Source organism: Mus musculus, chromosome 13 (genome assembly GCF_000001635.26).
Source record: "Mus musculus strain C57BL/6J chromosome 13, GRCm38.p6 C57BL/6J".
NCBI lineage: Eukaryota > Metazoa > Chordata > Mammalia > Rodentia > Muridae > Mus > Mus musculus.
In genome coordinates this window covers 30,592,895-30,737,073 of record NC_000079.6, presented here as the reverse complement: position 1 = coordinate 30,737,073, position 144,179 = coordinate 30,592,895, and the positions used below count along the sequence as shown (strand labels likewise).

Below are 144,179 nucleotides of genomic sequence, written 5' to 3'. Positions count from 1 at the left end.
TACTTGAAATCTGGCTTGGCTGAAACTTGGCTGAATCCACTGTCCTGCCCCGTGCTAGATGTTAGGGGAAATACAGACACAGTGGACCATGGTTCCTGTCCAAAGCACGCTGTCAGATGAGTGGCTCTGCATCTCTGGTCTTTACCTTGAAGGAACTGCATTTACCAAAAACCACCAGTGACATTCTTCTGGCAAAATTCCAGGGGCCTCATCCCTTTTCTAAACCCTGGGCCTCTCGGCACTTCTGCTGAGGTGACCAGTCCCCTCGTGACATCTCTCCACTGTGGTCACTGGGGGTGTTTTGCAGTGCTCACGTCATGATCCACTGAGCACCAGGCAACACTCCTACCTCCTCAGACCTCCCTATGCCTCACCACACCACCCAGTTAGCCTCAGTGGGGTGAGTCAGGACCTGAAGGGTTTCCATCTCCACCACTCTGTCTCTACCAGTGTCCGTTGGCCTAGGCTGTGTGCCGTTGCCCCGCAGAACCTCACTGCTGCCCCTCACCTACAGCCATTCCACCTCCGGAAGAGTCCATATTCTCTGCAGAGCAGGCCTCTCAACACCCAACTCTGGCTTTACCATGGCTTCCTTTACCTGGGCGTCACTCCCTAAGCCACTCACCTGCAAGGGCCACCTGAAGTTAACGTTTATAGGACGTGTGGTGTCTATGTGGACTTTGAAAACTATTTGCTAGCCAAACTGTACTTTGTTTTTAAAAATTTGTTGTACAAAATAATGGATTCAATTATTGATTTTTGTGTATATCATTTACCTTGCCAGGCCCTTCTTTCCTCCTGATGGCTTCCCTCAAATACTCCTTCTACCTTCACATGATCATGCGTGTTTGCTTGTGTGTCTGTTCTCCATATGAATTAAAAACACATGATGTTTGTCTTTCTTCCTCCTCTACATCATCCTATCCTGTTCTCTCCCTTTAGAATCTTCCATCTTCACACAGTACCCCTCTACCTCCAACCATAGATAGTTATTAATATTACCTAGATGAGGTTCGAGAGAAAATTGTCTCTCTACAGTTCCACTCACTGACTGGATTTTATTCTCCTTTCTGGTGTGTGTGTGTGTGTGTGTGTGTGTGTGTGTGTGTGAGTTAGGGGAAGCCCCAACATGTTACCAACATAGTGGGGGACCACACATTATTTATATAAATGTTTTTTCTCTATCTCCCGTGTCAAGTTTAAATGTGGCATCTGCATATATACAAATGCACGTCTACTCATCTCTTTGTGGGTGTTGAGGCTAGTCCATATGGGGGCTATTGTGAACAGTGCTGTAATCAATATGGAAGTGCTGCCCTGGTGTTCTTCAGTTATGTTTCTAGGGCTGTGTTATAGCAAAGTCACATATGTGGTAGTTCTATTTTAAGAACTTGAAGATTTTTTTCTTTTAATAAACTTCTGTACTGATTTTTTCATAGTGGCATAAAGATTTGTGTCTCCTCTGGCCACGTAAAAGATCTCTCTTCCCTTACACCCTCAACAGCACTTGTTATTATTTTCTTGATAATATTAGACATTCTGGCTAGGACAAGACTCTAGATGTGGTTTTAATTTGTATATTTTTTTTTGTAGTATGGAATTGAAAATGAGCAAAACATGCCATTTATTGTGTTCTGACTTTCTCTCTCTTTCCCTTTCTCCTTTCCTCCCTCTCTCCCTCACTTCCTTCTTTGCTTTCCCCTCCCTGTCCATCCCTTCCTTCTTTCCCTCAATTTGAACCAACAAATAAAAAAACATACAAATGTATTGTTTAGTTCACTTTCCATTTCTGTGACAAAACATGTGATCCAATTAATTGAACGGAAGACAATCTTGTGTTGGATTATGAGTTATCCCATAGCTCCTGGTCCCACTTTGATTCTGTGACAGCAAAGCATGTCAAAGGTACGCAGAGAGAAGGCTGTCCCATCACGGCAGCTGGGAAGCAAGAGAGACAATGCGTTCTGTGCCCATAGCCCCTTCCTGTGGTAACTACAACTGGCCCAGCTTCTCTCCACTAGACTCCACCTTTTAAGGTCCTACAGTAGTTCAATAGATGGTGGCAGAGCCCTTGGGGGGACGTTCCAAACCACCGATGTACCGTGCACAGTAGTATAATCTGGTGTCTGGATAGATTGTGGAGGGACTGGATTAAACAGACTGATCTGCATTTCCTCATTCGTGTATCTACTTAGCCAGTAATTTTCAAGTGCATAATTCATTGTCTTTAACCATAGTCGCCATGAGATCCCACAGAATTGCTCTTCTTTTCTGACTGACATTCCGGGTCCTTTAACTAACATCTCTCCCATTCCTCTCCTGCCCTGTCTCTGTTAACCATTCTAGTCTTTGCTTCTAAGTTGGATGTCTTTAGATTCCACATACAACGAGGTTCCACAGTGGTATCTTGCTGGGCCTGGTCTATTTCAATTGTGGCTTCCACATTCCCTGTTGTTACAAAAGCATGACTTTCCTCTTCTTGATTTGCATACCATTAACCATATTTATCATACTGTGCATAGGACCCCAGAAATCCATATTTTTTTGGTCTGGATGGAATTCTGTATCCATTGGCCTACCTTTCCTTCCCCCATGAACCTTTATATCCACCATCTGCTGCTTGTTTCTAAGAGTATAAAATTTATCTTTCTATCCCTGGGCATTTAACATGATGTCCCCCAGATTTATCCACGTCATCACAAATGGCCAGATTTCTTTCCCTTTGAAGGTTATATATTATTCTATTGTGCAGGATCACTGCTTTCTCCATCTAGTCCTTTCTATTGGTGGACATAGAATTTGACTTGATATCTTGGCTATCAAGAGTGAGTGGTTCTAAAAAATGTCTTTGACGTGTTCATTTAAATTTTGGGCATATATTGAGTAGTAGGATTGTTGATGCTTTATGTATTTTAATTTCTTCATCAGTGGACTAGGGTTTCTTTTTCCCCTATGGGCATTCTTTTTATTTTCTTAACGATTTCTTTATTTATATTTTATTCGTGTGAGTGTTTGCTTACACAGATGTAAGTGAACCATGTGCCATGCCAGGTACCTACAGAAACCAGAAGAGGGGGTTAGATCTTACGAAACTGCAGTTACAGGTGGTTGTAAGCTGTTATGTGGGTGCTGGGACCTAAACCCAGGTTTGCTTTAGAAGCAGCAGGTGCTCTTGACCACTGAGCTCTCTCTCCAGCCCCAGGCACCTTCTCTCTCTCTCTCTCTCCTCTCTCCTCTCTCTCCTTCCTCTTCTTCTTCCTCCTCCTCTTCTTCCTCTCTCTCCTTCCTCTTCCTCTTATTCTTTCTTCCTTCCTTCCTCCTCCCCCCTCCCCCTCCCCCCTTCCCCTCCCCCTTCCCCTCCCCCTCCCCCTCCTCCTCCTCCTCTTTCTCCTCCTCCTCCTCCTCCTCCTCCTCCTCCTCCTCCTCCTCCTCCTCCTCCTCCTTCTTCTTCTTCTTCTTCTTCTTCTTCTTCTTCTTCTTCTTGTCCTCCTTTTTATTTTTCCTTGCTATATTTTATCTTTCATCTCCCCTAGGAACTTCCAAGGGCAAGGACCATACTTTTTATTTCTTATTTTTCAGCACACTGGAAATAGTGTCATGCACAGAGTAAACTACTTGTCAAAAAAATTACAATGTTGTAGAATGTTTTAAAAATAAGACTAATTTTTAAAATTCTGCTTTATTTTGTTTTTTAAATAGCATTCACAGTGATGGGTTTCATTATAACATCTTGATGCATGTAAACCACATAGATCAAAACAGTCACTCACTATCACCACTCGCGGGCACCCTCTGATCTGTTTCCCATGCCTGCATGTGCGCTCACTCGTGTGTGTGTGTGTGTGTGTGTGTGTGTGTGTGTGTGTGTGTGTGTGTGTGTGTGTGAAATCTAGATTCTACATATGTAATACTTGTCTGTTTCATTTCCTTAAGAGGATGATCTCCGGTTTCATTCATTTTCCTGCAAATAATGTATTTAGTTTTTGTTTATGGCTGAACAAAACCCCACTGTGTGTTGCTGACAGGCATCAAGGCTGGTTCCTTATCGTGGCTGTTGTGACTAATGCAGCAATAAACATGGCTGTGAAGGACTTTTGTGGTGTATTGACTTAGACTCCTTCAGATGCATAGCCTGGAGTAGTATAGCTAGATTATATGACGGTTACATTTTCTTTTTCAGAACTGCATACTCATTTCTAGAGTGGCTGTTCCAGTTTACATGTCTACCAGTAATGCACAGAGGTTTCCCGTTCCTCCTAGCCTCAGCGACATCCGGTGCTATTGGTTTCTTGGGAAAGCTATCCGATGGGACATAAGATAGATCCCCAGTGAAGTTTTGATCTGCATTTACATGATGGCTGAAAAAATGGTCAAGTGAAGTTGCACTTTATGGTCTTTCACACTTCTTTGAGAACAATTCAATTCATTTGCTCAGTCATCAACTAGATAATTGCTTTTTTGATTTTTTTTTTCTCCTTAGGTGTTTGACTTCTTTACTGATTACAGATAGTAATCTGTGTCAGATGCTTAGCCGACAAAGACGTTCTGCTGCCCTTTGGCTGCCTATTCATTCTGTTCATTGTTTCCTTTGCTGTTGGGGAGCTCTTAATTCAAGCCCATTTGTCAATTCTTGGGCTTGCTTCCTATGCAACCAGAGTCCTTTTTGGAAAACTCCTTGCCTGTGACTCTTTCTTCAGTGTTTCCCTCTAAAAGTTTTTGAGGTCTACATTAAGATCTTTGATCCGTTTTTAATTATTAACAATAACAATTATTATTATATGATTATATGCACTATATAATATATAAACACATAATATAAATATAATAATAAATATTGTTATTATTGTAATATATGGTACAGAGGGAGAACAGATCCAGTTTCCTAATTTTTTCTTTTTTACCAGTCAGTTACCTTTGATTGGACACTAGTTCTCAGTCAGGGTATGAAGGTTCAGCCAGTTTAATTCTTCCTAGATTGGAGTGGGGCAGACGGTTATGCTCAGCCATGCAGCCAGTGCCCTCCATAGTGACTCCTCTTCATGGGTTCTTGCCTCGCTGTTCCGGTTCCTTGTAAGAAATGCAGTAGTTGAAAGCCACGTAGGCTGCCAGTACCATATTAATCCCCGAGATGCTGCCTTTCCGAATGCTGGTGTACTTGTAAGTATTGATCATGCCCTCTCTGGAAAGGCTCCTGCAGTACCACTGGGGATGAAATCCCGCATCAATATCCAACTCGGCCACTCTCCAACTTTAACCTCCACGAGCTTCTTCTTCTTCAGTGGCACAAGCACCGCCATCTTGCAGTCCTGGTGTCCGCAAACATCCAGCCGAGCGTGAGGGCTCCAGTTTCATTCTTATACATGTAGACCGTTCATTTTCTTTAGCAAACTTTGTTGAAGAGGCTGTTGTTAGGAGACAGTTTCCCCGAGTCCTCCTATCTCAGGGACAAGTTCCATCTTGCTGGTGGGACCAAACTGAGTTCACGTTCCCAGGTTCCAGAACTAACTCTTATTATATCTGCTTCCTCGGGCATTTCTGTTAATATGTAAAGGGTGCAAAGAAGAAAGCTGTCTATCCCGTTATCTGAACTAAGGCACACAGATAGGCAACTGCCTGTCTTAATTTAATTGACTATGTGCAGTTTGTCGACTCCTTTGTTCCATCATTATTCTAAATTCCAGACCAGAGTCCAGGAGAGGACCTGACTATAAAAGCTGAATTGGGACCCTGAAACCACGTGACCTGGATAAGACCCAGCCACCAACATTAAGTTCTTGACTAACTCCTTGTGTCAAAATATGATTGGTCAATGCAACAGTCCACTCGGTCCTCCACCCCACCCCCACCTCCTGCTTTGTGTTCCCATCCTATAAAAATATTGTACAGTTTCCCTTTGGAGGGTGCAGTTTCAGAGGCAGAACTGGCTGCCTCTTTGAAAGACTAGAAAATAAAGCTTTAATTTTTAAACTTCTGTCTCTGAAGTGAGTTTTTCTTGGCTTCCAATTAGAACCCAATAGCTGTCTTTTCATATATATATATATACATATATGGCATTTTTTGAAGATCAAGTGTCTGTAGCTGTGTGGATGAATAAATAAAGTTGAATGGTTTCATTATTATACAGTGGCTTACACTGAGTTCCATCTCTTTTTGTATTTTTTCCCCTACATCAACCCAGAGGTACATGGTGCTTAGCTTCTGCCAGGGCATTGGACATTTTGGTGATTCTATTTTTATCTATCTATCTATCTATCTATCTATCTATCTATCTATCTATCTATCTATCATCTATTTATTTATTGTGTGTGTGTGTGTGTGTGAGAGAGAGAGAGAGAGAGAGAGAGAGAGTCTTGATATGTAGCCCAGGCTAGCCTCACTGAACTCGTGGCGAGCATTCTGCCCCAGTCCCCTGAGTACCACTTTGCATGGCTCTCGTTTTGGTTTTGAGGGGAGCAGAATAATTTTTTTTAACGGCTAGTCCCTCTGGTAGTTTGGGGACCTCTCTGTCATCTGTGCTGTAATGTTTTTTTGGTACCGCTAGTCAGCGATTTTGCGGAATGTCTCTCCATTGCCCGATGCTTGTTCTGGTTACGTTGAGGTCAGTGCAGTTTTGGTAAAAGTCCCACAGAGGTGACACTGTGTCTTCAGTGCATGACATTAACGGTCATGTGACAGTAATGGGCTTATTAATGTCCCCGTTGCCCTTGATAGTCCAAGTAGGGCTCTAAGTAAAGGGTTTCCCCTCTGATCACCGATCAGGTTTTCTTTCTGGTTGGTGTCTCTCTTGGGAGAGATAAGTCCAGACTATGCAAATACAGCCTCTCCCACGTGCTGTGCCTGGTGACTCAGTGACTGGGTAGTCAGCCCAGAGTTAGCACTGTCCTAGGTAATGGCGATTTTGTACTTTTCTTGTCCGGTCCCCATTTACTTGCCTGAATTCTTCTACAAGCAAGAATGCCCCAGCCTTCTGTTTGTTGATTCATTCAATTCTATGTCAGTTTGGACTCCTGTACTTATTTTATTTTATTTTATTTTATATCATATAAACATTTTTCCTTTTTTATTGGCTATTTTCTTTATTTATACTTCAAATGTGTGTATTTGTTTTATTCCATGGGTTAGATGCTAATGTTCTCATAATTTGCTGTTCAAATTCAAATTACACCAGTTTGGTCCATCAGGAGTTTTTTTTTCTTTTTGTTTTTGTTTTTCTTTTTGATTGGCTCAGTAGCCTCTTGATGTGTTCCTTTCTTTTTCAAGTACTTCCTTGTTTTCTGGCTGCACAAATGTCTCAGGCTCCTCACATAAGCTCTCCCTTTCGAGTCTGGGCACCAACCACTTCTCCCTGAGTCCCACCGTGTGTTGGAGCTTTTTCCAAATCATCCCTGATTTCAATCAATACCTTCTTTTGGAGCTGCTGACCACCACAATCCTTACCACCTAGAGTAGCTCCCACACATCCTAAGCAGCTCATGGGTGGACGCACTCAGGAAGAACAAGCCAAGATCAGCCACTCCCATCTCCTTTAGTGGCCCTTGGTCACTCAGCAAACCGTCCTGTTGAGCAGCCAGAGAGACCGGACCCTGAAGCAATTCCAGCTCCTGCCAGCCTGTGGAGCCTGAAACTCGGAATCAAACCTCTGTCCTCATTTTTCTAAAAATAGTTCTTAAGGAGACAGGATCCCCGGACGGCACAGAGCCACCCAACATAGCACAGGCAGCCTGAAGATGGGAACTCTGGGCAGGGACATTAGTGGACATACATGTGTAAGAATTTATCAGTGGATATGCACAGGTAACTGAGAGCCATATCAAGAACCACTCAGCAGGCTGAGGACGGTAAACACTGTAGCCCGCTGACTGCGTGTTAGAGTACTGCTCAGTCTAGAGCTAAGTACTTGAAATCAGCATTCGGGGCTTTTCTTGGTTTGAATACTTTTCTCCATTCACTGCTACTTCATGGCTGGCACTAGGAGACACAGGGCTGCAGTCACAGAAATTCCAGAGTGGCAGAGTAAAGTGTTAATAATTTATGTCTTACAAGAAAAGTCATAGGTTTCCAGGGTCATACAAGATCGTCAAATACTCTGAGTCATTCCAGAGTGCAAGAACTGGGGAGCCTGTGGAGACTTGGGGTTGCCTTTGGAAGCTTGTGGGAACCCAGACTTTGAAGGTGCAGCCTGCTCTAGCCTCTGCTGCACTGCCTCCGCCTTCATTCTTCATCTGTCACACATGATGCTAATCCAACTGTGCAACTCACTTCTCTAGTAAGTGGAGATACCGTAGAGAGCAGCCCTTGAGACAGATGAGTACCCCCCATCCTCACCCCCACCCTACCCAACAGGCTTTGCACTTTTTCTTGTGGAAGGTGCTAGACAAGTGCTCTACCACTGAGCCACACCCCAGCCTATTTGTTGCTCCCTAGCAACATGCTCTTTTGGAACTTCTAGGCCACCAAGTCCAGATCCAAGTGTGACGGCACCATTTTGATTTGGCTTGGTTCTTGCCAGTGGGAGCTCCTACAGGCCTCCTCTCAACCTCCAGTGACCACACCTTCCCTGATGGTTCTACAGAGAGGCAGGGAATCTTCAAGCTTGACCTAAGGGGACTGATATGGGAAAGGCCCGCAGGGGAGGGGAGAGAGGCTTGTAGGGTGGAAGAGGGTTGCAAAGGGGAGAGGGTGCCGCCTTTGAGGAACCGAAAGAGCTGCAGGCTGAGCTGGTGGGCAAGCACTGAGGAGGTGGGGCTCAGTGGTTACTGCTGCAGCAGGCTGGTGCAAGGGAAGGCGCTCAGGTGGCTTTCAAGGGAATTGAAGCCTGGATGGGCTTCGGGACGGGCTGATTTAGGATGTAACAGTGATAACATCTACTGTTGGAGCATCAATCGCCACATAGATGGTATTGATACAGGGATGTTGCTGTTTGTCACTGCCACTGCTACTGTTGTCATTGCTTCTGCTGCCACAGGCATTGCTGGTGCTGCCCTCTGGTACTATATATCTTCCTGCTCTGCTGTGGCTACTGTTAGTACTCCTGCTGCTATGGCTGCTGTCCTCTGACACAATGGCTACTGGCCACCATCTCTTCTGTCTTCTGCATTAATCTCCACCCAAGAGACTGTAAGCAAAGTCCTGTCTTTTACCTTGATCCTTCTTCTCCATGTCTCAAGACTAGACCCCAGACACTCTTCAACACTGCTGATAATTTAAAGAGAAAGTGCTTGGACCCAGGTTCAGGGAGCTTGTCTCCTGGCCTTAGGAAGCTTCCCTTTGGAGACCAAGAGTGACTAGGAGGCAGCGATTCCACATAAACCTTTGTCAGCCACCACTAAGTACATCAGCCTGGGCTTCATGGAAAGGCGGTTTGTGCCCCAAGCTTTCACTTCTTAGACAGGCAGGTGCCAAGTATCTGTGCCATGCCAGGTATTATTCTAGGACCAGCCCCTCAGAACTTGCATCTGAGAGAGGAGTGGCATCTCATGCCTACACAGAGCTGCTTAGTCCTATTGCAACATTAAGTGCTAAGAGGTAAACTGAAGAAATCCTTAGCCTAGACAGAGACAGAGGCCTCACGTGGGCACCTGTAAGGTACTGCATGACCTAAGAGATGGTTCTACAGAGAGGTGGTCTCTAAAAGCCTGCAGGTGATTGTAGATCCTTCCTTGGGGACAACTGTGACTCACCATAAGTATCCTCCTTCAGTGGAGTTGTGGGTTCCAGTTTTAAGCAGAGAACCCTCAAGCAAACCAAGAGAACTCAATCACTATGCTTGAGATTAAACACTAGGCTGTTTAATACTGACTCTGTCTCACAGGAAGGAGGTGGGGGCATACCTTGGTCCCACCCCCATCCTCCCAGAGAGACAGACAGACACACACACAAATACACACAAACACACACACACAAACACACACTTACTGTCTGCTCTCTGTAGAAGTTTAGAGCACGTGGACTTAGGAAAACCCCACACTCACTGAATGAATGATTTATTCAATAGAATTTACAACAGACATCTCTGGGGAGGTTGGCATTGATGAGTAAGACTCCATCCCTTACTCTAAATACCGAATCCTCCCCGCCCCCCTCAGTGTGGCAATGTATCATCACATGTGCACAGATGAAGGTCTGTGGGGCAACAAAGAATGTGTCTGGGGGATGAGGAAAGGTTCTGAAAAGCTCAGTTTCGGAGAAGAGGGAGGTGGTAAGCTTCCTATGAGACGGCTCACCAAACCAAGGGCCTGCCCAAGCCGAATCCAAGTGGGTAAATCACTCTAAAGGGATGGCAGGAATTTCAGCACAGAGACTAGCAGCCTGGGGCCTAGCACGCTGGGCTCCAGGCTTTGCTACATCATGCCACAATACAGCTTGTTGTCCTGGCCTATGTAGCCAGTGTCAAGGAACTGAAAGACTATAGCCAGCACCAGACAACTCATTTAAATAGTTACCTGCAGACTTTGTGGTTTATAATTGAACCTTACACAGACTTGAGGACATGCTGTGTCTCACAGTCTATGTGCACTGTCAAGCCAGGTCTCATGAAGGTGCACTACAAGCAGCCCTCTTCTTGCTTCTAGCCTAGCCTGGGCTATGCTCTTGCTTCCCAAGAGGCAACCACAGTGATTTTGGCCCACTGTTTTCAATCTTTATACATGCACTTATAAACTAGATCTGACTTTCTTTTTCTTGTTTTAAAAAGGCTATGGGCATTTCCTGGACTTGGTGGTACATCCCTGTAATCCCAGCAGCACTTAGGGGGCCATGGTAGGGGGATGCTGTTCCTGAAGCCAGCCATAGCTACATAGCAAGACTTGCCTAAAAAAAACACCGCACAAAACAAGAAACAAACAAAAACAGACAAGGTTGTAGAGAATATATTTGAAATGGACAGTAACTGTACTTTTATTATATATATATTTTATTATGTATTATATACATTTAGTTTTACAAAAAGAGCAAACATAACAAAATGTTATCGGTGGTTACAGTAGGATCAATCAAAGTGGCTGTAATAGTCTACTTTGCAGACTTTATATTTCTTTTCTTCACAAAAAGCAGAAAGGGGGCTGGGTATCTCAGTGGTTTCAGGGCAGTCGCTGCTCTTGTTGAGGACATGGGTTTGGTTCTTAACACACTCATGGTGGCTCAAAACTGTCCATAACTTCACCAGGCATGGTGGCACACGCCTTTAATTCCAGCACTCAGGAGGCAGAGGCAGGCGGAATTCTGAGTTTGAGGCCAGCCTGGTCTACAAAGTGAGTTCCAGGACAGCCAGGGCTACACAGAGAAACCCTGTCTCGAAAAACCAAAAACCAAAAACCAAAAAAAAAAAAAAAAAAAAACAAAAACAAAAAACCAACAACAAAAACCCAAACAAACAAACAAACAAAAACAAAAACAAAACCACCACCCCCCAAAAAACCCCATAAAACAAAACTGTCCATAGCTCCAGTCTCAGGGCATTTGACTCCCTCTCCAGGTCATCAGGAATACATGTGGTATATACACACATATACAGGTATACATATTTTTAAAAATCCAACAAAACTGGAGGAGCCAGATGGCAGACCACTCAGGCCCTCCAGCCGCTCCATTGACCTTCTGGAGACAGCAATATGCAGAACTCCTCAGTTACTCTTCTGGGACTTCCTGGGGCCCCTTCCATGGGTAGGGGAACCGTGGGCTCTGATGCAGGACCTCACTGGCAGCTACTTTGTAAAAGCTCGCGTGGAGTCCCTGTTCCATCATTTTAAACTGAGTAGGTTTCCCATTGGCTAGAGAATAGAAAGAGATGGAGAACCAGACCGGATGATTCAAGGTCTAAAATCCTCAGTCTGCAGTTGGCAGGGAGCTGTGGGGAGCTGCAGGGAGCTGCAGGGAGCTGCAGGGAGTGAGATGAGGCCCCGCCTTCCTTCACGGTCATGCCCTCTTTCTGATTCAGTGAAAATATGACCAATCTCTTTCTCTTTCCGAAGGCATGGAAAGCACCTCCCAGGATAGGAACAAGAGTTCAAAACCCCTCTGAATGCTCTGTGCGGTGGGAACTCCAGCTAATTAGCATACACGACGTCTCACCTACTTACTGTTTTCAGCTCTGCAGTACTGTAGTATGTAACTATAGTCACATGCTGTGTGATCAATCTCTTTAACTGCATGGTGTGTACACATTTCAAAACATTTCAGACGCAATATTTTGGTCAAATTAAAAAAAACAGATTAAATCACAGATTAACATGTGCTGTGCTCTTCAGGAGGAGAGATTGTTTATAAACACAGGACAGTGTATCCTCACTTGGCAGTTTGGGAACCAGCTGTAGCCAAGGGCTAAAGCCAGATAGGAGTTTGCCAAGGGCTGATGCAAATTTGCCAATTCTCTCTCTCTCTCTCTCTCTCTCTCTCTCTCTCTCTCTCTGTACTTTAGGTCAATGCAGGCCTCTTTCAAAGCTGGGGAAAACATTTTATGGGTGCTGCAGTCACATTAAAAAACATAGTAACCCAAACCCCCTTATCTACAAAGTAAAATGTCTCTAGGATGTGAATGAGGAAGGCACACATTGGAAGGAATAGTTAAGAAGTGGAATATATTACCAGCTTCATTTATGAATTCGGTTAGGGGATGGAACACGGTTTTGTGGTAAGAGTTTAAAAGATAATTGTCTTCCTATAGGAAGCTGAGGTGGGCTTCAGCTCAGAGATCCACTCAGTCTCCAGGCAGAAACAGCTTCCAAGGAGATAGGCTGTCCCCAGCTGTCCCCTTCAGCCACAGAGGGACAGAGTTCTTGAGGGAGGGAAGGAGTAACTGCAGAGAACAGGACTCCTTTGCGGGGGGCTCTCCGAGGTTCACCTGCCCATCCACTCTGGCAGGAGAAGATGGGCGCTGAGGATTCTCAGACCAGCCCTGCCCGCTAACACCTGTGGCCAGCTCTCACAAATCAGAACACAGATTCCTAGAAAAAGTATAGAAGGAGGGAGGGAGGAGGGTACAAATTTGCATTTCTTTCTTTCAACAGGAGGACAGAAGGGGAGTGAGATCAAGAATGTCGTGGGGGAGGGGGGAACAGTCCTGTTGGGCTCTGTTGTACACACACTAAGTGCAGTTTCATCCCGTCCTGTGTCTCTGGAGGACAGGTAAACAAACATTCAGTTCCCGTGACTCTGTGGTATTTCTGGAAAGTTGCTTTAAGGAGCAAAAGATGTTTTCCCAAATATTCGAAAGAAGGGTACAGGCAGTGTGCTCCCCTTTGTCTCTTATTCCTTGTGCCTTGATTCATCCCTCTCTTTTTTCACTAGTGTGTAGGTGCTCCCAGGGTGAGGGACCAGCTGGCACATCCACAAGAGGAAGAAGACTACACACTACAGCACAGACATCCGGCCACTACTTGCTGGAAGAATCCATGGGGCTTGAACATGGCTCCAAATTCAGAGGGGGGGTACAGGGAGAAGGAGAGGGAGAGACCATATCAAGCAGATACTAGTTTAAATTCGTATGGCCATTATGATGACATAGAATTAGTCATGTTGACACAGAATGTTAACATGCATCAGTGAACGAGGACAACCTGCCATAGGACACTGTCCATCGAGAGTATGGTCTGTGTCCACCTGTCCATCTGTCTGACAAGCTGCTGGAGGAAGGCTGGCCAGCTGTTGGGATTGCTTCTCTCTCGGGAAGGATGGAGGCAATGCTTGCTTGCTTCTCGTATTTCAGAGGCACACACACTACTCAGATCATATGCATCTGCTATTATTTGAAGATGGTGGATTAAGTCATCACCTAACTGTGCAGTGAGAACAAGGAGGTCTGGAAGTTTCTTGAAGGCCAGAGCTAGAGTGTTTTTGCACTATTGATGGATATATATATGTATATTATATATACTATATATGCATACACATATATGATATATATACATATATAATATATACATACATTCATATTTTTATATGTGTATATATATTTCTCTCTCTCCCTCCCTCCCTTTCTCTTTCTCTCTCTCTGGTGTGTGTGTACGTGTATACACAAGTGTAGGTGTCCTCAAATTCTTCTTGACCTGGAGTTACAGGCAGGTGCGAGCCCCCGGCATGCTCGCTGGGAAGGAAGCTCAGGCCCTCTGCTTTGGTTCACAGAGTTGTCTCTCCAGGCAGGCATTTCCTCCAGGCTGCCTGTGTTTTCTTGTCACCAAGGAGCCTCACAGGGTGGAGGCAGAGCTGCCCACTGGAGCAAAAGAGGGGTCAGAGCGAGGAGAAGCTGCCCCGGGCTAACTGAACTGCTGCTGTTTACTTGACAAATTCCCAAAGGTCCCTCTGCTGCATCAGTCTCCTCTTACGTTAGTGAGCTGCAGACAGAGCCCTTTGTTGCTAATTCATCATTGCTCAAAGCCACGGAGGACTGGGAGACAGAATTCTGCCTCTTGGCATCCGGGCCACCCTAGAGAGAAGACTTAAGTAGCCGGCAAGTCCCTGGTCTCAGATAAAAGAAATATTTTAATCCTGGCTGAAATCTTCTTGCTAACGCAGGGTTTTAAGCTGTGCCAAAGGCTGGGTGATAAGGGTTTTAGGTTTGTTTTCTTAGATCTCTTTTCTTTCCAGCTCTACCCCTGTGCAGACGACCACTTCTTATTAAGAACAACACAGATCCAAACTCCTGATTGGTCCATGTCATCTTGGGGGTTTATCTGTGCCAGCAAGTACTTCCTATTTTTAACATTTCTAAATGTTTTAAACAGATATATATTAGATATCAACCAGGAGATAAGAGTTACCCCTCCCCCTCCCCTACTTCTCCCTCTGGTGAAAAGTATATACAAGTCAATAATACATCAGAGGATTCCAAAACTTATTCAAAAAGTTAAAAGAGATAAATTTCACAAGCATCTGTGTTTTAGATACACACCCAAACTGGACAAAATATCAGTTCAAATGACTTGCAAATCACTCAACGGGAAGGTAGGCACCATGTCCCTCTAATTGACAAGAGAAGCCCTAAGGTCAAGTGGAGTTCTAGGGAAGGATCCCCAGCCAGTGAATCTCAGTTGAGAGGCTGTTCTTTGTGTTTCTGTCATCAGCAGCAACCTGGCCTCTGTGACAGATGCCAGTAGCATCCTCTAACCCAGGTGTGACAAGCAAACAGATCTCCACATGATGCCACATGTTCCCCTAAAGGGGCACAGCCAGTTCTGGCAGGGAGTCTATGGTTGTCTTCCCCTCCCCCCACTCAGTGTAAGCCCTTGAGTCCAGTACAACAAAAACAACAACAACAACAACAACAACAACAACAACAACAACAACAACAACAACAAAACCAGACTAGTCAAGTAAGGGGAAAGACTTGCTGCTACAGGCCACAGCAGAGCAAATCTCAACTGTCTTACACAGGAGACACGATGCCAGACAGGGAATACTGCAGTGTGTGCTGTACGATTTTGGGTCAATGCAATCTCCTTGAACGGCAACTCTACAGGGACAGAAGGGAGTTGGAGTTGGGCAGAGATGGCAGTTGGAACAGGAACTAAGTGCAGAGGGCAGGCCAGTCCCCACTAGGTGATGAACGTACCCAGAAACCAGACTCTGAAGCTGGCCAAGCAACTTGGTGGACTCATTGCAGACACTGAATTTACACTTTGAGTGCGTGAGTTTTATGGTATTTAAAATCCTGCTAAACAGTCCTTCTCTTTTAAGTATGCAAAATCGGTGGTTGGCAATGTAGAAGAGGAGGAGAGGACCAACACAGGGATGCCTACCCTTCATGGTGAGAGGTCAGATTCCCTGTGTTCTGCCTGCCCAAAAGACGGTTACAAGAAGCTCACAATATTTTTGCTGGCCAGACAGCTGCAGTGTCTGTTAGCACCTGATGTAACCTAACGGGCTGTTGAATTAGCCCTGGCCTGTATCTTTCTATGGAAAATAGTCTGTATGCATGGTCACTCATGTTCAACATGGCCAGGAAGGTGGCAAGCCACTAGCATGGGTGGGTCTTACAAGCAGTCTGTATTCTGTGGGGATGTTAATTAATTCAAACCAGTGGTCCAGTAGATCTGATATAACATGGTATCTAAAGGGGAAAAATGTTAGAAATCATGCAGAATTCCCCTTTCCCCATTCAAACCTCTGCCATAGCAAGATAAAAACAAAACAAAAAAACAACCCCAAACACAGTTTTCTCTTTCTCTGTCCTTTGGTTTAAATGGCAGCTGCTGACATTATTCAAAGAAATCCCAGGGACTCCCCTTATATATGGTGTAGCAGCAGTCTCCTTGGAGAACATTAGCTGCTGTCAAGATCACTACAAAGACATTCAAGGTGGGAGAGTGGTGGGGTGTGTGTGTCTGTGTATCTGTGTGCACACGTACTTGTCTCTGTGTGTCTCTGAGTGTGCACGTGTCTGTGTGTGTGTCTGTCTGTCTGTCTGTCTATCTGCCTGTCTGTGTGTCTGTGTCTGTGTTTTTTCCTGGAGCCTTTTCCCTAGCCTGGCTATAGACACTGACCTGACTGAAGACACAGCCCCGTGAGAGGGAACATGAAGCAATTTTAGAATCTTCAGTCCAATCCCTAAACAAAGCGAGAAACAGTTCAGAAACTGGGGCTTGGGGCAAATTTTCCCAAGACCTCATTTTGGTAAAGTCTGGGGTTAAAAAAAGGTTACTGGGGCAAATTCATTTCATCTCTTTAGTTGGAAACTGTGTGGTCAATGAAGAGAAGAGGTATGTTAGGATGTTTAGACTCCTAACAGTCACACAGAAAAGACACTTTCTTCTCTTGTGGATCACCCATCTGATGTTACTGAAACTGAGGAAGGCTGGCCCCATTCCCTGGCTCAGCAAACTGAGGCCTGTAGCTCTGGGTCTGTTTGATGAAGGGGGAAGCAGCTAAGAGCCTACCTAGCACCTAGAACCACTTTAGAAAAAGCCGATTAAGTAAACATTTCTGATTAGGCCTAACTTGGAAATCTGAAGTTAGAGGACATCAGCTAATTCACCGGATCTCTTCAGCTTTCCGGGGAGTGCCACAAAGACATCTTGATTTGCAGTGATCAACAGGTGCTGCGGGCGCCACACAGCACAGCTTCTCCCATGCACTGCCTGTGAAAAACACGTCTCTTCACTTCCTGGCCCTGTCTCCTTGGGCAGAATTCACTGGTTTAGAAGCAAAGGTCTCTCTCATAAAGCCCAGAAGCAAGGCTCATGTTCCTGCCTCCCTGTCAGCTTTATAACTGTAAGCTGTAGAGGTCACGCTGGAAAGAACTTCACATGGAGAGTTGTGAGGTGCCACATTGATCCCCTTCTGGCCTGTGAGTGGGCACTTTCGGGGGGGGAGAGGTTTATGTGGGATCTTTTCCTACCCAAGCATCTCTCTGAAAAGGTCATCCTTTTTTTCAGGTACTAGAGCTTTTGGTTTTCAATGTTTTGGAGCAAAGTGATGTCACCTCTGAGGTTGGAGGACATCCATTGTGGTTTTACAATTATTTTCAGTTAAGTTTGAAGGCTTTGCCTTAGGTTGGATAGCTTTAAATTCTTAAAACACAGCCAGGGTATTGTTCTCCCTGGCAGTGGTGTGGGGGCCAGTCCAGGCATCCTGTCTACTGGGGTATGAACCTGACCTAAGTCACATTCCAATGTCCCTGTCTGAGTAGTTCCAGAAAGTTCAGGTCAGGAAACCCAGAGGCAAGTTCTTCTCCCCTCCCCCTCCCCCCAAAGAGCCCTGGGTGAAAGATACTGTGAGCAGCTCTGTACCTGGGAGCCAAGTGACCCTGCTATATGATCTTCAAGAAGCCAGTCTGGTCCTGGCTGTCAGTGTGTTGGCTTTGGGGTGATGTACATAGAGGTGCTTCCGTGTCTGTTCAGATCCTCAACAGAGCAGAACTCTGGGTATTGCTAAAGGAAAAGCTGCTTCAAGGGACCTTGGGAACTGCCACAGTGAACTTTTGTCAACAGCTAGCTCCACAGCAAATTGTGAGCAGATTGTGGGAAGGGTGGTGAATGAACAGTGGGAAGCAGAGGCTCTCACTCATAAGCACATGGGTCCGAGTAAACAGTGACAAGAATAATGTCAAAGGTCTGGGTCAAAGGCCTGGGGAAGACCCAGCCAGAATGGCTGCTAAAATAGGGCTGATGGTACCAGGCTTTTCTCTGATGCTCCCAGGAGTACAAAAACAAACAAATTAACAAAACAAATGAAACCCAAAATCACAACAACCACCCCTAACCAACCCAACTGACCGACCGACCAACCAACCAACCAACTGACCAACCAACCAACCAACCAACCAACCAACCAACCGACCAACCAACCAAATAAGCCAAAACAGTCCAGGGGATCTGGCACACTTCCACCATTAGGGCACCAATGACCCTAACTGACAATAGGTGAAGGGGGCAGGGCATGGATCCCATGGAACTCCTTGTTGAGCCCTTCTTCTGTTCTAGGCCACTCTAAGTTGTGATTAAGACCCAGGTCCTGCCATCATGGGGCATGAAGTCTTCCTGAAGGCTGGAGCCTTACAGCATAGGCATATGCAGGGCAGTTCCCAGCTCAGGAGTGAATGTTTAATGATTAGGAATCACAAAAAAAGAAATCAGCTATTTCTGTGATGGGAGTGGCAGTCTTAGTAAACTGTATCCACACAGAAGGATTCTAAATATGGCTCTGAAAATGTTCAAGGGACCAACATTATCCAACCACACCAATAGGAATTCTTTGAGAAAAAGAGCAGGCTAAGGGCTAGCCTTCCTTTCTGTGACAGCTAGACTTTCCTCTGTTGGCTCTTTTCATGGAGGGGAAGCCACAGGAGCCCCACGAAGGGCAACAGCAGCGATCTCACCAAGGTCTCCAAAATGACCAGTGATATTCAGTTGTCTCTGAGGATGGGGTCAGAAGCATGAAAAGTCGAGACTCTGCATTTTCTCTCTGTAGAAACAATGAGATGAAGCCAGCTGGCCAAGTTCCACGATCTGGAGAGCTCTAATAAAAGTAAATTAAAAAACAGGGAGGTAGGCATCCCAGGAAATCACTAATTAGCTGGGTTTCCACAAAAGGGGGCTTTACAGGGATGTAACGCACAAGCCAGTGCATGCTTCTCTCCTTTGTCGTGAAGGAGCCTGTGAACAGAGAGGTATGGCAGGTACATCTGACGCTCTGCTCTGTGACAATGGTCACAGTGGAAGATGGTAAGGGACACAGAGAAATCCCCTTCGGTTGTCCCCCTTCTTGCCTGTGGATCACAGTCACTTCCTGCCAGGTCCAAGGGCAGTCCAAGGATGCAGGGCTCTCCCTTGGCTCACATGATCCACACCCACAATCCTCGCCTTTGACCCTTCTTCCAAGTTTTCCACTTTCGTGTTCAGCACCTGTCCCAAGGGCCCTGGGCTTGTGCTCACATCCTGAGCTTAGTATATGCTCATGTGATAAAACACTCTAGTCAGACTGTTTACAAAGTCTGTTACCCTTGTGGCAGACTGTACCTAGTGTGGCTTAGAGAGATGGAGACACAGCAGACCGCCCTCTCCCCTACTCTGTAAAAGGGTGGACTCTTAGGGAAGATGCAGCGCAGTGCATGGCCCCATGATTGAAGAGCATCACTTCTCCAAACAGGCTGTAAAAAAATGCACAGGTTGTGGGGGACAACTAAGGATGCTTCTAGAATGCTTTCTAAAGCGGAAAGCAGTGACCAGAAAAGCTCTGATTGGAGCGTTCTAGGGCAAATGTGTCATCGCAGACCAGAGCCCCTTACCCCACCCCCACCCCAGATCACTTTTAGCTTAATGGATGGGTGACTCTAAAGGTGTTTCTTGGAAGCTGGCAGCAACTACCAAATCTCTGACTATACTTGCTAATCACACTCAGACCAAACAGACAGGCGGGCAAGGCACAGTGGATGTCCCGTCCAGGTCCTCGGGATCACTGCACTTCTTAAGGGGCAGCCTGTGAATATTTCTACATGGGGGCCATATCTCTCTGGGGACACTTAGCTCCTCCCCTTGGACACAGGGGTGGAAGGAATTCTTGGCAGACCCTGGCTGCTGCAGCAAGCAGTCCCTGCTTCGTTTGGCCCTGTCTTTGGTGACCATCCCTTCGTCTGAAGGGATCTGCCTCCTGATAGGAGTCTTCAAGTTTCTGCAGTCCATTCCTTATTTTGTCGAAATAACGGAACTTGGGTCATAGAAAGCCCTCTGTTGATGGTCTGGAGCTAAGTGCCCCCCCCCCACCCCACATAAGGCAGCTGTCTTCCTGCAGGGGGCATCCTGTGCAGCTGGACATTGCTGGCAAGAGTCACCTTCTCCCCCACCCCCAGATGATGTTGGCATTTTAAATGGACTAGGGATTTAGAGCACGTCTAGCCAGCAACTATGACCTCACTGTCTTCTGGCGGTGTCACTACAATTCAATTCATTTGTTAAATGAGGATGCTAGTAAGGCCTGTCTCACAAGAGTGGCATGGCGATTTTTCAAAAGTAAAAAGTCTCAACCATCACTCTGAGGGCACACATTTAATGTTCAGTGACAGTTGGCCATCTGGAGGAAGGTGCTTAGGAACGAGAGAATTCACAAACACAAACAGTACCCCGGAAGCTGGTTCTGGCCACATCATTGTCCAGTAGACAGGACACTGTTTGAGTCCTCCCCTCTCTTGTGTCTTATAAGGAATTTTTGCTGCACCCGTCTGTGGTAGAATTTCCTCACATGAATGGGTGGCTTGCTCTGGGACTCCCCCAGGTGTTCCAGAGAACTGGATCAAACTGGGCCTCATCCAAGCTGGTCTGTGATTGCCAGACCTTTCTGGTCAGACACCGAAAGCCTTGAACCACCTGCTAAGGAAGCACTTTCCCACAGCTGTGTTCCTCAGACCCCTGCCTCTCCTTCCTGAGGAATGTAGGTGACTGGAAGAGGCTCTGAATGCATAGAACAGGGCATTTTGTGGGATGGCATGCCATGCTGTCAGACAGAGCCCAGTCTGCAAGGGGCCAACATCCACAGCTGAGTAAAGTTCCCCTCTTCTCACACTTATCTTCCCTCTTCCACCTCAGGATGGCTTCCCACAAGGCCAAAGAGGATCCTAGCCTAGGGGCCCAGGCACATGACAGGGGAGATGTGTACCCTTCAGGCTTGGAGCCATGATGAACAACGCCCTTTGCAAAGCAGAAGGTAGCATTTCTCTGATGCACATAGAAAGCTTTCTGACTTTCATTTTCCAACATGGCTTTTGAGTGGCGCTCTGGGTTTCCCCAGGGTGCACCAGAACGCTGGGCTCCTGTCTGGAACCTTAGCAGCTCCTGGGGATAAGAATGAAGGCTGAGAGCAGAGAAAACCATAGGAGGATCCTGAGAGGAGAGATAGTGAGCTGTCCTGCTTCTGACATGTGCCCATGCACACGGAGTGTATAACTGGATGTGTGCTGAGCAGCAAGGCACAGTCCTTTCTTTTTTTTCTGGTTCCTTGGGCCAGACAGCCTGGCCAACTAGAATGGTTCCAAAGGGCATTATTCCTTGAAGGAATTGCTCCAGAAAGGCCCTTCCTTTCCCAGGCTTTGACAGCATTTTAAAATACAGACCGTTGCACATGGGTATATACATGAACAATCCATTCCAAACTCCTCTTATAGTCACCCAGCTTCTAAGTCAAGAGCCACCACCTCATGCAATTAGAATATTGAACTGCCCACACTTTCAGACACCTGCTAAGTAGCCCTTTTGGTGGCCAGATTCTAATACCTGAACTAAAACCTTCAGGAAAATTAACTGTGAGCTACTAACTCTTATGATCGATAGTTTGCATAGAGACCTGGAGCCAAAATAAACCTCAGCTCGCAGATGTTCGAACATGTGCTGGCAAGTCTTTCCCATGATGGAAAGACGCGGGCTCAGTGCTTAGAGCATCATCAGATGTTTCCTGCAGCCTCTTGAGCCTGAGCTGCAGAGAGAAGTGACGGTAATTTGTGATACTGGCAGACCTGACAGGGACATATCTCACGCTGTTTCTTGGCATCACAGGTCTCAAGGTCTTGAGCTGCAACAGGGAAACAAGAAAGTGACCAGGCCTCGGGGCATGAGATGGTGCTGTCTATAACACTGTCCACGCCTTTGGGTGTGTTCCTCTGCACCTGAGGACCAGTGGATGCCACTGAATGGGAAAAAAAGGAAAGATGTTTCCAAGTAAGGAGTCAAAGGCAGTGCTTCTTGTTTCTCCCTTTCTCTGGCAATAAGGGAAGCGGAACCGCCCTTTGCAGTCTTGGTGAATTCTTGCTAAGTACATATATATACAAGAGTGTTGAAAGCACATTCTTAATAAAATTATTAATAACTCAGGGTCAGGATGGGAGGAGCCAGCTGATGTGGGATGGCAAGGGTGTGACTCTCTGTGTGTTCCCTATTTCTATGATCAGAGGCTAGCATGCAAAATGATAGTTGGTAACCAGCTCTGACTGTGGAATATGGACTCATAGACGCCCCAAGCCACTGCCAGGTGCCAAGGAACCGAGGGCCTGAACGTCCAGGTATTTGAGCTTGTCATGTCTTAGACATGCCTGGCACGTGTTACTCCCCTGGAGGTTAAGAATTTCTTTGACATGAATAAACAAAAAGTACCAATAAAACCCAAATACCTTGAGTGCACGCAGGCTCTCCCCCAACCCCATCACCCGAGTTCATCTGTGGATAACTAACAGGTCTCCTGCCAAGACAGAAACAAGAAAGAATTGTTCACTGCGAAGATCTTTTCCTCAAGGAAAGGTGCAAATGCCAAAGTTTCAGGTTAGTACTCTGAGAAACACAACTTACTGTCAACTCATCCTGGGTAGAGCATGTGGTATGAACACAGGTGATCTGCCGGAAACCCACCAAAGATGTCTTCCTGGAGCTAGCAGCCTTGCCTAGCAAGGGGAGATGGAGCCTTCAGGAAACATGCAGGTCTTCCCTGTGCTCAGTACTGGCTGTGTCAGCAGCACTCTTGCCAGGGTATACAGCCAGATCAGGTAGGGCAAGGGCTGTAGCTCACAAGCTCACACTCTGATTCTCCATGCTTGCTCTACAGCCCTGTCCTAATGTTTTCTATTACCATGATGAATGCCATGACCAAAAGCAACTTGGAGAGGAAAGGGTTTAATGTCATCTCAAAGCTTGTAGTTAATCATCCTAGGAAGTTAGGGCAGGAGCTGGTAGGTTATCAGGAGGCAGGAACTGAAGCAGAGCCAATGGAGGAACGTTGCTAGCTTGCTCTCCGTGGCTTGCTCAGCTTACGTTCTTAAGACTTCCCAGGACCATGTGCCCAGGGCTTTTATCACCCATAGTGAGTCAGGCCCTCCCACATCAATCATTAATCAAGAAAATGCCCCCACAGAGCTACAGGATAATCTGAGGGAGGAATTTTCTCAAATGAGGTACTTTCTCCCCAGGTGACCTCATCTTGGGTGAAGCTGACAATCAGTAGCTCAAGGACTGAGTTGATCTCCCAGAAGTTCTGACAATGAGACCAATAACTCGGCAAGGAAAAAGCCAGTGTCTCTCTCAATGATGAGGGAATTGGGGAGCGACTTGTACAGGAAGGTTTGTGAGTCTGGCTCCTGGGGCTGAGTTCTAGGTGAGTGGGCAGGCCTGAGTATTTGCTCTGCAAAGCTGTTTGCCTCCTTGGAGATCTGCCAGTTTCTTCTTCAGCATCCCCCTTACATCTAGCCTGGACATGGCAGAAGCTCACACAACCAGGTAGTGTAGAATACCAAGGAACAAGTTTTGGCAGTAAGCTCCCAGAGAGTGACCCGAACCCTCACTTTCCCAACAGTCACTGAATTCCCGTTGCTTGTAGTTTCTGTCAACTCCAGTCTACCTGCCCTCTTGGTGGTCCTCATCACCATTGTCAGGAACGCATCTGTAGTACTCAGCTCCTCTGGACCAAGCCACAGGGGATGAGAACAGACCAGGGAGAAACACTGGGCTGAGAAGTCAAGGAGCACACGTGCACAGCAGTCTCTGTGAGTGACAACTGGCTGTCACTGTAGGTAGATTGCTTTCAACCTGATACGTGCAGTCCACACTGTTTCCAAATCCAACTTTTTTTGAGCTCTGGTATTTTCCACAAATGAAAAATTCCATACTTGATATCTCAAGTGACAAGCAAAAGTCAAAACACAGATGTGCTGACAATGATGTATGAAACAATTACCCCCAGATTCTGTGTATGTCATATGTATGTGTGCTCAAGGTGCGCATGAAGCAACTCAACTTTAGATTTATGGAGGGTTATGAAAATGCTGTAATCAGGGAACCACCCCAAAGCTAAAACACTTCCAGTCCCTAGCATTTCCAGTTAGGAATCTGAGTTTGTACCAGTCTTAGACAGGCCTTTTCCAGTCTGGTCTGCAGCTCAACACTGCCTCTGCACTGTGGCTCTGTAGTCACTGGGGATGGCTTGTGAGTCCGAGTGCTGAGCTCTCTCCCTTCAGGTTTCCCCACACGTGCAGCCTCAGTTTGGGTTCTCATTCCTTCACACCACACTGACTTACATGTCAGGTCTCAAGTGAGGCTTCACTGGTTTCAGGATGCCTCCCCCCTTAACACTCCTGTCTCCCTAAGCTCCCTCCCACACTGCACCGGGGTGGCTGCACTGGTTCTTGCCCATTCCTTTGCTGTCCGGTGCTACTGCAGCTTACTGTCCTAGGGCCAGCTGTCATAAAGACAAATGCTAACGAGGCGGATCCTGCTTCCCTTTGTGGACACTGACTCTATGTTACAGGCTACAGCAGGTCTGTGTCTGAAGAGAGCCACTGCACTGGAGCACGACCCAGCTCATCTTACAAGCCCAAGTACCCCCAAAGGTGTGCAGGTCTTGGGTGTCATCTTCAGCATGGCCTACAAGTACCTGGTTGGGTCGTGAAGAGGATGTCCCAGGCTTCTAGTGTAAGCAGGTCAAGGCTGCACCCAAGGAGCCCCCCTGACAAAAGCAAGGCTGCTGCTCCCCAGGGACTTACCGTGAGGGTAGGTGCAGGCTTCAGGCTTGAACCTTCAGTGAGTGAAGTATTTCCTAATCTAAGTTTACGAAGTTTGTTACGTGGTGACAAACAGGCAGGAAGGGACATTGGGTTACAAGTCCTATTGGCTCAGAAGGACAGGCTTTGTGCCCAAGGAACCTGTTTTCCTGCTCTGCTTTCTTACCCCTACGTAGGCATGATGGCTCTCCTGGGACTGTCATGTGCCTGGCTTCTGCCACCTCAGGGTCCCCATAGCTTTACAGATGGTTTGAGAGACATGTTCAAGGCTCCTTGTTTGACACACAAAAATGTGTCAGGTTTCTACAAGGAGACTACCTGTGAGCATGCCAGGAGCTCCTGGTACATGTGGTCAAGCCCATGTTCATTAAATCCCAATATCATCTGCCCTTCCTTTAAGCTAAACCTTACCAGATGTAGACAGGGAAATTTAGTAGCTGGCCTTAAATTGCTCTTCAATTGAGTTTTGCGTTCCTCCATATTAAGAACTGAAAATGAATTTGAAATGAGTCTGTGGACTACCTGTTCGGTGTATCCCTGTGGTACGCGCACTCACCCCTGAGAGACCAAAGACTCAAAGTGTTCATTCTGCAGGGAAAGTCTCACCGTGTCTGACTTCTTTACGTCCATAGTTTCTTTTTGGTGCAAGGAGGGAAGACACAAGGTGAGGGTGTTACTCTGAGCTCCAGCTCCAGCCCCAACAGCCCCAGGACAGTTTTTCCCTTAGTCATCAGTGTGTTATGTTGTGTGTTATGTTAGCATGTGCTGTTCTGCCTTCTCGAGAGGAGCATGTCTTCTGAGCCAAGGCTAGGTGCACTGGGATCCTCCAGAGAAACACATGTGACCTTTGCACGTCACAAAAGAACACACTGCACATGATGTCAGGCTTGGTTGATTTGCCCTTTATTAAGAAATCTGAATAGCTTTTGGTAATTCTACCATATAGAATAACACCAGTAGATAAAACACACACCAAGAGACATGTCTAGAGCTGGAGAACTTAACAGGAGGGCAGAGCTCACACTGCACACTTCCCAGGTGCAGGCTTCCTCCTTGGGTAGTGTTCATGAGAAGTAGTTACTATTACGAAACAGACAGGGCTCTTGAGATTATTGTATGAGCATCGGTCAGGTCCAAGGAACAACCACAGCAGTGGAGTTAAGGCAAAGATATTTTCTCTTGCTACAGAATATCCATAGATCTTAACATATTCCAACATGATTATACATGCATTTGGTTTAAAATGAAAAAAAAACAAGTATACAAATCACTATTGGATTCTTAAAAATAAACTTTACATCACTTTTCTTTTTGGCAGCACCAGCCTGAACTTTGCAATATTTCAGAAACTTCAGGTACATTACAGTCTTCTGAGAAAGGCCCAGTACTTCAGAATTCCCGGGGCAGCTGTGGAGAAAGAACATTACTGGCAACAAAAATTAAGACAGTTGAGAACCTATGGAAAGGTATGCAGCTGTTCATACACGTGCACACATACTCAGGTACTCAGGCGTCACTCATGCTATTGCTTGGCACGGCCTGCACACAGAGAGCTGGCAACCACACCTTCCCTGGGTCCCTGAGGGCTCCACACACACAGAGAGAGGCCTGCTGCTTCTTCCTCAGGGGCTTCTCCTTTTTTTTTTTTTTTTTTTGGTTTTTCGAGACAGGGTTTCTCTGTGTAGCCCTGGCTGTCCTGGAACTCACTCTGTAGACCAGGCTGGCCTTGAACTCAGAAATCCGCCTGCCTCTGCCTCCCAAAAGCTGGGATTAAAGGTGTGTGCCACCACTGTCCAGCTCCTCGGGGGCTTCTTGGGGGTTTCTTAAGCTTCAGAGATGCCTGGTCACAGTACGTTTAGGGAGAGGTTGAGTGTATTTTTCATTTGCATGGTCCTGCATGCTTAAGCAACGTGAATTGGCATAAAGGACTGGACACTGGACTGTGCAGAGCTTCTAGGGGTGCCTGCTGCCACATACTTTGAACTAAGGAGCTCTCATGGTCAGAATGTAGGGTTTGACTCACTAGAAAACCTTACAGAAGCCAAGCTGCAAATTTTAAATCACTCAATGACATAAGTATGCTCTTCTCTTTGGTTTCAAAAACAATAGTCACATGACAAACATTCTCAACTATGAAGCAGAGTTGACTGGGGTACCAAAGAAACCTCAACCTTAAAGAAGAAAGAAAGGAAGGAAGGAAGGAAGGAAGGAAGGAAGGAAGGAAGGAAGGAAGGAAGGAAGGAAGGAACTTCATGAGGTAGCGGTCAAATCCACAGCATACAACAATGAGCTCAGTGAATGCGTAGGCATTTTAAATCACAAATGGCTATGGAGTTTAATAACTGCCTTTCTTTCCAGTTCCTGCAGGTACATGCAAACCTGAGATGAGACCCCTGCAACAAGAGGCTAAGCCAGAGGCTAAAGTGTTTAAAAGCAGACAGGAGGTGGGCCAGACCTCTGGTATAGGGCTACTGAGTCTCAGGTCCACCCTGTCACCATACCATATCACCATGAAAGTCAAATGACGCTGGTCCCACGCAGAGCAGGCACCAGTGGAACTCAGGGCCATGACGGGCTGGCAAGTATACTTATCAAGTCCAAGACAGTGCTCAGAAAGCCCCTCCCTTGTTCCCACAGACATAAAACTCTCTAGGATTATGCCACTCTTCCTCAGGAGGGTCCTGTCCCTTCCTCTGTGCCATCTCAGAATCTGGAACACCACTGTTTCCAGCTGCCCACACCCTGAGCTCTCACTCAGCACAGGCATAAGCTGTTACTTGGTGAGTAGCTTTCCAGAGGCCAAGTTCAAATGACTTCCATGTGGACTGAACAATGTGACCATTGCAGTTCTGGCAGCGGGTGTTTATAACTTTCAGCACCATAAACACTCAGTGCCCACATGCAGAGACACATTTACATGTGTACTTGTTCACAATGCATACATTTGTAGGTATATATGCACACTCTTAGACACATACATGCACATCCACACGCCTGCACACATACGAGAAGTACACGGTGGCCGGGCAGCATCCCAGGCTGGGCAAGTTCAGGTGAGGAAAAGATGGGGCGAAGATGGGAGAGTGAAAAAGCCTGAGTAGGGCGGTATTCTGAGAAGGAGCCCTGAGTGCTCCACCTTGCTGCGACCTCCTCTCGTAGTCCTCAGAGGCAGGAGCCAGCACACCAGGCACACCAGCACATGGTAGGCAACCCAGAAGACCCGCAGCAGGAAGGCAGACACCAGCTCTCTCTGTTAGGTCTCTGTTGTGTAGTTATTGTAGGTGAGAGGAGGCAGGGTTGAGAAGCTGCTCCACCGCCTGCTGCTAGGCCGGGGCTCCATGCGCCCTTGCTCTTTATATTTACCCAGAATATTTTTGGCTTCTTCTGCATCCCGCAAAGGGTTCTCTCCATACTCTTCTCTCAGCCATTGCCGATACTGGAAAAGTTGGAAGGAAATCCCGAGCGTTACGCACACATGAATTCCCAGGGACTCTCACCTCTTAAGCAATGGTGAAGTTCCACATATGAACATGGAAATAAAAGGTCATTGGGCATCAATTACATCTTTGTGGTTGACAGCCAATAGCAAGCAAGAGAAATAGCTGCTCCTTTAACCAGCTGATATCTGAGCTCATGACTTGGAAATCTGTTGGCTATGCATCTACTTAGCGGCCTTGGAACAGTTACGTTCTTGTGCCATCTGCCCATGATAACCAGGGCTGATCAAAAGAACCCAGGGAGAAAACCAGGAAGAGATAAAGTTTGCAATTCAGAATCAGAGAGAGAAACAAGCTGATATGGAGTACCAGGTACAACCAAACAGCAAAGCCCAAGATCCGTGGCTACAGTGCAGGAGCACAAAGGAGGCAGGACTCTTTGAGGGATGCAGGGGGAATCCTGAACCCAAGGGCTTGTGTGGGCCTTCCAGTTCCAAGTGCCACAATTCTTGAAGTGAAAGCATGGCCCAGTGTGGCTGTCAACACCTGAGAAGTTCTCCCAAAGACTACTCACCTGGTGCACTTCATGTTTCTCAAACTCCTGCAGCTGCCTTTGAAAGCCCAGGTTGGGGTTGGCACAGGACCTCCCCGCACGAACAGTGTGCAAGGCATCTTCCCAGCCAAAGTCGGTGACAGTCATGATGTATGCGATCACCAATGTCACACTCCTGGAGACCCCAGCCAGGCTGCAGGACAGAGTCAGCCACATGTCACAAGGACAGTGTGAGAACTTCAGATCCATCCCCACCCATCTGAGGGACCCCATTTTAAAGAGCCTGTCTGTCTTTAGGGTTTCATGGAATCAGGCAAGGCTTACTAGAGAATTATTCAGGATCATACCAAGTGCTGTCCTCTACAGCAGACGCTGGGCTCAAGCATTCTGCAGGGACTTCGGCCTCATTCTCCATGTTTTTTTTTTTTTATAGGATATAGTCTCAATATTGTCTATTTCCTCAGACAGTAATATATCTGCAGCACAGAGAGGGGCTTGGGGCTTCCAACCAAAACCTGAACTAGCTCAGGCTTCATGGTTTTCTTAACTACCATAGATGAAGTCTAAATCTATGATTTTTAAAGGATACGAATATCAGGTCTAGAGTATTCTAATGACAACAATAGTAAACCTCTCTCTTCAGCACTGGCTTGCCACCAGGGCTTTTTATTAGGAACTTGCAAGGGAGTTTTAAACAAATCTATCCCCTTAGGCTATATTTCTTTATATAAATTAATTCACCAGGAGCCTGGAGAGACCCAGGGATTGGGGTTTAAGAGTGTATGTCAACAGCTCCCAATTGCACTCCCCAGGCACTTTAAACCAAATGTAATGGAAGGCTGAAACAACTATTGTTTGCACTGGCTATACCACCAACTTTTAAAAAGCAAAATAGCAGTATAGCAAAAAATAAAAAACCTGGCACATTATTTAATATATATACATATATATGTGTATATATATAAACATAAATCTGTATAAATCAGCAAAACACCATTCTTAAAGCCACTGAAATATCTCCTCTCCTTTTCTGCTTTTAGGTTACTTGCTCATGGCTTTTGGGTGTGGCCTTTCTGTCTATTGTATTCTGTTGGGGCTGTCACCAGCACAGCACCAAGAGTTACCACCTCATACTGCTTGTGCTGCAAGGGTGGGTGCCTTCACTCAGTCAAAAGACTTATTACACTTTCAGTTAATTAATGTCACACATCATTCAAGACAGAGGGGAGATGATCAGTCTCCATTCAAACTACAGCAGAGTCCTGGCTCCAGAACGTTGCAAGCTAGTTATTATCATTGCCAGTGCTAGCACATACCTAGAGCCCCCCAGGCGAATATCAGACCTTGCACTTATTAAGTATACTGGCTTGCCTTTCTTGTCATTGTGTGTACTAGTGTGCATGTACAGTTGTCCTTTCTGCCCACAGGTCACTGGTCCCAGCTCACTGTGGACACCAGGATCCATGGTATCTGTCCACGGTCTTATAGGAAGGGCATAGTACACAGTGCTAGCTAACACATCCTACCAAGCATTTTCGCACATCTGTGGGTGACATTGTAGTGCACCACAGTGCAATGCCAGCACAACACTGTTATCCTACATTGTCTGAGAAATCAGGACAAGGAAAAAACACGTACATGTTTGGTATAGATATACTTTTCCTGGATATTTTTGATTCATGGTTGAAATAATGAGTTTGGAACCCATAGATATGGAATGTTGACCTTCCCTTTATGATAAACAGTGGGTCACTGTCAATAGAATGCTTACTCTAAGTTTGCTTGGATCACTTTAAAGTAAACTTCTAGAGCCAAACACACCCAACAAAAGCCCCAGCGGGCAAGTGGAAAGAAGTTAGTTTGATACTATAGAAATATATCTCTAAGCACCCATGGGTGCTTCCAGAGTAGGCAGGAGGAAGCAGGACGTTAGGATGACCACCATGGGGCCTGGTATGAGCTTAACAGGACCAGCTGACACATGAAAGGCTCTTCTAATGAAATGCCATGCTAGAAATGCCAGTCTTTCGTGCCACTAACCTTGACAACAACTTCTAGAAGTCCTAGCAGTGACCGAAGCACAAATAATGGCAAAGCCAGTCAGTTTTCTTCTAGAAAGAGGAGTCAGGGACTCCAGAGGAGCAGGGCAGCAGTATAGCATGCATGTGAGACACTGCTGCAGCACCATGCCCTGCAGCATGCACGCCTGCATGCCTGCACTCCTGCTGCCTGCAGCCATGCTGATCCTCATGGCCGTTATAAACTCTATCTCTCTGGAACACTGAACCCCCACGTAAGTGCTTCGTTTCATACACTGTGTTGGTCATGGCATTTTATCACAGCATTAGAAAGGCAACTAAGATAGCAGGACCTCAACTGGAATTGAACTTAGGACAGAAAACAAAGCAAGAGTCATACATACCAATGTACAAGACAGCTCTCACCCTGGAGTCGGCACTCATGAATGAATTTAATGCTTTCTTTGAAATGTCTTGTCCTATGAAATAAAAAAAAAGCATTAAGTACATTTACTGTTTCACACTGGTTGAAAAGAAGCCGCTGCTGTGATTTCCCGAGATGTCTAGAGTCTGCCCATCGAGAGCCAGGCCAGCCTGGGGCGAGTGCCGTCTCAGCCTTCCATGCTCACTGGCGTGCTGAGGCTTAGAAGGCTTCCAATTGCCAGAGTTTTATCATCAAGCCATCCCTGAGTCCGGATAATGATTTCTCGAGAGCTCCCTGCTCAGTCTTACCACTGAAGTGCTATATGCCACTGCAGCTATGGGGAGAGGAACTTTCAGTTTCAACCCTGTTCTGCTACTCTGTGTGGCATTGGAAGCATGGCTTAGACAGCAAGGATGATGGCTCACAGGGCGACCTGACACGGTATCAGTGTGCTTTGCAAACTCTGCAGTTTGCAATGCTGGTGAACATCACAGTTCTTTATTCTGACCCTTACCCCTTTGGGTCACTTTTTTTTTCTGGGCACTTGTTCAGCACACAACTATTCAGGAAAGCCACTGTCAAGTACCCAGGCGATGTGTGTGCCTTTCACCACATGGACAGAGATTTGCACTGTAGCATGTAGCAAGTGAAGGGTGAGGGGTGTAGGCACGGAACCTTTTACCAGGTAGCTTCTACCTTCAGATGGTTTCCAAAGCTCTGAAACCTCCAAAGCTGAATATGTGCTCAATCACTTCCTACAGACACTGAGAACTGGCCATTTGCCAGGGGTTATGACAGGCTGAGAGACAGGTGGAGAGGAATAATTCTCCCTGCAGAACGACAGCACAAATAAAATGAGTCAGAATGGAAGCTCAGTTGGGTTATGCTGGCAAGAGGTAGGATGCGTTTTCATTGATGAGTGCATACACAACACACACATCCATGCCTGCCAACAAGTGTCACGGCAAGTGGAGTGTACCAACACCTAAGGACATCTGACAGCTACAGACATCTCTAGGTAGCACAGCACAGCACAGCACAACATACCACACCACACCAGTTTCTGGTGATTTTTTCCAGGAAAAAGACTCCTAGATGTAAACACAGGACTTGGAGAACTGAAGTCTTGTTCCCAAATGGCCAATTGCAGGTAAGACCATGTCCTTGCCAAAACCCTGCACCTGGCAGCACATGTACTCAGGAGCCAGACACCTGACCAGGTGGTGGGGGGGGCGGTGAGTGCAGGAACAGACTACCAGCTGACAGGGGCATGACATGGAGGCATGGGTTGGAGGGCTGCAGCAGAGAGCAGAGTTTCTCATGCTACAAGCCAAACCAGCCACCTGGATGATGCCTCTGACCAAGCTCCAACACCGTAGCTATCCTAGCGAGGACAAGATTCAGTTGCAGGCAGTTGAGCACACACAGAGAAAGAAAGAGAATGCTCTGGGAGAGGAGCTCTGTGAAGCTCTCCCTTTCTGAAGAAAGCTAAGTGCTGCATCCAACTTCTAGCCTCCAGCAGACAGCTACAGAAGTCTCAGAGCTGTTTTAGAAGAACAGAACTCCAGGATAAAGTGTGGCAGGCTGGGAAGTCAGGTTCCCACAGAATTCCAGAGCTTTGCTGGCAGCCCTGGGAGAACCACTCGCAGGCTGCTCGGCAACATCTCTCCCTGAGACACCATCAAAGAGATAGTCCACTGACAGCCAATGCCCTCTTCCTTATACCAGCACCAACTGAGGGACGAAAGGCCCAGGCCACCTCACCTAGGTACAAAGCATCCTGGGATGGCTGCTTTTATGTAAACCTGGCACAGGCCAAAGTCATGTTTGGAAGAGGGAACCTCAATTGAGAAAATGTCCTCACCAGATTGGCCTGTGGGCAAACCTGTAGTGCTTTTTCTTAATGGTCAATGTAGGAGGATTCAGCTCACTGAGGGCAGGGACATTCCTGAGCAGGTAGTCCTGTGTGTTAGTCAAAAGCAGGCTGAGCAAGTCATGAAGAGCAAGCCAGTAAGCAGCATTTCTCCATGACCTCTGCATCAGCTCCTGCCCCCACTTTGCAGGATGATGGATTTAAAGCTGTAAGATGACATTAACTCTTTCCTCTCCATGTTGCTGTTGGTCGTGGTGTGTTGTTTTTACAATAGACCCAAGACATTAGGCTCCAATCTGCCTCATGGCTTATACAGTGGTGTCTATCCTCCTTGTAGAAGACAGAGGGTGGACTCCTTGACAGACTCTAAGGTGATTTCAGAACAGTTAAACATCAGGGGACGGCCAGATGGTACATTCCTTTGTCCATAAGTCTGTCCACACTGTGGTTGTCAAAAGTGTGCTGGAGTCCCTCTCCCACTGCAGGTCCTACCTGTTGGTAGGTTTCCTTCTGGTTGGGAAATCACTAGGGTATAAGCACGGACAAGGAAAAGAACACTGGAGTCACAAAAGCAAAACCAGAAAGCAATGAATGAGAGCTGTCTAGGTGAAGGAAGAAGCCACAGACTGCCTCAGAGCAGTTTGCAATGAGCACGGTGGTGCAAAAGCCCGCTGAGCAGCTCTGACTGCACACAGGACTCAGAGTCTTCAGGAAGTTAATTGTTCTACAGGCTCATTAAGATCTTGCTGAGAAGTCAGGCCAATTCCTCTACTGCGGCCTTGCTGGGAGCAACTTCTTCTATCTGTTTTTCAGACCTGCGTGTCCCAAACTCACACACTACGAAATCAGGTTTCCTATAGACTATGAGGCAGAACCTGGATTCAAGAGCTGACTTTGCTGCATCTGGATTGCGCAACACCCAAACCTGTACTGAGCCCACAATAGCGTGTAGGAGGAACACTTGTTCCCCCTGATAGTCTTTGCATCCTTTGGTTTGCATGTCTGTATGAGATAGAGGCTAGATCAACAGTGACACACAGGATGCTGTTTCTGGCCACCACCATGCTGGGGGCAAGGACTGTAGAGTCCCAGGGCAGGCAGCTGTCTCAGTCTAAGGCACAGTGATGCCTTGGGAGAGCATGTAGAACTCCACCATGAGACTTGACTCAGACACAGAAGTCAGGCACAAAGCCAAGCCAGGCAGGCATTCCTAGAAATGCCTTTTACAAGAAAGGCCAGGAGGTGGGCTGGCCCAACGCTGCTCTGGTTTAAAACTGGGTGTTGCAGAGAGAGGTGTGTGTGGGTTATTTCCAGGGAAAAAAATGACATAAGTCCAAGCTCTGGTCACTAAACTCCCTCCTCCACAGTGGGAAATACCCACCGTCTGGGTTCTTTTATTTTCAACTCTAGTCTGAAGCAGAAGCACAGATCTGCAGCCGCATCCCACCACATGCTGTTGACATGAACACCAGTTCCCTCTTTGTGTTCTTCGTTTGGTTGGCAGTTACCCTTACTTCCACACAAAGACATGTGTGACAGGCCTGTCTGCAGCAGGAAGCATGCCCATAGGTGTACCATACTCACCCAACAGTACATAGAGGTGATCATATGAGCTACTGTCAGCGGCCCTAAGAGATCACCTCAGTGGTGGTGGGCAGCTCTGGTAGAGAGACATTCTTCACGTGGATTAAGCACGGAGCCCAGTGGTTGTAAATTATCCTCTTGCTTTTCACAGACTAGTTCCTCAACCACCCACTCTCCATATAAGAGGCTGAGAGTGACCACATGGGTCTTGCTGATCTTCTGAGAGTTCAATAAAGAATGGTGGATGTAGAGTGTAAGCCACACCACATGACGCTCTTACATGGAGATTTCTTGCTCCTAACACTTGTGGTCTTAGATGCTCTGATCCCTACTGTGATGTGACAGAGTCCTTAGGTTTGGGGCTTTGCTTACTGTAGTAGAAACCCAATGACTTGGCCACCTGGAATGGTGGTGGGTCTTACTTCAAAGCAAGTGGTATCAGATGAGGTTGCACTGATAGCAAACAACACAGAAATATAAGATGTGTTTCCTCTCCAACGGAATCCAAGTGCATATAGAGAAAACCCCACCAAAGGCGAGCACCTATGGTTCTTTTTATGCAAATGGGTAGAGCACTCTCTGTTGGGAGATTCTTCTTAGGGCTGAATTGGTCCAGATACCCCAGGCTCCCTTGCCCATCTCACAGCTAGAGCTCTGAAAGCAACCCCGGCATCAATCACCAGCAACTCAACAGTGACTCCCTAACTTTAAGCCTCAGGAATTGCTACCATTAGAAAACAACAACAGAAAGGAAGAAAGAAAGAAAGAAAGAAAGAAAGAAAGAAAGAAAGAAAGAAAGAAAGAAAGAAAGAAAGAAAGAAAGAGAGAAAGAGAAAAGAAAAGAACTGGAGGATGTTTTTGTGTTACTTTTCATTGTACTAGATACATTCATTTAAAAAGATAGCTTAAAAACCAAGAAAACAAAACCCCTTTAACACGACATCATTTCACAAAAGAACCTTTTAACTCGAGGGTAACAAGGACAGTCTGAGACCAGAGGGATCTTGCTTGAGTGGAATGACTGCTGTTGTGGCAAACACCTATTCCAGAGTTCTCATTTACCCCGCAACCAGAAGAGCATCGCTGAGGGATGCAAAGACCTCAAGAACCTTCTGCAAGCACAGCTACAGGGGTGAAAAAGCTTACCTACCTCTGACCTTGAAAAACGGCTCACTAATAAAAGAAGTAGAAAAAAGACAAATGAAAGAAAAGTGGAAGACAGAAACTATTCGCTCCACTAAGACAATACGGCCAACAACATGGTGGTGATGAGACCAGGGCGCTCCCGATGCCCATACCGAGCTCAGTGTGCTCCCTACACTCACCTCTCCACAAGACCTCCAAAAACAGAGACCTGCTCGCCTCTGAAACCACAGATCACCACAGAGAGCACCATTACAATGCAATGCTATGGACCCGGAGCCTGAGCGAGCTCCCTCAGAATTCACAGAGAAAAGAAAGAAAAATTATCCACTAAGTGCTGCTTGGCTACAAACACCAACTTACTCTGTAATAAAAACAAAATAAGCAAATCCAAGTGAATACGAATCTAAACATCTACTTTTAAAATGCATTAGCATTCCTTACAGGAACACAGAAAAAATACATCTTATTTTACAAATACTAAAGAATTAACAAAATACCCCATTCCATACATTATCTTTGATGAGATGGGCAGATTATTCACTGAGAAGGTTAAAGTGACTTGCTCTAGAAAACCCATAGAGAAGAGAAACGCAAACCGATTTCCAGCACTGGCCCCCAACACACTTAACACCCACTCCAGCATCTCTTATTAGGACAACATCATGCAAAGCACACCACACTCGGGTTGTGGGGTTATCGGGAGACGGAGAACTTGAACTTTTCTATTTCCTGAGTTGGGCAGGCTAGGTGGCTGGGGGAACTGAGCTAACATTCTGTGCTTGTGTTATCTCAAACCAGCTCTCTGCACTTCAAGTTCATGGAAGGTCAGATGGGGAAGATTCTCTAGGATTAAGGCCAAGGCAGAAAACCAACATTTCTGCAGTTCAGAGCAACTGACTATCAGGTAACTGGAGTGTCAAAGGTCACACACCTCTTACTATGCATAATCGGCCTAAATATCTGCCGGTTCAGGCTTTGCCGAGAAAGAAATAGTTAAAGTTTATAGCAGTAAGCATTCTACCACTGGGGTATGTCCCCAGCCTAATTTACGAAATATAGCACTTCACTCAATCTTAGAAATCATTTTAAAAGTTACTATCTATGTTTTACGCAGTAAGCAGTACAGATTTCCAGGAGTTGTTTTGTCATTGAAGAGAGGGAACCGGGCATCAGGAATTCAATATGGTCAGAGGAGAGATGGCCTGTTGATAAGCATCGGGGTTACTGAGAGCAAGTTATATAAACTACTGACGTTTTCTCTTGCTTTAGTTACCCAAAGCACTGAGAATTATCTTGGGGTTGGAGTGATGGTTTACTCCCAGCAGTCGGAGCACTGGCTGATCTTCTAGAGGACTTAGGTTCAGTTCCTGCTGCGCACATGGCACCTAACAATTGTTTGTAACTCTAGTTCCAGGGGATTCAAAGCCACCTTCTGTCCTCTGGGGGTTTGCATGTTCATGGTACACAGACATACAAACAGGCAAAAGGCAAAATAACCATACACGTAAAATTAAACGAATCTTTTCTTAAAAAGATCTATGTTAAAAATAAATACATTTAAATAAAAAAGAACACTGATCTCCTGAGCACCTGCGTTAGTTGATACAGGCTGCACTAGTTGATACAGGCTGCACTAGTTGGTGCAGGCTGCACTAGTTGATACAGGCTGCACTAGTTGGTGCAGGCTGCACTAGTTGATACAGGCTGCACTAGTTGATACAGGCTGCACTAGTTGGTGCAGGCTGCACTAGTTGATACAGGCTGCACTAGTTGATACAGGCTGCACTAGTTGATACAGGCTGCACTAGTTGATACAGGCTGCACTAGTTGATACAGGCTGCACTAGTTGATACAGGCTGCACTAGTTGGTGCAGGCTGCACTAGTTGATACAGGCTGCACTAGTTGATACAGGCTGCACTAGTTGATACAGGCTGCACTAGTTGATACAGGCTGCACTAGTTGGTGCAGGTTCACTGAGAACTCCTAGTGTGTTGTGAGCAGTGAATGCAGGATACTCTAAGTCGCATCAGACAGAGGCAAGCATTTGATCCGATCATGGAATCACATTCACTGTTAGTGTCTGAGTGCCCCTTCCCCAGGTCGTTTTCGGGACCTTAACTCCTAAATCCGGCAGTACTGGGAAACAGGGCCTGGAATGTAGTGTCTGGATCATGGAGGTAGTGTCTCCATGACCACCTCAAGCACTTGGCTTCCCTTCCACCTCCTCCACACACACCCTTGTTGCTTTTCCACCACAGTATTATGGAGCAGTAACAAGTCTCCCAATAGATGTGGCAGCCTAATCTTGGATCAAACTTATTTCCATTCTGATTAATCATCCAGTCTCAGATATTCAGCAACAGAATATTCTCAGATATTATAGCAACAGAAAGTGATGAAGACACTCGGCCATCTTCACTGGCAACAGATAAATAAAACTTAAGCTGTTATCAAAACTTATCTCAATAATCGTTCTTGTAACTCTGAAGACATCTACTATAGCAGAAATAGATTCATACTTTGAAAGTGCCTAGAGTTCACAGAAATACTCTCATTTAGATCTGACTGTGCCATTCCAAATCCTAACGATGGGCATTTTCAGATGAGAATTGAATGTAACTAGTTAAAATGACCTGACACAGTAAGTGAGACTGGCTTGAGACTGGCTTGAAATCTGGGATTTTCTGACACTTGCTTGTTCTGTCCATAATGCAGGACTGTAATGAGACCACGGTTATGGAAGATGAAGGCAGCAATTAGCTCCTAGAAAAGTCTTACAGCATCTCAGAGACCAGGGGCCATGTGTCCTGACAGCACATACCCAAGATAAGTTCCAGCTGGATTCTTGACAATCAGGTACTGATACATTCAACAGCATGGTCAAATCTTGGTTGTAGATGAGAGCAAAGCAATCATTCCAAAAATAGTCACCAAAACAAGGGTAGAAGATTGCTGTGGTCTTCGGAGAAAGGCAGCGCCTCACTTCCTTCCGCAGGGACCATGCCCTTCCAACCACTTCTGTTTCTTGACACGACTAGTAACCAAGGAAGTTCTCCAATGTTGCTGTTTCTCCTTCCAGATGAGACTACTACTTTGTTTTCCTAGTAAAATCTGCCTTGTCCCTTTCTCAGTCTTAAAGTCTCACCTCTCTGTGAAAGATCAAGAGTCTGGGTAGAGACAGACCTGGCCCGGGCAGAACATGATGTCTGTACCAATTTCCCACCTCCTCAGTCCTTTCCTGGTCTAACTCTATACCTCTGTCCCCTGTCCTGCTACCCACTGACTGATATACCCAGGCCACCCATCCTGCAATAGGTAGGTCTATAAAGTCACAGCCTAATCCATGACCTCTCTGCTCTCTGGCAGCGAAGACGTAGGGTGGCCAACACTCCAGCATCTTTTAGAGAAGCTGGTCAGTTGGGACAGAGAACAAGTATGTAGTCTGCCTCACTGACATATAAGACCTGTATGCGCCAGCACTTGTACACAGTGCAGGGTGAACCCTGTGGTCTTCTAGACTCAAAAAAACCATCTGAATCTGGAGTGCCTCTCATGGAAACACTAGCACATGGATCCAGAGGGCTGTTGTGCTGGTCCCCAGTATCTAAGCCAAGACAGCCAGAAAATCAGAAGTCAGGGTTTCACAAAGTGATAGCACTCCTAGCATCTCCGTCTGCAAGGGTCAAATGCAGGCTTGGGGAAACTATCACCTATCCATGCTGGGCCTAATTGAGACCAAGGGTGCTTGTTGGAGTTATAACTGAGTCCCCAAGGCTCCATCCCATCCTATCAAGTCTGCAATGCTGCTGTTAAGGGAGCTGCAATTGTGAGTCCATCCTAACTTGTTAAAATGACAAAGATGGCACTGGGAGACAGGCTGACAGATAAAGGTGCTTTTTGTACAAGCCTGAACCTGAAAAAGATCCTTGGAACCCAGAGTGAAGAAGAAAACTGACTCCTGTAAGTTGTCCTTTGACCTCCAAGTGTATATAGCATGACACACATGCCCACACATTTATGTATACATGGTCTTCAAGTGCTCCCACGTCTTAGTTAAGACAGAGTCTCTCATTGGTCTGGATTGTACCATGCAGACCAGGAAAACTCTCCTATGAGTTTCCAGAGATCCTCCAACACCTCCCATTTTTGTAGGCTCTGAACTCAGACCCTCAAGCTTGCAAGGCACACTTGAGTCCATGTGTGTGGTAGTGAGAGGTTAATGACCAGTGTGTTCTCCATCACTCCTTGCCTCAGTTTTTAAGACAGTCTCTCCCTGAATCTGGAACTCATTAATTTGGCTAGACTAGCTGAGCAATGCACTCTGAGGGTCCATTTATCTCCAGGTCTCTAGCCCTGGGGTTGCAGATGTGCCTGTGTTAGACTTTACGTGGGTGCTTGGGTCCTGAACTCTGGTCCTAGGGCTTGCAGAAAAGGCACTTTACTGACTTGAGCCTTCTCCCCAGACTTAAAAGGCCCTTCCTGTGGACATCCCAGCCTCCATGAGTCACAGCAGGACTGGAAAGTAACAAGGTGTCTCCAGCCAGTTTGACACTGGCTTCTCCAGTTTGATTTCTGTAAATCCCCCCTACCCTCCACGGGGAGCAGCTATGTAGGGACACAGGCAACTCCCCGGGCTCTCACGGGGCTTGCTTACTTGCCTTCAGAGCCCTGTGTTTGCTTTTCATTTGGCTCAGGAACTGCTGGAACACACACTGCACTTGCTTTTGATTTCTCCAAAAAAATACATGAAAAAAAAAAAAAAACCAACAAAAACCCAAAAGCACAACTTACAGGTTTTGAGATGGTGTGTCTGCCGCTGGAATACACAGGTATTTAACTCCCTGTAGAAAGATGAAAAAAAATACATAAATGAAACTAAATAAGATCATACACAGTGGAGTAAAGTATTAAAAGGAACCATTTACTCAGGTCAAAAAACAAGAAAAAGGAGAAGTTGTTTTTTTTTTTTAACTTGTCTTTTGTTGCCTAGGAACTGAGGAAAAGCTCTTTAACTCGGGTTCCTGATTCTTTTCCATGGGCATGACAATATTCATGCTTTGGTTTGCAAGCAGCATATATAACAAATTTAAATACAATTTGAGGATCCAAAAAAAAAAAAAAATCAAACAACAACAAAGAAGAAACAGAGTTGGGTGTCAAGGCTCACAACTGTCCTCTTAGCACTTGCGCACACATGTTCCGTGTTGCTTTCGGATCCTGAATATCCCAAAAGGAGACAGTGCAGCTCAATACCTTCAAAACAGGCTTGAAGCAGAGAGTGATGTCACGCCATAGCTTTCTATGTTATCTTAGTGTCACAAGAATCACAATTCTATTACCAGGCTGTTGAAACCTGAAATCAATGTTGCCTGCTTTGCAGAACAACAGTAAAAATTTGAGCGATTAACTAATGTATTTCTTTATTTCTCTCTAATTTGAGGGAAAAATCTTTAGCTAAGGTAATGATTCAAAATTATCCCAAACTTAAGTCTTATAAAAAGAAACCAGGCTGGCTTATTTCTGTACAGTAAAGACAGACACTGTAGTTCTAAAGTCCTCAATGTCAATCAACAAAGGGCACACAGATTTCAACGTTCTTGGCAGAGGAGCATGGTAAAGGACAGATGAATCACTCATAAATCTTCTCCTGGATTTGCCAACTGTCACAGACTCTTGTTACCTCATCTTGGACAGTCAAAGACAACTGACTAGTGTGAGAGGCCAGCTTGATGACCAATAATGATGCAGATATAGCCAAGTCCCCTGGGAAAGGAAGCTACAAAGCCACCTGCTTTTTTTTTTTTTTTTTTTTTTGGTTTTTTGAGACAGGGTTTCTCTGTGTAGCCCTGGCTGTCCTGGAACTCACTTTGTAGACCAGGCTGGCCTCGAACTCAGAAATCTGCCTGCCTCTGCCTCTGCCTCTCTGCCTCTCTCTCTTTGTCTCTCTGCCTCTCTCTCTCTCTCTCTCTCTCTCTCTCCCCACCCCCTCTCTCTCCCCCCCCTCTCTCTCTGCCTCTCTGCCTCCACCTCCGTCTCCGCCTCCCAAACGCTGGGATTAAAGGCATGCACCACCACTGGCCCGCAGCCACCCGATTTTTAGATTTACTTGTTGTCTTTCTGTAAATTTTACTGCTGACCCAGTCACTCTGGGGGTCACTGGAGCAACAACAGGACAGCTATGATTCAGGCATCATGTCTACCCACCCTGATGCTTGAGTGAAGGCTCAGGGCCAGCCCTTCTATTTCCAGCAAGCTTACAGAAGGCAAGTTGTGGCCTAGTGGGAGGGACAGAGGATGGCAGCTCATGCTTTGCTGGGACAGGAGGAGGCAGAACACACTGCTGTATAATGAGAACGGTGAGCTGGTCCTGTGACTTCAGCATGGAGACCATTTCTCCAGCTCTCAGAACCTCTCACTACCTCTTAATCCCCTTAGTCCTTTTAATCTGCTGAAACCAATCTGTTGTCAGCAAATAGACACCTGAATGGTACAATCCCATCCCTTCCCATCTGCCATTATGGTGGGGGGGGGTTCATGGGAAAAACCCCTCAAAAATAAAAATCAACTTCCCCTCATTTCTATGTACCTTTTCAAGCTTTGAAAAAAAATTACTTAATCATAATTTGAAAGAAAATCATTATACATATAGCAGTGTTGTATCTTTTAATACAGTCTTCTGAGTCTTAGAGAAGATGAATTTAACCTCTGTTCATCCCCATAGGAGCACTTCACCCAAGAGCAAATGGACTTGCCAGAGTGTACGCTCTGTCAGCGGGGAGGGGAGGGGAGGGAAGGGGAGGGAAGGGGAGGGAAGCAGTAGGCTCTCCCTTGTATGGCTTGGACTTTCCAGTTCCACCTGTCCCCTTCTTCCCTGTCTTCATGTTTCCTGGGCCCCAGGAGCTGTGCTATGCTGGAAATACTGACCAGTTATTTTAAACATTTAAAGCTCTTCCAAACCTGGTGGCAAATTGCAGTATAACTTGAAGGGTAAGACACTAGAAAAGAAAGCACTTCTGCCAAAAAAAAATTCCTTTCCATCCTCTTTTCCCCTGAGATCTACATGCGTGTTGTCTAATACACACGCCCCTTGCTTCCTCCAGCTGCCAATGGGAGTCCCTCATTCTGTCCTTTGGCTCCTGAGTGAGAACTGGTAGTTAGCTGGTCAGGCTCAGGAGCTCGTGAAATCCCTCCTCCCAAATACTTCCTCCATCCAGAGGGACAGGATTCTCAAGTGTGCCACTGCCATCTCAGCTTGGCAACTCCCATCATGCAAAAGGCTAAGTGGACTCCTCTAAGCCAACACAGAAATGCCTACCTCTCCATCATGCTGCTGGCTGCTGGCAGAATCTGAAGTCAGCCCAGTCTGTATACTGGGAAGATAGATCAAGACAGAAAACACAGAGGATGGACACAGGTTAGGCCATATCGCATTTTTGCCTGCTAAGAGCATAAAGCCTTGACCACTTGTTAGCAGGGAAACTGGGAATCACTGTGTTTCCTTTAGGCTATACAAGACAGTGCCACATTTATTTGTGTGCTACCTGATGCACAGAGGCAAAGAAGCTTGGGCCCACGAAGTAGAACCAGCCCGGTGTGCAGGAGGCTCTACCAGCCATAGAAAACGGGTAGAAGGTATTCTCCCTTCTTTGAGACACAGGCTTAGGAAGTAAACTGTGGCCATTCTAGGGCCCTTGCCCCCACAGTGGAGACGGGCATGCGGCACCTTCAGTTTCTTACTCCTGCAACTTGTAAAAAGGAATGTGTGCCTCTCTGTTACATTTGGGTGCTGTGTGCAGTTAAACCAAAACAGAGAAAAAGACAAGACAATGCAGCATCAGAGATTATATAACCGCAAGACCACTTCACTTCCTGGAATGATCCTGGCCCATGGCTGGCACTGTTCAAAGTCCAAGAGCTGCAGACAGGTGTTAATCAACTCCATAGGGTCACAGTGTGAGATTGGTCTAGGGTGTGTGTGTGTGTGTGTGTGTGTGTGTGTGTGTGTGCTGTTAAGTACCACTGGGAAAGGAAGACAGCTGGTTTTTAGGCCATGCAAAGGGCATGATGTCTACATATGCTCTAGTGACACTCAAACCACTTCACTATGACCTACAATAAGAAATATGCAAATCAAGTCATTGAAGGAGTCAAAACTGTCAAAAAGGCTTAGCTGTTCGCCCCCCCAAAGCATCTATTTATCGTGACTTAGTCATTAACAAAGCACAGATATCTTTGAGGCTACAGAAGGCAGAACTAAGCTACCTAAAAAGGGCGTCAGATGTCTCACATGTGCACAGCTTTTAACAGTTAGTTACTAATTCAGAAAGCAGCACTGAGACCCCTGTGCCACCAGAAAGCTGGGCTGACTTAAATCAGCCTGTTCTAATGAGTAGAACGGACATTTCCTATCTATGAACTATACAAGGGGATAGTTCTTTGGCGAGCTTTGCAGAGTGAAGGATGAAGGGTGTGTGTGTGATGTTTTTAGTTACATTGTGTAAAGGATAGCAGGAAAGGAGGTTAAAATAAAGAACTTAGAGAAATCCAACTGAAAATCTACAAGTAGTAAAAATAGAAACAATGTTTCCAGTAGTATATATAGCAATTGCTATATATTTTCTGCTTCGTGTTCTCTACATTTTGAAACACATAAAAAACAAAATTGTTTTTCTTATTCCTTGAGATAAAATTCTTACAAAATATAGAAGAACAAAAATGAGTACTTTCTATGGTGTTTCAGAACACCAGGCTTCTGGGAAGCCAGTTAGCATCTATGGAGTTATTAAATATCAAGTCAAAACTTTTCAAACCACAGAACAGTTTCATGTTGCACTAAAGCAGGAAAACTGGCTCAGTTAGTGGTCCACTAGCGCTTTAAAAGTCACAGTTTCTATGGGACACTTCTTTGTCCTCTGTGGCCTCCTGAGGGGCCACCATAACCAGGAAACAGCAGCCATAGTGATGAGTTTGGCAGCAGAGTCAAGAAGCAAGGGGATGTGTAAACACTGTGCCCACAGTGTGGGGATGACACGCTCCACCGTCACCACTCCAAGACCCACATGGTGCAAACGCTAGAAAACACAAGGCAGAAGCACAGGACTTACAAGGGATCGGCCTGCCCTGAGAAGCTAGCTTCCTGCTGAAATTCGTGTGTTTAGGTTTTGAAATTACGTCAATAGACAACACTGGGTCAAGAAGAAAGTTAGAAAGAAATTACATATCACTGGGAGAGAAGAAAGTTCAGAAAGCTTACCAGAGGCTTGATCTGAACAAACCAGAACTGCCGAGGTCTCAAAAGTTCCACCATTTTTCAGTTTTCTGTTTCTGCAAGTATAACCACTAAAAGGCAGGGGTTTGCCTTTCTTTGGACTGAAACTAAAGATGACAGTTCAAATGCTATGCACATAGGCAGAGCCAAGCTTCTGATTACAAAACCAGGAAAGAGGCCAAACTCTTGCTTGTTTCAAGTGCAATTTCTAAAACTAGCCCCAACCCCAGACATAGCAAGAGTCTCTGAGAATCCAGGTGACCTGCCGTGCACAAGATCCAGCTGTGCACAACCATTCTTTCTCACAAGGAAGCAAGGGTGAAGCATGTATGAACAGAACTCTACAGCAACATGGCTGGACTCTGGGGGCATTATAGCCTGTACATACAATCTTCCTTACACACAGGAGCTAAAGATGTTCTTCTCATACAGGTGGCCTAGTAGATATTAGAACCTGGGCAGGCTCAGGGAGGGAGGCATGTGGATTAGCCATGGCAAAGAGGATGATGTCAGAGACAACTATTCCAGAATGTGGCTGGGACACACGGGTGGCAACAGCAGAGAATGGAGGCTACATATGTGCTCTGATTTAATCACTGCACACTGTACAATACCTGTGATAAAATATGTACAAATGCCACATATCTTAAAAAAAAACCAATTGCATCTTTATAGAAATACTAAAAACTAATGAAAGAGTATAAATTCTGGATGGGAATAGAAATCCACATGATGGAAAAATTATTTTAGCTGCCAAAAAAGATGCCACGATTAGATGTGAGCACCCGAGATAGGATAGGCTAACCAAGGGGCTTCCTCCTACAGTCATGGCATCTCTTTGACAACAAGCCCATTCATATTTCCAGAGGCCTGCTAAGCAGGTCTTCCCAGATCTAAACTTGCAAGGCCTAATGACACAAGGACAGACTAAACCTGAAACCCTACTAAGAACTAACTTCACCAGGCCCCAACCACCGGGTCTCCACTCCAAGAATGAAAAAATTAAAATTAAAAGCAAAATTAGAATTTGGACTGAGCTCATTTGCTCAGAACCTAGACCACGACTTTATGCACTGCTACAAAACTCACAGCGTCAGCCATGTGCCTGGCACATGCTTTTGACCTCAGTACTTGGGAGGCAGAACCAGAAGGATCAGAGTTCAAGTCCATTTTCAGCTACGCAGTCAGTAAGAGGCTAGCCTGAGCTACATGAGACCCTGTCTCAAAACAGAAACAATCAAAACTCCAAAACCACACAGCATATTTTATTGGTGAAGACAACACTGAGGCAGGCAAGGAAATCGGTTAGTAACCTGGGACCCAGCTTGGTTTGGGTTATACACACTCCCACTCTAGTAATGTACCAGGCAGCCTAGATCCTTTTTCCGTGTGTACTATGCACACATAACCCTCTCTGAATAAAGCACCTAGCAACATTAGATCCATGCCTGCACTGGACTACCTGTACAACTCTCTCTAAGAAAATAGGATAAACTTCTTTACCCTCAGCAAATCAAATTTAGACAGTTTCTATTCAAGTGTATCCCAATGCACCTAATATGAAGAATAGACAATCTGTTTCAGTTTGAGCTGGTTTGGGGTATATTCACAGTAAAGCAACTGTGCATGCTCAAGGAATCTTTCAGGGAAAATCCCCTACTTACTATCCTATGCCTATGCATAATTGGATATGCACAGAATTAAAATCTGATGCACTGTGGGAACATACGCAGTAGAAAAATTATTAGGTAATCTATCACTCAAAATAGAGAACAACTCAAACAACTAGTAACCAAAGGTTTTCTTCTCTTGAGTCCATGAAGGGAAGCTCTGAACAATAAATGGGGCCTAGAATATCTTTCTTTACCCGTGGCCGCTGCTCTCTGGCAGTGTATCCTGATCTTTTCTACTGTTTTGCTCTGAATACTTTCCTTGCTACTTTGGCGCATCTGTGTCAGCACTCACCTTCAGTTCTCTGGCTTAAAAGCCAAGAGCCTGGAAACACCCAACACCCACACTGACCACCGGTACTCGTTCCTTCTATGGTAAAGTAAATATGCATAATGCAAATCTACTTTCTTACATTTATTTTCCTTTTTTTTTTTTGGGGGGGGGAAAAACTAGAGACTGAGCCCAGGCCTTGCACGAGCTAGACAAATGCTCTACCACCACCACATCCGGGTTCCCAGCCCTCCTTCCATTTTCTATTTTGACATATGCTCCTACAAAGTTGCCAAGACTGGCCTTGAACTTGCATCCTCTCCTCAGCCTCCTGAGTAGCTGTAGTAACAGGCCTGTGCCACCAGGCTTGATTTGTTTGTTTGTTTGAAGTGGAGATTCTCTGTGCTACGAAGGCTGGTCTTGAACTTATAAATCCTCATCTAATCTTTTCAATACCCATGACTACATAGATAGCCACCGTACCAGGTACCATTCTGACCTTTCCTAAGTGAACACGTCCATAGTTGTAAATCATCGCCATCATCCATATCTAGAACTTACTCTTCCGCCCAGATCAGATCCTGTGCCCACACTAACTCTTTTCCTTCCCTATTCATTACCCGTGGAGATGACCATTCTCATCTCTGTCCCTGTACTTCTGTATCTCATTAAAAAAAAAAAAACCCTAAAGGAAGTAAACTTTGAAAAACTAGATTTTTAGAGGTCACAGACCCAAGAGATGACAACTGTTGACTTGAAACTTCCTTGAGATGCACATTCCAGATGAGACTGTGTTGGTCTCCCTCACAAGGCCATCTTTGCAAGGGTGTCTAGTCCAGAGTTGATGGAGACTAATATCTCTATTGTGTATGTGTGCGGGCTAAGCTCAGTGCCTGGTCCATGAGTTTGGATTGATGTCTCCCTTCAATCTAAGAATTTACCTACAGCCCATAACAGGTGAAAACACTATACTGCATTAAAGGGGAAAGGATAAGTCAGGGTTACGTTCACAAGGATAATAATCTAGAAACAGTTATCTAAGTGCCATTTGACTGGGAGTTGGAATTTGTTACAGAAGATAAAGACTAGGTAAGGTTTAGATTCCTATGAGGTTCTTGGTCACTTGGCAGAGCACAGCTGAAGATAAGTGCGGTCTTGTAGTGAGACTCCATAATTCATGCTTCAAGTCTCGATTCTGAACTGAAAAGGCATTTCCTGAAAGTACCCATATGCCACTGATTCTTCCTGCACGCTAAATTTAGGCACTATACTACAAATACTAACTTCCAAGAACACTGTGGTCCTTGGTGGGGCTTGGGGCGGGGGAGCGGGACCATCAGAGTGGAGAGGTAAGATTTAGCCTTGGGTTTGATTTTGTGAGCCAAGATGCAAATGAGAAGCCTCTACACCTGCCGCTGCTTTCAGGTTAGTCAAAAGATGACATACATCTGACTTGTCAGAGGGACAGAAGAGGATTCTGATGTTTATTTTTGTTCAAGGTTTCAAAGAAAGACCAAAGTGGCCTTAGAACAAGGGGTTTCCTCTGGCCCACAAGGGATGGATTATAGGAAGGCCATGGGGGAGATCCAGGGTGCTGTACCTCCCCGACTCTTCTGAATTTGGCTCAGTGTGAGCGTCAGCTCATGTGCCAACTGTGACTCGTAAAATCTGAGGCCAGTTTAGCGTGTGCTCAAAACGCAGGCTTCTGCAGTGCACCTCATGCAGAGCGGTGCCACGCAGGCTTCTGCAGTGCACCTCATGCAGAGCGGTGCCGTCTAAGCACATCACAGCAAGGATTGTGAATGAACATGCTACCTAGAGACTGACATGGGAGAGCGGAAAACACCCCTCCTGTAAAAGATACATTTTATCTGACCACGTGTGTGGCTCTGAATCTGAAAGGTAAAGAAGACCCAACTTCAAGTCCTGTCGTGTGTCCACTGCCCCCTCCTACAGAAACCTGTCCTCTGCACTCTTAGTGTGGCCTGCTCAGACCCACTGGCCTGCCTACGACTCAGTCCCTGCAGGCCTTGTCCTTCCCTGGACCCCTCTCCAGAGCTCTTGCTGTACAGTCTCTGTGATTCCTTCTCTTGTAGGCTCCTCCCAATGGCCTTTCCTCAGCAGAACTTCAACATAGTGCGGCACCTCTCTTGTTTGTTTGTTTGTTTGTTTTTCTGAGACAGGGTTTCTCTGTGTAGTCTCAGCTGTCCTGGAGCTCACTCTGTAGACCAGGCTAGCCTCGAACTCAGAAATCCACCTGCCTCTGCCTCCCAAGTGCTGGGATTAAAGGCATGCACCACCACTGCCCGGCTGCGGTGTCTCTTTTGAAAGCTTCTCTCCCCAACTTGGCTCACAAAGACTCCAGCTTTGTGTTCTGAGTTCCTCCCTGACCCCAGAATGCAGGTGCCTTCGCCCAGCATGCAAGCTTGGGTTGCTTGACCCCAAACTCTTACAGTGATCACTGTTTTCCCATTCTCTCAGCTCTTGCTCCTTGAAAATCAGTCACAAATGTGTTTAAGTGAAGAAAAGGATGCTTCAAGAAGCAAATGCATCTTTCAAAACTCAAACCCATATATCCCAAAGCTGGCTATGGCATATGGAGCTGGCTCTAGAGTCATGGTTTCATGCAGGCACACGCATGCCTTCATCTCAGGAGGCTTTAGCCTCAACTTTCACTGCCTATTGCTAATGGTCTTGGTGAATGTGCTCATAAGAATGAACAACTTAGGTAGCCATTATGATGAGACTTCATGGATCTAGAATGTCTCTGACATTTTTATGAAACAACATCTCACAGAACCTTCCATTTCCTCTGGCTCTTGCAGTCCCCCGACTCCCCCTCTGCTATGGTCCCCGAGCCTCAGGTGCACTTGTGTTGTAGATATATCAGTTAGGGTTGAGTACTTAACTTCTACATGTTTATGGGCCTTGGTCCTCTGTAATGGCCACCATCCATTGCAAAGGCTGTCTAGAGGAGATACGAACATGGATGACTCCAGCAGAAACGATAACAAGGAAAAGAGAAACCTCAGGGGGCATCAACTCCAGACAAAGAACTGCAGGAATGCTGAGAACGGAACAAATAGTTTCTCCAGGGAAAAGCCCTCTAATTGGTTATCCAATGCTATGTGGTCAGACCCAAATCTTATAGATACAAGTAACATTATATAGACTGAACAGGTTACAATGTATATATTAAGGAATATGCATATATTTATGTATATGTATGCATATACATGTATATACACATATACATATCCACACACACACACATATATCTCACAACAATTCTTTTTTTTTTTAATTGGGAGACTTCATTTTTTTTTTTAATTGACGAGAGATCTTCTCTAGGTCACACTTAGGGTATGTTTGGAAAGGAGGGAAATATTGACTCAACTGAGTATTGATCTTAAGGGCTAGCTAAGTCCTTGAAGGTAGGGTTCAGGCTCCCAGAAAGCAGAAGCCAAATTTAGCAAGAGTGTTTGAATTCCATGAGAATGTGAGGAGCTTTCAGAATAGCAAGGGTTCTGGAGCTGGGCAGTTAGGGAGAAGCAAGGCAAGGGTGCTATTCTGCCATATCTCCTCCACACAAGGAGAAGCATCCTTCTGCAATGTGGTCAACTGTGAATGCTGCAGTGGTTGCCATGGTACTGCCTGAGGTTTACAACATGGCAGGTGCAGCTGGAAGGGTGCTTTCCTCTCTCAGCGTAGACACCAGCGTCCTAGGGCCCCCCTTTGATGGGGAGTGCTTTACCACAACCCTCCCCCTTCACTGTGAACACTTTGATGGGCTATTTTTATTTCAACAGCTGTATGCTCTAGCACTGGACACAGATGGAAGCCCCAGAGCAGAAAGCACTGTGGCCACCAAGGAGACAGAGGGTCATCAGGATCTCAGAATGGCCAGTAAGAGCCACTCACTTGTGATATCATTGCTCATTATGGAAGCATGAAGAATAGTTTTTCATCAGAAGAGACAAGAAACATCAGTTTAAAGGGAACAAGAAAACAAAACAAGAGATGTTTAGGATATGCTACTCATACTAGGTTAGCCATGAACCATTTTCTCTTGAGGGTAGAATACCACATGCAGTTGAAGTTCAGCAGCCTTAGTAAGGAACTGCCTTTCCTTGGGATCATGGCGCTGGTTCCTGAGAACAGAAACTTGAACTTAAGTAAATTAGGATGTATTTGTCACATCATACTAGCAAGTTCCTAGGAGTGGAGTCTCAAGGCCTGGGCTTGGTTCTGTCCATGCAAGCTGCTCACCCCAGAAGTGATAAGGAGACAGCTGGTTCTCACCTACAGCCCCCTTCATCCCCCCAACTGGCCATGGTCAGAAGAACCGAGGGCTTAGTGGCTCATCTCATTTTAACTACAAGAAAGTTTGGGGAAAAAAAAAAATTCCAAGCTAGACCTGGTGGTGTAGTTCTGTAATCCCAGCTCCTCGTAAGGCTGAGGCAGGACTGCAAGTTCCAGGCCTGACTGGGCCAGAATGAGTTCAAGAGCAGCATGGACCCTGCCTCAAAACAGAGTCCGAAAAGGCGTTGGAGATTGAATTTAGTGAGCGAGTTCTTGCTTAGTTTGCAGAAATCCCTGAATTAAATCCTTAGTAAGGGGAGGGGAGATCGAGGAAGGGAAAGAGGAAGAGAAAGAAAAGAGAGGGGTTTTATGATAGTGGGAACACTGAGCCCAGCACTGCACTGTGAGCCTCCTACTGTGTGCTTTAACTTTCACCCTGCACTGTTTTCTTTCCCATCAAAAAGGTCAAGAGGTGGCCAACAATTCACCCACTCTGTGATCCAAGGTGGAAATTGAAATCTGCTGTGGTTGTGGTAACAGCTGAAAGGGGACAAGTGATATGTCAATGTACGTCCAGGGGCGGATGTCACCCTCCCTCCGCACACTCGTTTCCAGAACATCCCAGGGGGGCTGGGCCACAGGAAGGGAGGCACACTCCAGAAGCGTTCTGAGCACAGCTTGTTTGTCTGCACTAAAGGTGCCAGCTATGCACTTGCTCCACATTCAACCCTAAATAAGATTGCATCACTTCCCTTGCAGGTGTGGACAGGCACGGATCCACCTGTGTCACTACCTAGCAATGACTTATTAAGAGCACCTGAAAATGGCAGATTTGTTTAAACTAATCTTAAGTAACCCTGGATCTATTTAAATAATCATTTTTCCTATGGTGAAAAACAATGATGGTGTTCACAGTAAGCCTGAGCCCTGACTGAACTCTTTGCCTTTGAGCACTTTCTGCTTGCCATTCAAACTTCTGACTGCAGGCTCTGAGGCCTCTTCCACACATAGAGCCCCCTGGGATAGACACTGTCCCTGCTCCTCGCAGTGCTCAGGGTGCCTAGTGTCTGCCAGGCATACACTGCACTGTCCCAACCAGAGCCAGAGACACACTTTCCCTCTGTAGATTCTCTCTGGTTACCTCACCAAACTAAGATAAGCTACCATTTAAACACCTTAAGAGACATCACATGCCCACTAAGTCCTGTCCCATTTGCTTGATATGCAGCCTAACTCCCTCTCTTGTGGTTGCCTACAATAGCCACGTGGATAAGGGTCTCCTAAGGTGTGGGACCATAACCAAGGAACCAAGGATGCTTGCTTGAGAGAAAACAAAATGTAAACCAGCCACACGGTCCAAGCCCAGAGAACCCTGTGCCTCTGCAGAGAACTTTAAAGACTGTAGCCAGAGGACTGGAGGTACAAGGGATTAGTAGGAACAACACATAGACAGCTATATCACAATGTGGACTTGGTGACTGATGTCATCTTCCACAACGCTGCAAACACCAACACCGTAATATAACAAACATGACTCCCTGGCCATCCTATCTTGCCACTTTCTCGTATGGTTTTATTCAGACCCAATGAAGTGGCCACACATTTTACCGAGAAAATGCTCAAGTATTTCTGTCCAACCTATACTCTCTCTGGAGCACTGAATGGACCTGCATTTCTAACAAGCTTTGGAAAACAGCAGGAACATATCACCCAGAGCTCTCGGGTGTGCATATCCATCAGTTGTCCGAGTGTCTGCGCCATGAAGCTATTATGTAAGGTACTCTGACACCTCCCTTGCCCCACCCCACAACTGAACAGGAGATAATTCCTTTCCACTCTACCCAAGAAATGGCTATTTTTAACTTGTTTCTGAGGTGCCCAGAGGTTAATGGTTGTTACATCTTTTTGATGGATTACTCCTTCTGACATTACAGTAGCTGACTCTTTGCTTTGTACCCATCATGTGTTTGTCTAATAGACAACAGGGAACCACTGTTGGTCCCTCTTTCTTTTGGCTCAATTTGCTTTTGAATCTTTCCCCATTCTTTCATTTTTAACATTGCTGTATCATTTTGTGCGACAGTCCCAGATCCAATCTGATCTTTTATTTCTAGAAAACAGATCTCACTCCTTAGTAGTCCAGGTCAAACCCTTATTTCTAACTAGGAATAGGGCAGAGCTTCCAGGGGTCTCTAAGATGTGTATCTCCTCCCTCCCTTCTGTTTCTGCACTGATAACTACTGGAAAAGCAGTCTGACTGTGTCACTTGATTGGTACACAAATCTTGGGTGAGTCTCTAACTCCCACAAGACTCTAAAGCCTAACAAACAACTGGTCCTCCTTTCTGAGGCTGCCTTTCCAGTCTAGCCACTCTGATGCATTGCACTCTGTCTGCTGAGCCTTTCCAACAGGCCAGGACACACCCTGCACCGCATTACCATGTGTTGCTCTTTACTAGGAATCACATTCAACTGTCCTCACTGTCACCACCTAGCAAGCTCTTGTTATTTTTCAGGACCAAACAAAACTCTCACCCTTTGGTACAGTCTTCCTGGCTGTCACATTCTCCTGGGTGCCTTGGGGACCCTTCTACCTGATACACATTTGCAACTCTGCAACACTGGGATGATTTATGTGTCTGTATCAATGTAGAACCCCTTGATATTTCTTTGTATCATCCAGCAATCCAAGGTAGGCTAGGGAGCAGGAGCACTCCAGGGAAGTCTGATGAGGAGGGACAACTGAAAGCCTGGCTATGCTCCCAGGAGGCAAACATAGCATTCCTTCATTTTGGAGGTTTAAGAAACACATTTCCTCAGAATCACATGGTATCAGGGGCTCCAGCCTTCCTCTTGCCCCACGAAGCCTCATCACACTAGTACTCCATTTGCAGACAGGATGCTGGCAGAAGAGCAGCAGGCACATAAGAGCCAATCTCTTCTGCACTTGGCTGCTCCACACAAGCTGAGTCAAGAAAGAACAATTACTAGACAGTTTTCGATCCCTACAGTAATTATTTCTATTTGAGTCATATCTATTTAAGTCTGGGGTTGGCTTCAAACAAATTTGCTTTAACACACAAGAGGTACTGTAACCCCTGAGCAGAGTAGGTACCACTGATTTTGAGATGACATCTAGAAAATTTCCTAGAGAAGCGAGACCCAGCTAAGGTTGTAAGAAACAACCATCAATTAGAAACTAAGCCCAGGGCAAACAGTTGCTTGCTTCCCAAGACACTGGGATTCACCACCAGTGGGTAGTTTGGTGCTTGTGCAAGGCTGGTAAAAAACAAAATCAGCCAGTTTGGAGGAGACAGCAGGCATCTACAGAGGAATCACTGCCCAGTGCTTGAAGCTGCAGCACTAGGTGGATCTGTGAATCCTGAAAGAAGGGCATAAATGCATTCCTATGCCCAGTCAACCCAGTAGAAACAGACTGTTTGATGTTGAAAACAAAGCCTCTGTCGTTGTAGACATGTCCTGGGCTAGCTTCTGCCTTTGAAGATTAAGACAACATGAAGTGGAAGATATACTTTCTTTGTATCTGCTGACCACAGACCACAAAGGATGTTTGATGCCACGTATCACACAAGAATCCATGGCACACGGTGATAAATACACACACACACACACACACACACACACACACACACACACACGCACACAATTTTTTCAAGCTAAGCCTGAATATGCACATGCAATATACCCATTGTTATCACAGGCACTAAGGATATTGCTCACTAATCTCTCTTGGCCATCACTCAAAGAGATACTCTTGTTGCAGTGGTTTTCAACCTATGGTCAAGACTTCTTTGGGGGTCAAACAGCCCTTACACACGGGTTACCCATCAGATATTTACATTATGATTCATAACAGTAGCAAAATTACAGCTATGAAGAAGAAACCAAAATAATTTAATGATTGGGGGGTCACTACAATATGAGAAACTGTATTAAGAGTCATAGCATTAGGAAGGTTGAGAACCACTGTTCTTACTGGAACAAGACAATTAAAGATTAAAAGAACATAAGGAAAAAACTACTCCTTCATTCTTGGGGGTCTGTTATTATTCTTTCAGACTCTATTTATATATGTAATAGAAATATGATGATGATTTTACATTTTGTATAAGAGATCATATTATAAATATTTGCTTTGATTTGCTTCTGTTTCTTTTTTTATATTTTTTATTAGGTATTTTCCTCATTTACATTTCCAGTGCTATCCCAAAAGTCCCCCTATACCCTCCCCCCACTCCCCTACCTACCCACTCCCACTTTTTGGCCCTGGCGTTCCCCTGTACTGGGGCATATAAAGTTTGCAAGTCCAATGGGCCTCTCTTTCCAGTGATGGCCGACTAGGCCATCTTTTGATACATATGCAGCTAGAGACAAGAGCTCCGGGGTACTGGTTAGTTCATAATGTTGTTCTACCTATAGGGTAAGCTTCTGTTTCTTAAAGAGCTGTTTTCTTTAAATACACCACATCCCCTCTTTGGGGATTGATTCAAGTATTTTTGCATATGCACGGACTGAGACTGGTTCTACTCCTGTGCCATTACCAACACTGTGTCCATGAACTTCAGTGTACCCCAAATCTGCACATCTCTTGTGTGTTTCAAGTGGTTTGTGGAGTCTATTCTCCTTATGCTAGAAGAAATGTGACTTACAGTTTCCACAACTTGGGTAAGCCTGCACATTCACATACACTCTGCCTGCTAGGTCTCTATGTCCCAGGTACAGGGGAACACAGTGGGCATCAGACAAGAGAGGCAGAGGAGAAGGCAACACCCAAGTGTATGCCCAGGGAGCTCCCGTTTCCTACACCAGAACAGGGAAATTTGCTTGGATGTAACCTCAGTTTCTTACCTCTAGGCACCACAAAGTCCAAGACACCATCTCCTTCAACCTCACATGCATGCTTCGAGTATGGCAAAGCTTCTGTTGAGTGACTGTTATGAAGTTGTGTCATCTTTTTTATGGGGCCGATCTCCCATTGCCAACCAAAGGCAGCTGACGGACCACTCAGAGCTCAATGAGAAAGTCACTGAACCTTCTGAGGGGATTATAGGTTAGTGATTCGACAAGAGAGGCTTTAGTAGCGCCACAAAACTAGATACCATGTATGCCTTCAGCTCCTGGCAAGTGAGAAGCTGTGGTAGCAGCCTAGGTGCTGGAGGCTGCGACACACTAATCAGACCCTCTGGCACCACAGACGCCTCACATGACGTCAATCTCAATGCAGCTCTGCTTTCCTACACAAATGAGCCACATGTGACCAAAGACATGCGTTCTCATTTGGGATGGGGTTAACCTGTAAGCAGGTTTTTGTTCTTTGGCGGACATCTACATCCCTGTGTGCCAGGCTGAACTACACACCATCAGAACCAAAGAAACGCCACAAAGGAGTGGAGTGCCTACCCACTTGTCCACAGGCATTACATGGGCCAAAAAGACTTGGAACATTAAACATGTCATGGGTGGACAAAATTCATGTCCCAACTAAGAGCACGCACGGCACAGGCACTGCAGAAATGAGAGAAGCCTAAGGCCTGTCTTTCCCTGCTGAGCATGCAGCAGGGATGAAGTCTGGCAGAGACAGGCAAGACTGCATCAGTATTTGCTACATTCATGCGTTATCCTACTGAGCTGCACTGTGAAGACCAGGAGGAGCAACAGAAGCACTCTTCCTTAAACTTTAAACGCCCTCCAACTCTGGTTCTGGCTGGAAGGAGACGGCCTCTTCATATTTCAGAAGCCAACAAAACTGCTCAAGTGACATTCAGAGGGATGTAGGGCAGGAGGGCCACAGTTCCTACAGGAACTTCTACCAGCCACTGAGTCTATCCCCATGGTCAGAGAAGAGGACTGGCCAAGCAGATGCAGCACCTAATCCTAGTGAGTATGTCCTCATTAAGGGTGCGTGAGTGCAGACAGTGCAGAGACACACAGATAACAGCCTGTGTCAGAACAAACAGGAGTAACCAAGGAAAGCAAAACCACAAAATTAGATACTGGAGAAGGGTAACGCAGAAAGTAACTTTAGTGTTACAGGAAATAAAAATCAGGACCATTACGAATAAACAAGGCATGGTGGCACATGCCTGTAATCCCAGCACTTGGGAGACTGAGGAGGACTAGGGACTGTAAACCAGCCTAGGTTTCACTGTGAGAGCCTATCTCATAATAAATGAATACATAAATGCCTACCTATGAAAACAAGCTAGTTACGATCTAACCCATATATGCTAAAAGAGTTCAAAATACAAAACTGAAAACATTCAAACCAAATTCCAGCCCATACGATCTACCCACTAAACGTATAACATGCATGTATGTAGATTCTGCTTCTCAATCGAGTTCATCTAATTAGCCTCTCTGATGTGAAGAAGCTGCGTGATGGCATAAGAATACCTTTAAGGCATTTCTATTAATAGTGAAAAGTAGTTGTTTCCTGCAGGTGCTCTCTCAAATACATAGAACGAAAAATGAAACAAACTCTGAAAATTTTACATCAGAAAGACAGGGTTTCTTTTCTCAGGGGAAGGGAGAAGCCTTTCCTTGTTCAGTATTACTTCCTCAGCACCTACAAACAATACCAAGTTTCTGACTGGAAAAAAAAATCACCGTTTTCACCTGTACATGCCGCTCTGTGCATGTATGTGATGGTCAGAGGACAACCTCAGGTATGGTTCCTCAGGTGATGTCTACCATTTTTTTGAGACAAGGTCTCTCTTTTGCCTGGAGCTTGCCAATGAGACTAGGCTGGCTAGCCAGTGTGCTCCAGGGATATCTGTCTCCCCAGTACTGGGATTATACACAGGAACCAAAAAACAAACAAACAAAAAAGCTTGGCTTTAACATCAGTTTGGGGGATCAGACTCAAGGCCTTTTGCAAGCATGTTATTGGCTAAAAGCACTGCCTATCCCTGCATTCCAGTAAAGAAACACCTCCTAATAAACATGAGCATTTCCCAACCACAGCCCAAGAACAGAATCAGATGAGGACCTGTTATATCATGAATACTGTAACTACAGGTCTACAGGGTTTTTTTTTTTATTTGAAATTAATCTATGTATCTATGGTTTTTCCCTATAAATGCACTAATAATATGTATTTCAATGACTGACATCAAAGCTTAGTCCTAAATGATTGTGCACAGGAGAAAAGATCCTTGCCTTTGCAATGAGAAGACCTCAGAATGTAACCCTGACCAGGGTCAATTTTCTGACAGGTGAAGTCACCGAAATCAGTTCTGTCACAAAAGAGTAAGAATAATTCAGACTGCTTGCCAGGCTTGAAGCCTTGGAGGATAGACCACAGTGAAGAGTCTGGGCCATCCAGAGGAGCTTCTATTCTGCTCTCTGTGTCAGCTTCCTTCTGGACAAGATACCGTAAGCTGATTAGATGAATTCCTAGTCATTGCTTAAAGCCCGTTTAGAAGCATGCTCAGTGCCAACAACTCCAGATTTACGAATGGAAGACAGAGCTCACTCTTAGGTCTTCCAGTCTACTGTTTCTATTTGACTTTGTCACCTACCTTGAGCCATAGCTCTTCTTTCATTAGGCTGTAATGGTGTGAATGTTTATAAGACATTCAGAATACGATCCTGTCTAAGCATTAAAGGTTCTGCCAAGGCAGATGAGGATGGTGAGCACAGGTCAGTATCTTTAGTGCGGCTCCCTGGCTTGCATGTACTAGATGTTCAAAGAATGAGTATACCATTTGCTTGCTCCCTGCCTCCATGTAGAAGAGCTAGCTGTCTTGGAAAGGAATACAACTTTTACCAAAAATAAAACAAAACAAAGCAGAAATTTTGCTAAATGAAATGGATAAAAGAAAAGAGAGTATAGTGAATATTATCCAAGTATATTATCATCAGGCATGGAAATATCACAATGGAGTCCATTAGTTTGTACAATTAATACATGCTTAAAAATAAAATTGTGCTGGTACTGGGAACAGGCACACCCCCACAAGTGCTAGGGAGAGCTTAAGAGGCATACTCTTCTTTAATGTAGAAATATCTATAGACATCAGCATCAGAAGTGCCAGCATGGCAGCAAAGGACAGACAAGGAGCATGCTGGGAAAAAAAAAGCTTCTCATCAGACTACCCAAGCAGTCATGGGGACCTTGGACATTCTAGTTTCACAGTGATGGAGTCAGGAACCTGTAGGAACCCAATTCTGCTGAGGTAGTAGCTGGGCTGGAGGTGTGGCTCAGTGTTAGAGTACCTGCCTAGCATGTATGAAGCCATGAATTTGGTTTAATATCTAACAATACACACACAGACAGACACACACACACACACACACACACACACACACACACACACACACAGAGAGAGAGAGAGAGAGAGAGAGAGAGAGAGAGAGAGAGAGAGGAGCAGTAGGAATAGAAAAGGGATTACAGCTCCTCAGAATCTCAGAGGCAGAGGGAGTTGGGGCTCCTAGTGAGTGAGGTCCCTACATTTATGTGCTGCGCTACTTTTGTGTGTGATATATGTGTCCATGTTTGCTCCTGAACACGTGTGTGGGTCCAGAGATCAACATTAGGCGTCTTAATGACTCTTCGTCTTACTTTTTGAGACAGGGTCTCTAGGGAACCTGGAGCTTACTGGTTCAGCTAAACTGGCTGGTCAACAACCCATCCTCCTGCCTCTACCTGCCCAGTGCTGGGGTTACACATGTGCACTGAGGTACCTGGTATTTTTTTTTTATCCAGGTCCTAACTCAAGTCTTCATGCTTTCAAAGCAAGTACTTTACTGACAAAGCCATCTCTTCGGCCCCTTTTATGATGTTTTTGAGGGTCTTCATTCTGCTCTGAGCCTGACTTTGTCTCTAAATTATTTTAGGATTACCTCCTCAGAGACATAGGACAGGGCAGGGAGTAGGAGGATGTCAGAGTAGCAGTGAGGGTCCTTTGGTAAGGAGAACAGAATCTCCGGCCTGGTTAGAGACCTAACAGTCCAATTGGTCCTGGCCAATTCTTTAACGGAGAAACCACTCCTGGGAAGGCAGGCTTACTTTAGAAATAGGCAGAAGAACCATCCTTTATTGAGATACCGTTCCTTCTCAGAGTTCCTAAGCTTACAGGGCCACAGCTGTACAGCTTCAGACATTTTCTGAATTACCCAGAAAAGTCAACTTCTCCTGGTGTTCTTGCTGTGGGTTCCAGGCTGCTCTCACTGGATACTCTTTCTCTAACGCTGGGCCTGCTTTTCTGCCTCATGTCTGACTTCCATTCCAGCACACTGGTGTGGCGTTTTCCTTCTCTCTACCATTCTCCTTCTAGAGGCAGTTACTGAGTTAGCTTGCCTGTACTGGGTGATTTTTCTTTGAAACACTAATAGAATTTTTCTTGAATTTCAATAAGCAAGCAAGCAAGCAAGCAAGTTAAGTGTCTTCATTCTGGAAGACCTACTTTTCCAAAGGAACACACTTGGAGCTCCAGGCTTTTCTCCCTGGACGGTCTTATTCTAAGTATAAGAGGCCACACAAACCCTGTGTCATCAGAAATACCTGGTTCCACTTGATGACCAAAGACAGTGGCTCAGCCGCTTTGGAGGACTGAGATCAGTGACTCGCAGTCTTTCCCTTTAGGCATGGTGGTAGGGAGTCTTAGACACTTCAAGGGCTATTCTAGAAACTTTGTCCAAAATCTACCAGATAATGGTGTGTTATATGTAGTCAAACTAAAATCGAATAAAGCATAAGAGTCTTATTTAGTTGAAAAATAAAATCTGTATTGCATAATGCAAACCAACTAAGCAAGTTTCAACTGACCTGTGTGGTGGATGCAGTTTAGGGCTTTGGGCTGCTCTGGAACTATGACAGAAAACAGATTGTTACACCCTGAAAGGAAATATGTGTCCAGTGGGACTAAAACTACAGAGCCTTCCCTTTTACCTAGAATAGACTCTCACAGTCATGAAAGAAAATCAGTATGGAGAGGTGCACTCTGTACAGAGGCAGTCTTAGGTGCAGGGTCTGGGTGCTGTCTCCTCTGGCCTTAGTATGGCAGATGCTTGAATACCCTTTGGTCACTCAGATAATATAGTTATACAAGACTGGAGATCATGTGTCATATCAACAAGCATGCTCACAACATCCTTGCTCAGAGAGACTCGACACGTGTCTACACTGTAGAAACTCATAAAGGTCCTTTCAGCCTAACCAGGATTTTCTCAGGAGCCTATGACATTCTAAACTCCTTAAACTTGTTTTCCCAAAGCATGACATCACATACCCACAGCCGCTTACCCTCAGAGAATCCCCTCATCAGTTCCTGAAGCAGGACCAATGATGTGACCACATGCTCTCACTTGCCCTCTCCTGCATTGAAAGCTGGTCTGAAGACCCTAACGACAGATGGCAAGAACCTCAATGCCTTAAAACCCGGGGGCTTATTGACATGACCCTAGAGGTCCTCACACCATAGAGCCTCACATATGCTGCTCCCTGGCAGCCTTGCTTCTGGAAATCCTACCTGAATGTTATCTGGACCCAAATCCCTTCATTTGGGGGACGATGCCATCTTTTTACCTCCTGTCCATCTCAGAGAAAGGCTGCCCAGATTAAGCTAGGGGAGTTTCACAAATATGCCTGGCTTTGAAGTCCTCAGAAAATTCCTTTCCCATTCCCTTCAAGGATCAGGGCCAGATGTGGAAGACCCCATGTTAACAACTTTACAGCCTGCTCTCAAGATTGGTTAGGCCATGATTTGAATTTGGAAGGTGGAGTTGAAGTTGGAATTTCAGAGAAGAAGATGGCTAAACAAAGTCCCTAAACATCTGGTAACTTAATTACTGTACACATCACTCTAGGAAACTCCCCACACATGTAGCAGGAGAGGCTGTTAAGAAGCTTTATAGAAACACACACCTATGACATACCAAATGAATGCTGCAAGATGGGCAACGTTAAACTATGTTACGCTATAAAGCTGCAGTGTAACCTTTAGTAAACAGGACCGCTTACTATCAAGCTGAGTAATGATAGTATCCAGTGGCTATGACAACATTCTGAGGACTCTGAAAGCACAGGCTGGAAAACTGTAGCTGTAGGGAGGATGTCCGAAAATATCAGAACTGTAACAAGGGGCACAGCAGCTCCCCTCTCCATGCCCCTCTTCTCTTTGTAAAGGCAGTTTGTCCCTATAGACAAAGTGCACAGGATACGGTGGACATGTAATGTGCTCAGAATGGAAGCCCACAGTCTATCCTGAGCCCTGGGGTTCACGCACACAGTAGCTTCCTTATACCTGGGTTGCAATCCCACCTGTTTTACTTTCCAGTCCAGCCAGAGTTTCTGTGTGTGACAGAATGGCTGGAGTTGTCTCACTTTCGACACTTCAAGACCTTGTACGCAGGTGGAAGTCAAGAGATTGAGAACAGTGTGCATACGACAATGTGTTCCATTAGAATCAGTACACAAGGGTAAGGCAGGCTTGGCAGGGGAGGGTGGGAAGGACTGCGATGCAATTTATTAAAATAAAGGGAACCTCAAGCTTCGTCTTGTGATTTAAGAGGAAGTCAGCCATGACCACTGTGTAGTTTAAAATGCCTGTATTTTAAACACAAACTATCATTAGCAGATTAAACAATTAATGTTGCTTTATTAATTAATTAGTTACTTAATACAGGAATAACTATTTTCAGAATGCTATTGAACTCAAAAAGAAAAACAAAACAAACAAACAAACAAAAAGCCGCCATTCCCACTGAGACTAAAACAGCGCCCTAGCAAACACCCATGGAAACAGCAGAAGGAAGAGCGAGCTTCCAACTGGGATGATAACTAACATGGGGTAGATCTGGGCAGTGGTGAGCATCTGCTGCAGGCTCACAGACTGCTTCTCAGCCTCCGTTCTTGTCTAAGCACTTTAGCTTGTTCTGTACTGGCTCAAACCCAGAGGCTACAAAGCCAAGGAAAATGGATACGTCCATACCTATACACATACTACCTACTCTTACATGATGTGGCTTTCAATGAAAACAGCCTGAACCAGGAGTCTTTGTTTCAGAACAAGTACCCCTCCCTTCCTAACACCCAACCCTAAAATAGAAAAAACATGCATCACAACCACACAGGCATTGTTTTCTAAAAGAGGTTAACCTGGGCTGTGCCACGGCAGAAACAGAAATAGATTTTGCTCCTGATCAACAGCTCAAACCGTCCAACAGGGTAAAATTGAAGATGTTTTTGGAATTAGTGTACAAGCAGACACACCCTGTTTACTCCCCTAAACCTAAAACGCAACAGCTCTCTATTGATGTTGTCCATTCAGACCAGGCCTGGGAAAGAAAAAAAAAATCACAGGGGTGGCTTGCCTGCCTTCTTGTTCTTACTAGTTAAAACAAATGGTATTAGAACTTTTGTGGCAAACATCCGCAGGATATGAGCAATTTGAATTCATTAGGATCCTACTAAAGCAGAAATAATTTTGAAGCAGCAATAGGTTTTACTTATTTAAATGTCCCCCCCCCCCGTGGTTCTAGAGATGCAACCTACATCCTCACGTGTGCTAGGGCTACCCTATAATCAAGAGGCCCTCAACCCAAATTTTAATTAATTAATAAATTAGTTAGTTAGTTAATTATTAACACAGAGTCTCACTCTGTAGCCTAAGCTAGGTGGGAATTCACCATGTAGTCCAGGTTGGCCTTGAACTCGAAACTACCTTCTTGCCCGAGTGCTGGAAGTGCAGGTTATGACCGACCACTAGGCTGCACACTTTGTTTTAAATATTCTTAATATTCAAAAGGAAATGTAATGTAAGTTTATTTTGGAGAACTTAGAAAAAAGAGCCAAGCAAACCATGCAGCAGGAGTACAATAAGGACGCCCTCTGTCAGGACACAGCATGCCCTCAAGTGGGCCAGGCATTTAACTCCAATACCAAAGTAATCTGTCCTGTGACCACAGGAATAGACTAGTGTCAGAATATGGCTCCTTTCATTAATGTCATGTGCACTTCCACAGAATATAAATACACACACACACTCACAGAGACACACGGACAGACAGATACACACACACACACACACACACACACACACACACACACACCCCTGGTTCTTTCTTACCTCCAACATGGGCCTGGCAGTATCGTGCACAGAAAGAATGTGTGTCACCTTGTTCCTGCTCAACTGTTCTGCATCTCTTGCGTCTGCCATCAAAGACAAGAGATGGACATTTTAACATTCTCTGTGAGTTCACCACTCTTACAGTCTAGGCAGAAAACATAACACAACTTGCATATTTTTTTCTTAAAACTCTATAACTGATCATATCCAGAATAATCTAGACTGGTGAAATTAGGACTTTTGCTTTTATTTATTTTGTCTTTATTTTTGACTGATAAAACTTTTGACCTTAAGTATTTACTCAGATTTAAAAATGTTTTAATTAGGAAAGCTGTCAAAAGAAATACAAGATATAGTATAGTATGTTTTTACATGATACATACATATTAAGCATGTTTATTTTAAAAAAAACAGTTACCTCTTACAGATTCCTTAAGATGAGTGTAAAGTCCAAGAACCCATTTACTGAAGAAGACAGAGAAGTACAATGGATAATCCTTACCCTGAGACAAGACTAAGGTTTATAATAGCTATATCAACGTTACAACAAAATCAAACCAACAAAAATCTAGAACATTTTCTAGAAATTCCACACAGTATTATCAACTGGTTATTAGAATTATCTTCATAAGAAACTATGGCACCAAAATTACATTCCCTTCTAATGTGTCCACATGTAAGAGAAGAGAAGGCTAATTTTCCGATGCTCTGAGTTTAAAACCTTGGCTAATCTACAAAACAGTTCAACAAGAAAGAAGGCTCACTCATCTGAGTGCTTGCCCCTGGCCAACCTCTTCAAAGGGATACAAGAAAAAAAAAGGACCAAAAATTCCACAATGTTCCTTGAGAAGGTCTGATGCTGCGGGAAACTGCCCAGGGTCTGCACCAAATTTAAGTACAGCAGAAACTCTGTACAAACATAGATAGCCAGAAATGGATATAGTGGGATATGCAGTGAACAGGCTAATTGGGATGTGGAATGCTGAGAGAATGTCTGCTCTCCATGGTGCATGTGTGGGTGCGTCTAAGGGTTTACCATACACAACCTCTCTGGGAGGCACATCAGAAAGGCTAGTTCTTAGGTCTATAGTCAAACAAGGTCATGTACATTCCCAACAAGCCCTGGAATAGGGCAAAAACTAAGGGCCAATGTTCTAAATATTCTGCAGTGGCAGGAAAAGGTCTTTAAATGATGTTAAAGTTTGTTTTTAATTTGAAGGTTCTCCTCACTGATTCAACCACCAAAGCTTCAGATTCCATCTTGAAAAGCAGCTTTATACTTCACACACAGTGATCTCAACCGCAGCCCCACACCACTGTAATAAACTGGAGTGATAGAGCTTTGAGTCATGTCGTCCTCTAGAATGCAGTGCAGAACGTCTTCCAAGGCTCGTGCGTGAACAGCTTGTTGCTCAGGTTAGTGCCACTAGGAAGGGGGTGGGTCCATCAACAGGTGATTTGTAAGTCACGTGGGCCATGTCCTTGAAGGAGATAACAGGACCCTAGTCTCTTCCTCTCTGTCTTACTTTGATGCCACCATGAGGTGAACAGAATCTTCTCAAGGGACACTCCCAACAGATGTGCTGCCACAGTTCCAAAGGAAAGGGGTCAACTGACTGTGGCCTGAAACCTCCTCAACACAAAGTAATGTGAACCTTTCTTCTTTTTAAGTTGATTACTCCAGCTATTTGTTATAGTAATAAAGAGCTAACCAACACAAACAGGAGAGAACTATGTAGAGGAAGGGCTGGCTAAATGGCTCAGCAGATAGTCACTAGCCTTGAAGGCCTGAGATCTGGAGTTTAATCCCTGGAGTCCTTGCAAAGGTAAGAGAGAACCAAAGCCTCAAAGGTGACCTCCGCACTGGCAGCATAGCACCAATGTCCATACACACCTTCCTCACACCCTCAAAAACATTAATAAAAAGTAAGACTAAAATAAAAGGGGTGACTCAGGAACCCACCCACACAGTCACCCACACAGTCACATCAATGTAGGACATCACAATTTCCTCCTGTATCTGCAGTTTAGGCATGCAGACAAAGCTCAAGACACTGGAGCCTGCAGACAGCTGGACGGGAAGCCTGATGGGGCAGGTTCATGACACTGTTGTTCTTCAGGGCTCTTCCAGATCCCAAGCCCATCAGAATTTACATTTTAAGAAAAACTTACTGGCAGATGACATTTGCACAAAATAAAGAGTTTCATTCTGACATTTGATGTGTATATAAAGTACTTTAATCGTATTTAACCCATTCCCCACTGCTGATTTGTGCTTCATCTCGCCTCTCTTTACTAACCCCCTTCTCATTGCATCTCACTTCCGTGTGAGAGGATACACTTGTGTTCCTGAGTCCGGCTGTTTCACATAACATGATGATCTTCCACTTCTACAAGATTTACACTTCAGCAATCACTATTTGACCTCATACAAAGTTCCCTCCCTGAATGCAGGAGGTCTAGATCTAGAGGTTCAACCAAAATTCGATCAGAGATATTTGAAGAAATTACATTTGGACTGAACATATACAAACCTTTGTTCTTGTCATTGTTTGGTAAGCAATACAGTACAACTCTAACACAACTCATGCCCTGTATTAGGTAATCCTCCAGAGACACTTTAGGTGCAGAGGAGACACATTGGGTCCTGTGTGGATGTCGCATCATTTTAAATAAAAAACTTGATTTTGGTTTTTGGTTTCTGTGAGGGGTCCTGGAGCTAGTCCCTGGCAGATATTGAAGGACAATATATTTAATGAACTAATTTTTTTTACTGTTATTTAACTTTATTGTGCTGTAATACACCATGCTCCAGCCTTTAACGATGGTCAAGGAAAAGTGTGACTCATGTGAGATTCACCCTTGTAAGAGGATACATATATGCCAGTGGGTTTTAGCACACTCAGAGTTGTGCAACTATGACCACAATTAACTTAAAATGTTTCATTACCCATAAAATAGATTTTGTAACAGCTTACCATTTTAAACTGTGGTTTGGAGATAGAACTGTAAATCTGTGAATAAAGAGGCCCACTCTACCACACGTGACCAAGTGGGCTGCTGGGTCCCTGGAGACAGGCAAGAGCCAAAATGGCCAGTGTTGCTGGGCCCCTGCCTGCTCTCTGCTGTGTCACAGTATGTCTGCATGGCTGCGCTACTCTGGAGTAACTCTCTCTCTCATCAAGCTCAGCTGTCCACTTGAGCATGCAGGATCCTTCATCAGTTTGGTTGGGTGATGACAGTAAACCTTTGGTGTGTACTGACTTCAAATCACTGGACATTCAAAATGGAAACCCACAACCACAGTCACCGTGACAACGAGCTGTGCACACAGCATAAAGTACCATAAGTTTGAAATCAAATCTTTCTGGGGTCCTTCAAAAAGGTATTGCCAGGGTAGTGAGAGACACTCAAACCCCAAGTCACACGGGCCCAACCCACTGAGCTCTGGAAGGCCAGGGGCTCAGATTTTCAATCTGGGATGAGAGGAAAGTTCTGGATGAGGGTAATGATGGTTACACAGCCATGTGAAGAAGATACTTAGGGCTTTTGACGAGTACATGGATAGCCAGAATGGTACACTTTGTGATACACAATGTATTTATCATCATTAAAGAAGCAGAAAGTAATAACTCACCTTTGAAGTTGCCAATGTACAGGCCCGGCAGGATCTGGAAGAGAGACATAGGCATGACTGTCACAGGATGCCAAGTGGACAGTGCTGCTGCCCAAAGGTGAGTGAGGCTCTCGCAAGCTGTCCCAGTCAAGCCCAGGACCCCTCACGTACCTACCCAATTCTGGTACCTGACTGACCTCAGCTACTAAGAAATTTTCTCAAAAGGTTACACTGTAATCTTTCAACCCCCTGCACTTAGGAGCAGGATGGTAAGCTGCTCTGGGCATTGGGAGAGAGCACCATCCTTCTCACACTGCACTTCCCTCACGGCCTTGGCAAACATGCTCTGTAATGCTCAAGATCTCTGTACACAGTGTCCCCTGCCAAGGGCCACTAACAGTACCACGGTGCTCTGTGACCCCATTTAGTGACACTGTGGCAGACCCGCTTCTCTGCTTCACTAGAGAATTCCCCAAGCCCCTACGGGAGAAGACTTCAGCAGAGCTAAGATGAAATACTTCACAAACACCCCATGATTTTCAAAGTACCAAGGCAAATCTTTGTCAGTCTTTTGCAAAGATAACAAAATCCAATTACAAAAATGCTCTGTAAACTAAAACCATGTCCAGTGACCTCCCTGCTACAATTTCCAGTTACACTTTGTCTGCTGGTTCTGCACATACCCAGACGCTGTAGTCACAACAGGCCTCCTGTCCCCTGCCTCCCGCCTCCTCAGTGCTACCCTCTCAAGGGCTCTATTTTTATGAAGCAGAGTGGAACAGGTACCAAAGCCCTCCTGTTTTAAAACAACAGTGTGTGCTCATCTTGCAGATGGACCAAGCTGGGCTCCCCAGCAGCTTCTGGCTACCTGGAGCTCTTCTCCCTTCATCTGCCATTCCCCAGGGTCTCCTGCCTTTACTAGGATGTGACATCAAAATACTAAAGGGGACATTCAGAACATGGCTCTTCTGGCCAATTTACATAATCTGGCAATACTGGACAAACAAATGATCATAAGTTCATCACAATTCAACCATATGGAAATGGAGACGTTCACAATCAATGCTGAGAAGGGAGTTATGCTGACACTTGCTGAAATGGCAAGGAAGGGGCTGGAGAGATGGCTCAGTGGTTAAGGGCACTTGCTGCCATTCCAGAGGACCAGAGTTCAATCTTGAGCACCCACACCATGCTGCTCATACTATCTGTAACTACAGCTCCCAGACAGCCAGCAGGTCCAGCCTCCTTAGGCACCTGTACACACAGCCACACGAAGATGTGCACACCTACCCATTACTAAAAACAGTATGTTAATGGCAAGGAAGACTCTATTGAAGACAAGGGAAAGATTAAGCTCAAGTCCCCATAAAAGAGGGACAAGAAGAGGGAGTGACTAGGAAAAAAATCCCTGAGAGGAGGCTCACTGGTGGATGCTGAGACTGGGGAGTCCCTGAACTGGCTTAGCTCATTCTTTGGTTATACTCTACCCTGAAAACTAAGACCAAGGCCTAGCCAAGAAGAGAACACACGGATCCTATGTAGGAATGAGGGGAAAGGGCAGGAAGTGGAGGTGAGTTAGGAGAGTTGGTCCTGCACTGAGGATACTCCACATTTTCTAGGTTAACCATTATGAAATGCTACCAAGAAATTTAGGATAGGTGAAAAGTGTTAATACACCTTGGAAATGTCATTGCAAAAAAGGAAATGTAACGTCATGTGGGAAATATAAGGTTTCTCTACCACAGCACCTCTGTCAATGGGATGGGTAGACATCTGCGAGGGCAGGCTTACATTCTCACCTTCCTCTGGGGGTCGAAGGAGCTCAACTCTTACTACAGAGGCCGCAAGGGGCCAGATAACCATCTCCCACGGGACTTTACAGCTCTAGTTTGAGCATATGATCTGAGTATGGACAATAATTCAGAAGCCACTTGGTGTATCCCTTGGCAGCACAGGCAGTGAGCTGGCAGCACACAAACACTTCAGCTGTGCTGAATCTTGGATTCCCAACAGAATGCTCTCAACTGGCTCCTTGTGGAGTCTGCTCCAGCTAAGTTAACCCTTGAGCTTTGTCCCCCAGCCTTCCCGGCCATTTGCCCAGTTCTACTAAAGTAGCTAGCTGTATTTGGATCTCACAGCTTACGGACGAGGTCCTTAGTATGGACTTTTAATAGCCAAAAAGGGGGCAGACTGTGTGAAAAGACAGGCTTCCGCCCCGAGCCTACTCCCTGCCACTGCTGGATCCGCCTACGCTCCAGTCGTCACACATAGCTTTCAGCATAGACTCATCGTAGGTTCTGCGCCCAGGCACTGACAACTTCCACGACTCACTCTCAATCTCAGTCCTACCCTTAGTGTGTCCCCCGGTCTCCCTGCACCTAAGGAGATGGTAATAGTATTCCTCTAACTTGGCTCCATGGACACAGGCAGGGCTCCCAAGTGCTGGATCCAGATTTTATGGGAAATCGCCATTTTTACCTTATTTTTAAAAATTCCTTAACTGTAAGATATATTAAGAAGGTCCATCTGTGGTCTGATTGTAGCCAATGAACGCAGTCTATGACCTCTCTATGTGCCACTGCATCAGGGTCCTTCCAGGACTGGTTCTAGGACATTTGTCCATCAAGTGATACATAGTCCCTTATGAAAACAGCACTGTATTAACAAGCATATATGTCCAGTCATCTCCAGATGACGATAGTAGCGGGTATATTGTATGTGCTGTGACAACAGTTGTACACTGTCTTGCTTAGGGAATAATGCCAACAAGGAATATTGTAAGTCCTGAGGATAGAAGCAGCCATTGCAAGCCTAACTACATAGTACAGAAATGAGACACAGGTGAACAGTGCTTACACAACAAATGCAACAGAAATACCATGGATCTAGCAAATGGTAAGCTATGGCTACATTAGTGGACTCAGCCTATGTCCTGATAGCTGAATGTACAGGTCTACCCGGTCACCTTCTGGGATGTGGATGAGACTGGAGAAGGTACCTGTCAGTATGAGGCTGAGGATTAAGACCGGGGTAGCCCAATCCTGATAGGTCTTTTTGGCAGGGCACAAGATTTACATTAAGCTATGTGAAACTAAGCAGGCCATAAAGAGAGCCTCAGGAAAGAGTCTGGATGAAGAAGTGTTGACTGACAATCATGGACGGTGAGGACTCTACACGCATTCTGCCAGGAAAGGAAAGGGCTGTGTCGGTCATCTTCTAACTTTGTTTTCTAGACAAGACATGGGCTGAACTAGTAAGCGAATTGCTCCCACCCATTTCTGTAGTTAGACTCTGGCTCTCTTCCATATAGAGTTACAAAACGAAATCAGGGAAGGCTGGTTTCTAACAGATTAAATAGTACTTGGGAAGACTTCTCAACCAGTCAGCTCTGTGATTTGAAGACGACAGTAAGTCTGACTCACCAGTTGGCTCATGTTGTTACTGTTGGTAACCTTTGGGCACAGAGAAAGAGAGAGGGAAGCAAACCAACTGGAATGACTTTCCAGAAGAAGGACGGTTTGTAGAGCAGCCCGCAGAGCAGTGCTCACCGGGACAACACAGGAGACCAGTGCGAACAGAGTCAGACCAGCATCAGTACCTGGTCTACAGCAGGGTGGGTCAGGGGTAAAAACTTTATCTCGTGACTTGGGGATGTTTTACTTCTCTAGAAGAATAAGCAGAGAGTTGGTCCTGATCATCTTTGTCATTCAGAGCTATCATTCTGCCTCTCCTGGGCCACCTTCCCTGCCATTTGCCCGAGGTTCCTTATAGATGTCTCTTCTGGTCACAAACTCCATATCATACTCTGTCCCTTTGTCTTGTCTTATTTTCTTTAGCATAGTTATCAGTACCCAGAACTTGTTTCCTTACTTTCTGGCTGATCATGAAGAACCAGGCAGGTATCTGCTCGTTTTCTGTTGCTAGCGCAGAACACCAAAGACTGAGCGGCCTCTAGAGGGAAGGTTTAGTTGGGCTTGCTATTCTGAAAGCCCTAGAACATGGCCTCAGCACCTTGTTCAGCTTCTGGTATGGGCTTGTAGTGCGAGGGCAAGTGGGTACATGTGGAAGAGAGAGGCTGAACACAACAGTTAACCCATTCCTGAGAGGAAAACATCAGTCCACTGATGAGAGCCCTGCCTCCTGTCTCAAATGCCTCCTATGGGACCCATCACCTCTCTGCTCTGATATACTCAGGAGTAAGATTCAACATAGCCTTGTGTGGGCATGAGCCACGTTCAAACCAAGGCAGGGGATAGCCCTTTCCACCATGTGGCATGCTGACAGAGGGTCAGTGAGATAGCAATGCAAACCACAGAGGAACTGGCTCTCTGGAAGGCCCTGGTCAGAAAGGTGCCTGCCTGTCAGCAGACAATATACACCGCAACAAGCAGAACCCTGAAAGGCAGAAGCACTTTGGGATCACATGAAAGCACCCAGTGGTTCATAGCTCCTTTTGATCAATACCCTTCACACTGACATATTACTAAACTCTAACACCAGCCTCACAAAAGCACAAAAAACGCAAATCCTTTGCTTATGTCCGAAAGAATTTTGCTTTCTGAGACAGGGAATTGTTTGCATTTATTTTTAACTTTTTCTTAGTATGCCACCCAAAAAGATGTGAGAAACTCCTGATGAAGCAGCTGACATAAAGCAGTATTTTGAGTGTGGCATCTGGATTCATCCTAGGTCAAAAAGGACTTTCTGGGTTTTAAACCCAAGGACATTTGGGAAAACCATGATGGATTCCCTGAGAGGTGAAATATCACAGACTTTTTAATATCCTTTGGCCAAAATTTTACCCAGTATGCATTCATAAAAAGACATATCTAAGTGACCTTTTGTATTCTTACATTATTGCCTTAAGCATCTGTTCAATGATATGTGAAATAAGATTGTAATGCTAAAGGAGAAAAGAGTAGGTAATCCGAGCTACCTGGGAGTCTACAGCAGGAAGATCATAAGTTCAAGACCAGCCTGGGCCATAATAGCAAGGTCTTGAATCAAAATAAATCAAAAAGGGTTGGAGATGTAGGTCAGTGGTAGAGCACTTGCCTACTATAAATGATGACCTATGTTCAATTTTTAAAAGATTAAAAAAAATGAGACAAGATTTAGACGGTATAGAAAAGATATTATCATTGTGGTGCAATGTCCGTCCACCAGCCCTGAATATGTTCACTTTCTAAAGTGGGTCCTCCATGACTAGAAAGAATGCCTAGGAGAGAGGCTTCATGTTTCCCTATTTTTTTCCCCACTATGGGAACTAGCACTGAGCCTAGGCAGCAGCAAGTGTGGAGCAGTACAACTTGAATGGTGGATGGTTGGATGGATGAATAACACAGCCAAGTTAGCTGGTGACAATGGAAACAGTGCTTAGCAGGACAAAAATGTGAGACTTCCAGCTCCTCCCCATACTTAAACAGTGCTTCCCACAGGATTAAACCCACTCCTTGATAATTAATTACTCAGTTCCAGCTCTAATAAGTCTCAGGGGATTCTGAGACAAAGAACACAAGACCAGAGAGGTAGGCAACTGGGAACAAGTGTCCCCCACTCCCCTGGAGGGGGGGGAGAGGGACACCGCAAGGTCCAGAGATTTGGGGTTGCCCCAGTATAGGAGAACACAAATGGCACCCACTGGCTAGAGGCCTATCTAACTCCCTGGGATAAGCAAAGGCCTCCACAGCAAACAAATGTTGTCCCAGACGCCGGGTTAGCAGTTGCTGAGGACCCTTCCCTATGCCAGGAGCGTGCACCCCTTTGGATGACAATCCTTTCCTCACTCCTTTTTCGTCTTACACAGAAAGTCATTCTAAATACATGTCAGCCACATCCGAGCCACCACTATGCTCAGCAGTGGACAAAACCAAGAACTCTGATCACAGAGCCCATGTACTACTTACAGTTTGTAAAAATTCACCTAAAATTCTCCTTTGCTTTTCCTAAGAATTTGAGTAGTGACTGGGAGAGGCATTGTTTTACACATCTGAGAGAGAAAACGGAGACTGGATTATGCTAACCACTGAAGGTCTTTTAGTTTTAAGCATCTATGAATCCAGGAAGCGAAAACTGGACTTTTTGATATCCCTGCCCTCTTAGCAACAGAGGGCTTCTCGTGGAAAATCCCAGCTGAAGGGAGAGTAGGCCTCCCACTAAATGCCAGGACAATATCCTTGTCTGCCAGGAAAGGCACAGGGTAGGAAGAGACCACCCGACTAGTCAGGAGAATGCTCATGAGCTAAACAATACTGGCAATGTCTGGAGGAGAAGATATCAGAGCCTGAGGTCCTTATTTCCTGTCCCCAAATGACACTCTTAAATTCCAAGGCATCACACAATTTGCCTGTAATCTTAGAATCACATCTCCATCACTAGCATCTTCTCTTGATTCGGTAAGTACATTGTTTTTTGCCGGGTGTGGTGGCACACACCTTTAATCCCAGCACTCGAGAGGCAGAGGCAGGTGGATTTCTGAGTTCAAGGCCAGCCTGGTCTACAAAGTGAGTTCCAGGACAGCCAGGGCTATACAGAGAAACCCTGTCTCGAAAAAACAAAACAAAACAAAAAAAAAACCACAAAAAACAAAAAACAAAACAAAACAACAACAAAAAACTACATTTTTTTTTCCTTTTCTTTTCCCAACTAGGGAAAAACAGAAACCCTGCTCCAGGTCAGACAATAACACATTAGAGACCTCTGGGTAAGGCTCTTGGTTACCAGCATCCAGTAATTTACCTCGCTGCTTCCTTGTCTTGTAATTCCGGTGATACCTTCTGATCTCAGATTAAGATGTTTACTCTACCAGGGAGCTTTTGCCTGGGCTGAAGATTACCCTCCTTTGGGATGACATCTACTTTGCTTACACACTAGAAGTTATCTTTAGAGCCTGATAAACTCCCCTAGCCCCATCCATCCCATACACGGGTATGGGGACATAGTAATCTGGGGTAGGCAGCGCCTGTTAGCCAATGGTTGGTTTTTGAGCATTTAAAATGTAGCAAGTACCTAATGAGAATTTAAGACTCCACAGGGAAAAAAAAAAAAGGTATTGCATAAATAATTTATTTATTGGTTGCGTGTTAAAATACTTTAAATATTCTCAGTTTAATAATATTCTTTACATGGTGATCATCTGTTCTAACTCTTCAAAGAAATTTCACTAGGAAAATGTAAATGATGTATCTGGTTCACATTATATTTGTACTGAACAAGCAGTGTCCTACATTGAGGAGGTCTGTAACAGACTTCTTGGTCCTTTCTGCTGGCTTTCCTCCCTCTGTTCCCAAAAGCACTACACCTAACATATATTCAGTACAGACTGTAAGTATTGAACCACTGAACATCTACATTTCTCTGTCCGTATAGTTTTCCATCTCTACACTAGAAACTGTGTCTGTACAAGCTGGTTATGATAATAAAATAGTCAAGGAATCTACTATAAGAAGTAAATAGCACAATGTGGATATGAATACTGCCACCTTCGCTGAGAAGTATGAAAAGAATATCCCTTAGGCAATCAATCACTTGTATACCTAAACCCATTCTTTCAATTAGAATATAAAATACTAGAAACCAAATGCAGAAAGGGACAGTAAACAGTGGCGCCAACTAGAAATGTCAAGGGAAAGCAAGCAGAGTCTGTCAGCCCCAGGCGGACATCTTCAACCGGTCTAATTTTAAAAGCAGAAAGCTCAGAGCGATGACTGATCCCTGTGCTAATGGGAACATAATACAAGCATATATTCATGAGAGGGAGTTTGTTTCAAATTTGATCACTGGCGAAAATAATAATAATAATAATAATAATATAATAATAATAATAAAATAATAAAATCCTAGTCACCAACACACAAAAGTCACAACGCACAAAAACATGGAGACTGTGCAAGGAGCATGCAGGCTTCCATCAAAGACATGTTCGTTCCCTCCTCGGTCTTGGATCTCTGCCTCAATAATCATTCCCATGGAAGTAACTAAACCACTGCAGAGCCCCTCGCCACAAAGCAGAGACAAATGTGAAAGGGTGAAGAAAGAAGGGGAGAAAGCGAGCCACACCGTTAGAACCTATAAACATGATGGATAAAGTAAGTGGAGACAAGATGGGGGGTAACACCAGAAGCTAACCAAACCCAGGACCATTTAAAATACTTGTAGAAGTACTTGTCTTAGTCCTGGGCATCCAGAGCCTTAGTAAGATTTCTCTTTGAACCAGCAAGTTCCTTAACCTTGAGACTGACACAAATAGAACCCGGAGGACTGTCACCGCCAGATCATCCTCAATCTAGGGGGTAGGGGTGAGAAAACCGGCCCAGAAGGTTTGGGCCACCACAGGGGCAAAGAAAGAGTTTCTAGAAGGCCTTGCGGCCACAACAGCCAGCCAACAGGTTGCCCTAAGGAAGCCCCACAACCCAGGGTCAACCAGCTCCAGACACCGAAAGCCATGTCAGTTCTAGGGTTTCCGTGAACTTCCCCCACCAGAGTGGCTTATCTGTGCACGCGCACACAAATCTGGGGAAAAGAGGAAATTACAGAAGCCGCCCATCTGGCCCGGTTCACCAATGCTGTGGGTGGCAGACGTCAAGGGGCCCGGTCTCAGGGGAGGGAGACAGACCAGCTCCAGCATGGGTCCCCCGCTCTCAAAGGGGCACGCTGTGCGGGTCAGGGCTGCGGAGGCTGCAGAAAAGAGGGTGCGGCCGGGACCGGACGTTACCTGGCTCATCCCACTCCCCATGGCCGCGCCGGGCTCGCCGCTCCGCGCTCGCGGGAGGAGACCGGGCGCGCAGCCGGGCGGGCAGGCGGGCGGGGCAGCGGGAGGCGGCGCCAGGGCGGCGCTCGCTGCGCGCTCCACCCGGGACGCGGCATTACTGTCCGGCCGTGCGGACGTCGGGGACAGCGGCCCTCGCCCCCGCGGCCGGACGCCCAGCGCGCACGCGCTCGTGCTCGCGCATGAGCCCCAGCCTACAACCCTGCAGTTTGCGCACGCGCGCCGGGTGGGGGGTGGGGTGGACGGAGGCAGGCGCAGCGGTAGGGGGGTCCCCAAGTCCCTAAAGGCGGTTTCCCCTGGGGCTCCCTGGTGCCAGTTACGGGCAGTGTCTCAGGCCTTGACTCCCCTGTTAGAGGGGCTCCCCTGTCTGGGTTTTCTGAGCCAACAAGGCGGGGGATTCCTGTGGGCCCTGCCCCACCCAACTCAGACCGAGAAGGAGCATGCTCTGGGAAAGGTGGGCTAGGTGACTCACCTCTGCAGAGACGTGACCCTGGTCGAGGAGAGGAACCCAACTGTCTCTAAATGGTCTTTTTCAGGGCAGTGTGTTGCAATGACTACCCCCAGAAAGCCCCCACGTACCTGCACTGCGGTTTTGTCTAGCGTGTGCATGCATTCTAGCATGTGGGCCATCTATCATCCTTGGTAATTTTTTTTTCCCCGAGACATCTGTGTAGCCCTGGCCCTGGCTGTCCTGGAACTCACTTTGTAGACCAGGCTGGCCTCGAACTCAGAAATCCACCTGCCTCTGCCTCCCGAGTGCTGGGATTAAAGGTGTGCACCTGGGATTAAAGGTGTGCACCACCGTGCCTGGCTTATCCTTGGTAAAATTTTAATTTCCTTTATAGGCACTAAGACCTGGGGGTTTGAACATCCCTTTCACTTGGGTAACCCAAGACCCTCAGAAAACACAGATACTTAACATTACTATTTAAAACAGTAGCAAAATTACAGTTATGAAAATAATTACAGTTATGAAAATAATTTTATGGTTGGGGGTCACCAAGTTATGAGTAGCCATATTAAAGAGTCACAGCATTAGGAAGATTGAGAACCACTGAACTAAAGGTTTCTCATTTCCATTTTGTATTCTTGACAACGCCCTACACCCAGTAGATGCCAGTACTTGTTGAATGAAGATAATGCCATGTTTCAAGCCCAATTCTGCTGGCCTTAGATCACCCTCCCCCTTCCTGGAATCAGCCCCAGGGGCTGCTCTGTTTTTTCTTAGACATCCTAGGCTTGATCTTACACAGGGTCCTGTGTTACTGACATCTCAACGCCCAATTCTTTGCATAGCTTTTTTGAGGTCTTAGTACAAAGGTCATCTCCCCATAGATTCTTCTCTCAACTAAAGCATCCAGTTTATAAGATATACTCCAGGTACCTATGACATTACTGTGTCATATTTTTTTCATACACTTAGGATCAGAAATTATACTTAATTGCTTAATATTGACCTATCTCATAAGCTAATAACTTCCTGAAAGAGGTCTTTCTGTCTTATTCACTACTTAGTCATATGTCTTCTGGGGCAGAAGCTAGCATAACATAGACTAAACATATGCCAAAATAATTAATGGGGATCTTGGCTGAGAAACCAGTGGGGAGGTTCTAAAAACAAACAAACAAACAAACAAGCAAGCCAGCCAGAAAAAAAGAACTGCTGTTGAGCTGGCCTAGCTGGGAAAGTTACTCACTGCCAAGCCAGATGACCTGAATTTTGTCCCTGACAACCACACAGTGGAAAGAGAGAACCAAGTTTTGTAAGTTGTCCTCTGACCATAGTTATGAGTGCACACACACACACACCCTAATAGATAAATAAAAATAAATAGTAAACAAAAAATGTGAAGAAAAGTATTTAAAAATTTAGAGTGCTAATAAATATTTGGGAAGAGCTTGACTCTGTCTAGTATGGTTGCTCTCCCTGTACACTCGTGTCCTGGGCAATACAAGGCACTCCCCCCACCTTCCCTTCCCTCCCTCAGTGTGCACTTGCATTGTTTCCTCCCTGGGGGATGAGATTCTGGTCTACTTCTGCTCCTCCTCTTTACAGGACTGGTCCTGCACTATCACCCTCTCATCCTCTTCCTCCTAATCACATGGGAAACCTACCCCCTCCCCTCTGTACCATAGTGTCATTATGCAATTATGCCTGCTGCTTAGAATCAGCATAGTTAAGGGACTCTAGTAGGGAAATCCCATGGTCAGCTTCTATCCCCAACTCCTAGAAAGATCATGGACCAGATGAGTCACTTTCTCAGCATTTGCCTCCTTACACGATCACTAGATGATGTGTTTAAAAGCAACTGGCCAGTGTTTATTCCTCTTCCTTCTCTTTAGGCTGTTGTTTTCAATAGAAAGGTGGACTTCTCCAAGCACAATTTGTTTATAGGTTGGTCTACACCCGTAAATCACAAGCGCAAATCATGTTTTTTCATCTGCCATCTATTTGGAATACTTCTCTCTGTGCCTATGCTTCTGTTGCTGTTATTGTTAATATTATTACTATTATACTTTAGATGACGAATTCCTCATTCCTGTCCCCTGACAGTCAGAGTTAGCATTCCTGCCTGCATTTGACTCTGCTCTTTCTAGCATACTCATCTCAAATCCTCAGGTTTCGTTTTTGAGAAGAGGAGGGAAAAAAAGAGCATCAGAAGTCGAGAGTCCGGTGGGTGATGGGCTGACTGATCAGTTGCTATTGCTTGATTGATTGCGAGACTTTCTTAACAAGAGTCTTTGTCTCCTCTCACTCCCTAGCTTCATCTTAGAACTTAAACCCACAGCCCAAATGAGTAGTTGTATGTCATATGCCTCGGCCAAAGCACGACTGAAAGGAAAAGAAAGGCAGACACTGGAGTGCAGGAAGAAGACACAAGGCAAAGCCCAGAATTCAAAAGTAGAAGCACAGATTGTTTTCTTTGTTTCTGTGGCTCTGTCCAGAAGAAGGAGGCTCAGATGACTACTTAAGGCCTCGGAATCTCCCCAATAGCCTGGCCGTGTGGTTGGCCTCTGTGGAGAATGACCTCATCCTTCAGAAGGAAGGCCACCTGTTCCCAGCCCTCAATCAGCCTTCTAAATATGTTTCCTTCTTTCTGACAAGAGTCTTGGAGAGCTCAGATCTCAGAGCTTCAGGTATGTGCAGTGTGTTTCAGAGAAGGACCATACGACTGGTTCCCAGGTGAGCAGGCAGGGCATCCAGAGGAAATAGTGAGAAGATTCTAAATCAATATCATGTAAAGACAGAACCTTGAGTTCCTAATGGTGGGTGGAAAATGGTCCTTTTTAAAACACACACACACACACACACACACACACACACACACACACACACACACACACACACAAGTTGAAGACTATTTGCCAGGTACTGTCAGCACAGCCAGCCCTTGCCAAAAGGCCAGTTATTTGTTTACTTATTTATTTGTTTTGGTGTTGATGATAGAAGCCAGGGCCTCAAACATACTCCAGCACTGAGTTATACTGCCACCCTCAAGAAAAGTTGTTCTATGTGACATCCAGCATATAAAGCAATTCCCAATCCGAGAACCTTTATATGTTAGATAAGGAAAAAAACACAACCAGGATATTGTTAAATTTCTCTCTTAGATACTTTTCTATTGCTGTGTAAGACACTATGGCCAATGCAACTCTGCACTCCCTACCTTCCTCCTCCCTCCCCTTCCTCCTCTTCCTTTTCACTTTCTCTTTATTTGAGGGATGGTCTTGTGATGTAGATGATTCTCTATACCCAAGGCTATCCCCAAACTCAACAATTTCCTGCTTCTGCCTCCCAGGTGCTAGGACAATGTGTGTGCATTGTCACACTCAACTCTTTTTTTTCTAAAGCAATATCATTTGTATGTGTGATGGTTCTTGTAATTAGGAGTGACCAAACACCTATTGACTCCCCTTAAAAAAAAAGATACAAACTGACTTTAATAGAGCAAGGGAGAGGGGTTGTAAGGAGAGGGAAAGCAGAGAAAGGGGATAGAAAGGTAAGGAAGAGAGGACGGAGGACTAGGGAGGAGAGCACTAATCTTGCAATGGTGCTTTCCTGCACTGCTGGGCTCCACTCCTCCATATGTTGCTGACTAGTCAGACCTCAGTGTTTTCTAGGGTTCCTCTCCTTGATATTCTGTTGCCTGAGCTTTGGGTAAGACACCTTGCCTGGCATAGCCACTTCCTCATGGATATTGTTTAGTTGTTATTTTCCTTGCTTGGCATGGTTTAACCTAAATACCTCTCTATGCCTGTTGAGAAGGAGACTATAACAATGAATTTGTCCCTCTAAAATGTTTAGGTGAAACCTTTTTATGGTTGGTAACTCTATTCCCAAACAACTAGCAAAATCTGAACCACTTTATCTTGGTATTTGACAGACAGGACTGATGTAAGATCCAACTAGAGCCTTGCTCTATTACACACCTCCTCCTCTGCCACCACTGCCAGGGTCTAGCCTTGGTATGGAGAAGAGTTCTGAGAGAAGGGATGTCTAGGAGCTGCAAAAAAGAACGACTCAAAGTCAAATCATGGATCCAAGCTGATGAGCTGCATTCTGCTTGATCCAGCTTTTCCAGTCTGCATCTCTCTATGTTCTGCTTTCTCTGGAGATCTCTCTGTCTGTTTTCTGCTTGCTTGCTATTCTAAGAGATCTCTCTGTCTGCGTCCTGCTTGCATGTGAGTGTGCGTGTGCATGTGTGTGTCTGTCTATCTGCCTCTGTGTCTCTGTCTGCTCTCCAGGAAGTTCTCTCTTTTTATCCTAAAAAATTCCTGGATTGCTCATCTCCTGCAGAATACAGGTCCAGTCCTTTATTTTACATATCAATCCAGTCATTTACTCCAGGTTTCCCTTTGATTATCTTATGAATCAGCATCTCCTGACCATAGCATCTCCTTTTGATCCTTAAGAGAGAGCAAGCATGCCTTTTTATCTTAACATTGCAAAAGAATTTAGACATCTGCCTGCCTTTGTATCTTTCTGACAAGCTGGCTCATAGAGTAGCTGGCTCTTTAGATTCATGAGTCCTCATAATTCATATTACATCCTTCCATTTTGCATAGTTGAGATATTCTATATTTTGAACTCATGTATCTAGTGCTTTTTCTCATAGCCTTAAGGGCTGTCCTGAAGTCCCGTTTTGCTGTGACATTAGCCACACCTTCACCTCCTGGATTCATGTTGTCTCAGATTATCATGGTGTCTTTAACCTTAACAGGGAGAACATTCCTTGAAGGAATGTGAAGATATGTGCATCATTCCACTAACAAGAATTCTGCCTGCAGCAGCCATCGACATCTCACACCAGAGCCCTTTCCCAGGGACAAGAACCATGTCACTCTGTCCCCACCAGGGTCACGCAGGGCTCAGCATGCCCCTCCAGCTCTCTTGGCCTGAAGAAACACCCAAGAGCCTCACCAGCTCTGCCCCCTGCAGTGTCTAGCCACAGTCTCTAGATCTTTATCATCCTGTCAAACTGACCACGGAAGCCGCAAGGTGGGGGAGAGTGGGATAGCCCCTCGGTGTTCCAGGTCAGGTGACTCCATCCATTGGCACTTCCTGCACAGGAAGCCACCTCTCTGAGAGTCACTTCTGCTTCTTCTAAAGCCTAAAGGGACACCTTGGTTCAGGTTCTAGGCAATGCACAGTGCCTTAGCCACCTTGCACTTGTCTGCTGAATGTAGTTTTGGAACTCTTCCCAAAAGAAAGGTCTGAGCTTTGTTTTGATCATTTAAAGAAATGTACTCTGTATGAAGCCAAAATTGAATTGGGAGCAAAGGCACATGCACAGGCAACCTGGATGAGGGATAGCAGGAGGAGGGGCTTTCCTGAGAGAATGGAATGTCCCAGGAGAAATTACACTCACCATCATGGGGAAGTCCACTTAACATGAAATAACACTGTTGTTATCAAACATTCTACATCGGGTTTTACCTTTGTTAATAGTTATCTTTGGTTTGATTAGTCATCATCAAAGCCCTATAAGTTGGAGAAAGTCATTACACAGTGAACAGACCTCAGGGTGATGGAGGACCAATAATCTACTAGTACACTTGCATTTTTGTCTTGTTTGTTTGTTTGTTTGTTTCAGAGTAATGCCTGCTTTAAAGGATGGAGCCCAAAAGAGACATTCTCCCCGCAGAACAACCACCCAGCACTGTAACTCCTGATTCCTTGAACAGGACCTCCCACCCCTACAGTACCAGTGGCCTGGGTTTTTCATATCGTTGTCACACCTCCACAACCTTTCTCCAAAAACGTTGCTGCACAGAGAATTAAGCCAGGGAGACCTGAGGTCTGTCTGAGCCACACGGGATTCGAACTGGCTTTTCTTACACCTCCATTGGGACCCAAGAAGTCTATGGCACAGAGAACCCCATTCGGCTTGCCTATGCTGTGCCACCAAACAGAGTTGGCATTTACATTTGGTTTAGTAATAGCTTTAACTCCTCCTCTACCCCACTCAGAAACACAAAGGGAGATTTCTTTTCTCTCATGTTATTCAGGGGTCTCTGGTGGTGGTTTTTCTCAAATGAGGGCGCATCTTGTCTCCAAGGTGATGTGAGATCTCTCTCTCCAGACACAAAACCTGCAACTTTGAATAGCTCCAATTCAGCTTTCCAACGGGTCAAAAGGCAACCCAAATTGGGTAGAGTGGATGGCAGGAAGAAGGCCTGGTACATGACTTAGGTGGTATGTAGCATCTTTCCCCCATCACAGTGCTTTTTACAAATAATTACAATGTGAGACAAATACTGGCTGTTTTGTACTGTTTATAACTACTAAGAGAACAGCTGCAGGCCCTTGGCATTGCTGGTATTTTCCTCCTACCATGGCAGGCAGCTGCTTCTTGCTACAAAAGGAAGTTTACGTTCTGCTTGATTGATAGCAGCCCTAACACTTGAGGGGCAGTAGAGGTATTAAATGTCAATGTCTGCAGTTATGTATCCGAGAACCACACGACAACAGAAGTTGGCTAATAGTATATCTGCTAATAGTTAGCAGAACTAACGTTTTGAACAGGGCACCTATCATCTAGGTAGTTATTAAATGTTGTTCCATATTAGTAGACAAATAATCCCTTACCTCTCATTTAGTATTTCTTTAAAGATACATAATACATGCATATGGATACATATATGGATATTTGTGGATATGTAAATGTGGCTTTTTGTTTGCAAGATGCCAAGCCCAGCGTGACCCTGGTAGGGACAGAGTGACATGGTTCCTGCCCCTGGGACAGGACCCTGGTGTGAGCCTCCAGGAGATGTTGATGGCTTCTGTGAACCTAAGGCTTGTTTGTGTAATAAAGTATATATTTTCACATTTCTCCAAGGAATGTCCTCTCTGTTAATGCTAATGACTTCATGATAATCAGACCACATGAGTCCAGGAGGTGAAGCTATGGCTAATCTCACCACAAACACTGATAGCAAACACTAGAACCTTTAGGACCGAAGGTCTATGGCTATGGGAAAGAGCTCTAAGTACATGAGTTCAAACTATATACAGTTTCTCAACTATGCAAAATATAAGGATGCAGTATGAATTATGAGAGGTTTCCCAAATCTTAAAGAACAGAAATAGATATACTATTAGCCAGCTTGTCAGAAAAATACAAAAGCGGGCAGATACAAAGGCAGGCAGATTCCTGAGCGCAAAGTCAGCCTAGGATGGAGCTGAGGTTAGGCCAAGGTGTGGTAGAAATGGTAATTTCAGGGCAGGGTCTCACCCAACTAGTTTATCCTGTGTGCTTAACAAAGGCAGACAGATCTCTCTGAAAGGCTTGGTGTACCTTAAGAATCAAAGGGCTAGGGCCATAGGATGGTGATTCATAAGATAATCAGAGGGAAACCTGGAATAAATTAAAACAAACAAAAACAAAAACAAAACCTGGGCTTTTGGTTTGCATGAAATGAGCTATCAAGAAGAGATAGCAGTTCTTTAGAATTTTTCTCTAGGGAGATCAGAACTGTCTGGAGATCTTTGGAGAGCAACACAGCTCTTGTCAGAAGATCCAGTAATTTTATTTTTATTTTTATTTTTTTTTACAGCTGGTCAGAAATGTCATGAGCTATCCAGATAGCTTTTGGAATTTCTACTAGTAGAGAGAGCTATCTCAGCCAGGGCACTTTTAGAGTAGCAAGAAAGCTGTCTAGAGCAGAGCAGATCACACACACACACACACACACACACAGAGAGAGAAAGAGAGAGAGAGAGAGAGAGAGAGAGAGAGAGAGAGAGAGACAGACAGACAGACAGACAGACAGACAGAGACAGAGAGACACAGACACAGACACCCAGACAGACAGACATACAGACAAAGACAGAGAGCAGTCTGTAAAGCCATCTCAGCAGAGCCTAGGCCATCAGCTTAGATCCAAGCTTCCAGCTGTTCTTTTTGCTGCTCCCAGACACCCCTTCTCTCAGAACCCCTCTCTAAGCCAAGGCTGATCCAGCGGCAAGATTACCCTCCATTCTTTTAAATTAGTAACATTTCTTATTTCTCTACTGTCTGGCTATCAGCTGCAAAGAGGAGATAATTTGGTTCTTTTATTTGATATACGGCATCATCTGTACTCTGAGGTCACTGATATATTCTGGTCTAGCAAACAATTCCCCGATTTTTAAACTGACAACCCAATGTCCCAGTATCCGCTTTGGTCCTGAGCAATACAGGACATTTTATTTCTATGGTGTGTTTTGTGAACACCCCTATATCTATGAGGATTTTCTCTAAATGAGAATAAAACTAAGTTATCATTTAAGCACTTGCATTTTCATTTACATAAAAATCTCACCTGTAAAATTTGGGAAGATGGTAGCTGCCTGCAATTACTGCACAGCACAGGAACACTGTCTGTAAACATGAGCCTAGAACTCCATTTGCTTTCTGGAAAGGAAATACTGGCCACTTAGGAAAGCCAGGATTTGTTGGTGGAGAAGAATGTATTGTGATCTTCCTAAAAGTAAGCCAATATTCGTGTCTGATTCCATTTGAATATTTTCTCTAGAAAACCATCACAGAATCAACATGAGAGAGCTCAGGAGCCTAATGATGTCAAATTGAGATTACAATGCTTAAAAGGGCAACTCAAAAAGGAGATTGGCAGTCTCCCACAGGCTTTCAGAGTGCCACAGTGCAGTAGGTTAACACATAAATACCTCAATTAATCATCTTTCCATGAAGCTCCTTTACCATCTGCTGCCCACAGTTCACTCACTGCCTTGGTGCCAGATGCCCCGGGCATGGTGCTCATCTCAGTCACTGAGGAACTTTGATATTCAGCCAACCAATATTTACCAAGAACCTGCTATCTTCTGGGCCTTGCATCAGAATCTAAAGGTATGGAAATAAGAACAAAACTGCCCCCATTGCTTTGCACACAGCCATTGGTAAGTCTGCTTACTGGAAAGAAGGACATGTACACGATTCATTCCTATACAGCCTCACATGTTTCGTTGGCCAAGCTTTGAAGCTGTCTCCATAGGCCCTGCTTCTTCATTTCCCTAAGCAGGAACATTTCAAAGATACACTCTAGTATGTTTCAAATTCAACAACTTTGGTGACTTAGGATCATAAATATAAGATTGGTCTTTCCTCATGTTGTGTGCTGGAGATCTTGGTCTACAGATGATCTTTTCCCAGGGGCACTAAAATGAAGGGAGAGAGGCAAGTATCATATGCCTGGACATGAGAGCCATATAGAATGTGCTCTTGCTTAGAATTTAGAGCTGATGGTGAGGTCCCTAGCCTCACCCATTCTCTTTCCCTTTCCTGAGATTCTTGGAGGTGTCATCTTTAAGAGAGAGAGAGAAAAAAAAAAACCTTTGGAAGCCTGGAGGTGATTTTGCAAGCCTTTAATCCCAGCACTTTGGAGGCAGAGGCAGGCAGATCTCTAAATTCAAGGCCAGCCTTGTCTACAGAGTTCTAGGAAAGCCAGAGTTACACAGAGAAACCTTGACTTAAAAGGGAAGAAAGGAAGGAAGAAAAGAAAAAAATCCCTTTGGACTTAAGAACGGTCACAAATATAGACAGTAAAGGTCTATTTACTAAAGCATTGTGCGTGTGCAAATCGGTAGTGTGAACTTTTGGAGAGAAACCTTTTGTCCTACACTTAGCTTTTGGAAGCAATGAAGCTAAATTATCAAGTCCACCTTTGCAGACTTTAACAGAAATGAAGTTGTGGAGTCAGAAGGCCTTTACAGATCATCACATCCTATTCCCAATCACTTGCCTATTGGAGTACAACGAGACTTTTTAAAAAGGCCACTCAAAGGAAGAACAATCAGAAAATGTTTGCTGTCCCAGCCTCTCACCCCATCACCAGCCCCTCCTCGGAAATTCTCCCACTTCCAGTTTTACAGCAACTAAAGACTCAAGGTCTGACATATGATGGAGTCTTTAGACTCTAAACTCAGCTTCTGTAGTCTTGCCGGTGAGGTTAAGCGTGCCAGGCTAGGGCAGATAGGACTGCCTTACTCAGTGAGGAAGCGGTATCATAAATATTGATTGCCTACAAATCTTGTTTGCCTACAAACAAGAGCAGACACAACTTGACCTAAAGACACTGAAGGTAAGCATCCTCCTTTTGACTTCTAATGAACTTTTAGCCCCATGGGAAAAATCGAGGAGAAGTCAGTTGCATCACTAAGTGTTGGAGTGCAGCAAGAAAGACAAGTTACATCATCGGGGCGTGAAAATAAACCAAAGAGTCCACGAAACTTTAGAGAGGTTCTACTTAATGATGGGTGAGCCAAGCTTGGTGGGACCCAAGCTGTAGCTGTCAAAGGCTTCAGTTACTGGGGGCCATGAACAGTGGCTGCCAATTATCAGGTCCATAAAGAGAAGAGAGAGAATGGATGGGCTGGAGCCCAGAAGGAACTGGAGTTGGGGGATATTAGGTCTGAACTGAAGTATGCATTCGAATTCATGTATTGAAATTCTAAGCTAGCACCTCAGAATTTGCTCACATTTGAGACTGGATTCAGAATTAAAGCTTTTATCTGAGTAATTAAGGTAAAACAAGGTCTTTGAGGTAGGACTTGATACAACATGGCATTTTTCTCTCTGTATCTTTAAGGTCTCCTAGGGTTGTGCTTTAAACTACTAGATCCATTAGAGTTACGATTTTAGTTCCTAATGATCTCTGAGGATTGGGAAATAAGCAGGCAAGAGCAAACAGTGAATACGATGCTCATCATGGAAGAGGTAATGATGGCATCCCAACATTAACTCAGGGTGAGAAAGAGGCTGGAGTGCTGGATGAGGAATCTGTGTGGACACAGTGCTTTCTAATGTCCCCAGCTGGGTCCTGATGTGAAGGCAAGAGCAAGTGGCTTGAAGGCAAAGCTCTCAAGTACCACCATAGGGCAGATCACCAAGTCCTACAGGAGGCTTCCTCCTTGCCTAATGTTTGAACATTGAAAGCTTAAATTAATGGTAAACACTGAGGAAGTAAGCCATATGATGCAATATGTGGAAACAATAATGTGATGGTACCCATGTATGATAGATGAATGCCCTGAGGATGGCCTTATAGTATCTTAACTTTGAATAATTCATCTCAATAATTTGTATGTACAGTAGTTCTTATTATCCTAACTGTGGCCATTAGATAGTTCTGGGGGACACAGATCCTCCTGCCAGGCAGTGGTGGCACACGCCCTTAATTCCAGCACTTGGGAGGTAGAGGCAGGCAGATTTCTGAGTTCGAGGCCAGCCTGGTCTACAAAGTGAGTTCCAGGTCAGCCAGGGCTACACAAAGAAACCCTATCTCGAAAACAAAATAAACAAACAAAAAAAAGAGAGAGAGAGAGAGAGATGGCTCCCAATCTTCCCCAAATTCCCTCTCAGTAGCAGCTCTGTGGTTATATTATCAGACAAAAAAATTGTCCCCGGTATATTAATATTTTATATAAGAGATACATGTTCATATTTTCAATATAATATAATCTCAATTAATTCATGTTTTAAAAATTATAAGACAGAAACCTATGAACTTTGCAAGACCAATTTAATTTCACAAACTTGAAGTTCTATTTTTTTTACATCAGTATTGAAATTTCTATGTATAAAGAAATAAATTTAAAGAGTTTTAAATAACAATGATCCTTGAATTGTAAGGAGGTTATGTCCCAATAAACATACCATAAATAGGAAATATCAGATCATTCCCAAGGAGATCCTATTTTTCCTTAAAGAAGCTATTTCTGTACCCTCTTACTTCAGGCCTCTAATAAGCTCAAGAAAATATATAGTTACGTGGCTCATCTAGTTTTTACTTTTATTTTATTATATTCATTTATTAACTTAAGTTTGTATGGTTGTGAACAGGTGCATGCATGCCACAGCATTCACCTAGGGAGGAGTCTGTCTTCTCTCTTCAGTCATGTAGAACCTAAGGGTTGAACTCATGTTCTCAGGCTTGGCAGCAAGCTGGGCCATCTCACCAGCTGACTTTTTACATTCTAAGTGAGAAAAACACTCCTTGTTTCCTGTAGTTCCTAACTGACACTGGTACAACTTGGTAGTTTTCTTTCTTCATGATGTAACAGTAATGAGTAGATGGAAAATCGATTTCAAAGTTTGAGTCTGGGACTTTTCTTGGATTATAGATGTATAATACCATCATCTCCTGGTTCTGGGCAGTAAGTACAACTAACTCCTAGTAAGTTCCAGGAATATGAAAAGTGACAACCAAACTTGATGACTCCCTGGTTGCTGAGTTAACCTGATCAATATGTTAGGTATTTTAAGCACACTTCAGCATGTGAAAGTTCCAAAGTAGAAATAAATATGGTATGCTTGACTTTTGTATGTGATAGTCATGACTAATAGAACGCGATGTAGCAGGAGTTTGTCCAAATGAGATAGGAATGTGTTCATCATAGCTTGTTTGATGAGGGTCACAGTTAATATGCCACTCTAAAGACTACATATTGAGGAGTCTACCAAGGAATGCTGTGTATTGCTAAGGGTTTCCAACAACAACACTTACAGTTGTAAAGTTTACTGTTTTCTGTTTATTACACTGAAAACCACTCACTTCTGGGGGATGCGGAGTTGTGAGTGAATGACAGGGACGTGGTAGTCAGGCAGTGAGACATCAGGATGGACTTTCCTTCGTTCCTGTTTGTCAACAAGTCACTGCTTGCCTTCACAGTGGTAGTTTTTGTAAAGGAGTGTGGAGGTCTGACTTTGGTGTTTTCATTTTTAAAGTTAATATAAGTTAAAGTTGCTTTTTAAACTCCCCTTTCAATTTTCAAGAGACAAACACACAGAAAAAAAAAAAACCAAAACATTGTGTGTGATTGTTTTTGAGTCTGTCCAGTTTCTAACATCAGTATTTAAAGGTGGAGCCAGAGTTGAATGCCTTTGAGCATAGACAGACGTAAATCCAAATCCATCTGTTAGAAATTAGAGTCACTGAATGTAAGACCCATGGTGGGTATAAAATATAACTATATCATTTATGTACAAATAACCCCAAATAAGGCAAGAAAAAACCAAACTATAAAATCCATAGGAAAAAATAAACAAATGGCTAAAATAAGTCTCTTCTTAGAAAACTTTTAATATAGGCTTATTTCTTGAATACCAAAACAGAGTGTGGTGGAATTTTAAATAAGATCCAATTACATGGTATCTATACTTTAGATTCAGAGAAACAAAAGCTACTGATAATAAAATCATGAAACATATGTTTTGTGTAAATAGTAACCAAAAGATATCTGGAGGAAGTGTACTAATAGCATACAAAACAGACTTTAAAAGTTTGTAAGATAAAAGGAGAATTTCACATTCATTAACAGTTTGTATGTGACCACCATCTCAAACATTTGCAGTCTCCAAAGATGTGATGCAAACATGAGCTTCTGTGAAGGAGAAGCACTAGTTCTACAGTGATAGCTGTGCACTTCAATAGTGAAGCTAGGGCATTCAGACTGAAGGGTCAAGCATCACTGTGATCCAATCGTTGATATATGAAATGCCTCACCTCACAGCGATAGAGTATATATGTTTTTCAAAGGCATTCGTGATATCCTCTAAGACACAGGTATGCTATGTCATCCAAAGAGTTTCCGTATATTTGATAAGATTCAACAAAGTCTCCTCTGGACACACTAGAGGTTAGAATTAATAAAGGAAGGAGCGCTGAGGGCACAGCTCACTGGCAGCATTCTTGCCTAGCCTATGAGAAGCCCTGGGTTTGATTGCAAACTCTGTTGCCGTCCCATCAAAAACAAAAGGAAAACTGAAAACTTCACAAATACGAGGAAATTAAGCTGCACACTCTGAAGGAAACCAATGAATCAGGGAGGAAATGACAAGAGTGATTAGAATACAACATCCAACTTTGCAGGGTGCAGCAAAAATCCTGCTGAATGGGAAATTTATAGCTATAAATGCTTACATTGAGAAAGATCTCAAATCAACAACCTAAATTTATACTTTAAGGAACTAGAAAAAGAAGAACAAACTAAATCCAAAGCCAGCAGAAGGAAGGAAATAATAAAGATTATAGGAGAGATAAACAAAACAGAGAATAGAAAAACAATACAAAAAATCAGGGAAGCCAAAAGTTGGCTCCTAAAAAGATCAACAACAATCCAGGTGGTGGTGGTGCATGCCTTTAATCCCAGCACTTGGGTGGCAGAGGCAGGCAGATTTCTGAGTTCGAGGTCAGCCTGGTCTACAGAGTGAGTTCCAGGATAGCCAGGGCTACACAGAGAAACCTTGTCTCAAAAAACCAAAAAAAAAAAAAAAAACCAAAAGAAAAAATCAACAACAATAATAATAAACAATAAAAGTTTAACTAGATTGATTAAATCTCAGATTACTAAAATCAGAAATGGCAGCAAGGTTATTGCACCCATTCTGCGGAAAGATAAAAGATTATAAAAGAGAGCTATGACAAGACACCAACAAATTGGATAACCTAAATGAATGGACAAACACCCACAGATAAAAGGCCTTCCAAGAATGAGTCATGAGGAAACTCTATAACTTGTGATGAGATTGACCCAGCATTGAAATACCTGTGAAAGCACCTATTGAAGAAAAGCATGGGGTGCCTTCATTGAAATATTCTACCAAATTTAAGAAACACCACCACCAATCATTGTCTAATCTGTCCCCAAACTAGGAAGGGGATTCTAATCATTTCAAGATGCCACTATTTTATTAGTCCCAAAACCTGACAACAACACTATAAGAAAACTATAGAATATATGTCTGTTAGCTTATATTATTCTCTTTCCAAATACCACACATCCTCTCTGCCTCAGCCAAATACCCTCTTACATGTCTGCTTTAGCAGAACATCATCTCATCAGACAGCTTCCATAAAATTCCACATGATGCAACTGAGTTTCCAAAGAAACCATAAATTTCCATTTCATTGATGGGCTAAATAAACAGAAAGACACCCATGTTTATGGATTATGACTTAATATTGTTAGGATATTTTTCTGTCCCTCCAAAAGTCTTGTATGTTAAAGACTTAGGCACCAGCTGGTGCTGCTGCTGATGGCCAATTGTATTCTGTTTGCACTGACTCCATTCATCAATGAGCTAACCTGTTGATGAGTTCATTGTTAGAGTATAGACTTGGCTATAGGAAGTATGTCACTGGACCCCTGACTTTGAATGTGTCTTTTGACACCAACTCCTTCCTACTTCTGTCCCCCTTTCTCTTTCTCTGCTTCCTGGACTCATAAGGTGAGCAGCTTTGTTCTGCCATGCTTTCTCCACCATGATGTTCTATCTCGAGACAGGCCTATAAGAGCTGGACCATGTGACCATGGGTTAAAACCCTTGAAACCATAAGCCAAAAATAAATCTTCTCTCCTTTAGGATTTTCTTGTTGCTGTTGTTGGTTTCAGATTATTTTGTTACAGACACAAAAGGTTGGCTAACATTAAAAGTATTATGACCCAAAGTGATCCACAGATTGAATGCCATCCCTATCAAAATTATTTTTTTCAGAAACATAAATATGCATCCTAAAATGTATGCAAAATCTCATGGGTTCCAGGATAGCCAAAAGACCTTGAAAAAGAAACAAAAAGTTGGAAGTCTGATATTTCCTAATATCATAAAGACAGATTGTATTAGTTAGGGTTTCTATCGCTGTGATAAAACACCATGACCAAAAGAAACTTGGGGAGAAAAGGGTTTATTTCATCTGACACATAGCAAGTAGCTAACTCTTATATCGCTGAGTGAAGTCGGGAAAGGGACTCTAGGCAGAATCCTGTTGGCAGGAACATGAGCAGGGCCCATGGGAAAATGCTACTTGCTAAATTGTTTAGCCTGCTTTCTTATACAACCCAGGACCATCTGCCCTGGGTGGTTCCACTCCTTATTGACTGGACCCTCCCACATCAATCATAAACCAAGAAGATGCCCCAGAGACTTGCCTATCCTTTTTCTTCTCAGATAATTGTAGCTTGTGTCACGTTGACGACAAAATAAAACAAAACAAGCAAACAAAACCCAACAAGGACAAAGACATTAACCCTTGGAGAGAAATGGGGAGCCCTGAAATAAAATCTTATAGGAGGTAAAGAAATTAGAAGGTGGTTAATATTGATTGTCTCGCCCCTTCCAGAGGCAGGAAGTACACCTAGGAGATAAACATCTGGGCATGTCCATGAGGGAGTTTCTCAGTTGGGTTAATTGGGAAGACCCACCCTAAATGTGGGTGGTACCATTCACTCTTCGGGCTATGGTACCAGAGTGACTGCTAAGGAGAAGGCAAGTTGAGACCAGCATTCAGTACTTTCTGCCTTCTGACTTCGGACTCAGTGTGAGCAGACTCTTTACTTTCCTGCTGCCGTACCTCTCTCATCGTGTGGACTGTGTGCCCGGCGAGTGATGCTGCTCTGCATTTTGTAATCCTGAGATTGATGAGCCAACTTGGAGGAACTGGGTTACTGGGGGGATTTGAGGTCTACATCTCTGCCCCCCCCCTCTCTCTCTCCCTCTCCCTCTCCCTCTCCCTCTCTCTCTCCCTCTCTCTCTCTCCCCTCCCTCCCTCCCTCCCTCCCCTTCCTTCCTTTCTTTTTTTTTTTAAAGATGTATTTATTTTATGAGTACTCTGTCTTAAGACACACCAGAAGAGGCATCTGAGATCTCATTGCAGATGGTTGTGAGCAACCATGTGGTTGCTGGGAATTGAACTCAGGACCTCTGGAAGAGCAGTCATTGCTCTTAACCCTATTTCTTGTATGGTTTCTGCTTACTAATTTTCCCAGCTGTGAGCCTCATGCCCTGACACCATAGCTCAGAACTCTATTCCCTCTGTGCCTTCACCATCATGATGGGATGTACCTTCAAACTGACCCAAAACAAATCCACCCTCCCTTAAGTTACTTATCAGACATCTGATCATAGCAATGAAACAAATAACTAATACAATGATATGCTTCCAAAACTTAGAACCTACCACCACCACTACTATTAAGATTAGTATCATTACTAAGGGAATGGCATACTTTATTTAGATTTTATTAGGTTTTTCATGAATGTCTTTTCTTTGTTTTAGGATCATATGATAAACAATACCATCATCACTTTTAGATACCTCTTCTGGTGTGTGAGAAAATTTCAGACTTTGTTTTGATAACCTTGACAATTGGGAGACCTATTGGTCAGGTATTTTGTTCACTGTTCCTCAATTTGGGTTTCTCTGATATTTACTTGTGGTTATATTGGGTTTGCAGGGTTTGGGGAGGAGAACACAGGGATCGTGTCATTCTCATTGTAACATACTGGGAGTACTTACTTTCAAAGTGACTCACCACAATGATGTTGTCCTTGGCAACTGGACAGACCAGTGTTTTCCAGTTTCCCCAAGGTAATATTGCCTCTCCCCTTTCCTGTATACGACTCATCGACTCATCGCAGACAAGTCATGGATTAAAGCTCACATTCAGCAGAGGAGTAGGAGTAGAAAGGAAGGAATAATCACAGGCCCCAGAAGGCCAAGTGTCTGTGAGAGATACTTAGACTTTGTTTATGACAACCTTAGTAATTGGGAGACATATTTGTACACTGTTCCTCAATTTAGGTTTCTCTGATATTTACATGTGGTTATATTTGATTTACAGGGTGAATATTTGTAGTCCTTTGGTAATATTTTTCCCTTTTGTTTTTTTTTTCTTTCTTCTTTATCTCCCTCCTTCCCTCCCTCCCACCTCTCCTCCCTCCCCCCCTCCTTCCATATTCCCTCTCTTTCTTTCTTTTGTTGAAGACTATTTGGAAATCAAGGCAGCATGCAGTAGTTATTTCTGATCAATCTCACCCCTTTCAGAGGCATGGAATACATTGATGCCTATAATCATTTCTGTACCTATGCATGCATAGTTCACAATGGTGTCCCCACCTCATCTCCAACCCACCACCCTTTTTTTCCATTTTGTAATCAGGATTTCTATAGGCTAATATAATTCAGCAGTACTTTCTAAATCTTAGTGAGTTTTTTAAAAAAAATAGCTGTGTTACTTGCTTCATTGACTTGTAAAATATTTAAAGTCAACAAAATATCATTTAATGTAACCCTGGGTGATTTTTACCCTCCCTTTGTTGTAGGAACACCTCCCTTAAATTTTTGTTTGATTTCTCCATAATGGTTGGACCTGTAGGATTGTAAACTATATCAGGAACAGGCTTTTTGCCATAATGTATTTAGAACAGTTGTATTCTAATGACTATATCGGCCTGCGCAATATTAGTTCTGACCATCAAAGGCATTTACAAGACAGTCACCATTTCTAGTAGCTGTGTAGTCTCAGAATCATCCTTTTCATAATTCAAGACCCACTGGAATTCTGAATATGCATCAGTAGCAAGGTGCGTCAACACATGTACCTATCTCAGTTCTCCAAACTCTATAAGATTAAACACACATTTCATTGTATGACATTGTTCTAAGGTAGTATCCATAAGTAGAATGTGGATTTTCAATGTAATATATTGTATTTTTTGTTTGTTTGTTTGAGACAGGGTTTCTCTGTATAGTTCTGACTGTCCTGGAACTCACTTTGTAGACCACGCTGGCCTCGAACTCAGAAATCTACCTGCCTCTGCCTCCCGAGTGCTAGGATTAAAGGCGTACGCCACCACGCCTGGCTCAATATATTATTGTATTTTTATGGGCTGCTATTTTAATTCTTTAAGCCTTTGTAGCTTTTTAAAAATCTGGAATTACTTGTTTGGTTATTGTAAGTTCCAGATTGGAATCTTCTCAAGGTTTCTTATTTTGATTCAAAAATTGTCCAATCTCTATTTTATGGTCTCCAAATTAGCATCTAATTTCTCAGTCTTTCCTTTTTCCAAGTCTGTCTTATTTTGATCTATCTTTAAAAGGATATATAAAATTGTAATCATTACTGAAAAAATAATTATTTTTATGTTGATAAGTATAGCAAAATTATATATAATCCATATGTCCATTGACATTGTGTCTTCCTTTCTTTCTTTCTTTCTTTCTTTCTTTCTTTCTTTCTTTCTTTCTTTCTGTCTGTCTGTCTTTTGTTCTTTCTTTCTTTTAAAGATATATTTATTTATTTATTGTGAGTATATTGTTGCTCTCTTCAGACACACCAGAAGAGGGCATCAGATCCCATAACAGATAGTTGTGAGCCACCATGTGGTTGTGGGAATTGAACTCAGGACCTCTGGAAGATCTGTCAGTGCTCTTAACTGCTAAACCATCTCCCCTGCCCCCTTTTTAATTTTATTTTTAACATAGAAAACATAGAAAATATTTTTTCTAACACTCATTTCCTTCAGAGACAAGTATATATTTCTTCCTATGAAATTTTATACCCAGTTTAGAAGTTTGGGTTTTTTCAGTCGCAGTGTAGCATTGGGAACAGGTTCTTGTTATCCTTTTGTGTGGCTATATACTCCTCAGACCAACATGTGTTCATGGTGGTTAACTCCAGCTCCTTAGTTGGAACCTCCCTTTGCTCTTTGATTTGCACCAGCTAACTTCTAGCCAGGGAGTGCTTTTTCCTTGGCAGGTGACAGATGTGTCCTTGGGCCATAGCTCTGGGCAGTGCATTGAGAAACTACAGTCCAAAAGTGACCCTAGTGCAGAATCAGCTTGCTATCCCCTGCTGGCTTTGCTGAAAAGCAAAGGCTTCTCTTAACAGAGTGCCTCTGAAATGTATGTGGCTTTTCTTATCTGTTCTTTGGCTAGAAACCATCTTTTACCCAGGGCTCAGTCTAATAGCCGAATATGAAATAAAAGGTTTCGGTTATATGCTTCCCACGTTAATTTTCATCTGTAAAAGGGATTTATATATTCTAGCTCATCCGCGTCTGTATAAAAGACACAAAATCCAGGTCTTCTTTACAAGCTATAAGCCTAGATTGGGCAAGTCATGAGTTATTGTAACTTCCATCCCAGGTATACGTCCCTCGTTATTTGCTGTTTGAGTCTTTCTGGGGCTCCACTCCATCAGCCTGTCCTCTGCGTTCATTTCTTCTGACCACATGTTCCTGGTCCATCACATATAATGGAAGCCTTCTGCTCTCCCATCTCCTTTCTCCTTCATCTCCTTCTCCTTCTTGTGGTTCCTACCTGAGACACCCAGCTCAGTAACAGAAACCCCACCTACTTCTATTCTCCCAAATAATTGGCTGTAGCCACTTTTGTTTTATTTAACCTATAACTTTACATTGGAGAGCAAGGTTTATATAGCATCACTTGGTGTACATGAGGATCTGCTCATGGGGGCAAACAGATCTTTGGGGCCAGCATTTAGCATTTGAATACATAGCAGCACCAGACTGACACCCATCAGTAAAGTAATATAATGAAGGAAAAAATAGTCAAGACTTGGAGACTTCAATATCCCTTTTAAATAATAGATGCAACAATCAGACAGAAGGTGGCTTAGCAGAGAGCTTAAATAACAGGATGAGCTGACTAAATCCAACAATCACGCAGATCACCTAAGAAATACACAATATGCTTTCTTCTCACACACACATGGAACATTCTCCAAGATAGATCGTGTCTACTCCAACCACAGTGGAATGAAACCATGGCTAGAAACCCAGAGCATGGTAGAATAATGGAAAAATCACAAGTGTGTGAAAATGAACCACCTGTTTTCAAAGTACAACAGAGTCAAAGAAGAGATCAGAAGGGAAATGGGGAAATACTCAGAAATGGTTGAAAGCAGAAACAGCATACTAAATTTAAGAACCCATCAAAGGCAAAGCTGACAGGCAACTGTATAATCCAAGTGCCCGCCTATTAAACCTAGACAAACGTGAGTGGACAAAGCACCTTTACACCTTGAGGATATATACCACACACCAGGAGAAGAAAACACCAACTTTCATCTACAAAACCTGAAGGAGGAAGGAAATAGCAAATATCAGACTGGAGATAAGGGAAACCTAGAGCAAAAAATAGAGTCAGTCAACAATATAGGTAGCCGACTTTTCAACAGGTCTACTGAGACAGAAAGCGGGAAAACAGGAGATGCAAAAGAGTGAAGTCAGAAACAGGAGTAGAGAAATTAGTACTAGCTTTACAGAAATGAAATGTTAGACATGACTACTAGGAACAGTATGTACCAACAAATCAGATAAGTTAGTTAAATGAACTGTACACATTCCTAGAAACATAAATTATCCAAACTGACATACAAAGAAATAGAAAACCTCTACAGATTTGTCACCAAAGATTGAATCAAGGGTGAATACCTCTCAATAAAGAATCCAGGGCCATACAGCTTCAGTGGTGAATTCTATTCCATGTTTAAGAATAATCAATAACAGTTCTTTACAAACTCTTGTAAAACAAGGAGGAAGGGAGGAGGAGGAAGAAGAGGAGGAGGAGGTAGAGGAGGAGGAAAACCATCTTAACTTGTAAAAATCCACCATCACATGAAGAGCAAGGCTAAAAAAAAAAAAAACCACAAGATAATTATAGACAAATATCTTTCAAAAATGCAAATGCAACAATCTCAACCTAACATTAGCAAATTAAATCATATGATATATGACATTACACACTGAGTCAGTGAGAATTACCCACCACGAACAAAGGTGGTTAAAAGAAATATTGAAAATAATCACTATATTAGATCTATTAAGTTAGTAGGGCATCAAGGGGGTGGTGGAGGGGAAGAGATGTGTGGGAGGATAGGAACAGCTTAGTGAGATGTACATATGAAAATGTCACAATTAGACCATCACTTTGTATGCCCACCAAACAATCTAAAATTAACAGGACAAATGAATGGAAACACGTGATCATCTCATTTGATGCAAAAGGCATTTGATAAAATTCAGTATGGCTTCAAGCTTAAAAATGATTCACAAAGCTGGAGTTTTTATACATCTTCTTAGATGTGTTACCAGCCATTTGTGGAACATACAGATGACATCAGGTTCAATAGTGAAAGACTGAAAACCTTTCCCTTTTAGATTTCCTAGTCTCCCTTCAAGACAAGGTTGTCTGCTCTCACCTCTGATTCAGTATCAAAGATTCTAGTAAGAAAAATCAGATAAGGAGAAGAAGGAAATCAAATTGAAAAGGAAGAAGCTAGCTATCTGCAGTGGCAGGAGACACAACAGTCAAGGTTCTAAAGAATCTACTAGACCACAATTTCTCAAGATTAATTTGGCTACTGTGGGCCACTTGAAATTGTCTATAATTTTCAGTATCAGCTTTCTCATGTCCTCAGTGGAGGAATAATCATAGCTTATAAGATCAACACACAAAGATTAGGTATGTTTCTACATACCAGCAAAGAACAATCAAAAAACCCACATTTTAAAAAGCAATTCAGTTTACAAACATATCTTTAAAATGTAATTACCTTCCAACAAATTTAAAGAAAGAGTGTTGGTGGTGCACACCTTTAATCCCAGCACTCAGGAGGCAGAAGCATGTGGATCTCTGTGAGTTTGAGGCTAGCCTGGTCTACAGACCAAGTTCCAGGACAGCCAAAACTACACAGAAATCCCTGTCTTGAAAAACAAAACAAAAAATAAAAACAATAACAACAAAAATTTAACCAAAGACATAAAAGATGTATTTGAAAACACAAACATTTTTGGAAAAAAAAAAAAAGAAAGGAAAAAAATACAAAGACATCTTGTGCTCGTGGAATAGAAATTGTAATATTGCTGAGGTGGGTACCTACCCAAATTCATGCCATTACTTTCAGTATTCCAACAGCCTCTACTGAGGACATGGGAAAGCTGATAGTAAAATTTCAACTGGCCCACAGTGGCCAAAATAACCTTGAAAGAGAAAAACCTATCTCAACTCTAAGGACGAACCATTTGTTTTATCTCTTTGAGGAACTTTAAATCTGTCAAGGACTAAGACACAGAGAGCGTAGGCAGGAAGCAGAAGTGGGTATCACCTTCAAAGGCCTATGGGGGTGACCCACCTCTGACAGTAACAGCCACGTGTCCTTTCACAGGTTCCATGCCTTCTAGAACAGCACTGCCACCTGGGTATTAAGTCCTCAGACACAGGGGCCCATGAGGGACATCTCCCATTTAAACTATAACAGAGGATCCATACTTCTAACACCCATTGAGGGTGCGATACACAAAACAAGGTGGTAAAACTTGACACTGGTAAAACTTGACACAGGGATAAAAGTGTGGAGAGAACAGAGACAGAAAAGGATCAATATGCTCCCAGATTAAATCCACCATCTATGGCCAATTGCTTTTGATATAGGTGCCAGTTTCATTCAACAAGAGAAAAATAGTTTGTCTCACAAATGATATTAAAACAGCTGCAGCAAATAAAAAAATTAGATCCTGACTTGCATGCATTCGAAACTGTCCTTGCAGCGGGTGAATGAACGGAGAACCCCGCCCACTAGACTCTTGGAAGTCACTGGCGCTTTTTATGGATTTAAAATAGAATGATGAAATGATAGATATCTGTAGAAATTACAACACCAAAGGTAATCTCCGAGGTACATTATGGAATTTGGGTAATTATGGTGTCCAGGGTGAGTTCATAAGATGTTTGCATAACCCTAGGGAGGATTTTGATAATGGAGGATGCCAGGCATATGTGGGAAATTTTTTACCTTCCTCTAAATTTTTCTGTGAACCTAAACCTTTGAAGGAGGAAGTGGGAAGGAGAACATCGAGCTGGAGAGACTGTTCAGGGATTAAGACTACTTGCTCTTGCAGAGGACTCGGGTTCAATTCCCAATACCAGTTGGCACCTCACATTGTCTATAACTCCAGTTCCAAGGCGCCTGATCCTCTCTCTCTCTGGCTTTCCTGGGTACCAGAAACATAGCGCACACACATATGTGTGGGCAGACCACTCATACACATAAAATAGAGAGAAATGCATGCTTAAAATATTGAAGAAAATAAAAATAAGTCTTGAAAAAAAATTCAGGACCCAAATAGGAATAAATTGATATTTCTTGGAATTTGATAATAGTTTCTCACAGAACCAAGCAACAAAAGAAAAAAGTATGGTATATTATATATTTTATCAAAAGTTTTGTACTTAAAAGATATTATCAAGAAAGTGAAAGACACCTATAAAATATGAATATTTATAAATTATATCTGTGTCTAATAAGATTAATATTCAGAATCAATTAAAAAACTTCCAGAACTCAACTATTTGTTTTTGTCAAAAAGACAAAGACAGAAAGCCCAATAAAGGAAGATATACAAATGAGGAATAAAGTCATGAATCGTTAACACTACTAATCACTAGGAAAATGCTAATTAAAGCCATAATAAACGAGTGTTGGTGAGGACAGAGATAATCCGGGATCCTTGTACATTGCTAATGAGAATTTAAGATGCTACAACCGTTGTGGAAAGCAGTGTAATGTTTCTACACAGTTATACGTACAATTATACCACAATCTGGCAACTCAGTTCCTTGACATAGATCACAAAGAACTGAAAATAGTGAGCTGGATACTCAGAGGCCAATGTTTACTAAAAATCATTTAATAAACCTTATAGCCATCAACCAATAAATAAACAAAACACGATCTAGCCATAGAGAGGGATTTTATTCAGTCCTCCAAAGGAATTCAGATACATGCTACAATATGAATGGATCTTGGAAAGAACTTTCTAAACAAATAAAGTTCCTTACAAGTTTAAACTTGTAAACTAGAGTAAGAAAATTAGTAGAGTTGGAAAATAAAGTAGTGGTTTCCTGGGACTGGAATATGGAGAGAAGGAGGGGTTTGTGTTTGTGGGTCTAGGATTTCAGTTCAAGAAAGTGGGACAGTCTGGCACCCGACGATGGTGACCATACCAGCACAGCTCTGTGAATGTGCCTAATGCTGCTAACCTTTCCTCTCACCAATGTTTGTGAGGGCACATCTTATATTGAGTGCAGCTTATCATCATAAAAGTTTAAGTCTGGGGCTGGTAGTTGGCTCAACAGTAAAGAGCACTTGATCTTCCAGATGACCTGGGTTTGATTCCCAGCATCCACATGGCAGCTTACAACCATCTTTACTTCTAGTCCAAGGAGGTCTGGAGGCTTCTCCTGACCTCTGCAGGCACCAACAGTTACATGGTGGGCATACATATATATATTCAGACAAAACACTCATACCCATCAAATAATAAGATATATAAATCTAAACAGTTTTTGCCAAATCCAGACATTGTGATACACTCCTAGAATCCTAGCAATGAAGACACGAGGGATGCAAGCTCTAAGCCAGTCTTTGGCTTCAACAAACCAAGAAGGCAAACAAACAATATTTTTGCTACTGCCTTTTGGCTACTTGGATAAAACAGAGCAGAAATAGTTCAATGCTTCTTTTTTCTGCCACAAAGAGAGTAGTTAATTTGTGGTTGTGGTATCTTTCCTGCTTCAGAATGAAAGTGTCAAATGTCAAGTGTTAGCTCATGCCTATAATCCCAGCTCGAAGGAGACAGGCAGAATCACTCACATAGTCAGGTGGGAGAGACGCTGCTACAAAGCCTAAACAAGTCACTGGTATAAATCGTCTCTGTGACTCTTGCCTTCCCTACAGCAATTGTCCCTTGAACAGCGTTCTCAGTATCTTCCAAGCGACTGTAGCAAGCTTACTGACATTCTCCTTTGCATGGAAGTGTGGACAGCAAATATGCATAGATTATATATATATATATATATATTTCCCTGGTCACCACCGCTCTCCTGAATGTGAATGTGAGCTTAGCTTTATTCAGAGTTCCTTACGGAAACCCTAGAATTTAACACACAGCACAATGAAAATGTTGAAAGAATCTTGGTATGTTGTTTTCTTTTGAGACAAGGTCCCGTGTAGAAGTCTTGGTCTTGTACTCACTGGTAGACTGTAGCTGAGAAAGACTTGAGCCCTCGATCTTCCCACCTCCACCTCTGAATCCTGGGGTTACAGGTGTGTTCCACCATGCCTGGCTTTACACACTGCTGGTGATTGAATCTATGGCCTGTGAGTTTGAGTCAGGCATTCTGCCTGTTGAGCTCTGTGCCTATCCCCCCCCCCCCACACACACACCAGTACCCTCTCTGAGAGTTCCAACTTATTTAAGTGAAATCCTTCTGCCTTTAGTTTCTTTCTTCTTTTCTTTTGAACTTTTTTATGGATGGAGAAAGTCATAGTGCATATGATATGTTTTGATCAAGTCCACCTTCCACTTCCTCCCTCTATAGTGGTTTGGCCTTATAACAACATCCTATGGGACCTGTAATCTTCCTGCCCCTCCTGTTCCTTTTTAAGCCGAGGAAAGACACTCGTAACTTTGTGAAGTTGTAAAAAGCACTTCTGTCTTTCCCATTATACCCCTGAGTCACGTGGCTAACTCTGCTGTGGCTCACTAAGGGTCAGGGTTGCTATGTATGGTCACTGTTCCTCTTCCGTTTTGGTAGGTACTCCCCTCTTCTCTGTCTCTCCCACCCTCCTCTCTAATCATTTTTTTAAACAGGAAACACCTGTCCTCCCCCTCCATGGGGGACGCAAGACCAAGGAGCCAGGTGGGGTCCTTGCTGTGGGAGGCCACAGCTGTCTTGCCTGTGAAGAGTAGATTTGGACGAAATCCCTTATAGATCTTTTGGACCTTGTGTCCGAGCCAAGAGTTTAATTCATCGTACCTCATTTCTGCCTTTGTTTTTCAATTAATTTATAAAGCCTTGACAGGAAAGGGAGATGGTGAATTTGCATTCTCAAACCCAAACCACAACAGTAAGTTTGATGTTCTTGAAGAATTGAAGGCATTTAAAAGGGAGCAAGTAGAAAACTCGTCTGTATCCTTCCGTAATGCACTTTCCCACGGCTGAAATCCAGTATGTCAGGCTTAGTTTTAGAGAAGAGATTTTTACGGATTCTTGCCAATGATGAGGGTGTATAGGCGCCCAATTGTCGACTAGAGGTATGTAAGAGGTCAGATAGATGTGTTACTAAGTAGTAATAAAGAAATACCATTTCTACAGGCCAGCACGGGCTTGACCCAACGTCAAGGGCTTCCCCACCTGATCTTGGGCAACGCCATGGCATCCTTATCCTCATCCATTTTCTGAGACCGAGAAAAAGGTTCACCTGGCTCACTGTGCTGGAGGTTCAGGAACGCATGCCTCCTTGGTTTCTAGTGAGGGTCTCATGCTGCTGTAACTCCCAATGGAAGACAAATGGACACATCAAAGGGGGGTTCTTTGAAACAATCCACTGTTGAGGTAACTAGCTGTTTTTGTTTTGTTTTCCCAGAGGGCCTCACCTTCCAACACAGCCACACTGGCATCCAGATTCTACATGAGTTTTGGTAGTAACAAACCACATCCAAAAGAAAGCTAAAGCTTTTTCTAGAACTGATAATTAATAGACCTCAGAGGTCTGACCGGGCAAGACTTTCTATAGAGCTAAGGCTGCCTGTAGGTATCTTTCTTGTTCATGAGACTAAGATGGAGGACACCTGCCAGGTCCACTAACACACATTCTCTTTCCTGTGGAAGAGAATGCCAGGAGTGGACAAAAACACATGTGGAGACATGCCAGCTATCCTCAGGAAACTTCTTAAAAAGCAGAGCTGAGTGTCTGGAGAGTTCAGAGCCAGGAACAAGAGCAGGCACAAGAGGTTGATGGGAAGCCAGGAGATCAAAACTCTATGCCTCTTGCTTCTACACTCTTTTTCAGTTAAAGCCTAAGTCACCTGCAGGGAAGCACACAGTGCTTGGGTTAAAAACTTCTTGTGTGTACACTCAACACACACACTACTGACCAACTAGCAGGGCACTGTTTTGTTTTTTTTTTTTTTTGGCAATTTTTAAAGGACGTGTTCATACCTTATATACACACAAAGAAACTCTTAGAGGTCCATCCCAGAACTATTCTCTAAACCCATGGATGTATTTCTTTTAAAACAATCATCTTATGGCAACAATACTTAGTTCTCTTCCATTTTTTTTTGTTGTTGTTGCTAGGATTTAGCTTGTGAGAATAACCTTTAAATCTTGTTTACTTGAGTTTTACAAATAGCTTTGCATTTTAAACATCAGAATAACTAATTATCTAAGCTTAAACAATTCTATGTCTCAGGAAATGTATTCTTTCAGAGAAAGGCTGTCTGTATAAAAGCACTGACACACCCTCTTAAGGGAAAAAAATGGAAGTTTCCTTTTCCTCACAATGATAAAATCAGAATTGGAACTATCTCATCATGGGGAGATTTCTTATGATTAGTCAACCAAGAGCAGTCAGAGGAAGATCGAGTTAATTTTTAAAAGGAAACTGTTTCAGAAAGCGTGACTTTTTTCTATAACACAATCAGTACTTTAGAGAAAAATAATGCATTGACTTTACTAATAGGCATGCTACAGTCCTGAAATTTTTCCCAAAACTTTTATCCAGAAGGCATTTTATTTATTTAAAATTTAAAGTAAATTTATCATTAAAATACTTTATCATTAAAATAGTTATCATCAAAATACTTATCATTTTATTATAAATATCAAAATACTTTATCATTAAAATACTTTCAGACAAGTAAAAACCTCACACAGCAGAATTAGAGACTCCAGGGTCTATGCAACTCACTGAGCTGCTCTGCACACTTAGGATATGCATTCAAAATGGATGCTTTGGAACTCCACGTTAGATTTTACAATTTTGGGGGTCAGTCATATACATTTTATGGAATTATCCACTTTAGATTTTAAAAATTCTGATTACCTTAATTTTTAAAGAAGACAATATCAAAGACTTCTTTCTTTTAGAAAGAACCATAGGACATGAACAAAATGGAATCTGGGAAAAAATGTTCATCTGTCAGAGTTTGTGTTTTATGATATTAAATATAATTAGACACTAAATATGATGCATTTATATGAACATGATACAAATATTTCTATAAATATATGTTCAGTATGAATAATTTAATATAGAATGTCATGGCTCTCCTCCCACTGCCTTCTCATGCTGTCTGCATGGCTGTCCACACAAATGTCCGTCTGTCTGGTCTGTCTGTCATTCCAATCAGGCATCTGCGGAGGAGCCAGAGAGACTCAGACTATACATGGCAGTTTCAACATAGCACACATTAGCAAAATGCAGGGGGCAGTAACAGCTACTAAGCATAAATCAGGTCAAAATATCACCACCACAGAGCAATGCTGATAAGACCAACAGTTAATCTGCTGTGTAAACACCAAGCCTCAGTACAGATCGTGTCAGAATCAGCACCTGGGTACCTATCCCACCAATGGTCCTAATACAATCTTGGTTTGGGTCTGATGCTAAGCTCTGAAAGAACGTGTGCCTTTAGTCACTGTATACATGTAACATTAGTGACAACTGAAGATTGATATTTCCCAGAACAGGAAGTGGGGGGTCCACCAACCTCCAGTTGTCTGAGAGTTGTTGAGCCTCTTGTAAAATGAGGAAGGGCTGACAGCCACCATTTTCCATGAGATACTTTCTTTAAACTTTAAGGTTGTAACCACGGGGAAGCAAACCGAAAAGCATCCTTTTTCTAGGCTCTGTGCATGCCTTACTGATGTCAGAACTTTTAAAGTGATGTGGGTCTGTAAGAACCGCCCCTCCACCCCCGCCCAAGTCACTGAAAATTCAAAACCAATGTCATAGCATTGTGGGTTCCTGCTGGTCCTCTCCTGGTGCAGAAATGCAGGCGCACAGCGGCAGCATGCCTTCTAATGCAAACTGCTAATACGCTGCTGGCTTCGATGTTTACTGCCTGGTTTCACTGCCTTCTAGGAACCTCTTTTCAAAAGCTGGGTGGCTTATGTTGTGTAGTTAATATCTTTTTAGTTTCTTTTTTAAAGTCCCGAAGTAGGGTTCACTTGGTGAGCCTATCTTTCCCAGTAATTTCACTTTTAGTTGGTTATCTTCCTTAACGTGTTCACTCAGAACACATGTGACGACTCCTCCAGGGCTCAGAGATTGGCATAACCCAACCAATCATCGACCCTGATCGAGTTAGAGGCCAGATCTTCCTTAGGCAAGAGTTTCTCCCATCCTACTCTTGTAAGTGGATGCACTAAGGGCCACCTCAACCTCCGCTTGAGTTTGGTCTCATAAAGTGGAGTGGGAATAAGGTAGAGGGTCTTGGTACAAGATTGGCATTTATGCTTCTTAGGGATTCAGATGAAGGAGTGAGAGGTGGGTCTCATCCCATAGAAAACGTTTTGGTCAGAGCTATTTTCAATCAAGTAGCAAATTGAGCAGAAGTAGAGAATGAAGATGCTGGCAAGGAGAAATGAGGCAGCTGGGGTAAGGTCCTCCCCTTCTCCTCAGCACTGGGGATATAGTCCAGGACCACATTCTCCCTGGGCCCGTGAGATGGGTGAGAGTGGTTTTTGCTCCACACTCCAGCTGAGAGGCGTAACTGCTGAGTCCCAGTGGTACTGTTGCTGATGACTTACGAGCTCCTTGCTGGTCCCATGTCTCAAGCCCTCACCTTGGCCAAAGTTGGCTCCAGTACGAGCCTTCGGTGTTCATAATCAAAACATATCCTTGCCCATGCACAGACAAGTAAGTGGGATGGAAAAGCACACGGAGGTATTTCTTAGTGTGGTTGGACAACGAGTTCCCTGTGTCCTTGACACAGGGAGGTGCTCTATGGAATTGATGTTGACCCTGCGACCAAGTTGGTAAAGGAGGAACAATGGGACCTTGAAAAAGTCCTCCCCCTCCCCGCTCTCTTCCTAGGTTCCTCATCTAGAAGGACCTTTAGAAATAGCTTTTGAGTATTTATTCCCCAGAAGAGGAACTTGAGGCCCAGAGAGGTAAAACTATCCACAAGGTCACACAGCTAATTCTCAGCAGAACTGAAAATCCCCTGAATGTCTGTAATCTGAACTGAACTCACCCTGGGGTACCTGCTGCCTCATAACTAGCGCCCACAGCCTCCCAGAACCAGGGTGTCCTCACTCAGCCACTCCTTCCTTTGGAAACGTTCTTAATTTAGCTGTCACTCAGGACAACTCATGGTGCTGCCTCCAGCTGGGCTCTGCCAGACAGACGCTGTTCACATGGAAGCTCCCAATGTGAAGTAACCAAGGCAACCCACAGAAATACCAATGGGCTTTTTTTTTTTTTTTAAACAATTGAAATGGGATTGCTCTGTGACTTTGCTAGCCATGTAGATAAATGTAAAATGAGTCAATACAAAACCCATGAGCAAAAGCATTCACTCAAATGCAGTGGCTGAGAGACACGTCAGCAGCTGGGAGGGACTTAAGGTCAACCAGCCAATCAACTTTCTATTCAAAAAAAGATGCCCAGTGAAAGTCCAATATCAAAAAAAAAAAAAAAAAAAAAAAAAGGAGGTGGGCTGAGGATGTGGCTCAGTCAGTGATGAAGTGTTTGCCTAGTGTACACGTGGCCCTGGGTTTTATTCCCAATATGGAAATGGAGAAAACAGACAAGGATGGTGTTTATAATTCCATCACTAGGAAGGCCAGGGAGGGAGGAGGGTGAGTTTGGAGTCAGCTCCGGCTGTATAATGAGACATTGTCTCAAAAATAACACCAAGCAAGCAAGCAAACAAACAAACAAACAAACAAAAAAACCAAAGCTGAGTCAAACAAAAGAAGCAACAGTGATGATGAACAGGGGAGCCAGGGTAGTAGTTACACTTTAACTATTGGATGGGAGAATCAGGGACTAGAAAGGAAGGCAGGCAAGCTAGAATCCAGGCATCACAGCCCTGGCTTTTATGTTGGTGGGAGGGTTCATGGGTCTTGTTGTTTATTGTTGTTGTTGTTGTTGTTAGAACTAAGTAGATGAGAAAAATTAATAAAAATGGGCCATTCATGGAACCAAGGTAAAAATCTGTTATGGACCAAAGATAATGAGGAATTCAATTTGTGCAACTGAAGCCTATCAATAAAAAGAACAGAGCTGGAGAGACGGCTCAGCTGTTAAGAGCACTGACTGCTCTTCTAGAGATCCTGAGTTCAATTCCCAGCAACCACATAGTGTGACTCACAACCATCTGTAATGGGGATCCAATGCCCTCTTCTGGTGTGTCTGAAGACAGCTACAGTGTGCTCACATACATGAAATAAATAATTAAATCTTAAAAAAAAGAAAAGAAAAAAGAAAAACAGAAAAAGGCAAAGATAGTTGTGGCATCAATTTAATATCTTTATAATTTCTCTCGGGCTATCCATTACTTATTTCATAACATTCTAAGTCTTTGGGTTTTTTTTTGTTAACATTCCGCATGTTGAGATAATTCCTCTGCCACAGGTAGAAATGAACTGTCTTTAACTTGCTTCATATCTGAGCTAAGCTACCGATGCGAATCAGTGAGTCACAGCCTTGATTTAGAGAGCGCTTTCAGAGACCATACCTGTCTTACCATTCTAAAGCAAGAATCTCTGTTGAACTTGGGTTTCCTGTGTGTGGCTTACAGTATCAGACTGAGGCTCAAGTTGCTTTAGTTTCAGTTATGAAATAATTAAAAACAGGCTTTTCGGGTCCTTCGATGTTTTTAAAGGTCTAAGGGGGTATGTGTCTGGTGTTCTGAGACAGGATGGGGGAGTTCTTTTTTGGGGGGTGGAGGAAGGTGAGTTCTTAATAGCAACAAATCTGCTTGTTCGAGTTGTGTGTTTCAGAGCTGACTGATGCTTGCTACATGGTGAAATGATCTAGCCTTAGAGATGGCAGCTCTGTTAGAAATGTTAATGTAGACAAGGCAAATCTGGTAAGAATAAACATTTGGGAGCTCTTGGTAAAGAGGCTACAGGACCTCTGGGTGAAGAGGATATGGAGACTGGTTTTGAAGCTTTTGTATAAGTCTGAAACCATTTTGGTAGAACAGATTATAAGTAAAAATTTGAGCAAACTGTTATAAGGAACATTGACACATGGAAGGAGCAAGCCTAACAGTTCATTTGAGAGGCCTAGTCAATGACATTTACATTAGAATCAAGTATGAGATTTTATGAATAGACAACAATAACAGCTCTACAAAGGATGTAAGAAAAAAAAATGTAACATTGAGTTTAAATAATTATCCCAAAATTCCCAAACCATGAAGCAGAATCAATGTTAGGGGAGCCTAGGATCTCCTTCCAAAACTCAGTCATTGGTTGCCAAGCAAAGCATTCACAATGAGTTCAGCTGAAGAGAAACCCTTCAGTGGGCAACAGTTAACCAATGTCTATGTAATGAAATAGCTCAGACTAATTAATGACAAGCCAGCTTCATCTTGCTGAAACAGAACCTTCTATAACAAAGTATTACCATGCTGGGGTAAAATAATAATAATAATAATAATAATAATAATAATAATAATAATAATAATGTGAAAATAAAAAGAGAAAAGAAAGGAAAAGGATAGAGAGGGAGAGGGAGGGACAAATGGAGAGAGGGAGGAAGGAAGGGAGGTATGAAGGGAGGGGAGGAAGGAAGGAAGGAAGGAAGGAAGGAAGGAAGTCCAGAAAAGACCATCAAACCCCTCAAAAGGATAAGATGTTTCTCTGGGAAATTGGAAAACTAGGATGCTGAGGTGCAAAGACCATATTTGCCTTATCATTCTAAATCCCTCAAAATGACAAGATGTTTCTCTGGGAAATTGGAAAACTTCAGAAAGAAATGTCAACTTTGCTAGAAAAAAAATTTTAAGTTTGAATACAAATGAGCATGTTGTTGGTCATGATTCTTTTTAAAAGGTACATTAAGGAGAATTATTTCTCTGACGGTGGCTTGAATAGGATGCCCTCCATAGTCTGGGGTGTTTGGACACTTGGTCTCTAGTCGGTGATGCTGTAGGGAGGCCTAGGAAGTGTGGCCTTGCTGGAAGAGGTACATCACAGGAGACTCAACTCCACTTCAAGTTCGCCCTGACTGCTCATGCTTGCAGTTCCAGGATGTAACCCAGCAGCTTCTGCTGGGTCTGCCTTGCCTCCTGCTTGCTGCTGTGTCTAACCCTCTGGAACTGCAAGCCTAAGTAAAGGCTTCCTTCTCTAAGCTGCCTTGGTCACCGTGTTTTGCCACAGCAATAGAAAAGTAACAACCACATCCCCGTTAAATAACAGACTTGAGAGCGCTCGTGCAAGAATAGAAGAGTGAGCCGCCTTCTGTGTTTGTTCAGTTCTGAAATGAAAAGATGTGTGACCTCGGCTTCAGCTCTCTGTGAAAGTGGTTCTCCATCAACAGCCAAAAACATTTCAATCAAAAGAGAGGAGAGAAACCTGAAATTAACTTTCAGGAAAGACGTCGCCTTTCTCTTATGAACAATGCTAATGAGGAAGGAAGTGCAGAATTTCATATTCTCAATTCCGTTGAAGTTATGAATCATCCTCACAGCTATGTTAATGATTACATTATGTTTTATGAGTTTCTTCCATAAGTTCTCTTGGGCCAGGCCAATTCCATGAAGTTTGATGCCCCTCCTTTTTTACCCATGACACCTTGCAAAACAGGTTTCTATATTCAGCAGAATAATATCTCTCCTCTAATTTTTGTGTGTGCGTGTTTCTTTATAATGAAAATTTGAAGAGGAGTTTAAGATGCTGGTTACGTGGAAGAAAGCCATAGTAACCAGAACAGATCTGTAATATGGAATATTTTTGCTTTCTTCTTTTTTCACTGTTCAGAAAAATGAGCCTAATCAATAAAGAAGACACATTTGAGTGACATAGAGATATTCAAATGCACTTTTTAAATCTTAACATGTGTACCAGATATAAACTGCCAAAACTGGGAGAAGAAATAGAAATCTGAAGGTTGGATAAATTACAAAAAGAAACCCCTTCTTCCCAAGAAATGCTCAAATGGAGGCAGCTTCACTAGCAAATTCTTAATATTTAAAATAGACCTAGCAAGAACCTCTCATGAACTCTTTTAAGAAAAGGGAACATTAGGGCGTAGTTCTCAACTCATTCTAGGAAGCCAATGCTGCAGACATCAAAACCATGCCATGTCACCACAGGAGAGTAAAATACAAACCCAGATCCATTGTGAATATAGTCCCCAAAAGCCCTCAATGAACTGTGGCATCCACTAGCACAAAAAGAGCATCCACTTCAGTGAGCCGCAGATACCTGGGCAAAGCTAGGAGAGTCGCACATCTCCCCAGGGAGGAGCCCACCGCACTGCTAGCCAGTGTACTGCCAACTGGCCAGCCTTGAAAACATACAAACTAGTAACATTATATATGAACTCAACCGTTTGTGTTTAGAAATGCATATGCATATTTAAAAAAAAACATGTAGGAATGCATAACAATTAGTGAAAAAAGAGGCCCTGAATTTGAAGGAAACTTGGAGAGGGTTTGGGGGCGGGAAAGAGAAGGGATGAATTTTGTAATTAAAATACAACCTCAAAAATAAACAAAAAATTCAATTAAAATCAGTTTATTTTGCCACAAAATTTTTTAAAAAAGTATTTTTAAGAGGAATTTTTGAATGAATAAAAATTGCTTTGCTATTGGAAAAGATCAGCCAATAAAGCCATATGGAATAACTTTCTTCAATAAAAACATGCCCCCCAAAAAAACACTAATGAAGGAAGGGGACTTTCTCAAACACCTCAACACAGAGCATCTGTATGATCAGGAATAAGACAGAAAGGAGTGTTTGAACCCACACTGTACTGGAGGACCAAAGGAGGGGAGATGAAAGGAGAAGTCGAAACCATTAAATGGGAAAGGAAGAAGAAGTAAAACCATCTCCAGTTGTAGATGATGTGATCTCATACGTAGAATCTTGAGGGGTCTACAAAATAAACCGTTATAATTAACAGGTGAATTACACAGTGCACAACCAATATACAGAAACTAATTCTTTAGGTGTACTACTAGTGAGCACCCAGAAAATAAAATTAAGAAGGAATTCTGCTTACAGTGGTCTTAAAAAGAATGAAATATTTGAAGGATACATTTAACAAGGAAACACAAGGTATTTAAATGAGTATAAAATACAAAAGCACTAAATAATTAGCTAAGATTTAAATCAATGGTACCCGTTATCACAGAATGGTATATCTAATAGTTTCTATTACGATGACAATATACCTCAGTTATACCTACAGATTCAATTCAAAGCTCCAGTGCATATTTTGTAGAAATTGAAAAAAAAAGGAAAAAAGAAATCAAAAGAAAAAAAGAAAGAAAGATCAAAGAAAAAGAAAAAGGAAGTGCAAAATATCTAGAAAAGCCAGAGCAATTTTGAAAAATAAAGTTGGAGGACTCAGGGATCCAGATTTCAAAACTTATCACAAGTTTACACTAAGCAACGAAGGGTGGTGCCAGCCTGCTGCTTAAGATGCAGATGTAGACAAGAATTGAGAGCTCATAAATAAACTTTCATTTGTGGTCAATTGATTTTGACATGGTTTCCAAGATGACTCAAGGAGAAAAAAAAATCTTTAATAAATGGTTCTGGAACAAACTGACTGCCAAATGTAAATAAATGAAAATGGACTTCCTTTTTTTAATATAATAATTGACTTATAGTTATAAACATTGTCATATGAGCTGCAACTATACAATCTTAGCAGAAATAGAAGGAATAAATAAAAATATTTTATTTATTTATTTTGTGTGCATGAGTGTTTTACCTGCATGCATGTATGTGCACCACAAGTGTGTCTTGTGCCCGAGGAGGCCAGAAGAGGGCATAGGATCCCTTGGAAGCGGAGTTATGGATGGTTGTGAGAAAATCAAACCTGAGTCCTCTCAAGAGCATCAAGTGCTCTTAACCACTGTGTCTTTTTTCCAGACTTGGAATCTCTCTCTCTCTCTCTCTCTCTCTGTCTCTCTCTCTCTCTCTCTCTCTCTCTGTCTCCCTCTCTGTCTCTCTCTGATGATATAGATGACACAGATACAGATTCAAATAGGTAGGTAGATAGATAGATAGATAGATAGATAGATAGATAGATAGATAGAGATAGATGATAAATACTTAGGTAATGGTAATGATAGATTCTATCTATCTATCTATCTATCTATCTATCTATCTATCTATGTATCTATGAATGATAGCTAGATAACAGATAGATATAAATGGATGATACATACATACATACAAACATACATACATATGTTAGGTAAGATTTCTAAGCATAAAGAACAAAATTAATCATGCCTGATCAGAACTGAGAAATGACTTGACCTATGACTGTCCTCACACCCACAGTCTTCCCTCCATGGCCCTGTGAGTGCTGGGACTGTAGATGTGTGACCAGGCCTGGCTAAAATTGACAGGTTGTCCTGCAAAGAACTCATCTACTGCGAATATAGACACAAAAGCCAAGGCAAATTATTGAGTCCAATGACACACAAAAAAGTGTTAATTCAAGAGGAATTTCATAAAGAATATGAAATTATTTTGAAATTAAAACGTCAATTAATGAAGTGAAAAAGTTGCAGAATGAGATTTCAAAGTATTTATAAACCAAAAGTTTCAGGCATTACTTGCCTGCAGAATAAACATAAAATATAACTCAATATTAAAGAAAAAAAACTGTTTCAACAACAAAAACTCTAAACAGCAAAATAGTATCTTCAGACATTGCCCCAAAACAATGCTCAGCTAGCTAATAAATATATGAAAAAATCACTAGCCATTAAGAGAAATGAAAATCCCAGTGACATACTACTTAGGATACCTCTTAGGATAACTGTGACTAATAAGACAAACAATGACATGCATGAGGAAGTGTGCAGCAATATTGGACTCTCCGGGCTCATTATGGTAATGTAAAATGGTGAAGCCACTTTGGCAAACAGGTGGACAGAGTCTAGCAATGATCTCATCAGACTTAGAAATTCCTAGTATAGATGAGTTTTGACAAAGATTCCAAAAAACATACGTTGCAGAAAAGACCGCATCATTAATGAATGGTGTTGGGGAAAATGGATGTCTCACCTTGTGCTCAAGTCAATTCCAGGTTGATCTACTAGACTGGAAACTCTGAATTTCTGGAGGAAGAAAGTAGAGAGTATTCTTCTGGGTCCAGGCTCTCATTAGTGCAGCTCTCAAACATCATTAGAGAAGTTTCTTTGTGCAGTGGATTGTGGTTAATACAGAAACTCACAACGGGTCCAAGTGCAGAGAAGTGTCAGTAGAGCTCCGTCATAAATGGGGCGTCTATATCACATTCCTCCCCAAGGCTCGGGGACCATCATGGAAGTGTGGAGAAAAGATTTTAAGAGCCAGAGGTCAGGGAGGATCAGAAGAGAACACTATCTTCTAGATATGACAAATCCACTGCACTCGTGAACTCAAAGGAACTGTGGTTGTCTGCCCAAGATATGCACAAGATGGAGCCTGACAACAGTTCATTGTGGAATTTATCCCTCACTGAGGAGCTGTGGGTAGCTGATGATTGCTGGGAGAGTGTCAGTTTTCTTTGAGAGTGTGGCTCAAGGTGTGATGGCCACTCTTCAGTAGATGGTCCCACACCTATGAGTACATGGACAGCACAAAATTAGAGTTGATAAGTTATGCTTTAAAAATGGATATAAAGTTGGGGGTGGTAGGGACTTGGGGTGGATCAGGGAGGAGTAAATGGAAGGAGTTGGGTAAATATGATCAAAATACAGTATATGAAGTTCTTCAAGAATAAATGAAAATATTTTAAATTAAAAAGAAATTCCTAGGTATATGTCTGAAAGAGATGAAAATGTATGTTTATTTAAAATGCATGTAAATGTTAATAATAACATCTTTCATTATAGAACAGAAGCTTATCCAGATATACATCAACTGATGAATGGGTAAAGAAAATATGATCCATTCATTTCATAGCATATTATCCAATCATAAACAAAATGAAGGTCTAATGTGTGCTAAACATGGTGAGCTCTGAACACTTTCTTCTGAGTGAAGAAAATCAGGTACAAAAGACTACATACTAAATGAACCATGTACCCAAGATGTTTAGAATAGACAAATCCATAGACCCAGAAGTTAAATGACTGATTGTTAATTACTAGAAAGGGTAGAAAATAGGGACTAAGTGGTACTAGATATAAAATTTATTGAGGGATTTTTAAAGTATTGTATTAAGCAGTGGTGAGAATTACACATTAAGTATGATAACCCCTGAGTTTCATGCATTCAAGGGTGATCTATGGTATGCAAATAATACCTCAAAATTATTATGGAAAATGTTTGTACTCTTGCTTTTTTTCTTTCTCTTTCATTCTGAATCTAAACTAAATTTTCCTGAATTATTTCTTTTTCTATAATGACTACTCCATTATTTTCTTTCTCCTCTTCCTCCTCCTTCTCTTCCTCCTCCTCCTTCTCCTCTCCCTCCTCTTCCTCCTCCTCCTTCTCCTCTCCCTCTTCTTCCTCCTCCTCCTCCCTTTCCTCCTCCTCCCCTTCCTCCTCCTTCTCCTTCCCTTCTTCCTCCTCCTCCTTTTCTTCCTCCTCCTCCCCTTCCTCCCCTTCCTCCTCTTCCTTCTCCTCCTTTCTTTCCTCCTCCTCCCCTTCCTCCTCCTCCTTCTCCTTCCCTTCCTCCTCCTCCTCCCTTTTCTCCTCCTCCTCCCCTTTCTCCTCCTTCTCCTCTTCCTCCTCTTCCTCCATTTCCTTCCCCTTCTTCAATGTTTACTCCTAATAGTTGGAGAAAACTCAAGTTCCTATGTACTCAATAGCAAACTCCACAAACCATGTCCCAGCTAAGCAGTGCTTGCTCACGTGGCAGAGTGACATTCAAAGGTGAGAGAATGTGCAGATGACTCAACACAACTGGGAAGAGCAGCATGACTCTAACCCTAAGTCAGTGTCACCATGGGTGGCGCCCCAGCTGTGATGGATGTGGGAGAGCGTGGGTTGCTATGTGGTTGAGGGTTTGGGATGTGAAATGTAGGAAAGCCAAACTCAGAATCTGGAATCCCCATGAGCAGAATCACAGCAGTATTTGGTCTACTTTTCTTTTTTGATAGGAAGGATCATCTAGATATAAAAAAGAAAAGACAAAGAAATTCTTTTCTTGAAATTATTTCTCTTCAAGGCCTGAAGCAAAGCATCCAGAAGTAAGACAGAATTTCAAGCTGCACCTCAACCATCTTGTATTCATTCTGAAGCACGAGTGAGACACGCAAGACCTCTCAGAATGAAGACACTGACCAGGGTGGTCTTTCCTAGTGGGGTGACTGCATTTCAGAGAAACACTGGGGCTTGTGCCCGCCCAGTTCCTGAGCTTATACGTGCCAAAAACACCCTATCACCTCTCCTCATGACCTTTTACAGGACTCTCAGAAAGGAGAGCTTAAAGAAGCAGAAAAAAAGAAGCACAAAGTCTTTCTGTTCATTGCCAAAAAACTTAGAGAATGCTTTAATCATTTTGGGTTTTGCTCATTGTAAATGTGTATATGAATGTGTATTATGCATACACATGTGTATTTAGTATCTAGGAGGCAAGATATATAAGTATACAGAGACGAGATTGAATATGTAGTGTGTGTGTGTATGTATATATATATTGAAAGAAAGGGAAACTACATTGAATTATTTGGATTTGCTGCTGCTTGTCTATTTTAACTTAGAAAATATCAAGTTCATGTGGCTCAACTCAAAAGCCCTGCACAGTCCAAAAGTTTGCACGAGGAGAGTATGAAAATTTGATGACACCAAACAAGTAGCCGAGAGATTAGATTTCCACACTTCTCACAGTGAGATCTCTCTCTGGATGACATTTGTCCTGCTTGGTGTCCTTTTTCTACTGTGGGATCACGTTAGCCATCAAGGACATGTGATATCAAAGGCTGTTTTAGATTTATTACCATCTCAGAAGGTGACAAGACTATGAGAAAGGGGAGAGTTATGGGTAGTGATTAGATGTGTTAAGTGATGGTTTCCTTTTATATACATTTTTTAAGGGGGTAAAATCAAGTCACATATGGTGGCAAGATACACACACCTGTACTCTCAGCCCTTAGGAGGCTGAGGCAGAAGGATCATGCATTTGAGGTAGGCTACATAGTGAGAATCCTATATTTAAAAATTCTGTAAAATAAAGCTTGCGTGTGTGTGTGTGTATGTTTGTATACATATATATAACACATTTTCACCTTTGTATTAATTAATGAATTTATTCATTTTACATCCTGACAGCACTTTCCCCCTCTCATCTCCCCGCCCCCTGCCATCCTCCCTTCTGCTCTCCCTACATCCACGCCTTCTCTATTTCTCTTCAGAAAGGGGAGGATTTCTATTGCTATCAACCCGCCTTGGCACATCAAGTTGCAATAAGTCTGGGTGTATCTTTCCTATTGAGGCTAGAGGAGGCAGCCCAGTAGAAGGAAAGGGTCCCAAGGGCAGGCAACAGAGTCAGAGACAGTCTCTGCTCCCACTGTTAGAAGTCTCACATGAAGACCAAGCTGCACAACTGTAACAGAGGGCCTAGGTCAGCCTCATGCATACTTGCTTCCTGGTTGGCAATTTAGTCTCTGTGAGCCCCTATGGGCCCAGGTTAGTTGACTCTGTGGGTTCCTTGACCTCTCTGTCTCCTGCAATTCTTCCTCTCCCTCTGCCACAGGATTCCTCCATTTGCTTGGCTGTGGGTCTGTTTCCATCAGTTGCTGGGTGAAGCCTCTCTGATGGTTATGCTAGACTCCTGTCTGCAAGTATACCGGAATATCATTAGCAGTGTCAGGCATTGGTCTCAATCTGGATTATTCACTGGTTGGCCGTTCCCTCAATTTTACTCCAGCACATCTTGTAAGCAGGGCAATTGTAAGTCAAAGGTTTTGTGGAATTGGTGTTCCAATTCCTCCATTAGGTTACAGGAGCTAGCCAGTTCAGGCTCCATATCCCACATTGCTAAGGGTTTTAGCTAAGGTCATCCTCATAGATTTCTGGGAGTTTCCATTGCCATAGGTTTCTAGCTCATACACATTTTATTTTTATAAGGTTAAATTTATTATTTGACAATGTCATACATCGTATAGCAGATTGTGATTACTCTCACTCCCTTCTCTCTTATCTCTTTCCTATTACCATCACCACCCCACCCCATCCCCACACATAAGTCCCTTTCTCACATCCATGTCTTTGTGTTATGTTTTGTGGCCCACTGGACTTAACTGGGGACATACACATGACCTCAGATGTGGAATGGTGAGATTACCAGCACGTACGCAGTTGAAGACAATGAACTAGTCTTATGGAGGCACAGTGCTAGCAACCAGAGATGCTATGGGTATATAAGTGTAATATCTGTGTTGTGCCCAGAAGACAGCACTTTACAGCTTTCTCCCAATCATCTGAAATATACATTCTTTCTGCCCCATTTTCTGGAATGTCCCCCAAGCCTTAGAAAGGGTAGTATAAATACCTTTTTAGGGTTGCACAACTCACAGTCACTTATTCTCAGCATTTTGAACAAACATGAGTATCTGCATGCACTTCCATCCAGTATAAAGGGGATAGTCTCTGACTATCAGGTCTTGGAATATCACTTGTCTATGAAAATTATTAAAAGGTGACTCCATACTATGCAAACATCAAAGTACCGGCAGTAAGTCCATCTCTCCTATAGTCTATCCTCTCTCCAGCCACTGGTTTTGACCTGGTTTACAGGACTGAGTACAACTTCTCTCTTGTGGGGTTCAAATCCAATCACAGAGTGGGTGGTTACCTCTGTAACAGTCGTGTCATTATTGCACTAGTTGTCCCTTTCTGCATAGCAAGTTAATATAGCATGCAAGGTCCACAGTTAGGTGAACTCTTACAAGTTTTCCTCCTTAACAGCCTGCCTAACAACTTCTTCAATCGTATAATTAGTCAGCAGGGGGGAGAGATACTTTATTTCATTACATTTAAAAGATATAAGATACAATTTGCTAAACGCATGAAACTCAAGAAGAACGAAGACCAAAGTGTGGACACTTTGCCCCTTCTTAGAATTGGGAACAAAACACCCATGGAAGGAGTTACAGAGCTTTTGGAGCTGAGACAAAAGGATGGACCATCTAGAGACTGCCATATCCGAGGATCTATCTTATAATCAGCCTCCAAATGCTGACACCATTGCACACACTAGCAAGATTTTGCTGAAAGGACCCAGATATGGCTGTCTCTTGTGAGACTATGTCGGGGGCCTGGCAAACACAGAAGTGGATGCTCACAGCCAGCTATTGGATGGATCACAGGGCCCCCAATGGAGGAGCTAGAGAAAGTACCCAAGGAGCTGAAGGAATCTGCAATCCTATAGGTGGAAAAACAATATGAACTAACCAATACCCCCCGGAGCTCATGTCTCTAGCTGCATATGAATCAGAAGATGGCCTAGTTGGCCATCAGTGGAAAGAGAGGCCCATTGGTTGTGCAAACTTTATATGCCTCAGTACAGGGGAACGCCAGGGCCAAGAAGTAGGAGTGGGTAGGTAGGGGAGTGGGTGGGGAAGCATGTGGGGGACTTTTGGGATAGCATTGGAAATGTAAATGAAATAAATACCCAATAAAAAGTGAAAAAAATAAATCTAAAAAAATAATAAAATAAAAATAAAAAAACATAATCACAGGTCCTATAAAAATAAATGAAATAATTCTTAATTTTAAAATATGTGAATAAATGCCGTGACTAGACACTTTAAAAAAAAAAGGAAAAATGGCTATTATAATCAATTCAGTAAAAATTCCAAGAGTTATACATATGTAGGGAAGGAATTAGGAATTATAAGGTAATCTTACAAAATTGTTAGAACTGTTCTTTCACGAAGTAATGTTGGATACAAGTTGGTAAACCATCGAATCACCCATCACAAGGACAGTGTGCAGTGTGCCATCTGAAGTCCTCCTGTTAGAAACAAGGATGGAATATGGATGGGAACATCAATACTCGGCAGCATGTTTGCAGTGGTAACCACGGTAGGTGTTTATCAAGCTCTGTGGACAAAAGAAAGAGTATTTGTATTTTGTTCTATGATAAACCTCCAGTTCAGGGCTGTATTGTACGACAAAAGTTGTCCCAAGGAGATGCAACACACAAGTCTGCTCACCCCAGAGAGGAAACTCATGACAAACCAAAAACAAATACCAACCAAGTCCAACTTGGTGAACCAGTGAGTTTTGTTGGGGGTTATTCACAGAAATAAGGTTGAAGGAGTTAATTACAGGAGCAGAAAAAAAAACACAAATACAAACTGCATCACCAAATCCCACAGTAGCATAGATAACCCTGGGAACCTGGATCACACAGCACACCCTGTCTGCAGGGAGCTCAGTAAGTTGGGTTGTAGCTCTGGACTTGAATCTCTTCCAGACAACTGGTCTGGTCTCAGAGTCTTCTCTGCAGCTTGTCCTGTCTGAGAGTTACTCTCAGCTTTTTATTATGCTGACACAGACTAGTGAATCTGGTCAGTTTCAGGGCTGAAGCTATTTTTGAGTTGCTTACCTCCCTGTTTAAAAAGGCTCCCTGAATGATGGAATGTTTCAATATCAGAAGAAACTGTTACCCAAGAGGGTGAAACTTTGAAGCTAGAAGCTTAAAAGTAATGCAAAGGCCACATAAGCCGATAACCCTCTAGAAGCTTCTAGAAGCACCGAAGTGCCACAGAGGCATACGATTTCCTACCTTTAACAGTTATGCCTGAAGCCTGGGTGACCTGTAGTCCAACGATAATGGGAATGGGGATGAGTTAACTCAGGGTCAAAGGAAATTACCAAAAAAGAAAAACATAGAAGTGGTATATCTGGGAAGGCAGGCCTCCGTTGCCTTGGACTCTGTGAGAGTGGTTGCCATGGCACCAGCAGTCAACAGGCTTCTTGTGACCCCTCAGAGCCAGTAGGTCTCAAATGAACTTGGCTCTTGGATATGAGCACATGCTTGAAATGAGGGGAGGGTGAGAAGGCAGACCTGAGAGGGCGTGTCTATGCCATAGGGAGAAAAAAACACTCAAAGAGAAGCCTGCTCCAGACTCAGAAAAGCCAGACCATTGCACTTTCTGTCCACATGGCTTCCAAGGCAGAAACCAAGCTTCCATATGCCTATGACAGTTCTTTCCAGAAAATCCTTCAGTTTCCTCAGAAACCCAGATTCCCAGGACCTGGTATAGATGCACCAACAGGGCAAAGATCTGGCTTGGTGAGGTTGTGCTTGTGGTTATCCTTTCAATGCCTTGGTTGTCCACCTGGCTTAATAGACTCTGATCATCTCTTATCATATGAAATGTATAAATAATTTGACCTCTCGCTCTCTGTTCTCCCCAGTGAGAAGTTTCTTTTTGTAAAGTGACTAACCATACTTCTTCACACTTGTCTCTGTGTGGGTGGGCACCCTGTCCTGGTCCTGGTCAGTTTAAACAAGGTAAGTTTCTTTTCTGCCCTTTGATGTCAGGAAGGAAAAAAAAAAACTGAGAAACCAAGAGACAGAGAGAGAGACAGAGAAAGAACATGCCTGAGAGAGACAGAAAGAGAAAGAGGCATAAATGGAAACAACTACTGAGGGGAGGGGGTGAGAGTGAGAGAGACACTGAGAGAGAAGAGAGAGAGCACTCGGAGGGAAAGCAACTCGTTCTAGGAAAGTGTCCAAACTCTTCTTCCTTCCTTTTAACTTTTGTTTATGAAAGGGAAGATCTTGGTGCTCACTCATCCCAGGTTTCTAAGGTGAGAACTGTTGCTTTTGGGCCTATCTGGGTTCACTGTGGACATGGGTAGGCCACACAGAAAGGAAGGGGGAGGCACTTTTGAAGAAAGATATGAGTCCCTGGCTAAGGAATGGAAGACAACTTACTGACAGTGGGAAACTCGGAAGAATGTGTTCCCAAGTGTCCGTGTGTCAGAAAAACGCAGCTCCAGCTCCCAAGCTGATCCGAGAATGCTCTCCACATTTCTGCTTCTATCCAGGCACCATCCATGGTATAGGATCCAGTGTCACAGAAACAGAAGGGGCGAGGGAAAGGGTCAGCAGTGCTTTGGACCAAAAAACAAATTCTAGGTGCTTGGGCAGAACAAGGGATAGCCTTTACCTCCATCCCGTTTGTTCCCCTCCAAGGCTCGCTCTCTCTCTCTCTCTCTCTCTCTCTCTCTCTCTCTGCAGAGCTGGATTCCCAGGTAACTCTACAGTTTGCAACAGGCACTTTCTTTTCCAAGATTCTTAATTGGTATGCAAAATAGCAGGCTTTATTGTAACATGCTTACACATACTTATTATGTACCTTGTTAATATTCATAAGCCCCAAGACACTTTTCTCTTTCTCTCAGCTTTCTGGTTGGTTCTTTGCGCTCCATGAAGTGGTGTGTGTGTGTGTGTGTGTGTGTGTGTATCATTATATATAATTTATAAACAAAACACACACATATATGTCAAGATTCCACATATGAGAGGTGTAATGCATGTCTTTCTGAGTTGGGACTTATTTTGTTTAGAGTGATCACTTCCAGTCCATGTATTTTCTTGCTTATGATTTTGTTCCTCTTTATAATTGAATAAAACTCCACTGTGTATAGTTCCTATTATCTTTATCTGTTCTTCCATCGGCAGCTACCTATACTGACTCCATATCTTTTCTACAGGCACTTTCTTCTGATCATCATCATTGATAAAGATTTCTGGACCAGTATTTACTCATTGCTCATGGTGAGTTCAGGTCCCAAGTTTCCTTTCCAAACCTTCTTATTGGGGCAGTACAGTGTATGGAGCTGGTCCGTGTGGGTCAATATTTAGTTCCCTACTGTGCCATTGTATAACTTTAAGAAAATAATTTACCTCTCAGCTTCCTTATATGAGAAGCCAAAACGAGGCTCACAAAGCATGACCTTTAAAATCAAAATGATGGAAAAGACACGTTTCTACTTGACTCATTTTTAGCATTGTTGTTGCTGCGATTATTATTATTATTAAGCTTTGTCTAACTCCATTTGTATTTCGGTTAATCAGCTTTTTATCATTGGCCAGAATAACTGAGATAATTAGCCTAAATGTTTATTTTGGTCCATGGGTTCAGTTTATGGTTGCTTAGCACCATTGCTTTTGTGGCAACACAGCACATAGCAGGGAGTATGTAAGAGAGGAAGAAGCTCATCTATGGCAGCAGAGGAGGAGGAGGAAGGGAGGAGGAGGAAGGGAGGAGGAGGAGCAGGAGGAAGAGGAAGCACTGGATTATTATAGTCTCCTTTTCGGACACCCCTAGTGACTTGACAACCTCACTAGGAGGACCTCCTAGACTCCAACACCTCCAAGTGGCACTACAGGACCTTTCATGGGTCTTTGCAGGAATAATCCAGGCTCCAGATATCACTGTTTCCCTGGGTTGAATACCAGTTGGCTGCACAGTGGTACTGTGGTGATTCTATGGAACAACGGCTGCTCCGGCTACTGCCTGTACAAGCTCAAAAGAGGAAGCGAGGTACCCTCAGCTCCCCTCTCTCCCCACTCACCCTGTACACTCCCTGCTGGAGCAGCAGTGGCTGAGACACACACATCAGTCTTGTTCACTCATCTGAGCTTAGACAGTGCAGAGAAGGGAGCAATGTGTTTGATTCTCTCAGAATACGATGACCTCAATATAGGTCCTTGCTGAAGGTTTTGTGCATGCTTCCTGCTTTATGAGGACCTGCATCTCTTCCCTACAGCCCTCCTAATAAATCACCCCAGACTCGGGGCCTGAAAGCCAAAGCCACAGTTATTCTCCAGCCTCAGAATCTTGGAGGTCAGAACCTCGAGAATAAGCTGTTGAAAAAGTCCCAGCTCTTTCTCACTTTCTGCCGGTGGCTGGCAAAGTATGGTGTCCCTTCCATATAGATGTCACTCTAGCTTCTTCCCTGGATCATGTGGCCTTTTCTCTGAGCATCTGTGTCCTTTGTTCCCTAGGACATCAGCCATCATCCTATTCCAGCATGACCTCATCTGAACTTCACAAATTACAACGGTGGTGACACTGTTTCCAAACAAGGTCACGTACTAGAGGTTAGAATGCCAATGTGTCATTTTACAGGACAAGATTCAGCTTCTAATAATGTACTCCACTCAAAATGGAGCTCATGATCCGCCCTCTTTAGATTCATAGATAGGCAATGAATGGCAGCCTTTCCTGATGCTGTGGGCCCCTGATCTATATAGAACAGGCTAGTCACAAGGCACATGAAGCTTATGATAGGACCCAGAGTCTCTCCAGAAAGTTTCTGCACTCTACCTTAACAGAAAAATGGGTCTTTTCTCAAGGGAAGCCAATGTATTTACTATTTAGGAGACAGAAGGCTTCTTGACATTTAAAACAACACCTTCCCATTTATGAAAGAAGATGAAGAATAAGGAATTCTTTTCCAGTAATAGATACACTTGAGCAGTTTCTGGGCAAGACCACCAGTTCACTGAGCATACCTGATCAGCTCTATGGCTTTGGAGTGGCTGGTTTTGTGTCAACTTGACACAAGCTGGAGTTATCACAGACAAAGGAGCTTCAGGTGAGGCAATGCCTCCAAGAGATCCATCTGTGAGGCATTTTCTGAATTAGTGATGAAGGGGAGAGGGCCCCCTGTGGTTGATTCCATCTCTGAGCTGGTAGTCTTGTGTTCTATAAGAAAGCACGCTGAGCAAGCCAGGAGAAGCAAGCCAGTAAGTAACATCCCTCCATGGCCTCTGTATCAGCTCCTGCTTCCTGACCTGCTTGAGTTCCAGTCCTGGCTTCTTTTGGTGATGAACAGCAATGTAGAACTATAAGCTGAATAAAGTCTTTCCTTGTTACTTGGTTGTGATGTTTGTGCAGGAATAAAAATCCTGACTAAGTCAGGCTCTACATTGACAAATGATCTCCCCGGGACCCCTTGTAGTAGCATGACTCTGGACAATGTGTTCCTCATATTCCCATGTTGCTCTCATAAAAAACAGCCTCAGAGATCTTTCTGTTCACTCAACAAGAATTGCTTTTCTAGAGACACCAGCTCCGAGGGGTACTGGTTAGTTCATATTGTTGTGCCATCTATAGGGTTGCAAACCCCTTTAGCTCCTTGGGTACTTTCTCTAGCTCCTCCATTGGGGGCCCTGTGATCCATCCAATAGCTGACTGTGAGCATCCACTTCTGTGTTTGCTAGGCCTCAGCATAGTCTCACAAGAGACAGCTATATCTGGGTCCTTTCAGCAAAATCTTGCTAGTGTATGCAATGGTGTCAGCGTTTGGAAGCTGATTATGGGATGGATCCCCGGGTATGGCAGTCTCTAGATGGTCCATCCTTTCGTCTCAGCTCCAAACTTTGCTGCATATGTATCAGAAGATGGCCTAGTTGGTCATCAGTGGAAAGAGAGGCCCATTGGTCTTGCAAACTTTATATGCCTAAGTACAGGGGAACACCAGGGCCAAGAAGTGGGAGTAGGGGGTGAGGAGAGTGGGAGGGAGGGCATGGGGGACTTTTGGGATAGTATTGGAAATGTAAATGAAGAAAATACCTAATTAAAAAAAGGAAAAAAAAGAATTGCTTTTCTACATCACAATTTGATTTCTCCCCCACACTCACTGCTGTTTTGAAATGTAGAGTTGGTACATGCTGATTATGTAAGGACTGGAAAATTATGGAAAAATAAGTTCAAAATCACAAAAAGTCTGATAGGATTAAGGAGTGATTGGCATTTGGCATCTAGTAAGTGTTCTCACCATGGTAACCTTTAGCATGACGTCAGTCACACTCAAAGGGCACCAAGAAGCCACAAATTGCAAACCAAAACCAAATAGGGAAGCGAGGCAGGGCATCATGGAGAATCTGTGTGGCAGACACTATTGGCTTACCCACCTATCAGTCTCCTGCTCCTGTCTCTGTTCTAGACATGAGCATTGAGCCTTTTCATAGCCTCTCTGCCTCCTGGGTGGCTGTGTGGCTACATATCTGGTCATTGGTCATTGACGTAGCAAATGAAATCTATCAAGTATCTCCCATGATAATGCTTGATATTTTACTAAAAGAAATAGTATCACCTTTTCTTATTTCTTCCCTTGACTACAATACCTGAGATAACAACAGCTTGCCTCTATGGTGCATATTAAAAAGACTTGTGGCTGAATTGTGTCCAGGTAAAATTCATATGTTGAAGCTTGGATGCCAGGACCTCATATGGAATTATATTTAGAGATGGAGTCTTTAAAAGGTATGTGAGTTAAACTGGGCATATTAGGGTGAACCATAATCCAGTCTGGCTAGTGTTCTAAGAAGAAATTAGAAAGTGAAGAACAGTGTCAGGACACAGTATGAAGATAGCCACTACAAGCCAAGAAAAAGGACCTCACATGTCTATTTGGTGTCTGTCATACACACACACACACACACACACACACACACACACACACACACACACACACATATGTTTGAGGCATCCCTGGACAATGAATACAAATGCCTGATTACTTAAGTTGTTACTTTCAACTGAAAGAATTCTGAATAATTTCCATTTCTTTAGAAATGTGTGTGTGTGTAGTGAGATTTAAGATCCACATAAGATTTTATAGTCCCTCATATCACAACTAAAGAAATATAGATTTTTGGTTTTGGCTATGCAGTAGCTAGATTTTCCCCCCTCAGTGCCAACACAATTTTTTTTTTGGTTTTCGAGACAGGGTTTCTCTGTGTAGCCCTGGCTGTCCTGGAACTCACTCTGTAGACCAGGCTGGCCTCGAACTCAGAAATCTGCCTCCCGAATGCTGGGACTAAAGGCGTGTACCACCAATTTTTTTTTTTTGAAGAAAATTTCTCAAGTCTTCACAAGAATCCCTCCAAATATTATAATGAAAGGAAGTTTTACCTCAACTAAACCAAAACAGCAGCATCACTGCCATTGAAACAGGTAAACTGCAAACTAAAGTCTAGGTGCCTCAGAGTCCAAACTATGAAAACTGACAGTCGATAACAATGAACGTTTATGTACTTATTGGCCTTTCAACGTCCTTAAGTCATCTTGTCCCTGAATTCTGGTATAACCATAGGGAAGATGGGTGCTGACGGCTTTGGGCTTTGTCACCTTCGGAAAGGGCACTGCAAACCAATGTCTGTCTGCAGCTGCCAGATGCTTCACGGGGCTGTGATCCTCGGGAGTCCTTGGCTTCAGAGAGTGTCACCTCTGAAAGGTTTTGCCCACTAGTAAAGTAGATCGCAGGTTCTGAGAAAGGACAGGGAACCTCAAAACTAGGTGTGCTGGAGTTGAAGGTCAGTTAGATAATTCAAAGAAGTGCCAGTCAAATACCAAAGCATTATGACTAGTGACAGCACTGTCGACCAACACCTGGGTAAACTCAGATTTGCCCATAGCCACTGTGCAACTGGCAGAGAGACAAACCTGCTTAGTGCTGAGGGCAGAAAGAAAAAAAATTCATCCTATGATGGATGCTTTCCTATTTTCTTCTTTTCTTTTCTTTTTTCCTGTGTGTGTGAGTGCTTGCAGAGGTCAGGAGATAAGCTTAGCTGTGGTTCCTCAGCTGCCATCAATCTTCTTTATGTTTATGAGATTATCCCTCATTGGAACTCAGCAAGTATGAATGTCCCATCAGTGAACCCAGAAGGCTCCATTTGCCTCTACCTCCCCAGCACTGGATTATGAGTGTGTGCTGCTAGTCCCAGAATTTGCGTGGGTTCTGGAGACCAAGCTCGAATTCACACGCTTGCAAGGGAAGCACTTTACTGACTGAAATAACTTTCTAGCCAACTGCAGTGTTATTTCCACTGCCAAATAAGAGAATCGGAGGACCCAACATCCATAAATAGGAGAGAAACTAGACAAACTTTTTGAAGCTATTAAATAGAATGTGAAGGTACACGAAAGTTCTGTAAGTCCGATCAGTAAGTAAAAATGTAAGGCTTTACCTGTGTGAGTGTGCGTGTGTGTGTGTGTGTGTGTGTGTGTGAATGTGTGTACATTTGAAGGGCTTACATTACTTCTCAGTATTAGACATAGGTTAAGGAGATGGTATCCAATGGGAATGGAGTTTAATTTGGGGTTCAGGGTGTCTTTCATCTGGATTCAACACAAAGCACCAGGACTAGCTTCTCAGCTGCTGCCTCCCAGAGCTGTCACCCTCAAAGGTGGGTCCTACCAGGCTGTGAGAAGTTCCCAGGTTTCACTTCACATGGCCTGAAGCACAAAGTGCTGAAGGGTCAGCCCCACGTACCACACATGCTGAGGGGTTTCAATTTGACTTTTGAGAGCTTTTAAACCTGAGGGACAACACCAGCCACACACACACAGGTGAGTTTCATTGTTAAAACCATTGAAACCGGTTTGGAGCCACAGAGCCCTCCTACACCCCTGCCAGAGCCTCTGTCCACATTTAGATATTATGGGAGGGGTATGGTCCTGAAACTTGGACCACTTGTGTCTCTGGCAGAATTGTGTACCTTCCATTTTTTTCTCCTTCCAAAAGAGGGTTTTCCAGAGTAAGGATGCTAAAATGGCCCAACTCTGGGGTTCACCAAGGTCTTCACACATTGAGGGAAAGAGAAACCACTCCTTTGAAAAAAAATCAAAGTTTCCAGGGGCAGTTTATTTTAATTCTATTCTGGCTTATACAAATAGCTAAAGAAAGTATGTCTCCTCAGTCCAGAAGGGTGAAGACCATTTTCCAACAGAGACCAAAAAGGATTAGTAGACAAGCCAAACAAACAAACAAAAAACAAAAACAAAAAAAGCAAAAAAAAAAAAATCTAATCAAAAGAATGAAAAAAAAAAGCTTTTTTTTTAAATAAAATTTTACCTCAAAAAGTTTGACAACTATTAAGCTAGAATAGGTAATAAATGAGCATGACCTTACACGAGGTTTGTTGTAAAGCATATTGCATTTTAAAATATTTACACGCTGTAGTCTGCTGTTGCTGTTTGGTTTGTGTCTTTCTTGCTTTCCTTACTTCTTCCTGCCATTCCAATTGCCTCCTTTCCTTTCCCATCCCTTCTTCACTGCTCAGACTCTTGGCTGCATTTCCCACCCACCATCTTTATTCCCCGAGGAACCTGATTATGTTCGGGTATCGTTGGCTGAAACAAAACATAAAAGCCATTCTTCTCCCAGGGGCTGGTCTAGAAGAGAATGTGTCATCTTGTGCTGACCGATGATACAAAAGGAAGTTATCTTGAAGTGACTCAGAAATACTCTCCTCCCTAAAAAGGGAGATGGATACCAAAGGAGAAAGGCCAGATCAGAGCCACTGACTTCCACATTAAACCACGACAGAAAGAGTCAGTTCTCACTGTCACTGTGAAATATGATGTCTGGCTTTCTTGAGACCTATTAAGTAAATAGAATGCCCCTGTATTTTGAGCCATGTTTTTAAATGTTACTTCTAGCCAGAAAGGAAGAAGGAAGGAAGGAAGGAAGGAAGGAAGGAAGGGAGGGAGGGAGGGAGGGAGGGAGGGAGGGAAGGAAGGAAGGAAGGAAGGGAGGGAGGGAGGGATAGATAGACAATACATAGAAAGATAGACAGATGGTGTAGTGGCGGTTGACACACACATCTTGAGCACATAGAATGCTTCAGGGCTAGAGGAAAAACTTCAAGGGTCTTGGGTTGTAGAATCTCAAACCCCTTGACTGAGATGGGCATTCCTGCAGCACAAGTCTGTAGAATGACTGCTGCTTCAAACAGACCAACAGACAGACAGACAGACAGACAGACAGACAGACAGACAAAACACTCAATATTTGGTTACAAGGGACATAAAGGATCAAAGTGAAGAAATCTGAGGAAAAGGATTGCAACATCAATACCATCCTGTGTGTCGCCCTTGGAGGTAGCTCCCTGTTACCCCAAGAAGCCTCATCACAATGCACACTATCACAGCCCAGGAGCAAACATTCCTCCCATGGTGCAAATCTATGGTTTTAGAGTAAATAGCAACTATTACCTAATGAACAATAAGAACAAAAAAGCGCCAAAAAACCCTCATGTGTGTATGTGTGTTGGGGAGGGGGGGTCTCTTGATGATGATTTTCTTGGAGACGCTTTCCTCTCTGAGAGTCATGCCACAGTAAGTCAGGCATCCATCCCTTCCAGAGCTTTTCTGAGACTCTAGCTCTGCATGTCAGCAGTACCAGGCTCTGAGTACCACAAAACTGAGTTGTCTCATCCTGAAATGCCCACAGAGGAAGTTATGTCCCAGCTATGGGGCTTTGTAATGAACCACAGACGCTGAATACCTGGTAAGCTTTTCCCTCGCCACTTTGCTTTCTCTGCCTCCTGAGTTTTCCCCAAGTTACTACTTTCCTATGGAAGCTGTGTTTCCTTGGGTGGGCACTGCATGGCCAGGGCACTCAGCATCATGACAGTAGGTCTTAGAGGACGAGAAAAGAACCAGGAAACATGCAAATGTCTGGGTCCTTTCCATCAGCATGTGCTCTGGATCCCAGAAGGGTAGAATGGGTGCCCTCTCCAGACTAGGTGCTGTTGCTCTGGCCTGAGAGAACAGGAGCTGTCCTCAGAGTTAAAGTAACATGTGCAGACGTTCATGGCCAGCACCTGAAGCAGAGATGTGGGGACTAGGTTTGATGTTTTGGGTTTTTTATTTTTTGGGTTTTGCCTAAGTGGGAGCGGTGGAGGGGGGGGGAGAGGTGATGCAGCCATGGAAGGAAGAAGCCAAGATCAAGTGGGCCTGCTAGGGTATACAGGGTCCTCCCTTATTTGTGGAAGTACATCTTAAGATCCCTAGTGGATGCCTGAAGTTACAGATGGCACGGGACCCTATATATATAGTTACAAAATCTTAACTTACCCATTAGACACAAGGGAGTGATAATAAGAACAGAGAAACAGGAAAATAATAACATACTCTAGCAAAACTTATTTAAGTCAATTGCTTACTTCTAGAATTTTCTACTTAGTGTTCATAGGCCACAACAGCCGAAACTTTTTAAAAGTAAAACTGCAGGTAAAGTACCAGAATGAGTAAGATAAGAATAAACACATATGAAAATTCCATAATAAACACCATTATCATGTATAGTTGACTAAAGACTAAAATATATTATTTCAGAGATTCCTGGATTAAAGTGTACTCAGCTTTGGTCTGTGTCTTCCTGTTTCTACCTCCTCTTTACCTCCTAATCTCTACAGTAGAGATGGTAATACTGCCCAATGGCATTGATATTTAAGTTGGCATTAAGAGTGACTATGAACATGATACAGTACTCGGCACAAAACAAGCATTCACATGATATTTTAAATAATCTAGCACATAGTTGAAAAAATATGTTAGCAAAGAGTTGTGAGGAACACCACATACTCCAAGGAGTTTCACAGTGAGGGAGTTCAATATTCTTATTACCCACGTGTGTATTTGATATTCGGGATGCTACACTTTCAAAACCCAGAAATCAGTGCCGCTCAATCAGCGCCATTCAGTGCCTTATCAGATTCCACCAGGTGGTCAGCAGAGCTAAGAATCAGTGCCAGGGGGTTTCCGTGTGACACTTTTCAGAGAACCAATTTGTTTTCAGCCTCTGAGATATGGGGTGGGAATGCAGTCGGTAGCAAGTCCTGAGTAACAGTGGCCACTCTGCCACCTTCTGGGTGCATGAGGAAGGCAGTGGTCTGCTGACCCGGACAGTAAGGTCTGAATCAGGCTTCCAGTATGACTCAGCCCTCCTTCCCTGAGCCTATTTTCGCAAAGGCTGTCAAGATGTTCACATGCAAGACGTTCGGCGATGAAGGATCTGAGTGATTTCTGGAAATAGCTCCGCTGGTGAGATGCTGACACTTCACAGATTCAACAATTTGTGACAGCCTGAGTCACCGATAACAAAGCCATCAGCCAACGGTGCTTCTCACATGGCAGGCCTTGCAGAACCATGAGAGGGTGCATCCAAACAGCCTGCGCCATTTAGGAAGCAATCTGGAGTCAGGCTGGCCAAGGTGTCCCTTCTGAGCAGAGCAGCCAAGTGAGGAAGGAACCAAAACCTTTATCTGCTCAGACTCCTGAGAATCAGACCCCAGTGGCTTCCGTCTGGGGTCGACATCATCGTTATCCGCTTTCCTTGCCTCGTAGGTTGAGACGTGCCCACATTGGGGCAGTATTTTTTTGCCCTGTAGAGAGAGAAAGACTCTTGTACTTTACCAAGCACCAATTCCCCACCAATAAACGTGGGGAAGATTTTCTGGAAGTGCCTTTCCCCTCTGTGCATCACATGGCTTCATGTGCACTTCTAGGGTGTTCACACTTGCTGGGCACCTTGTCCGCATCCAGCTGATGCCCAGTTGTGCTGTACTTAAAATTACACCAACTCTTGCTTCAGCTCAAATACATCCTCTCTGAACCTCTCCTTCCTCTTCTGAGCGTGGAATGAAAAATGCCATCTTCCTTAGCGTTGTTGTGAAGACTTATGGGCGCAGGTTACCTGAAGAGTCTAACGCAGAACCTGAGATACAGTCAGGTTGTACCACAGGGGGTCAACTGGCCAGTTTCACGGAGAGGACAGTGCCGCTCTTCTCAGCACCCAGTCTCACCAGCAGGAGGGCTTTAGAAACGTCTAGTACATGAACCGTGGTGAAGCTGTTGTTGTCCTGCTTTGCAAGCGGAGGATAGGTGAATTTGTCTGTTTAAGGGAAAGTGTATGCCTGATCTAGGAACTTGGCTTCTATGTTCTTCCTCTAGGAATTTCTCAAAAAGTTTTTCATTACAAATGACTCACAGCTAACTGTCAAACTGGTGTGAGTAATGAAGTATAATTATGACTTCTCACAGTCCCAGAGGTTTTGCAAGGACCAAACACTATATACAGAGTCATGGTCTCATGCTTGACTCTTGGGATTCTAGTATCTTCTAGACAGCAGATCTGCCAGGTGTCACAGCCACTCAAGACTGAGAAGATAGTGAGTGTACTTAGGAATGATGGGCTCCTCGAAGGTTCTCAAAGTCCTCGCCTCATGCCTCAGTGGCTAAGGTAGAGTTGTGGGAATCCTTATGACTGTGAATGTTCTAGAGCAGTGGTTCTTACATTTATAATTGTATGACAAGAAGACTGTGTATTCCTCAAGTAGCCTCCTGTTCTAAAATATCTTTTCTTCTCAGGGTTATTCCAGTGCAAGTATCCAATGTAATCAGATTCGCTTTCTGCAGCATATCCAAGAACAAAGTATGAACACCACTAAATCAATAAAAAGGGTAAGTGGCTCAGGGTCTACATTCTGATAGACCTTGCCGGCTTGCTCCCAGATCTGCTGGGGGAGGGTATCAAGAATCTGGTTGGTGGGATCAGGGCTGTTGATGTAGACTACAGCAGCCTATTATGATGGCTACCTTGGGTTTAGTCTAAGAGTTTTGTTAACAGCTGTGCCTACAAAACGTGTTCACTCCCAACCAGTTTAAACATTTCTGAAGGAGGCAGGGATGTTAAAGTGGCGGGGAGTTTTTGTTTTCAGTTAGCAATTCTTCATAACGATACTATGCAACCTGAACTGCCCATCATGAGCTGGGTGTTATCTGACCTGCTGTGGTTTAAATCTGGACATGTCTAGAAATAAATCTCTCATCAAATGAAAGTGGTACATACATGATCAGGCATGAGCAGATCCTATAGGCACAAGTAAGTTACATGAAGAAGTGATCCAAATGTCTCTGGTCTCCCCCTATAATGCTTTCTCTATCCAAGCACGCACCTGTGGTCCCATGGAGTGTTCTTGTTTTCTTTTTGTTGCTGTGACTAAGCACCATGACCAAGAAGCGAGTTGGAAAGGAAAGGGTTTCTTTCATTTTACACTTCCAACTAAAGGGTGTCACTGAGAGAGGTCAGGTCAGAAACCCAAGGAAGCAGAAACCATGGGCATCACTGCTTACTAGCTTACCTCTCCTGCCCATGTTCAGACAGCTTTTTTACACAATTCAGAACCCCCTGTCCAAGGGTACTTCCACCCACAGTGAGGTTTTCCCTTCTCTCAATTAGCAATCAAAATCTGATCAAGGAAATTCTTCAAGTGTGGTTCTCTCTTACAACTCCAGGCTGTGTGGCGTTGACATCTGAAAAGTAATTGAAAGATCAAGTGTGCCCTGTGAGCAGGTGAGTGGGAAGACAGCATCTGGCTCCACACACTACTCAAGCACAACCCAGAGGGAGAGAGCATCTGTGACATTATGGCTCCTTTTTGGAGACAACTCTGAAGTAGGTTGGTGAAGGGAAACCCTCTCACTGGGCAGAACTTTAGGCAGTGTGTGTAGTTATGAATTTTTCTTCAAAGACAATTGGCCACTATGTGTCATTATCTATTGATCCTTAGGCTATAATTCATTTAGCTGAGTAGTTGGAGACTCGGAAGCAGCAAGATTAGAAAACTGGAGAGAAAGACACCCAGAGAACAAACATGGGAAGATTTCTCCAAACTAGCAAAAGTTGTGTAGACACTCATGCCTCTTGCAAATGCTCCTTAAAAAGTGACCTCCACCGAAGAGGACTTCAGCAGTCAGATGAGATAAGCCGCTCTGTGGCTTTGTCCTGTGATCTGGGTGGCTTGTCATGATGTAAAGAAGCAGTAGAGGGAGGAGTAGGAAGGTACTGGTGTCTTTTTCTTGAAACCTCAGAGCAAGGTTACTGTCATCATTGCAAAGGCATCTTCCTCGTTATGACAACTATAAGCTTATTAAAAACAAGTGTCTGTCGATTCCAGTGAGCTTTCTCCTGAAACACTCTTTGGAAGCTTGTCATCTAAAGTAAACTGTATCTCATCCTTTTAAAAGAAAATTCATAAAACAAAAGCCTACAAAGGAAAAGACTGACTTGTGTCTGTGGCAGGATGGAAGAAAGGGGACTCCCCATGTAATGTTTTCTCAGAACTTTTATTCCCAGGACCACATAGGGCATGGAAATTCAAATGTGAGGTTTGAGACAAATACAGGAAGGGAAATCAGTTCCAGTTGGATATATCATTATGACATTTTCCATCCAGAACAGAAAGGATATTGACTGTTCATATGCACTGAGAGAATCTCATAAAAACATTCTGTCTGTGGTCTGTGAGCACATCTTATGGACATTAGATAAAACTATCTGGGTTTGCATGTTTAACAAAGTCATTGCATCCTAAAAGCCACAGGGTCTGTCCCATACATCTGATTTAACTGCATAGAAGCATTGAGTTGTATGGATTTTAGATCTGGTTAAATTTGGTCTATGGTGTTTTTAATTTGTTTTATAATAAGGTAACAAATGTCTCCAGTTTTCTGACTTGCAAATGGAGTATTTCCCTTTCGGCCATCATAAAATCCCCCTTGGCAGTGATGGCCTCTTCCTCAGTAATGCCTGGTGTCTCTCTTGAGCTTGGCTTCTCTGTGGAAAAAGTGGAGACTTAGATAAACAATTGCGAAAGAGCTGAAGTGAAATCTTGATGTTTATTAGAGTCCATCGGATCGGCACGCACTCAGTTTTGTCTTTCTCTCATTCTCATTAGTCATCTTGCGCACACAGAAAATAAAATATTCACTTCTTTTGGCAGAATAGCTTTCAGTTTGGGGAATTACAAAGACTTCACAGTTTTAAGTTTCAGGGGGAGAAAATATGTTTTATTTTCATCAGAACGTGTATTCTCGCCTCCATACCACTGTTTACATTTACACGATTAAAACTGAGTTGACTTAGCAAATACTGTCATAGTTAGCTATTGGCTTTCTCAGCCACAGGTGAGCATCCCTATCCTGAAGACAGGATAGGACTCACTTCCAACTGATCATGGTGGCCATGGCTATCTTCTTTTTAAAACTTATTTTCAATTAAAACATCATTTTATTACTTATTCTTTCCCCTTTCTCCCTCCAGCCCCCCCCCCAGGTCTCCTTTTAACCATTCTCAGGCCCCCTTCTCCCTCCCTCTGAAATTGATGGTTTCATTTTCTTTCTTTATTATTGTTACCCACATAAGTGGATAGGTGCACAGATATGTAAACATAACCCGAGTACATAATTGCTTATCCAATACTAAGTGGCCAGCCCTGAAATCATGTTCACATGAACATCAAATGACTCTCTTCTCAGAGAAACCAGGAGTGTTTCAGGAGTGCTCACTAAAATAGAGGCAAGTTAGTTTCCTACTATGCTTTTGACAATTTTGTTTAAAATAAAAAAAGAAGAAGAAGAAGAAGTCAGTTCTCTGAGCAAGCGTGGTGGTACATGCCTGCTATCCCATAATACAGGAAGCATTTAGTAGATTGCTCATTGTAGATCTGGTTTATGTAGTGAGCTCCAGATCAGATAGGGATACCAGGGTTGACGCCATCTCAGAAAACTAAACCAAACCAAGCAAAATAAACACACACACACACACACACACACACACACACACACACACACCAAAAGCAAAAACAACAAAAACAAACCAACCAGCCAACCAAAGAACCAAATAAGCCAATACCCTTTCTCCTATTGAGTGGTCCTGAGGCACATTTTGGCCATTTTAAGATGCAGCCGCTGAAAGTTACTTGTTCTCTTTCTTTCTTTGGTATCACTCTGCCTGTCCTTCCTGGTCAGCTTTGGTTTCACCCAACGAGCTGAGTGGTGCTCGTGGGGGCATTTACTGGAAACTCGGGGCCTGACCAGAACCCTAGAAGTTACACGTGGCCCTGGGAAAGGTGGGGAGGTAACACACAGCACTACAGGAAAAACACATCTGCTCAGCTCTCGATTTTGAGCTCCAGATAGAAGGCCATATGCTTTTGTAACCAACAATACTTCTGTCCCTGTCAGTTAGCAGATGTATCCAAAGCCAGTCTTCTGTTAACACATCATGTTGTTCAAGGAGCACAAAGATTGAGGCGGTGTAAAGTCTAGCTTGAATTTGTTTCTTCAGAGTCCGTGAGCCTAAGTGGTGGAAAGTTCGACTCCTACAGTGAAGTGAAGCCATGGGGTCCCAGAGGCGCGGGCTTGCATGGAAACAGAACCCAGGGTGTGCTGATTCAAGTCAGCCATGTGGAGGCACAGAAGGATGAATGCCCCCAAAGCTAACTGCGAAGGTGCAGCTCTCTTCCAGGACACTCCTCTCTGAATTTAATTGTATTTTAAATATATATGAAATGTCTAGGACGTGATGGTGATATTGTGGTTGTACAGGAAGATGCCCTGTGATTAAGAAGAACAATACCAGCCGGGCAGTGGTGGTGCACACCTTTGATCCCAGCACTTGGAGGCAGAGGCAGGTGGATTTCTGAGATTGAGGCCAGCATGGTCTACAGAGTGAGTTACAGGACAGCCAGAGATACACAGAGAAACCCTGTCTCAAAAAAAAAAAAACAAAAAAAGAAAGAAAGAAAGAAAGAAAGAGAGAGAGAGAGAAAGAAAGAAAGAGGAGGAGGAGCAGGAGGAGGAGGAGGAGGAGAAGGAGGAGAAGGAGAAGAAGAAGAAGAAGAAGAAGAAGAAGAAGAAGAAGAAGAAGAAGAAGAAGAAGAAGAAGAAGAAGAAGAAGAAGAAGAAGAAGGGGCTGGTGAGATGGCTCAGCAGGTAAGAACACCCGACTGCTCTTCCTGAAGGTCCTGAGTTCAAATCCCAGCAACCACATGGTGGCTCACAACCATCCGTAATGAGATTTGATGCCCTCTTCTGGAGTGTCTGAAGACAGCTACAGTGTACTTACATATAATAAATAAATAAATCTTTAAAAAGAAGAAGAAGAAGAAGAAGAAGAAGAAGAAGAAGAAGAAGAAGAAGAAGAAGAAGAAGAAGAAGAAGAAGAAGAAGAAGAGAAAGACCAGTCTGTAGTATGGAATGTATGAGAGGGTGTACACAACTTTCTTTTCTTTCTTTCTTTCTTTCTTTCTTTCTTTCTTTCTTTCTTTCTTTCTTTCTTTCTTTCTTTCTTTCTGTTACAGAATCTTTTTTAAAATTTTTTATTAGATATTTTCTTCATTTACATTTCAAATGCTATCCCAAAAGTCTCCTATACCCTCCCCACCCCCCGCCCTGCTCCCCTACCCACTCACTCCCACTTCTTGGCCCTGGCATTTCCCTGTACTGGGGCATATAAAGTTTGCTAGACCAAGGGGCCTCTCTTCCCAATGATGGCTGACTTGGCCATCTTCTGCTACATATGCAGCTAGAGATACGAGCTCTGGGGGTACTGATTAGTTCATATTCTTGTTCCACCTATAGGGTTGTGGACCCCTTCAGCTCTTGGGGACTTTCTCCAGCTCCTACACTGGGGGCCCTGTGTTCCATCCTACAGATGACTCTAAGCATCCAACTTCTGTATTTGCCAGGCACTGGCATAGCCTCACAGGAGACAGCTATATCAGGGTCCTTTCAGCAAAATCTTGCTGGCGTATGCAATAGTGTCTGCATTTGGTGGCTGATTATGGGATGGACCCCTGGGTGGGGCAGTCTCTGGATGGTCCATCCTTTCCTCTTAGCTCCAAACTTTGTCTCTGCAACTCCTTCCATGGATATTTTATTCCCTATTCTAGGGAGGAATGAAGTATCCATGCCACAACTTACTTTCAATGTTGTAAGACAGAGAGACAGAGAGAGACAGAGAGACAGAGAGAGACAGAGAGACTGAGAGACAGAGACTGAGAGACAGAGAAAGAGACAAAGAGAGAGACAGAGACAGAAGACAGAAACAGGAAGCACAAATATGGCAGATGTTTACAAGTGACCAACCTGATCTAGCAAGTAAACAGGAAAGATAGTCCCCTATCATTCTTTCATTGTTATTAGAAAGACCCCTTTATCTAAAAAAAGAAAGAACTAAAAAGCATAAATAATACTTGCACTTTTCTTAAATATCAGCTTCTAAGCTTGACATTTTAAACTCACTTAAAATCAAGTTTTTCTAAACTTTTAAAATGCAACACAGTTCATTAACACCAATGGGTTGCTAGTTTAAATTTTCTTTATTCCAGGGGGCTTTGGATTCCAGAGGGGTTTAGGGGAAATTTTATAATTGTTTAAAACCACAGTGTACTTTCTTTTTTTTCTTTTTTTTTTTTTTTTTTTAAAGATTTATTTATTTATTATATGTAAGTACACTGTAGCTGTCTTCAGACACACCAGAAGAGGAGTCAGATCTTGTTACGGATGGTTGTGAGCCACCATGTGGTTGCTGGGATTTGAACTCTGGACCTTCGGAAGAGCAGTCGGGTGCTCTTACCCACTGAGCCATCTCACCAGCCCCCACAGTGTACTTTCAAATGAGTAATTTTAAAACTGATGTCCTGCGTTCCCTAACATAGTTGTGGGACATGACCGCAGGAGACTTCTCTAAGTCAAATCACTTATTTTCCTACTCACAAATTACTTTAAAAAGGTTTGAATACCATGTACATATATTGATCCATTTCTTGCCTCAGGTTGGTAAGAACTGCGTGAAAGCTTTTAAATTAACATGCATTTATACTTGCATGTGAGGAGACAATTCTGAAATATAAACACCAGAAAGGTTATTTTACATGTCCTTCCACAGTCTGATCCTTAGTCACCTTTCCTGAGCAGTAAGGAGAGATGAGTTAACGAAATCTTCAAGAGCGCAGGGTTTAGAGTTGTTTTTATTTTATGTGTATGTGTGTTTTGCTTGCACGTGTGTGTGCATCGTATGCACTCAGTGCCTGCAGAAGCCAAAAAGAAAGGGCCAGATCCCCTGAAATGAGAGTTTTCAGGAGGTTCTTAGCTGCTGTGTAGCTGCTGAGAGCCCAACCCAGGTCCTCTGTAAAAGCAACAAGCCTTTCTAACCACTGAGCCATCTCTTTGACCCAAGATTGCACTCAAGTCTAATATTCTATATGTGGAACCCTAATAAGCTTGCAGAGGTCCCTGTTTCTTCCATTCTGGTCCTTTGGCTCAGAATGAACACATAACAATGTAACAGGTGCTGCTGTAAGGAACTCAAGCTCTTCAATAAATAAATAAATAAGTAAATAAATAAATTAAAAAAAACAAATAAGATTAAATAAGATTAAAATTGAATAAATAAGATTACACAAATCTCCCTCCAAAGTCAACAGACCTATACCAACTTACAGGTCTGTTGGCTGAGGAGAAGACATGCCACCTACCCTGGACACTTCGGAGTCTCTTTCTGTGTATGCTGTATTTACACCCTCATGTGTAGACATGTGAACATGGGTACTCATGCATGGATGCTAGATGCCCACCCTGGGTGTCTTCCTCGGCCGCTCTTCACCTTACTTGCTGAGACAGGGTCTCATATTGAACCTGGATATTATTGATGGGCTAGGCGAACTGGTTAGTGAGCTCCAGGGATCTACCTGTCTCTGCTCCTGCAATCCTGGGCTTGCCGATGTGTGCTGATACTCCTGGTTTTAGGTGAGTGCTGACAATATGAACCCATGTCCTTATGCTTGCATGACAGGTGCTCCCTCATGTCGTCTCTGAATCTCTACAGACTCTCGGGAATGGGTGGACCCTGAATGGTCACACTACCATGTGTGCTGGTGCCTACAGGGCCTTTTCTTGTAAGAGCAAACCCCCTGCTCTAAAGCAGCATGCACACTCCCCGTGTGTTTAGAAGCCTCCTTGCAGTTCCCTTAGAACCCATATTTCTGATTTCTGCAAAGCCATTCAAGCCTCATTTAGAAAGTAAAATCCTTCACGGACCATTTCTCCAAGCATGGCCCCAGAGGGATGGAGGTGAGGGCACTTTTAGTCCTTTCTTTTCTCCATTACTCTTTTCCCAGAGGTAAAAAGGGCAGGGGATGGGGTGCTATCCACAGAGAGGAACAGCAGGAGGAAGTCTTTCAGGAGGCTTGGACTCTTCGTTGGTTTAATTTTGCTCCTTCAGAGCACAAGATGTTTTTTTCCGTAATCTATTAATTCACTCTTCTCCAAAGGCTAGAATTAGACCCCAAGCTTCAAGAGAAAATTTCCCATGAGTTAGTATGTCCCCAAGGAGCACAATGAATGAATTTTGGAGTCTGAGATCCCTGGATTTCAGACTTCCTTCCTCCCTTCACTTGAATGATGATATGGCTGCTATTGAGATCCACTGGCTCCTACTGGCCGTTAAGCTGTATGGGTGGTAGCCACTGCCTCACAGTGGTCTCCCTAGAGCCCCTGGGGATTTGAATGCAGGTGGTTCTAACATTATTTTTAGAGCGTTGCTTCCAGGAATTCGTATCCGCATCAACAGCCCAGAGAGGGCAGCGACTTGGGGAGGGGGGAGTTTCCTATAACCAAAAGATGGTGCAACACGGAGGGGCTTTCTATGGAATTAGAAAACCCACTCCTTCCCTCTCTTCATCTTAAATATGACATCATGAGGCTATTCTAGCACTTCACAGAGTTAGTCTCATGAATATTACTAACTCTGGGGAGTTAGTAATATTGTTCTTATTTGGCTTCAGGCATGACTGAACTGGTCTTAGGGATCGAGCGAAGGACAGAACCTGAGGTTGAACTTGAGCCTGCAGACTCTGTTCTTTGAGGACATCAGAGTATATACAACACACAGGCCTTCATCCTCTACCTGCTGCAGGCTCACTACGAAGCTGGCAGATTCTGAAAATTCTTGATCATCGACAAAGCTGTATCCATCAGGGTCCTGTTCTGTTGTCACTAGCTACTGGGGACTTCCAGGGTAAGGCCTGAAAGGAAATCCCTTTTTGTTGTTGACTGCTTTCCAGAGATTTCTATTGCTTTTGTTAACTTAACCAACTATACTATGAGAAGTTTTCCTCTGCTGGACATGGTGCTACATTCTTCAAGAAAGATCCATTAGGAATATTACCTGGTCACAGAGCTTGCACCTTCACTGTGTGAGAAGATAGCCTTAAGACACGTGGAAAATGTCTTCAAGTTCTTTAAGGGGCCAAGACTGGCAAGATTATCACAGCAAGTGTGTGTGGTACTTTGTAGGGTGAAGAACACTATTAAAAGACACACCAATGAATGATTTCAGGCTTGTAAATTCTAATGCTCATAACAGCCTTCCAAAGATATTTATTTAGTTAGTTTTATTTTATTTTTTGTTCATTTTTTCTTTTTGACAGCATGTACATCTATGCGAGGGTATTAGAAGCCCTAGAACCGGAGTTACAGACAGGTGTGAGCTACCATGTAGGTGATGGGAATTGAACCCAGGTCCTCTGGAAGAGCAGCCTGTGCTCTTAACTACTGATCCAACTCTCCACGCCCCGGAAGTGTCTATTTTTATCAAATAAGGAAATAAAATTACAAAATCAAATAATTTGATGGTGCACATAGAGCTGGCAATAGGCAGATCTGAAATCTAGACATGTGTCTGGCTCTCTCTTCAATCCAATTTCCATTATTCCAGACCACTATTCTGTTCTCCTCTTAGCGCTGCTATGTAGATTCATGCTTAGTCTCCTGTCCTAAGCCTGCACTTCTCTCTGGTCCAGATCTGTCCATAGAAACTCACTAAGGTCCTGGTGAAAATGTGCCACTGATATAGTGTCCTGGAGAAAAAAATAAGAAAAGAACCACTTTGCAGGAGCTAAGTGTTAGGGCTTCCCAGAGAATTGGGAAGAGACACAGCTCGTGCAGAAAAGGACACCTGGTTGGGAATGGTGGTGGGTAAGAAAGTACATGTCAGGACATGGTTCTGGGCAGGATGAGGTTGGAACTGAAGTGGTGCTATGTAGAGGTGGATATGGAGAGAGACTGGATGATCTAATAAGATCTGTCGACACAGGATGGTGGCTGAACCAGTGGCAGGGACAGGGGATGGTGGGTAGTGGCTGAGCATAATGATCACTAGAATGAGGTTAAAACCTAGAGAGTGGAAAGAGTGGGAAAGCTGCTTTGAGGGACTCTGCAGAGAAAAAAAAAAAAAACCATAGGACCTGATAGGTACATGAAGGAGACAGAAGTGGGTGGGGAAATACAGCATACTTGAGTTTTCC

The 144,179-nt window shown here is 43.7% G+C and overlaps 1 protein-coding gene and 3 long non-coding RNA genes across 11 annotated transcripts; 2 read left to right on the top strand and 2 right to left on the bottom strand.

Moving 5' to 3' along the window:
• Nucleotides 1-25,841: 25,841 nt before the first annotated feature.
• On the bottom strand, nt 25,842-77,015 carry Dusp22 (dual specificity phosphatase 22). 3 transcript variants are annotated; one of them, NM_134068.3, is made up of 8 exons: nt 76,928-77,015; nt 68,236-68,269; nt 64,599-64,681; nt 40,789-40,838; nt 31,374-31,448; nt 28,973-29,144; nt 28,325-28,397; nt 25,842-26,368 (listed from the first exon to the last, which is right to left on the bottom strand). In NM_134068.3, exons 1-8 carry the CDS (start codon nt 76,946-76,948, stop codon nt 26,322-26,324), a joined length of 555 nt encoding a protein of 184 aa, NP_598829.1. In that variant the 5' UTR covers nt 76,949-77,015; the 3' UTR covers nt 25,842-26,321. The 3 variants fall into 3 exon arrangements, with proteins under 3 accessions (NP_598829.1, NP_001033044.1, XP_006516582.1); NM_001037955.4 differs by having other exon boundaries at nt 25,842-28,397; XM_006516519.1 differs by lacking the exon at nt 76,928-77,015 and adding an exon at nt 76,829-76,920 and having other exon boundaries at nt 25,843-28,397.
• A 15-nt stretch (nt 77,016-77,030) lies between these two features.
• Gm35158 lies at nt 77,031-84,315 on the top strand. Of its 2 annotated transcripts, none has more exons than XR_382157.3 (3): nt 77,031-77,623; nt 79,745-80,119; nt 83,077-84,315. It is a non-coding gene; the product is annotated as a predicted gene, 35158 (long non-coding RNA). The 2 variants fall into 2 exon arrangements; XR_001780884.1 differs by lacking the exon at nt 77,031-77,623 and adding an exon at nt 77,761-77,802.
• Nucleotides 84,316-112,815: 28,500 nt separating this feature from the next.
• On the bottom strand, nt 112,816-122,031 carry 4930519D14Rik (RIKEN cDNA 4930519D14 gene). The gene is made up of 4 exons (NR_045975.1): nt 122,001-122,031; nt 121,118-121,312; nt 115,343-115,879; nt 112,816-113,188 (listed from the first exon to the last, which is right to left on the bottom strand). It is a non-coding gene; the product is annotated as an RIKEN cDNA 4930519D14 gene (long non-coding RNA).
• Nucleotides 122,032-122,198: 167 nt separating this feature from the next.
• On the top strand, nt 122,199-126,110 carry Gm35109. 5 transcript variants are annotated; one of them, XR_001780835.2, is made up of 6 exons: nt 122,199-122,510; nt 122,636-122,732; nt 122,995-123,031; nt 123,941-124,004; nt 125,238-125,333; nt 126,015-126,033. It is a non-coding gene; the product is annotated as a predicted gene, 35109 (long non-coding RNA). The 5 variants fall into 5 exon arrangements; XR_382155.3 differs by lacking the exon at nt 126,015-126,033 and adding an exon at nt 124,641-124,773 and having other exon boundaries at nt 125,238-125,641; XR_001780834.2 differs by having other exon boundaries at nt 125,238-126,110.
• Nucleotides 126,111-144,179: the final 18,069 nt, after the last annotated feature.

Bases quoted from the DNA above. Each gene is read 5' to 3' on its own strand.
- Dusp22 (NM_001037955.4), bottom strand. From the start codon at position 76,948: ATGGGGAGTGGGATGAGCCAG. The intron at 40,839-64,598 runs GTAAGAAAGAAC...ATCTTTCTACAG, and splicing joins CTGCCAGGCCCATGTTGGAG to GGAGTTAAATACCTGTGTAT. The intron at 29,145-31,373 runs GTATGTATGACT...TCTGTCCTGCAG, and splicing joins GAGAGCTGTCTTGTACATTG to CCTGGCTGGGGTCTCCAGGA.